The 123,320-nt window shown below is 47.2% G+C and overlaps 5 protein-coding genes and 1 non-coding gene across 15 annotated transcripts; 2 read left to right on the top strand and 4 right to left on the bottom strand.

The window, feature by feature from the left end:
- Nucleotides 1–2,502: 2,502 nt before the first annotated feature.
- Nucleotides 2,503–70,132, top strand: CDON (cell adhesion associated, oncogene regulated). Of its 5 annotated transcripts, none has more exons than XM_036449147.2 (20): nucleotides 2,503–2,632; nucleotides 33,080–33,215; nucleotides 35,022–35,294; nucleotides 36,713–36,859; nucleotides 37,700–37,843; nucleotides 38,463–38,750; nucleotides 39,994–40,263; nucleotides 40,849–41,202; nucleotides 45,144–45,430; nucleotides 46,739–46,913; nucleotides 47,095–47,223; nucleotides 49,379–49,582; nucleotides 50,631–50,812; nucleotides 51,538–51,643; nucleotides 56,670–56,792; nucleotides 61,105–61,326; nucleotides 62,168–62,448; nucleotides 65,317–65,396; nucleotides 67,849–68,126; nucleotides 68,713–70,132. In XM_036449147.2, exons 2-20 carry the CDS (start codon nucleotides 33,140–33,142, stop codon nucleotides 68,874–68,876), a joined length of 3,783 nt encoding a protein of 1,260 aa, XP_036305040.1. In that variant the 5' UTR covers nucleotides 2,503–2,632; nucleotides 33,080–33,139; the 3' UTR covers nucleotides 68,877–70,132. The 5 variants fall into 5 exon arrangements, with proteins under 5 accessions (XP_036305040.1, XP_036305037.1, XP_045441414.1 ...); XM_036449144.2 differs by lacking the exon at nucleotides 2,503–2,632 and adding an exon at nucleotides 3,334–3,529; XM_045585458.1 differs by lacking the exon at nucleotides 2,503–2,632 and adding an exon at nucleotides 4,077–4,301.
- A 2,537-nt stretch (nucleotides 70,133–72,669) lies between these two features.
- Nucleotides 72,670–83,010, bottom strand: VSIG10L2 (V-set and immunoglobulin domain containing 10 like 2). The gene is made up of 12 exons (XM_036449701.2): nucleotides 82,920–83,010; nucleotides 80,612–80,944; nucleotides 79,644–79,919; nucleotides 78,988–79,263; nucleotides 78,195–78,443; nucleotides 77,213–77,473; nucleotides 75,496–75,786; nucleotides 74,107–74,403; nucleotides 73,404–73,526; nucleotides 73,090–73,114; nucleotides 72,948–73,000; nucleotides 72,670–72,791 (listed from the first exon to the last, which is right to left on the bottom strand). Exons 1-12 carry the CDS (start codon nucleotides 83,008–83,010, stop codon nucleotides 72,694–72,696), a joined length of 2,373 nt encoding a protein of 790 aa, XP_036305594.1. The 3' UTR covers nucleotides 72,670–72,693.
- Nucleotides 83,011–95,926: 12,916 nt separating this feature from the next.
- Nucleotides 95,927–108,644, bottom strand: DDX25 (DEAD-box helicase 25). The gene is made up of 12 exons (XM_036449617.2): nucleotides 108,416–108,644; nucleotides 107,723–107,789; nucleotides 107,204–107,245; nucleotides 106,559–106,694; nucleotides 104,407–104,499; nucleotides 104,219–104,321; nucleotides 102,726–102,840; nucleotides 101,423–101,600; nucleotides 101,017–101,254; nucleotides 99,374–99,536; nucleotides 97,783–97,971; nucleotides 95,927–96,163 (listed from the first exon to the last, which is right to left on the bottom strand). The coding sequence occupies exons 1-12, from the start codon at nucleotides 108,479–108,481 to the stop codon at nucleotides 96,102–96,104; spliced, it is 1,452 nt and encodes a 483-aa protein (XP_036305510.1). The 5' UTR covers nucleotides 108,482–108,644; the 3' UTR covers nucleotides 95,927–96,101.
- Nucleotides 108,645–109,863: 1,219 nt separating this feature from the next.
- PUS3 (pseudouridine synthase 3) lies at nucleotides 109,864–118,510 on the top strand. Of its 4 annotated transcripts, none has more exons than XM_045585459.1 (5): nucleotides 109,864–110,166; nucleotides 115,648–116,066; nucleotides 116,179–116,744; nucleotides 117,569–117,759; nucleotides 117,889–118,510. In XM_045585459.1, the coding sequence occupies exons 2-5, from the start codon at nucleotides 115,692–115,694 to the stop codon at nucleotides 118,197–118,199; spliced, it is 1,443 nt and encodes a 480-aa protein (XP_045441415.1). In that variant the 5' UTR covers nucleotides 109,864–110,166; nucleotides 115,648–115,691; the 3' UTR covers nucleotides 118,200–118,510. The 4 variants fall into 4 exon arrangements, with proteins under 4 accessions (XP_045441415.1, XP_045441417.1, XP_036305032.1 ...); XM_045585461.1 differs by having other exon boundaries at nucleotides 115,652–116,066; XM_036449139.2 differs by lacking the exon at nucleotides 109,864–110,166 and adding an exon at nucleotides 112,328–112,444.
- On the bottom strand, nucleotides 111,838–122,256 carry HYLS1 (HYLS1 centriolar and ciliogenesis associated). 3 transcript variants are annotated; one of them, XM_036449142.2, is made up of 3 exons: nucleotides 122,075–122,201; nucleotides 114,830–114,947; nucleotides 111,838–113,178 (listed from the first exon to the last, which is right to left on the bottom strand). In XM_036449142.2, exons 2-3 carry the CDS (start codon nucleotides 114,841–114,843, stop codon nucleotides 112,230–112,232), a joined length of 963 nt encoding a protein of 320 aa, XP_036305035.1. In that variant the 5' UTR covers nucleotides 114,844–114,947; nucleotides 122,075–122,201; the 3' UTR covers nucleotides 111,838–112,229. The 3 variants fall into 3 exon arrangements, 2 of the variants coding, with proteins under 2 accessions (XP_036305035.1, XP_045441418.1); XM_045585462.1 differs by lacking the exon at nucleotides 114,830–114,947 and having other exon boundaries at nucleotides 122,075–122,190; XR_006742346.1 differs by lacking the exons at nucleotides 111,838–113,178; nucleotides 114,830–114,947 and adding an exon at nucleotides 121,411–121,568 and having other exon boundaries at nucleotides 122,075–122,256.
- LOC118725785 lies at nucleotides 119,934–120,064 on the bottom strand. The gene has a single exon (XR_004990125.1). It is a non-coding gene; the product is annotated as a small Cajal body-specific RNA 11 (non-coding RNA).
- Nucleotides 122,257–123,320: the final 1,064 nt, after the last annotated feature.

The raw sequence follows: 123,320 nt of genomic DNA on the forward strand, positions 1-123,320 counted from the left end.
TAGGCTGGCACGGTCAGAGACGCCTTATGTGTTGGGTGCCCTTGGGACTTAAAACCAAATCCTCCAAGCGACGGTTACGACATCATGGCGGCATTTTGTTTTGTTCCAACCTACGCGAGAGCTGTGGAAGTTGCCAGAATTCGCTCTAACAATGCCAACCTCTTAGAGACCTGGTCACATTGTCACTCATTTTTTTCTTCTCGGAAGGAAGGAAATTCCACCGTAGGGACCAAGTGGTTGGCACAGGTTCACACAGCAGACAGCAGGAAAATGCGGGGATAAATGATACCGGACAGGGTTCCCAATCCTCATGTCAATGCTTTCCCTGTGAGGCCATCCAGCCTCAGATTACCCAGTCGCTAGTCACCGCCCTTTGTGAATATCCCTGTCTCCTCATCATTCTCTCTCGGGCCCCTGGCTTTCTTTCATGTCTCAGACAGGGGCTCCTGAGTGACAGGGAAGGTGGCATCTGTATCTACCCAGGGCTGGCCTCCGGGACAGACCTGTCTTTCTCTTTCCTGTAAAACGATCCCCACATTCTTTGCTAGTGCAGAGAAGATGTGTAAAGTCGCACCCCCCCCACCCCCCCGACCTGGGGTGTGGGTAAATGAATCTAGCATCACAAACCCAGCCACAGAGTTAGGTGATCTGTGTGTAATGGGTTTAAGCAGTGTGTCTCCGGAGCTTAGCCTGCTCAGCATAAAAAAGGGCATAGAAATACCCTCTCCGTGAAATCCTCTTGCATGCACTTCAGGAAATGCTCAAGACGGGGAGAAGACAGTGGGATTGATTTGAATTTCTTTTGGAAGGAAATCAATCTTACCGAGGAAAACTGTTGATGACCAGCCTTCTAGACTTGGGAGGAGAGTTATCCTGCCGTCCTTAGATGTACAATTCCATAATGCCCAGAGGAGGGTCGGGTGATTTAATAACATGTCAATATTAAATTTCCTCATAAATAATCAGCACTTCCTGCATATCGGATGGGAACTTGGTTGTATAAATTTGGAAGACATCCAAATGGAGACAAATGACGTCTGTGACTGCTTAAGCCTCTGGGTCCCACTTATTGTGGGGGTCACAGGAGTTTTGAGGTTTGGAACCTTTAGCAGCAAGTAAGGAAAAAGGTCCTGGGCCAATTGACTTTAAAAAAAAAAGTATTTTTATTGATTTCAGAGAGGAGGAGAGAGGAAGAGAGAGCTAGAATCATCAATGATGAGAGAGAATCATTGATCGGCTGCCTACTGCATGCCCTACCCTGGGGTCTGAGCCCAAAACCCAGGCATGCAACCTGGCTGGGAATCAAACCATGATTTCCTGGTTCATAGGTCAATGCTTAGCAACACTGCCCTTGTGCTCCCTTTCATTGTGCCAATGTCTCGTGATACTTATCCATTTGAATTGTGGGCTCTTTGAAGCTTGGGACGGTGTGATATTTCTCTATGTATCGCTTTGCCTAGCAGTGGCCTAGGGTAAGTGCTCCATAAGTACTTTTAGAGCACATGTGTCAAACACAAGGCCCGCAGGCCAAATCCGTCCCGCCAGGCCTTGCAATGTGGCCCACACCGCGCTGTCATTACTGCACTCCGCTGCGTTTCCATCACAATGACAGTTTATGACTGTTCAGTAAACCATTCGGCCCGTGATTTAGGCTGGATTTTAGATTTTGGCCCCTTCTCTGATTGAGTTCGACACCCCTATTTTAGAGTAAGTTGACCAGACGTCCCGCTTTTGGAGGGACAGTCCCGATTTTTAACAATTTGTCCCATGTCCCGCAGCATTTAAAAAAAAAGTCCCAATCGGGATACATCTTTAGAACAAAGAGGCCAATGCTGATGCCATGACTCTCAGACTCTCAGCTGACACTTGGCAGTACCTAGTGGACAGTTTGTAAAGTGAATTCAGATAGAAAAACCTGCTTCAGGAAGGAACCCTTAGGAATGTCACCTGAGCACCCATGAATGAAATGGGGCAGATAGGAAGAAATCTAGCAAAGCCTGGTTTTTGTTGAACTTCCTTCTGGATTCCACTGATCTGGGTTGCCCAGAAAGAACATGTTGTCTACCTGTGAACTACCCTCTTTCCTTTTGAAATCCCACCCTCCCCTTCTCTTTTATCCAAAATGGCACGTACACCTCAATTGCCTAATGTGTCTTTTGGTTCTTACATCTCATGGCACCACTGCAGGTAGATCCCTAATGAACTTGGGGCATTTTCTCCTCTTGGTCTGTCTGTTAAACGTGTTAGCCCAGGTAGGAGAACTTAGAAGGTCAGAAAAAAATCTTTTTTTCTCTCCCCGTCCCCCCATCCCACAGTATCATATTTATGCTTCACGTCAACCTTTTAAATGAAATTATTTTCCCCTTTTTCTGTTTGAACCACTGAAGTTCGGTGAGATCAAATAACTTGGGACAAGTCCAAGGACAAGCTGGTTAGACTCTGGGCCCAAAGGCCACGCAGGCTTCTCCAGGACAGAGGCTCACTCCCAGTCTAAGTTCTGTTGCCAGTTTGGCGCGACTGTGAAGGCAGGAGGGTAGGCTGTGGAACCAGAAGAAACTAGAACATCGAAAGTAATGAAAAGGCGACGGAACCATAGCGGCGGGAGGCTGGAACCCTGAGACAGAAACACCAGGTAACAGTGGAGAGAGACAGATCAGGGGTGGGGGTCAGGGAAGGGATTAACCAGAGAACTTATATGCATCGGTGCAGAACCCATGGACACAGATAATAGTGCGGTGAAGGCCTGGGTAGGGCGGGGGCGGGGTGAAGGGGAGCCAAGAGTATGAGGAATGGAGGACATTTGTAATATTGTCAACAATTTAAAAAATGAGTGAAAGAGAACAGACAGGTCGGGAGCGCCTCCGAGAACTTAGGGGCGGGGCGTGGGCGGGGCGCGGGCGGGGCGCCGGGGGACGTGCGGACCCTTGTGGACCGCTCCACTGCCGCTTCTTCGGGGGGACCATAAAGGGACAGAAGAGTGAGTGCAGGCCTGTGGCAATCTCCTGGAGTTGCTGAGTCACGTCCTTCTCACCTGCCATAAATAAAAGCAGAAATGTTTCTCTTTTTACCGGAGGGGAGCTCTTGTAGGCAAGCAGGAAGGGGACTGGAGGTGGCCCTGCCCATGGCGTCCCCCCCTCTGCATATTGGTACGTCCCGTCCTCCGCCGTGGAGCCTGCGGCTGCGCGCGCACCCTCTGGCGGGGCGGGGCGGGGCGGCCTCGTGGCGCGCTCCCGCTGGGCCGGGTCACGCGCCCTCGCGCGCGCCGGGGCCTGGGCGGGAGGGCGGGCGGGCGGGCAGGCGCCGCGGCGGGGGCGCGCGCCGTGACTCCGCCCCGCTCCCTCCCCCGAGTCCGGGTGCGCGGCGCGGCGCTAGGAGAGCGGGGACCCGCGCCCCCGCCCCGCCCCCGCCTGGCGCGTGGAGGCCGCTCGGATCGCTGTCGCCGCCGTAGCCGCCCGCGCGGGATGACCTGGGGCGGCTCCGGGAGCCGGCTGCCGCGAGAGATCTGGGGGCTCCGCCGGGCCGTCGAGAGGTGCGCGGTGGTCTCGTCGCGGGGTCGGGGGTGGGGGGACGGGGCGGTCGCGGAGGGCGGCCGGCGGGCCCTGGGGCGCGGGGTCGGGGGCTCGGGCGGAGACACTGGGGGGCCGCCTCGTGGTGGAGGGCGGGGTGTCAGTGACAGCGACCCGCCCGGCAGGTGGGACGAACCTGGCGGGGAGCAGGGGCGCCGGCACGTCCCCGGGGAGCGGGTGTCCCCGCCCCTCCTCGTTGGCGTCTGCGGGGCGAGCGGGAGGAACGTCGCGCACGGGGTCTGGCTTTCTGCTGTCACACAGACGCTCGCCTGCCCAGCCCCGGGAGCCCCTTTGCCTTCCCCAGAAGCTCTCTCCCGGGGTTGCCTCTTCTCAGTTCTCCATCCGTTGCAGCAGCTCGCTCTTGAGTCCAGCCCGCAGCTTCTAACCTTTGTGGCTTTTCACTCCACATCTAGGACTGTCAGTCATAAATCACAGAGGTGGGTGGTGGGGGGGGGGGTGGGGGGGTTGGTTCAAGGGACTCCCGGATCTTCCCCTCCTTGTTCCTCCGGACCCCTCCCGACCCCACCACGTCAGGTGGAAGGCTGTCCACCAGGAGGAGGCTGCTCCGGAAAGCTTGTCCTTCCTGGCCGGACTCCAGAGGGTGGCAGGTGCTCGGAGGGCAAGGCTGCCTTCCAGCTGAGATCTAGAATCCGGAGAACCTCATGCACAGAAACGCAGCAGCCCCTGCACCCCTCCATATCAGACACCCCGAGAAACAGGAGGTCGGACTTCAAGGTAACATGAGATTGGTGCTCAGTCTGGTGTGTGGCCGGCCGCGATGAAAGAGGCCAATGCTGCTGATGCCATGACCCTCAGACTCTCAGCTGACACTTGGCATTACCTAGTGGACAGTGTCCGGGAGGAGGAGGTGGAGGAGGAGGAGGAGGAGGAGGAGGAGGAGGAGGAGGAGGAGGAGGAGGACGTGGAGGAGGAGATGGAGGAGATGGAGGAGATGGGAGAGGGCTGGGGATTAAAAAGGGTTTGTTCTTGGTATAATCCTGAAAACATCCTATTTATTACCTTTTAAAGCTTGGTTTTTTGTTGTTGTTGCTTTGAGTAGTCTGCTTTAGCTGAAAACGGATAGGGTAGGGAGGGCCGGTTCAACTTTTAGGACCAGGCGAAAGGGAACGTCAGAAAAGTTCTGGATGATTTTAACATTAGCCCTTCACTAGAAAGCATTCTTAAGGCACCCAGAGAGGCACCAACTATGTCGTAGTTTCTGTTATGCACATGTCGAAATAAACTGCTTTTAAGTTAATACGAGAAGGACGGCGTGCAAACCTGTTTCATTTTGCGAAGACCTGCCCTTGGGGGTGTGTTTGGCAGCGTATGGAACAGAAACATTTATATTTCTAGAAGAAACACCCTGTATGTTGTTTAACTTTCATGCACACACACACACACACACACACACACACACACGTGGATATATTGATAGTATCTGGGAAATCTGTCTTTGTTTGAGTAGTGTAGTCAACCCGGAAAATCAGTTCCTAGAGGTAGTGTGTTTGTGTAGGAACCCACTTGGGATGCTTTGATTGATGGCTGTGGTTCGCACCCACCTCCTCCTCTGTGGAAAGTGCTTAAACAGCTCTGCTCTGGAGTCGGGAGGTACAGAGACCTCTCTGGACTCGGGGCACACCGATCTGGCCTGTGCAAGTTGGGTTTCTGCATCAGCTTTACGCCTTGCCTTCTGTGCAGGTGGTTTGACGTTGCATGAAGGACCCCCATCCCATTCACAAGGTCTATAGAGATGGAGGGCTTTGCGGAGGAATGGGGGTCTAAAGAGGTCAGGTGAAATCTGTGGACCGGTTTGCTGTGCTTTCCTCTTATTTGTTTCCACGCTGGCCTTTTATGCTTTCATGACTTTCTAAAACGATGTCATTGATGGTTTTGTCAAAATAAAAGCCGAAGTAACATTTTCCTTCTCTAGAAAACGTTTCTTTTGCAAACATGTAGACCAACATGTGGTGATGACTTCTAAGTAAAATCCAGGGGCAATGATTTCAGGCATTCAGCATTGGCTTATTCAGGGAAATCAGACAGGGGGGATAAGACCTTCAAAATGAGTAATTTAAAAATTTGTTATTTATAACACTTAATTACATGAGGCGTTGCCTGTCATTAGCGTTTATACTGCGCAGAGGTGCAGGGAAGACATCAGAAGAGTAGATGAGCTGTCTGCCAGGTAGTATTTAGGCAGATGATCTTACCACTTAATAGCAGCTAATTAGATTAGAAAGGGAATTCGGAGCCTGGTTGCTAAATACATTGCTTTGAAGGACTTGATTTACAGTTTTTGATGGGTGCTTTTTCCCCAAGAAGTTTTGTTATCTTGGATTATTCTCAAATAAAACATTTGAGAGTAATGTTTTATTGTTTTTATGTACAATTTTATATTGTGTGTAAACATTCCCTTTATTTATAAACATTTCATTTATAAGTTTTGTTGTATAGATGTTACTGATTCACTTTCAAGATAATAGGTTGGAGGGCTTTACCTGCTATTTTTTAACTAAAATGAAGTGTATGGAATATATTTAATCACTTTAAAAATATTGGATTACAATTAAATGAAAAACCTGGCGTGGTTGTTTTTTTTTTTGTTTTTTTTTTAATCCTCCAAGTTTTCCGTCATTGTTTGTGCTCTTTCCCCCATTGTCAGGCTTAAAACATACAGTATCATTGTCATGTGTCCCCTGAATAATGGTCCTGAGGTGATATTATTAATGTGGCTTTTTAAAATCAAACTAATTATACTTGCCTAAAAGAGCCACATGTGTGTGATTCTCGCTGCCTGGTGCCTTTTGAGAGCCCTGGAGACAAGCTAGTGAATAGAGCTGAAAATTCATTCTGTATTTGATTAAATGGAACAGACTCGCTGCTCCTTACCCCAGCAGGGGCTATGAGATCTCTTGATCCCCGAAGCGGCTCCAAGACCCTGGGAATTCCATTAGCGAGCACCTGAGGAATTTCTGCCCTGCAGTGCCTTTTTTGTATGTGTGTGTGTGTGTGTGTGTGTGTGTGTGTGTGTGTGTGCAGAGGGAGTGGAGCAGCCGTGAGGGGGGAGAGGAGGGAAGGGGCGGAGAGAGGCTACGTTAGAAGACTCCATATGTTAGCAGATCTAAAATCAAGGCATGACTTAACAGCTTATCTCATAAGAGAAGAGCCCAACCCAGAGGCAGATTGCTGGTCAGGACTTTCCTGCAAGCAGCCAGCTCTGTGGCCGTGTGTGCTTTTCGCACTGAAGCGAACGCCACTGTTCAGTACAGAAAGTCATTTTTCTGCTTTCCCTCCGAAGCACAAGCATATACACGTTGCAGGTTGGGTAAGTTTTCTCTGAACGATCTATGGATAAGCACGTAAAATTGTGTTACCGTTTGGTCTCGCCTGCCAGGGCGCATGTATTATTTCACTAACTTTTTGAAGTGAGAGCTAAATCTGACTTTTATGAGAAGCAAATCGTTTTTGCAGAGGTGAGACGCTTGTTTGAACAGGCATATTTTAGTTTGCTCTTTTGTTTTTCTATGATTTTACTGTGTTTCTGTTCTGCTATAGAATTTAAATTCATTTAGGGGATTGCTCTCTCCTGTTGTCTTTTAAGAATCCTTTCTGGTTTGTAGTGTCTATTTTTTAAGGAATTGCTTTGTAGATTTGCTAGCAGCCGCGAGTAAATGAAAATATATCTACTAAAAGTATCCTGTAAACATTTTTTGGAGTAAAATTTTTGGGAAATATTAGTGGATCTTCCAATTTGGTGCCCCCCCCTCACTCCTTACCCCCATATAATTTTTGGATACACTTTCAGAATGTTAGCCCAGTTTGTTTCTTATGTTCTTTTCTAGGAAGAGTAGTTCTGAATCTTGGATGCCATAGTTTTGATTTTCATCTTTTGAGAATAAACATGAATCTGAACTCTACTGCTTGTAGGTTTCCAGGAATGCAGAAGATTGTGCAGTAGCTTATTTGATGGTTAATTTGATATTTTGTCCCTGCTTTGCATCATGTTGTATATCATGTATTACCACGCACTCCTACTAAATTCTCCTCACAATACACTGTTTAGAAAATAAAGAAGCCTTTTAGAGAATATGTTTAAAAATTTTTTCCACCTTAATCCAGGTCATGCCTTCCACTAAGCATGGCCACATTGAAGGACTCTTGAACGAATTGGAGTGAACACTGTGGTTAGCATTGTGCCTGTCTTGGTTCATGAGTTGTTCAGTTGCTTTGCTGTGTGATGTATTTTGATAGTCCTCAGATAATAAAAAGCGACCCCAAAGAATATATTTTTCTATATATCAGTTGTAATGTGAGTAAGGACTTCAATTCATGAGAACCAGTGATGTATCTTTAATCATAGAATTTAAGGAACTGTAACGTTCCTTACACTTGAGAGGACAAAAAAAAAAAAAAGGTACAGATTTGTTATTGAACTTCAGGTTTTATATTCTGCTCATGTTTTGTTGCTTGTAACTGCATGCTTGGTTTTTTATAGCACCCTAGTACAAACAAGAGAATTAAGAAGTTGACATTGAGCTTGCCGCTCAGCTATTCTTGTTACAGACTGGCTCACCTCTTTATTTATGTGAGCTTGCACAGTGATCTTGACCTAAGCTTTGGCTTTCTGTTCTACCAAATGGGGATCATAACAATAGTATCTCTAACCACTGTTGGGGATTACAAGAGATAATGAAAGGAAAGCGCTTGGCACATGGTAAAACCTCTGTGAATGTGAGCACTGGCATTTTCAGTAATTCCTCCCGTGCAGGAGGCTGTTCTTTCCGTCCAGAAGTGATTTCTTGGAAGTACTAACTAATGAGGGATTCTCTAGTTAGAAGAAGTTAGGAATAGTGTGGACACATGTAACTGCCGTAAGTCTTAGTGTGCTATGGTTTTCTTAATTTTGCCATTGAACCTTAAAAGACACCTGAAAGCAATGTGTTGCTTTTTTTTTTCTTTCCCAGTTGAGGTGGATCACAGAGATGTACACAAGCATCCATCTAATGTACACTAAGTGAACAGCTAGGTGACGCTTTACATACGCACACACCTGTGTAACCTGTGCCCAGTTAGATAAGCAACAACTGTTCTCTCTCCAGATTAGATTTTATCATAGATTAGGTTAGCCCAGTGGTCGGCAAACTCATTAGTCAACAAAGCCAAATATCAACAGGACAACGACTGAAATTTCTTTGGAGAGCCAAATTTTTTAAACTTAAACTTCTTCTAACGCCACTTCTTCAACATAGACTGGCCCAGGCAGTGGTATTTTGTGGAACAGCCACACTCACGGGGCCAAAGAGCCGCATGTGGCTCGAGAGCCGCAGTTTTATCAAGTTCAAGAATAGGCTAATCCTGTAGTTAGCCTATTCTTGACCTTGAGAAAAGTGGACTCAGACAGCATGTGTCTTTTTATATCTGGTTCCTTGCACTGCTCATTGCGTCTGTGGGATTCATCCGTCATCATGTATGCTGGTGATACATGCCTTTCACATGGTTGTAGCGTCTTTTGTGTTTTGAAATCTGTAGCAGATCATTTTATTGGCACATGGTCAGTGGGGGGGAAATAACAGTACTTCTGCCTAACTTATTAGAAAATCAGATCCCAGTGGTTAGCTTAGAAAAATACCCATGGCCTTATTTGTATACATTAAAAATGGGTTGAAGGTAATATCATTACCTAGAGTTATAATTAATTCCATAAATCAGATTTTTTGATAACTGCATTTATTTTATTTTTTGTTTTTGGAAGGGAATGGAGGGAGCCTCGAAATAGAGAAGAACTGTCTATATCATCTTATGCCCTTCATTTCTAGGATTTAATACCATAATCAATACTTAGAATTGCAGAGAAGTGACCATCACCTCAGCATTAGTGTAATATTCTTTTAGAAGACAATGAAAAAAACACAATGTTATTTTGAAGAAAAATAAAATCCATTCCCCCCCCCCCCCCAAAAAAAAAAAAAGAAAAAGAAAAAAGGAGATAGTATGTTATACTACGGGAAGAGTGTAAAGAATGGGACTTCCTCTCAATTAGACTGACTGGCTATATAACCTTAACAGTTACTGTCAGGTTGTGCCTTCTGTTTAGAATTTCTGTTCGCATTGTTGGAATTCCCTAATATGCCAAATACAGTTTCTTTCCCCAAACAGTGAAACAAGAATACAAGATGCTGTTGATGAGTCCGAAGTGTTTGTTTTTATTTAAATTTTGGAGGGAGCCATGGTTGAGATGAATAATATTTCTGTTCTTGGAAATGTGGAAGAATTTTCTGGCTGGTGTGCTTGAACACATGCCACTTTCTCTCTCAGGAGACGTTGTATTCTCAGCACTTGTAATTTTATTAAATCTATTTTTCATAGTTCCTTGACACCAAGTCATTCTTCACTTGCAGCCATGTGCGGGGATGGGTTCCCCTGCATTCCGGGGGGGCAGCTGTCCCCCTTTCTTCTGAAATCAGACCACCAGTGGCCAAGACTCCAATGGGGGAGGGGAGAGTTGAAATAGTGATATATGATGCATCCTTTGTTCCATAGGGCGCTCAAAAGATGCACTTTTTGTTTCACAAGAGGGAAGGACTAACTGTCTGACACACAGAGCTGCCTCACGACAGAAAATGCACGCTGGAATTGGCATGAGCTCCTTATTACTAGACATGTTCTTGTGGCATTTGCCAAAGATGCATGGAAAGGATCGCTTCCTTTGGTGACAGATTAGACCACACGACCTGTCAGGGCCTTTGCAAGTATTTGAAATAGGCTTTATGGGAGTCTCCACAACCACCGGATGCATAAGGGGGAAGGAAATGTTTTAAAACATTTCAAATAGCCATTGGGTCAATTCCTTCTCTCAAACCAACCCTGGTATAAAGTTGAGTGAGGACTGCTTCTACTTGCCGGCTCTTTCACTTTAATTTAATTCTTTATTTTTCACTCATAAGTAAATGTCAGAGATCCCCCCCCCCCCCCTGTATTTTAAGTATATTGGTGTCAGAAATGATGATACTGACAAATTTGGTATCTGCTCCCTTTGGGTATAGGTACGCTTCTGAGAATTTATTTCAAGCCCTCTGTTGACAGAGTTATTTATTCTCCCCCACAACAAGTTATATATAAAGTAAAACTTTATAAATGTACCTTTTGTCTCTGTCTTTTTCCTCCAGCCAAACTTTTCTACCCTTGAATTTCAAGAGGGAGAAATAACTCGTATGGGAGGAGAAAGGCTATGTCAGTGACTTATCCAAGCAATGAAACTCTATCCTGAGGACATAACCTAACCATCGTCATCTAATCTAACCATGTGCACATTTTGTATTCGTAAATATATTGTGTATATTAATTATGTTAATAATGGATATTTAGAGTGATTGAAAGGAGTATAGAATCCCAAATCAACAAAATAGTTATTTCTCTATTTAATAAAGCAGAAAAATAGACTGAGTTTTCACTGTTTTATACTTCTGTTTACACATAAAGCCCTCTGTACCCTCCCTGTAACGTCTAAGATCTCTCTCTCTTCTCTGTTTCCATGATCCTACCCCTCCCGCCTTCTTTTGAAAATTTGAGAGAGGACTGAGAGGTGAGGTGATTCAGAATGTGAGACAAAACAATAGTCATAACTCCTGCTTCACCTGCTGCTGCCTCATCTCCCTGTCTCCAGTCTTGGTTTTCTCTTTTCCAAATCATCCATTCTACATGTTGCCAGAGTAATGATCTTCCTAAGGCATAAACCTGACCACGTGACTGCTCTTAAAACCGACTTCTCCTAAGACCCCACGTTGCTCGCTGATTAGAGCCCAGGTCTTCTCTAGGGCGGACACGGTTCCTTGGTACCTGGCGCTTCTGCAGTCCGCAGCTACAGTGCACTCCTTCCGTGAACAGACCTTGCTTTCTCTGCGGCTGATTTGGTCGGTTTAGGGTGAATCTCAAGATTATTAATGGCGCTGGGTAGCCCACACTGAGTAGCAAGATGCTAAACTATCTCCTCTAGATCCATGGATGATTTCAGCACACAGTTTTGTTCTTAAAAATCCAGTGAAATCGGTGACTCTCTGTGCCACATTCAGGTATACCACAGCTGCAAATAATGAAGATTCAAGAAAACGATAGGTGAAAGTAGGTAAGTGTTGCAACTACCGGGACATCTGTGTCACTTATTACTGGAACACTTGACTAATATTGCAACAATTTTATATATTTAAAATGTGTGTTTTTGTTCTGTGCAACATTACATGTCTCTAGAGAGCTGATGTCATGTTTCGTGTGTTTGTGTTCAGACACTCAGAATTACAGGAGTTCTCAGAACCTGGATACATAGGGACTAAAAAGTGCATTCTGGCTTCTGTCTCTTCCAGGGAAACGTCTGACAGTTATTGGCTTTTTATGGTATCGGAAGAAAAGTAATTATTATTCTCTATTTTACTATAATTTGATATCTATTCAGTCCAGTAATCCTACACACTGGTTGGAGGTCAAGTTGGCAACAGGGACGAATGTCTCAATGGATAAAATACTGCTTTTATCAGGCCATAAAATTACTGCGGTGACATCAGAACTTGGCAGCCTCTTTTATTCCAATAAAAAGAAAAATAGCCTCATAAGCTGGGGAGAAGACATTTTTCCTGCCCACTTATTTTGGCTTATTTTCATGGTTTTGGCCTCAAGGGCTGGTGTATAACAAAATAACAACACAGGGAAGAAGGCGGTGAGGATTGGAGAGAACAGTTGCAGCTGGAGTGGGCATCGTGCTTAGCACGCACCTCTGTTCCAGTCATTTCAGTGATCCCTCTCAGATTGTAGAGAGTGAGGAGAAGTGTGGGCCTGAAGAATCCTTATCTGTAAAATGGAGTTAAACTTCTTCGTCTGCCTGGATATTACATAGCTTGCAACATATTGGAAAAATTTTGACGTTTGGCTTATAAGAGGGCCAGGTAAGGCTAAATGTCTGAATGAAACTATGAGTGCGACAGTACAGTTTTGTAGGAAAGGTGCCCTTGACTCCTTTTTATAAACACCCGTAAAATAACATCATATTACCAATCAAATCATTGCTCACCCTTGCCGTGAAATTAGATTTTTAGATGTTAGCATGTTTTAATGACAGCTCATATATCAGGATTTCAATTTGGTGTCCAAGTATCTGAGCAGTATAGCAGATCCTGGGGCTGCCAAATACTGAGAAGAACTATACAATAAAAGGGTAATATGCTAATTAGGGCAGATGTCCATCTGGACAAAGGCCTGGGGCTCACAGCAGCCATGAGCCCCATCGGCTGGAGAAGGGCTGAAGGACCTTCCCCAGTGCTTGAATTTTCATGCACTGGGCCTCTAGTATTTTTATAATTCTTAATAGATTACTAAACTCTTGAGTAAAACCACACTAAATTCTTACTATTATGTTGTCTTCCTAATTTAGCTCAGTGGTTCTTACTGTGATCACCTTCTTGAACAAGGTCGTTTAATTGTTTCTTCCATTATGAAATTACAGGTTTTGTTTTGCAGTAAAGAGGATTATTTTAAAACTAATTTTAAATGTGTATGCTGTCAAGTCATAATCTGATTAGGAAGTTCTGATCTCTTAATCGTTTTTTTGTTTCCTATTTATTGAAAATTAGGCAACCTTTCTATTTTATGATCAAGTCCTTTTTGAAATTAAAACAAAAACAGATCAAACTTCTATCCAGAGTCCCCAATTCTAAGCTCTAGTCATCATGTTTTAGGTTATTTTATATTTTAGTTGAATTTGTCTTTTAAAAGAAATCACAGTTCTCATTTTTGACTGTAGTCTGTCTAGGCCTTCCATGCATTTTAGATTAAGTTTTTTTTTCTCTTCATCTCGTGGCTAGCTGAAGGCGATTTTGAGTTATTAATATTACAAGATGGGTTGTTAACTGTGGTCTCCTATTATTAAGCTAGCAAACACACTTGTCATTATTTGTTATTTCTTTTGTGTTCGAGGATGCATTTTAAAAGAGCTATTGTCATAGTGGTTAGGTCTTAAAATAATTTCACATTTGTTACTATGACAGCAGCCACAGTGGGGTTTTTAATCATACAATACAGCTTGTACAGACATTTGATACCAATGCTTTGTGGCATCAAGTAAATTTTAGCTCAGGGATTTGACTAACATACATTTTACTACTGTTAGAGGAGTCTTATAGCTAACTCCCAAAGTGGGTTTCTAAATGTGAACCCTGTGAGTCCAGGCTGCATCCCACCCCACATGCAAACAACAGCAGAAATTCTCTTAAAGGAAAATTGTCAATGGTTTACTTATTTTGGGATTTCTCTTCCAGATTGGTAGATTATTAGGGGAAAAGTAAGGACATGATCAGATCTGTAAACAAGCCTTTGAATGGTTTATCAGATCCATGTTTTCTTAGCTAGTTAGACCATGTACAGAATACTTAGCTGTGGTTACAGATGTCAGCTGAGCATGGAATCAAATTAACAGGCACCACACATCCAACTCCTGAGGCCTTTAGCAGCCAAGAATGAGGCCCCGAGTTTTGAATCTTTTTAGTTGTGCAAGTAAGGGTTTCCTCCCATTAGTGTTGAAATGTAATTTTTCTGGGGAAAAACATCCTTTCACGTGACATTTAGTAGGCAAAGTCCCCATTTACTTGTAATAGTTCTTTAAATTCACTAAACAATACTAACATCTTTTGTGTCAGTACCCACAGTGACTGTCTGCAGGTATCCTTGGGCAATTTAATCCTATCTAAGCAAAGCCTAATATGCTGTGACTGGTTGTCCGGTCGGCCATTCAACAAATCTAAGAGTAATATGCTAATGATATGCTAAGGTCACTCAATGGCTTGCCATGATGTGCACTGACCATTGGGGGCAAACAGTAGGCCAGTCAACCAGTTGCTATGACATGCACTGACCACCAGGGGTCAGATGCTCCAACTGATAGGTTAGCTTGCTGCTGGGGTCTGGCTGATTGGGCCTGAGCGAGACAGGTCCTACACACCCTGGAGCCCTCTCATGGTCCCTCCCCAGCTGGCCAACCTCCCACATCCCTCTCCGGCTCCGATCATGCACCGGTGGGGTCCCTCTACCTGGCCTGCACCCTCTCACAATCCAGGACCCCTTAGGCGATGTCAGAGAGCCAGTTTTGGCCCGATCCCACAGTTATGAGTCCAATTACACCTCCTGTCTCATGGTTCTGTTTACCACATACACAGAATAATTCCCTCTATCTCTCCGTTTCTGATATTGAGCATTCCTTAAATAACTCTTATAGAGCCCATTGCACGTTGTGGAATGAATATAAAATCGACATTGATACGCTCTTTGTCTTAACAGTTGCTCCATGGTACCCCTGCATCCCAGACATGACAGGTGATGCTGAAACACAGTCTGTTTTTCATTTCCTAGAGGTGTTAGAAAAGGAATACAAGATTTGCAGTTTTAAGTGATTCTTTTCAATATTACTTTTATCGATTGTTAGCTCTTTCTCTTTTGTCTTCTATCACTGTATACATTGGATAAGATCAATGCCAACTCGAAAGCTTTTAACGGTAGCTAATTTGTGTTTCTGTGTCGATTAAAACTGTTGTTCACTGTTCAGTGAAATAGTTTAAAAATGGTTTCGTGACCAGTTTGATGGCCGGACTGGGAAGGAAAGAAGGAAAAGCAGATATTCCTAAAGGCACGTCTTGCTCCTCCTCTTTTGTTGGAGTGAAGACTGAGTTGTAATAGCAACACAGTCCAGCTCCCAGTATGAGGTGTGAGGCTGTTCATTTTCACTCTGGAGATGTATATACTACAGAAGGAAAACGCTGGCCTCACCAAGCCTAAGCAAATCATTACTTATCTGCGACCTGGCAGGCGATTTGATTAAGGCTGACAGAGCTATATAATATCCGAACCAGGCCCTCTTACTGATTGATGAGCCTTGTCAGTAAGTTTTTGGTTTCGTTTTGTTTTTTTTTTAATCTGAAAGGAGAAAAACTGGACAAGAATGAAAACATGTTCAGATCTCTAATTGCCAAGTATAAACCAAGTCTGTAATGTAGTTTTTAATCTATAGTGACTAATATGTATTCATTTGTATGCTGTTTTCTTAGGTTATAATCAAATGGTTTTTAAATGATACTTCTGTGTCAGCAGCTTTTACATGATTAAAATTTTGACATTTTAGAGATTTTGATTCGTGTTTTGACATATTTCTGAACTTGGTTTTCTTTGATGTTCTATATTTAGTATAGTAGTGTTTTTATTCTACAAATCATTTTTCTCTTCATTCTCTGAGTTCTTTGGAAGTCCTTGCCTTTACTTTAAGGCATTTTTAACCCCTTTCTTGCTAACTATGTGAAAATGATTTGCATCTTTGTCAGGGCATATCTGCGCTATTGAGTGTGTGACTGGAATATGCCAGCTGTTCTTGGCAACACTTTCAACGAGTCTATATACAGGACTGAGTCCAACGAAAGAAGACCATTTCCTTTATATTATTCATATACTGTTTAGTAGAAATGAGTATAGGACTGGAAGACCACTCCCCCATTTGAAACTAATTTAGCATATGGGATTTCCTGATTAATGAAGAGATTGAATGAAGAATGAATTAGCTTCCTGTAAGTGGAATTTCGATAAGCCGGGAATTTTCAGGTAGTGTATCATAAGGAGTTAGATGAGAATAAGCTCTGGAAAAAGAGTGCCTGGGATCACATTCAGACTCCATCCTATTCTAGTGATACAACCTCTTGCCTTAGTTTCCGCATCTGTAGAGTGGGGATGGTAACTCATCGGGCTGGTGGGTCCTCTCATTTAGTCCCACAAACAGAGTGATTGGCACTTGGTAGGTGCTTCTGGAAGGTGAGCAAGCGCTGTTCCTATTGTTGTTACTGCTATCTACAAAATGGCTGATATTGACAAAATAGGATATAGCTCAACTAGAGACTGTCAAATCAAAATGAGTATGGATTAAACTTTGAGGGAGCTATAAATGTGGGAGTAAGCTAGAATATGTGTTTTGCTCCTGGGTTGGCCAGCATGTGGCTCTTAGCAAAGAGGGCAGTTAGGTTGGGTGCTGTGTGTAACAGCTAAGGGTGAACTTTTTTTTAAAATATATTTTATTGATTTTTTTTTTTGCCCCCCTCCCTTCCTCCCACACATCCCCTCCCTCCCCAGAAGGGGTGAACTTTTAGGTAAATTCTTGGATCCCCAAACAACCAAACACCATCTGAAACTTTTTGCCCCGGATTTCAGTTTTGTTACTTTGGGATATCCCCTTTCTCTGTCTCATCTCCCCAAATTCAATATAAACATACTTCAGTTTAATACCGGGAAAATAAAATTTCATTTATAAGAGATGTACTTTCTAACTCACCTTATTCACATGTTCTTAAAAGCAAGGGATAACTGTCATTGTAATCCTTTGCTAACTTTTTCAAAAGGAAAACTTCTTGCAAATTCCTAATATCTATTAAATAAGTTTTATTACTAATCTCACTTAATTATATACAAATGATCTAGATGCAAACTTAATCTTAAATTTTTTTTTAGATTTTAAGATTAAGTTTGCATCTAGTTCATTTGTGTATAATTAAATGAGATTAGTAATAAAACTAATAGTAGGAAGATACTTTGCTTAGCTTATATTTTACTTATCTATTTGATTTGAGTCTTTTAATTTTAAGTATGATTAACACTTTTCCTTTTTATTTTTTATTTTTTTTATTTTAATATATTTTATTGATTTTTTTTTACAGTTTTGCTATCTGATTTTCTTTTCTTTTTTCATTTTTTTCATTTTTGAATCAATCTTTACTGTTCAAATTGTTACAAAGGTTCCTCATTTCTTCCCCCCTCCACCAGGTTCCCATCCCACCCTCCGCCCCCTCCCCATCCCCCATTGTCCTCATCCACAGGTGCAGTTCATGTTCAGTCTCTTCCTCCCTCCCTTTCCCTGACAGCAAATCCCCTTTCAGATAGTAAATCAGTTACTTAGCATTTTCTCATATCAATAATATCACCACATGCCCAATGATACATTTCACACAAAAGACATTTCCAAATAGGTCAACCAGCCTCATCCGGGCCCCACCCAAGGCACTCACAGATCAACACCCCAGCCCTATACTAACTCAACACATCCAGATCTAAGCCTTCATCACTTGATTCAGCAGACCCTCAAGTTCCCACAAAAGTTTCCAGCCATGTCTGAGAGGCAGCCGTGGGGCAGGGGCAGGCGAAGAGCGAGCTGTTCCGGGCCTGGCTGTTCCGGGCCTGGCCTCTGTTGCTCTGGTTCGTTCCACAACCAGCTGCTCCGGGTCTGGTTACCACCGCTCCCGACCTAGTTGCTCTGGACCTGGCTGCTGCTGCTCCGGGCCTGGCCGACACTTTTCCTTTTTAATAATGAACTTGCTTTTAACTACTGGACCAATATTTTGTGGGTCAATCCCTTTAGAAATCTATGCAGACATATAATGCTGAAAAATTAAAACCACGCAATGAAATGTAACCTTTACTAATTGTCGCTGAACCATAGTACTGTGGGATCTCCGCAGTACACGTGTTCCTAATGTTGTGTAGCCATCTGCTGTGTCACATGCTTTTCAAATTTGGCACGTTGTGCTGCCATGAGCTAGGGTAATTCATGTCTCCTACTTTTCTTTTTACCTTTTTCAAAAAACTTTCTTTGTACAGTATTCCATAACATCCTTAGACCTTTACATGTCACATATATGATCCCAAAACACAAATGCAGATTGGGCACTCAAATTTCATGGCGTGTCTTCATTGTCTGCCTGATGATTTGGAGTAAACTGACACTAATTTGAGTTTCAGCAGCGCAGAAACAATGACATTTAAAAAAAACACACCCCGATTTTCGTGCCTCTAAAAAATCCATCTGTGGACTGAGATAGAGAAAAAGAACAAAAACCTGTTAGGGTTGAGAATCTTTTCAGAATGAGAAGTGGCTGTGGACTCACACTGAAGTCAATGGACATAAGAACAAACCTGTAAAAGCCCTAAAGAGGACTTTTATTTAGAAGCCATGTGTGGAAAGGGGATTACTGCGTGTTCAAATTTCACCCCTGTCATTTATTAGCTGTGTAGTCTTGGCGAGGCCAGGGGAGCTTTCTGCATTTCCGTTTCCTCATTTGTAAAATGGAAATAATATCTGTTTTGAAGATTGTGAGGATTGGTAGCAATATATGTCACATCTTTCACTCATAAACTTATTAATTGGTAGCTATTGTTGTTCTTTGAATAGTTAATCTCATAGGATAGATGTTTGATAAGATGCATAAATACATATATATTTCCAAACCAACCAATGATTCCGCCTCAGTGGAAGCAGGAGGCAGGGGTGGAGTTGAATGCCGGAATTATCTGGCCAGGGTTTCCATGCTGCATGTAGAGTCCTGCCTCCCCCAGTCATTCCCACGTGACCCACCACTGCCATTGGGGATGTGGCATTATCTGTTGTGTGGAGGCCTACTGACTGAAACACTTTCTCTGGCAGCTCTGATTTAAATACTTGCATAACATTTTGCTTTATATCTCCTTATCATAAAGATGAACTTAGTTATTTATCCAAGTAATCAGCACATTTATATTGCTTGATACTGACAGGGAATGACTGCCTTACCTCACATGTATGTATAAATTAAATTAGCATTGTGGCAGATTGCTTTAAAAATGTGCTTGGTTTTTCTTAGATATTTATTTACCAAATTCAGGACTTAAAAAAAAAAAGTGTTGGCAAAAGGTGGGACAGATGATTTAGTGATTTTCAGAAAATTTATAAGACTATTTACCAGTTAATTTGACCAGTACTCTTCATGGATATGCAAAACCCCTCCTCGAGAGTTATCTTCTCAATAATACCATTGGGTGGTAGAATTTTGTTTTAACACAGCTTGCTGTTACATGATTTTTGACTACACAAAATTTCATGTCATGTAGCAGGAAACATGACTATGTACAATAAAGAAACCCAATATTTATTTTTCTTTTTTTAAAATTGAATTTGTTGGGGTAACATTGGTTAATACAATTATGTAGTTTCAGGGGTTACAATCCTATAATACATCATCTGTATATTGTGTATTCACCATCCCAAGTCAAGTTTTCCATCACCACTTATCCCCCTTTTATCTTCTCCTTCCTCTTCTTGCCCCCCTTCCCCTTTTGGTGATCACATAGGGTTGTCTGTAAGTTTTTGTGTGGGTGGGTGCTGGGTGCTTAATCCCGCCACCTTTTTTACCCAGACCCCCGTCCTCCTCCCCTCTGACAGCTATCAGTCTGTTCTCTGTATCTATGAGTCCGTTTCTGTTTTGTTTTTTGTTGTTGTTTTGTTTTTTTAATATATATTTTATCGATTTTTTTAATATATATTTTATTGATGGATGATTTTTCACAGAGAGGAAGAGAGAGTTAGAAACATCGATGAGAGAGAATCATCCATCAGCTGCCTCTTGCACACCCCCTACTGGGGATGTGCCCGCAACCAAGGTGCATGCCCTTGACCAGAATCGAACCCCGGACCTTTCAGTCCGCAGGCTGATGCTCTATCCACTGAGCCAAACTGGTCCCGGCCATTTCTATTTTGTTTGTTAGTTATTTTGTTTATTAGATTCCACCTATAAGTGAAATCATATGGTACTTGTCTTTCCCTGACTGGCTTATTTCACTTAGCATAATACTCTCTAGGTCCATCCATGCTGTCGCAAAGGGTAACATTTCCTTCTTTTTTATGGCCGAGTAGTATTCCATTGTGTAAATGTACAACAGTTTTTTCTTTTTATCTATTCATCATCTGATGGGCATTTGGGCTATTTCCAAATAATCTTGGCTATTGTAAATAACACTGCAATGAATATTGGGGTGCTTATGTTCTTCTGAATTAGTGTTTCAGTTTTCTCCAGATATATTCCCAGAAGTGGAATTGCTGGGTCAATGGCAGTTCCATTTTTAATTTTTTGAGGTAACTCCAGACTGCTTTCCACAGTGGCTGCACCAGTCTGCTTTCCCACCAGCAGTGCACAAGGTTCCCGTGGCTCCACATCCTCACCAACACTTGCTTTTGATTTATTGATGATAGCCATTCTAACAAGTGTGAGGTGATATCTGATTGTGGTTTTAATTTGCATTCCTCTGATCATTGATGTCATATGCCTATGGTCATCTATATGTCCTCTTGGAGAAGTCTTCATTCAGGTCTTTTGCCCAGTTTTTAATTTTATTGTTGTTGTTTTTGGTGTTGAGTTTTATAAGTTATTTATAACAAATTTTGGGCGTAAGCCTCTTATAAAAACAACCACCACCACCCTGACATTTTAGTCTGTAATGCGAAAGGGAGTCTATATTATTCATGCTCTGTTTTTCCCTATGGTGCATGTATGTGTGGTGTATATACCTGTGCGTCTCCTGGGTGAGTGTTGAAGTCTTCCTTTCGGCCATCCTGTTTACCGGGGACCAGTGTAATGTCACAACGCAGCAACGTGCCGCCAGCAGAGCTGTCCCAGCGAGCTTTGCTTCATTTCCGGGAGACAGGCTAGAACCAAGGCTGGAACTGCTTCTCAGGCTCCCCCGTTGGAATAAAACTTCATACTGCATTGTGCTGTTTAGAGAGATTCTGTGGTCTTAATTGATTTGTTTGTCTACTTCCTACTTCATCAGGACATTGTATCTTGATCACTTCTTTGGTTTTAACTTCCTATCAAAGTTTTCTGGGATGCAAATTTTCTTCATATAGGCTAGTGTGTGTTTTTACTTACCTTTAGACGCATGAATCCATTTGTGGGAATTATGTACTGACTGTCTAGCAGTCTGTGGTTGATTTGTATATCAGCTCATAAACGGGCGTGGAGCCCATTATCCATGCAGGGCCGCTCTTCATGGTGCTCCAGCCACCGCGAGGAAGGTGTGTCTGACCTAATTCATACCTATCACCAGTGTGAGCAAAGCGGGGGCTCCTGTGAAATCTAGACGCTTTCCGTATTTTTATGCAGCCAGGTTTAAAGATGGAAGAAGCTGGGAATCCAGTATCACCATGTTTCAGGCGACATAACAGTTGTGACGGGCCCACTGCCCAGCCAGCATCGACTCAAATTTATCGGCAGCAGAGAGAGACTTCTCAAATTTCTAAGTTTTCTCACTTTGCTTTTTCCTAAATATTTGACTGTGTCTATTAGAATATGCTTCATGGACCTGAGCTTCTCCTTGAGGTTTTATTTCCTTGTTATTACAACCAAACCCCTTGAGGGAGAGTCTTTCGTAACTGCCAGAGGAAAATGTGTTTCATTTGGTGAGGTCTGAGCAAAGCACTGTATTAATTTTATAACCTGACACTTATCTGGAGCTCTTTTTCACATGTCTTCCTAGTCTTTCTTTTCATTCTCCATCAGAGAAGTTGAGCCGAATGTCTGCCTGCCTTTTTAGATGCCTGTTCAGGTTTAGCCGGTTCTTAGCAAACGTGAAAATTTGGCTTTTCGCGTTTGTTTTGTGGTTACCATAACACTTGTTTTTTCCCCAGGAAACCAATTCCAGTGACAAACTGGAAAATCTGCTGAGTGTTGGATTTGTGGCAAGTGTTGACTCTGTGATGCTTGCAGAGTAATCCCCTTGCAACTTGCTGTATTTTGTCTGTTTAATAATTGCTCCCAAATCACTTTTTCGAATTTCACCGTTTGCGTGCAGCTGTGCTTTGAAACATCGGTAAGGCTCCTATACGATCACTGTGGATTCCAGAATTATCTTATCGCCACAGTTCTTGGTTTCCTGTGCTCTGGACGCAGGAGGAAACATCTCCTTGAAGGAGAGTGGAACAGGAACACTTGACTTTTTTTGAGAAACGTACAAACGCTGTGACTCGCCCTAACTCTGCGCTGGCCCAGACCCCCTCTTTGGTGTGTAATTGGGACCACATTGACTCCGATTGCAGCCAGCAGCCCTTCCCTGCTGCCTTTTTCTGCTTGTGACCTTTGATCCCCGTGACCTTTCCTGGGGTTAGTCCTAGGCCCTTCATTGTGTTGGGGCTGAAGTGGCTCATGTGGAGTTGATTATTTCTCTGCTCATTTGGCCTTTTTGGTGCCATAACTCCCAGTCACTTCCATTTTCCTCTCTGCGTTTGACGCTCCGCAATGAAGGGAAGCGCTTTCCCGGCGGCAGGATCGGTTTGTATGCTTGACTGACCCGATTGAGACTCGGGGAGTGGGGGAGGGTTGTGAAACCTGTAGGTGTCAACGCTCTTTAAGTTGATCTGAATGATTGCACCATCATTAAGTGCTCACAACGTGGGTACTGTGGAGAGCTGCGTCTCATCCCGGGGGCTCTGAATTCCATAAGAAGAGAGCTCAGCAGGTTGCTGACCTGGGTCCGGCGTTTGGTGTCCTGCAGCTGGATTCTGTACGTACCTCCGACCGCCTCTGAGCTGTCAGTTGCACATGGCTGCTTGAAGGGGTTCTTCTGTTGCTGAAAGAGCTGGGAAGAACCCCAATATTAATATGCTAACTTTGGATGGGCTATTTGTTGCAGCTAGATTTATGGTAGCACTTTCTTTGCCTCCCCTTTCCCCCTCCTCCTGCCCCTGCCCATTCGGATAGAATCACTGAAGGATGGATGCCAGCTGCTCCTCTCATTTCTCAGGACCCCATGTGGACAGCATGGAGGCTGTCACTGATCAAAGGCTCCATGATCGCGAAGGAGTCGGCCGTTGAGGAATGTGTCTGATTGCCCTCATCTGCCGTTGAAAGATAGATGTGTGTGAAACGCAAAGACATTCTGCAACTCGTTTAAAACAAATCTGTTCGATCCCATCCCCAGAATATAGATTTATGTCTTTTCTTTTTGTGTGCAAACTTTTCTCTTTATATTTTAGCAGTATGGAGAATGTGAATGATTTTGAATGAGGAATGGCTGCCCCTTCAAATGTGGTGTTTTTAGGGTTCAGCCTGAGGCCCCCTTCTCAACGGTGAGTCAGTCCCACTGTTGCCTCCGGAGTCTCAAGCAATCCGGCCTTCTTGCTGTTTGCCTACTAGACGTCTTTCTTCGAGTTCCACTTATGTCCACCCCAGCTCATTAGCTCCAAATCTTAGGATACGCTCCCTCCATCCCTTACCATCCTTTACCACCCTCAAAACAGCAACAACAGCACTGGCCAGTTTGCTCATTGGTTAGAGTATTGGCCCATGGGCGGAAGGGTCAAGGGTTTGTTTCCGGTCAAGGACATGCACCTCAGTTGCAGGTTCTATCCCACCCCCGCATCCGGGCACTTGTGGGGAGGCAACCAATCCATGTCTCTCTCACTTTGATGATTCTTTCTCTCTTCTCTCCTCCCTCTCCTTCACTCTCTAAAATCAGTGGAAAAAGTATCCTCGGGTGAGGATTAAAAAACAAACCAAACAACAACAGCAAACCACGGAAAACCCTGCTGCTCCTCATGTATTTCCTGTCATAGGAAATGTCACTTACTCGCTTGTACAAGTCACAAATCTGGACGGCAGCCTGACCTCCTTTCTTTACTGCGGAAGCACTGGGGAAACAGAGAAGTGAGCAGATAATGGATTCCAAAGATGTGTGAGAGATTCTTTTCTGTCCCAGTCCAACTCATTCACTAGCCAAGTTCTGTCATTTCTAATATGACAGAAATATCTCTTAAATATCTCTAAATATATCCATGTCTTAAAAAATAATTTTTAACTTTTTAAATGTTTCCCCTGATAATTCTCCAGCGCGGGGTCTCCATCCTCTTTCCCCACGGCCTGTGACCCTCTCTTCCCCTCCTCAGCCACTCCTCACATTGCAGCGTAAACGACTGGAAAGACAGGTCCCATCTTGTCCCTCGCCTGCCTAGGAGCCGCCAATGCTCCCCTGAGGATAAAACCCAACCCGCTTAGCCTAATTTATAATGTTTTGTTTTTATACTCAAGCTTTCACTCACCTCTGTGACCTAACTCTCACTACTTACTATCCTCCTGTTCTTACTCTTCTTTCCAGCACACATTTCCCTGCTTCTCCCTTTGATTCTGATTCCTTCTGCTTGGAATACGCCCCTCCCCTTGTTTTTCATTCCCTCTATCCTGCCCTAACCTTGGCCATTGATTCACCTCGTTGCTGCTTCCTTTGAGAAGTCTTCAGCCCTCTCAGGCGAGGTTTAAGTGGCCTTTCTGTTTTTCCTATAGCATCTGTATGAGCCTTATTCTGCTGCTCATCCATCCCTCCCTCAGGTAACTGCTTTAATTCCCGAACACCTTTCTTTCCTAAAAGCATTGCCTCTTAGCAAAAACCATTTCCTTTGATTTTGATGGGAAAAGTCATGATGTGGTCCGTTCCGACCCTAGAGCGTGAAGCAGCTTCACAGAAAAAGACATAAACTAAGCGATAAACTCAATTTTGTACAAGTGGTAAACAATATGTTGAAAGTAAATAAGTACAGTTTGTTCTACACACATCGCAGTGAGTTTGTTGTGCTCAGAAAGGAGAAAGAAGACTTGAGGGTGAAGACTGGAGAAGGAGGGCTGGAGGACAGGAAGTCTTCCTGACTTGTGGACGGGAAGTCCTTTTAGGGCACACAGTTTCCGTGCATTCACATGCCCCTAAAAACAAAGTACTGCCCAGCCGGTGTGGCTCAGTGGTTGAGCATTTCCCCATGAACCAAGAGGTCACCAGTTGGATTCCAGTCAGGGCACATGCCCGGGGGAGGCAGCGGATCGATGGTTTCTTTCTCATCAATGTTTCTGTCTGTCCGTCTCCCTTCCTCTCTTTCTAAAAAAAAAAAAAAAAAAAAAAAAAATCACATTAAAAAACAAACAAAACCCACTACCAAGTTACAGTACAGAAAAGCACCTTTATGGCAAAATAAAGGCTGAACATTGGGAGTGCTTCCCAGCTTGTGGAAATGTTCACATGCATGTGACATGGGATATGAGAGAACATGCTCACTGTGCCCCCTCACTTGGCACCGTGTTTTGGGTTCATCAAATTCTTCTTGCAATTTCTGACCAAATACCATGGTGCCATGTAAACTGGTGGGCGTATCTTTGCCCAAAGAAGCCATGCAAACGACTAATCCTCAGGGAGGCAGAGGTCCCGTCTGATTTGTTCGTGGCTGAGTTCCCAGCACAGCACAGCACAGCGCCTGACACATATTGAGGGTAGTAGGCACGTACCTGGTACAGTGTGTGGAACGAAAGATGAATTCATCTGCTTTGAATTCTTTTAATACTTTTTAACCCTCTCTTTGCACGTATGACACTTTTCTTTATTCCAAAGTTAATTATGTTCTCCCTCTTTTCTCAATTAAGACTATAGTAGCCTTGAGTTCAGGAATTGGGACTTTTCATCTTATCTCTGTATCCCTCCCAGGCTCCTGGCCAAAGTTGATCGCCTAGGTATGGAATTAATTGATTGAGTGAACATTTTCTGGGAAAATTGGGGTTCTTGGAGAAGCCTGCAGGAAATATTAGCTTCCTCATTAAATTGTTCAAATATTCAGAATGAAGAAAACGTCAACAGACAATGTAAAGTTGGATGTGATTAAGATCAAGGTTGCTCAGTGGTTAAGAAATGTACGGCATGTTTGACTTCCTAATCGAACTTGTGCTGAATTAATCAGTACTTAATAAAAGATTTTAAGTAGACATGTTTTATTTTTTCTTTTGTAGTTAGTACAGAAAACTCACTTTTCTCAACAGTTAAAAAGTAGCATGGTTTGAAATACGGTCTGGGAATAAGGATCAGTTCTTTTAAAGAAGGAAATTACTGTTTTATACAGAATGGGATGCTTTTATAAAAGGAAACGAAACTCAAGAAGTTTCTGTTTTGAAGCACAATCCCAATCCCAAATCCAAGTTATTGTTCACCAGTTAATCACAGTTGTTCTAAGCTCGAAAGAAAACTCAGAAAGTCTGATATAGGAGAAGAGGGAGCGGAAAATTCAGAGACAGCTTTGATGGTCCTTGGGAAAGCCAAGGCGTTGCTTCAGAAACAAAGGAATCAAATTTAGAAATTCAGGAAAGACTTTTCCCAGAGGATTATTCTGGCAGCATGCTGAAGAGGGGTTATAAAAGCATTAAGTTCACCACTGAACAATAAGTTAAGTAAATGTTAGGGAAGTATTTCCTTTCTTATTACTTTTAGCTTCCCTTTGCCAGCAGAAATGCCTCAGAGCCTGGGATGGCATAAAAGTAGAGTTGGTTGTATGAGACAAATTGCCTTCTGTGTTGATGGGAAGGGGAGACTTACAGGCCTGTAATTCAGGAAATGCCTGCTCTTCTTCCGGCCAGGGCTCAAGCAGCAGTACTTGGGGCATCTAAAGGTGGGGAGTTCTCCAGAAATGTTTCCCAGCATGCAGAGAGAGTTGTCCCCTGAGCTGTAGGTTTAAAGGGGCACTACACTTAGCTGTTTTATTTTGTTTTGATTTCTTGGTACCCTGCTCTTTTTTTCTGGAGAGACTCTACTACCAGATTCTTTCTTCAGAGCTAAGTGACCACTAGCATCTTCTCAGACACTTATATCTGCTACTCAGAACTGCATATTGGGACAGTGCTCCAACCAACTGAGCTAACCTGGCCAGAGCCTTGCATTAAGTGAAAACTTAGCATATTGTTAGAAAAAGCCTTGCTAGATTGGACAGTGAATGTTGCTTTATGATCCATCAAATATTTTAATTGCTCAAATTCATATTTTGTATTCACTCTTTGGTTAGCACAATGTAGGTATCTATACTATATGCCAGTGATGGTGGTTGTTGGGGATAGGGTTATACATCGTTGCTGTCTTTTTCTTTTTGGAAAACAATTTGACTATATATAAAAAGTCTTAAAATTGTTTGTACACCTTGACTCATTAATGCCACTTAAAAAAAATCTATTCTAAGGACATAATTAGATTGGTTAAAGATTTATGGACAAAGATATCCATAGTGACATTATCTGTATTAGCAAAAAAATATATATATACAGATATATATAGAGAAATATATTAAAAAATATAGGCTAACTGTCCAAAAGGCAATAGCTAAGTAAATTAAAGTACATTCAATAAAGTATCTAAGTAAATTAAAGTACATTCAATAAAATCCTTAAACATAATTTGATAGTTTACTGTATCAAATTATGTTTAAGAATAATTTTAATAAGTAAAAATCATCATTAGATAAATGAATAAAACAGGATTTAAAACTTGTATATATGTTATGATCTCAGTTATATAAATATACACATATGGAAAGGATTAGAAGGAAAAGCAACAAAATGTTGATGTGTTATCTTTAGTTGATGGAAATGGCATGTTTAATTTTTTGTATATTTATGTAGTTCACATTTTGTATGCTGAATGTGACTTTTTGTCAATGAGTATTTGTAGAAACGTGTTAACAACTTTTTGCTTGTAAAAGTAACATATTCATTATAGAATATGTGTGGGGGGGGAAACTTGAATATTTTGTTTGAATATTCTGTTATGTTATATACCTGGTATTATGTTAACCACATTGGGTGCTTTAAAAAAAAATTCTAAGTGGGAAAAACACTGAAGTCCAGAACAATGAAAGTGTGATTAAATCAGAATTCTATTCCATCTGGTATGATTGAAATCAGAATTCTGTTTTTAATTTGTGCATGAGAATATGTGAATGTTAAATGCACTAGAACAGAGGTCAAACAGCAAGTTATGTGCTGAAGTGATGAGGAGTGGGCTGAGGTGCACTTACCTAATCAGAAAAGAGGACAAGAGAAGGATGGGAAGCTTGTATGCAGAGGAAATTAGGATTGTTGTTTCCCTCGCTGAGGTAAATTTTTATGGGTAAAAAAGGTGACATGCATGTTAAAGCCACAGATCTATGTGAAATGGCAGGAACCTTGCTCAGTTGTGGTAAACTGGTCAAACAAATTGTTCATTTAGTAGAGCAATGCAGGACATATATACTTATGTATAAATTATAAATATATAAAATGTAAACATGTACATTTTATGTAGTTCTGTATTACATATAAGTGTTTTACATATATGTTTTACAATAACTTGCTGGTCAAATAGCGTTTATACTGATACTGAGTTTCCTTTTTTTGACAAAAAATACTTTTAAAAATGACATAGCATTGAGCAATTTTCCAGTAGTGTTAATGGATACACCCTGCTTTATCTGATATCTAACCCTACTTGTGGTCAGCAGTATTTATTTGGGAGGTTGGACCTATGTTGCTATTGGTGGCTGTTGAATGCAATTTCAAACTACCTGGCCCATATAGCAATAGAACTCAGGACCTTACTCTCATTATCATAATTATTTAACAAACTGAGCAAGTTTGCCATTCATAAACATAAACCAAGTTAAATATTTAGTAAGGGATTGTTATGGTCATAAGTTCTTTCCAACTTCCAAATTCAATGCTGAGCATGTTGCAGTTCTGGTTAAGATGACAGATGGGTAAATGTGGTACTTCGAATCTATCACAACCACAGTCATTGAGAACCACCTGAAATCTAGCTGATTCTGTTCACCTGAAACCCATCAACTAAAGATATAAAGAAGAGGCCACATCAAAACTAGTTGGAGGGGCAGGCTGGTTCCAAACCCACGTGTGGTGGTTAAAAATTGGAAGGGATATATTGACTGTGGAAGTCCTCCTGAGGGCAGTGGTCCCAGCCCCACACTAGGGCCCATGCCTAGGGTTCCAGTGTCGGGAAGGGAAGTCCCCCTAACTCTGGCTTTGAAGACCAGCAGGGATTATGGCTGAGTGAGATAGAGGGCTTCTGGGGTCCCAGGTATACTTCTTAAAGAGCCCATACATGGACTTACTCAGACTCACTTGCTCTGAGCTCCAGTATTGGAATAGCAGCTCGAAAGGTGTATCAGGGACATATGGGGAGGAACTGAATTATCTGGCTTCTGGTGAGGGATGAAGGGCTAGCTTCTTCTCAGACAAGAGCTGGCAGAGGCTGTTGTTACTTTGCTGAGTCCTCTCCCTACAGAGCTGGCATGCAGGCACCATATCTGATTCTCTATCAATCTGGCTAACATGGTTCACTCTGCCCTGGTGATTCCTAGAGACTTGAACCCATCCAACTTTTGTTTTTTCCATACAAACAGCCTGTCTTGGCTCATGCTTTCCTAAAATCTCTCAAAGGTTCACAAACCCCAGATAAGCCTTGTCTGGCCTTGATGTGCCCTATACCTCTTGCTAAGTGACTCCAGTCCCAGGACTACCTAGTTGTAGTTGGCTGGATTCACAGCTTGGCCTCTGCAGGCACCCTCAAGCCTAGCACAAGTAGCAGCCCTCTGCAGATTGCTTTGTAGCTCGTGCCAAGTGGCCACTTCCAGGAGACCCCAGCTTCAGACCACATTGGAGCACCACCCAACCAGAGGACCCACTGAAGTAACTCTTGCTCTGTGGGGTTGGCCCATGCATCTTCTTTTGGTTCACACCAAGTCCTCTCAGTCCATCGGCCCAGGGCTAAATGCCTCCCATTGACATGCAATCAAGGTTCAACTACTGTAGGAAGGTGTACACAGCCCAAACTGGGTGCACTTGAAATGTCCAGATTAGGTAGCTGGGGAGGCTGCACCACTGAGCCCTATAGGACACCTACTACATTAGACCATTCCATAAGACTGGGAGATGTAGCAGCTCTACCTCATGTATAGAAACAAATGTAGGGAAACAGCCAAAATGAGAACACAAAGAAATGTCCCAATGAACAGGAAAAAAACTCCAGAAAAAGGACTAAACAAAATGGAGATAATCTACAAGCTGCAGGGTTCAAAACACTGGTTATAAGGATGCTCAGTGATCTCAGAACTATAACAAAGAGATGGGAAACATAAAAAAGAACCAGTTAGAAGTGAAGAATGCGTTACAGGGAATTAACAGTATAGTACATAAAGCAGAGGATCAAAAACAGTTATTGGAAGGTAAGGAAGCAGAAAATACCCAATTAGAACAAAAAGAATAAAAAAATTTGAGGATAGTTTAAAGACCCTCTGGGACAACTTTAAGCATACCAACTTTCGCTTCGTGGGGGTGCTGAAAGGAGAAGAGAGAGAGCAAGGAATTGAAAACCTATTTGAAAAATGATGTAAAACTTCCCTAACCTGGTGAAGAAAAGGACATACAAGCCCAGGAAGCACAAAGAGTCCCAAGCAAAATGAACCCAAAGAGCCCACACCAAGACACATCATAATTAATATGCAAAAAGTTAAAGGCAAAAAGAGAATCTTAAAAGCAGCAAGAGAAAGGCCAATTACTTACAGGGGAGCTCTTATAATATTCAGCTGACTTTTCAACAGAATCTTTGCAGGCCAGAAGAGATTGGTACAAAATATTCAAAATTATGAAAAGCAAGGAACTACTCTTCAGCAAAGCTATCATTTAGAATTGAAGGTCAGATAAAGAACTTCTCAGACAAGACAAGCCAAAGGAGTTCATCACCACAAAACAGCATTACAAAAATGTTAAAAGGTCCTTTTTTAAGAAGAAGAAAAAGATTAAAAATATGAATAATAAAATAGCAATAACTACATATCAATAATTACTTTAAATGCAAATGAATTAAATGCTCCATTCAAAAGACATATGGCAGCTGAATAGATAATAAGACCCTTACATATGTTGTCTATAAAAGACTCACTTCAGATCAAAAGACACACAGCTGAAAGTAAAGGGATGGAAAAAGATATTTCACAAAAATGAAAAAAAAAAAATCTGAGGAAGTAATACTTAAATGAAACAAAATAAACTTTAAAACAAAGTGTGTAACACTAGATAAAGAAGGACCCAGTAATTTTACTTCTGGGTATTTATATGAAGAAACCCAAAACACTAAAACAAAAAGACAAATGTACCATATATTTACAGTAGCCAAGATACAGAAGCAACCTAAGTGACCATCGAGAGATGAATGGATAAATAAGTGGTGAATTTACACAATGGAATATGACTCAGCCATAGAGAAGAATGAAATCTTGTCTCTGCAACAACATGGATGGACAGAGAGGGTATTATGCTGAGTAAAATAAGACAGAGAAAGACAAATGCCAGATGATTTTACTTATATGTGGAATCTATGTCACAAAATAAACCAACTAGCAGAACAGAAACAGACTCAGAGATACAGAGAACATTTTGACAGTTGCCAGATGGCAGGGGCCTGGGAGAATGGGTGAAAAAGGTGAAGGGATTAAGAAGTACAAATTGATAGTTATAGCATAGCCATGGGGATGTAAAAGTGCAGCATAGAGAATATAGTCAATAATGTGGTGATAGCTATGTATGATGTCAGATGGGTACTAGATTTATCAGGGTGATCACTTAGTAAGTTATATAATATCTAATTTCTATGTTGTACACCTGAAACTAATACACATCAACTGTTATTGATAAATAAAAATTTAAATAAAAAACAGCATGTTATGAGTAACCTAAGAGAAAGATAGAGTCAATAAAGGATATTCCCATGTGCTAATATTTAGGCAGCAATAACGAGCTGTGAAATTTTAAAGGACAGCTGTAAAGTAACCCAGTGGATCATGTGCTGGGGTTAAAGTTGACTCAGGAATTCTTTTCACCACTTTTCAATAAACAAATCGTCGAGGAAAGATTTGGCAAAAGGAAGAAACACTCCTCCTTGTCCTCATTCTCTCAGCAAAGTGGCTCCTGTTAACAAGTTATTTGAATGTTTACTTTGCCTTGACTGCTGAGCAGCGGTGTGTCGGTTCTTACCCTTGAACCAAGTGAGAATTCAAATAAACCAACAATGTTTTCACACCGACGGCCCCTTTTGAGTAGTACCAAAAAATCCTCTCCCGTTTGTAAGAAGGAGGCCAGCAAGAAAAAATGGAAAGGCAGCCCATGGACCGATCGTCCGTGATTGGGATGAAATTGAAATTGCTACTTGTAGATTTTAGAGTATCTGGTGTAGAGAAGTAGGCATTGTTAGCTTTGCTAAACTGCTGCACTCTCTGTGTATTAGAGAACCCCCACAAACACAAACCTTCCCTTGACTGCCATTCATCTCCATCAGTTCTCCTTATTACTCTGCTGCCTGTTTATAGCAACGCTCTTAAGGAGTCTTCGGTCCATGAGCATGAGTCCCCAGGTGAAGAAATGGAAGAGAACCACTAGTTCCAATCTCATAGGGTGGTTGTGAAGATGAAGTTAATATAGCAAAAAGCACCGAAGTGGTGTCTGACACATACTAAGTAAGCACTACATAAAAACTTGCTATTATTTTGTTGTTTCTGTTCTTTCTGCTTTTAAGGACAGTAGAGGAAGCATGTGTTTTGATTGTGTTGAGTTGTAGATGCTTGTGAGACACAAATTCACTACAAGGCTGTGAATGCATTCATTTGGAAGGATGGATTCTGCATAATAAAACACTTTGGAAGAATGAGCAAACCTTCTAACCATAATTTAGAACCTGGGGATTAGTTTGTCAGTTGGGAAGAAATGAATCATGTTCACAAACAGCTCTATTGATGATTCGGATCCATGAGGCCAACTCTTTTTGTGGTTTAGATTTCCTTTTCTTTGACTGTGTTTCAGTGAGCCAAGGCCCGGATTTTGCTCTGGAAACCTGTCCTGCCGCGTCCGTCATCTGGCGCTATGCATCCGGATCCTGGACCCTTACAGACACTGCTGTATATCACTCTTGCCCTCCTGTGCTCCTCAGTGAGTTCAGGTAAGAATAGAAGAACCGTAGTGTTTTAACGGAAGCGTCTCCTTAATCTTAAAACAGCAATCTCTCAACTTCAGTATTTTGCTGCTGGTGATGGATTCTAAAGACTTTTGTAAAATTTGACCAGATTTTAATACTTTGATTAACTTAGCAATCTAAGAATCTTTTAGTAGTGCTTCTTGGGCATCAGCAGGCCTTCCCATCATTATCCTTGTAATTTATGCCTTTTATTGCCTTAAAAATAAATATTTTGCAATTGTGCCTTTTTCAGTAAGAAGATATGTTTCAAATTTCTGAATTTGGAAATTATAACGGGAATAAAATGCTGACTGCATACCACCAAAATTTTTTTTTTTTAGTATCAGCATGTAATAGTATTCAACTTGGAGTAGGAGAATTTGGTTAAAATCCCAGCCCTCATGACCTTGTCTAATTTGTTACTACCTAACTCTGTGAGTTACTGGAAAGCTTAACTGTGTTTGTTGTTAAGTGTGTACAGAAAGCCTGAGCCTAACAATGGCCCGCAGGCATTTCTTCTTACTTTATATTTGTGTAAAGATGTATTACGTTATACATTGATGTTTACTCATTAAGTAATATTTATTTTCCTCTGTTAAATATATTAGGTTATATATTTAACTATATTATCAACTATATTAGATTTAGAAAGGAAAAATTGAATTAATGATTTTAGTACCTTTTTTTTTTTTCCTCTTTTGCTAAACAACAACCTCAGATTAGTAGAGAGGCACTTAATCTTTATTTCTGATAAAATATCCTGTAAGAATAGAATCAATAATATATTCGTGTGGTTTTTTTTTTTTTTTTAATTTAAGTATTTTATTCTGCAAGAGTAATAGCATTCCTGCCCTCTGCCCTCTTTTTTTGGGGGGAGGCGAGTAGTAGAAGAGAGAGCTCTGTTTTGATACTTACGTGTGTGAGCATCCTCTCTCCCTCCAAGTTCTGGGAGAATAGACATAACAAATGAACCTATTCCAAATACCGAATAAAAATAGTAAGGTTGCTGCCCTATTGAGCCTTCTATCAAAAAAAAAAAAAAAAAAAAAAAAAAAAAAAAAAAAAAAGGATAGACTTTGTAGTCCAGTGTGATTTCCTAACTTTCTACTTGTGCTCCCTTAAAAGTTGAACATTATTTTGAAGGGAAGTGGTAAAGCCTTATTTAAAAAATAACTTGCTTTTAAAAATCAAACCCTGTTGGTAACACGGTAGAGATTTCTTTTTCTTTTTCTTTTTAAATATATTTTATTAATATTTTATAGAGCAGAAGGGAGAGGGATAGAGAGTTAGAAACATCGATGAGAGGGAAACATGGATCAGCAGCCTCCTGCACACTCCCTACTTGGTATGTGCCTGCAACCAACGTGCATGCCCTTGACTGGAATTGAACCTGGGACCCTTCAGTCCACAGGCCGACTCTCTAGCCACTGAGCCAAACTGGTTAGGGTGAGATTTCTTTTTAGTTTGAAAGTCATTGCCACTTTCTCAATCAACTTTCATTTCTTAAAAGCTACTTCCTTCAATGAGCAACTTGCCATTTCTCATGTATATCTTATGGATTCTTATCTATTGCACCCTGATTGTTAAGCTGTAGGTTAACATGTTGCCTTTACTTCTTCCAAAAAATGGGCTTTTAAGACTTCCTAAAACTTTTACAAGCATTAAGAACCATAACATATATAGAGAAAGCAAAGGGTTGCCTGTAGTGACGTAGATTGAGAGGAAATGTCTTTAATGTACTTTCTTTCTCATTCTCCCTTTCCTTTGCACCTGGGGAATGTTCCTTTGTAGACCTGGCACCTTATTTTCTTTCTGAGCCACTGTCTGCTGTCCAGAAACCTGGCGGACCTATAGTTCTACATTGCTCTGCTAAACCTGTGACCGCTCACATCACGTGGTTGCATAACGGAAAAAGATTGGACCGAAACTCAGAGCAGATCAAGATTCATCAGGGGACTTTGACTATCCTTTCTCTCAACCCCTCCCTTTCGGGTCACTACCAGTGCATCGCCAACAACAGCGTCGGTGCAGTTGTGAGCGGCCCTGCCACAGTTTCCATTGCAGGTGAGTTGGATTTTGGCCCTGTTTTCCATGGGCTTTCCTGAAATTCCTGCCAGTGGTTGCACTTTGGGGTTGTGGGAAGAGCATGGGTTTTGGAGGAGGACACACGTGAGTTCTCATCCCTGCCTTGACACTTGCTATGTTTAACACAGAGGGGTGGGAGGGAATGTATTTGAACCTCTGTGAGCCTAGCCTAGATGTCTTCTGTAACAAGGGCACGGAAGTGGATTTTTACATAGATAGGACAGTTTTCTAAAGCGAATTCTGAATTTCTTGGTATTTAAAAGGCCTTCGTAGGAGCAACAACAAAAAACCTATTGTCTACTTCGACCCTCAGTTATTTTCTGCAGTTCTTTATCTTTCTCTCACATCTAATTGTTTTTATTTGCCTGATCACTGAGTGATTTTAATTTATTTAATTGAAACCAGGCTAGAGAAACAGGAGAATAATAACTGACTGTAAAGAAAGGAATGCTGAGTGTTGAGCTTAGGGGAAATCTGGACCTCGCAGTTTTCTTAGTAAGCTTGAGCCATCTGCCTTTCAAACGGTGATGGCTTCCAGCAAGGGAAACCTCTCCGCAAGGGCACCCCTATTTACAGAACAAATCTGGATTCCCCAGGAGTAGTGAGTTTGTCATAACTGAGAAGAGCAAATGTTTGTGTAGAGCTGTGACCCGTGGATCGCTCCAGGACACAGCACTGGAGAGCAGGCGGGTGGCAGGCTGCTGACTGCATGCAGCACTGGGGTAATGAAGGCTTCCCTGCAGGCTGCGTCTGCGGTAACACACACAGAGGGCCTGAGACCAAGTCCATATATTCAGACAATCCACATGCTATGCAGCTTTGTCTTCCCATGTCCCAGGTTGAGTATGAATAGCTGCAAACAGAATAATGATGCATAGGGAAAGTCAGTTTTGCTTTGTTTTTAAATATATTTCTGTTGATTTTAGAGAGGAAGAGAAAGGGAGAGAGAGAGAAAAAAAACACAATAATGAGAGAGAATCATTGATAGGCTGCCTTCTGCACATCCCCTACTGGGGATGGAGCCCTCAACCCCGGATTGTGTCCTGACCAGGGATCGATGCTCAACCACTGAGCTATGCTGGCTAGGCAGGGTGAGAAGGCTCTATCTTCACAAAATGGAAACAGTTATGCTTCATAATTCTCCCTAACGTTTTCAAAGCGGTTTGCTTTTCTCCATGTCTTCGGGAAACGGTGCCAGGGCTTAGCTCCAGCCTCAACCATGCACCTCTACCCCAGCTGCTCTGTGGGGTAAAAAGACCATGCTCCCCTGTGAACTGGGGTCAGCTGCCACCATCAGCCATGCTGCAGATGCTGTTTTTAGTTTTTAAATTTCCTTTGGGAAAGAGAGTTCACATTTACATTTATTGATTCTGTTGATTTTTTTTTCTTTCTTTTAGTTCTTGGTGACTTTGACTCATCCGCAAAGCATGTTATTACAGCAGCAGAAAAAAGCGCTGGTTTCATTGGCTGCAAGGTACCAGAGAGCAACCCCAAAGCCGAGGTGCGCTACAAAATCCGGGGCAAGTGGCTGAGGCATTCTACAGGTGAGAGCTTTCATGAAAAGACAGTGGCACCCACTGGTCAAATGTTCATTAAAGGACCTGCTGCTAAGCCCTGTGTGCTGGGGATTGTGGGTATAAAAAATGCATTGTATACACGTTCTCCGCTCTCAGAAGTCAGGGGGAGGAGACGAGAAGAAATGGTTACATTACAGAAATGATTACAATCTGCATTCCCTGTGCTCACCCTCTCTACTGCTTCAGGTCCCTGCTCAGATAGACCTTCCTCCGAGAAGATCGCCCTCTGGGCCCTTTCTAGAGTCTGTGCTCGGCTGCTCTGTCCTCTGTATTCGGCTTCGTTTTCCCCAGAGCCTTGTGTTGTACATGCGTTTGTTGGTTGGTTGGTTATCTGCCACCCCCATTCCCAGCACTGGACTGTCAGCTCACGAGTTTGGACAGTTGTCTTCTCTCTTCATGGCTCTGTCCCTTGTGCCTGGGCCATCATTGGCAGAAAATAGGCACTCAGTACCTTTTCGTTGAGAAAAATAAGGAATGAATAGACATGACTGAGCACTGGTGCCGGTTTGCCCAGGGTGGTGTAGCTGGTCACTGAGTCTTTGTCTAACTGCTTCTCCTGTCTGTGTTCCCAACCAGTGATCTGCTGTCCAGTGTTTCCAATGGGCTTGATTTTGTGACTTGAGTACTACTGACCTTTTCTTTTTTTTTTGCCTTAAGTTTTCCTTTCCTTCATTCATGAATTCCCTTCAATTGCTTATTTGCTGCTAGTCTTATGTCTAAATTTAAAGCAGAACTATCAGAATGGATTAGTTTTCATTGGTGTCCTTTGTAAAGAGAGATGTCTAACTACATCCTTTCCTTCCTCAGAGAATTACTTAATCCTTCCATCAGGAAATCTTCAGATTTTGAATGTATCCTTAGAGGACAAGGGATCGTATAAATGTGCAGCTTTTAATCCTGTCACACATGAATTAAAAGTCGAATCCATTGGCCAGAAGCTCCTTGTGAGTCGTAAGTATTTGGAAGAATATCGGTAACCAGGAAGAACCCTTGGGAGCATACCTCATTGGGAAATGAGAGTTCATTTTTCTCTTAGATCATGTTTGTTTACCATAAGAAAGTCTTAAAAAAACTAAATACAGAGGCGTATCATAAAATAGTATTGAACATGTTTTAATGATTATTAGAGGAGAATTTTGATTAAGAGGACAGAGCAATACATGTAGAGAACTTTGCCCTTTGCTCAAATAAAAATAAATGATAGAAAAAATATAACTTGATATTAGCAGTGATCAAGTTAGGGGCTGTGAATTATGAAAAAAATAGGTATCTGTCCTCTTTCCTACCTGATTTTTAGCTTTCATACCTGACTTTTACAGTAAGGTGCTTCAGCCAAAGCTTAGTGAAGTAGTGGTTCCTGTCCTTCGTTCCTAAACTGCTAATTCAGAAGTAGCCTGAAAGGATCACAAACTCTCTTCATTTTAATTCTCAACTACAAATGACTTAGCTGCCAGATAGGACCTTGTAGGGGAAAGAAAAATCAATGGGCAGGTGGGAAAGCTCACAGAATTGCTAAGGAAGAGATGGGACGTGATAATTTTTTTGTTTGTTTGTTTTCTCTTTTTTCCAGGCTCTTCTTCAGATGATTTTCACATTCTTCACCCCCGCCTTTCACAGGCGTTATCTGTGCTTTCTCATAGTCCTGTAACCCTGGAGTGTGTGGTGAGTGGGACCCCAGCTCTTCCAGTGCACTGGCTGAAGGATGGTCAGGACGCGGTGGCGGGAAGCAATTGGAGGAGGTTTTATTCTCATCTTGCCACAGATAGCATTGACCCAGTGGATGCCGGGAACTATTCCTGCATGGTGGGAAGCAAGTCTGGAGACGTAAAGCACGTGACGTACATGGTCAATGTCCTTGGTAAGATGTTGCTCAGTGACCTTTTGCCAAGTCAAGCTGTTTTCCTGATCTAACTGATGTTTGAATGGAAGAGCCGCTCATGAGCTATAAATGAAATGAGGACTATCAGGAAACACCATCACCAGCAGACAGAACAAGCTCCATTTTCCCAATGGACTCCTGAGTTAGGTAGTCTTTCTGGGTGTCGCAAGACAGTTCACCCGAACGTTCTTAGGAACCTCGTCCCAACCTGGTTGCGTAGCACAGAGCTTGTTTTTCTCAATGGCATGGAGGAAGGAGACTGGAATTCAGTAGGATGGAACATTCTGGGCTGCTATCAGGTGTACTATCCAGTAACAGTAACCAAGGCAGAGAACTGACTAGAAAATGTCATCTCAAAAAGAAATCCATTTCATTTTCTTTTCCCTTTTGGAATGCTTTCACTAAATCTGGCTCATGGAATTTGCATTAGTTTCACCTACATTTCTATATCTACTCTTTATCTCAAAGCTGTTCCTTTCTCTCAGCTACCTGTCTCACTGTCATGTGTAGTAGCAGAAATTGTTTTTCTTTATCAAGGCAGGTTTTCATGAAAACCAGAAAAAATAGGCGGTAAATGTTTCATACTTAATACAGTTTTTGTAAATCTGCATGTGTGTAATTGCAACAGTGGCCTGATGAAGGTTACACTGGTATTAATGTAAGTGTATGGCAAAGGGGCATTAAGGTTTAATGATCGTTAGGACTAGATTAATATGCATAACCATTTAATTTGGGCATATGTTACAAATGTCAATGCATGATTTACTTTGTTTAGGTAAAAACTCACTTGATGGATATTAAAGGAAGTTTTTTGGCCAGTATACACCTAAGCTCAAAGCAGAATTGGCTATAAAAATAATTTAACTTCTGAATAAAAGTTTTTCTGTTTTGGCTCTTGTTTGAAAGCCAGGGAAACTATTACTTTATTTCAAACAAATCACCTGAAACTAATGCTAAGAGAGTCCCCAAATTAGAAACTCTGTATGTGTATGTGTGTGTATTGGGGGAGTTAAGTGCGTGGAGAGAGCTATAAAAAGAGATTATAACGTATTAGTAACATATGGTTTACCCTATGAAAGGAAAGTTAAAATACATTTCTAATTTTTTTTCTTGACCACAGCAGATGGGAGAATGTGAACAAACAATCCAGTTTGGTTTTAACTAGTTATTGGTAGGGAAGATTTTTATCTGACGCACGTGATAACTTATGCTTTGTTTTCAGAACATGCTTCCATTTCTAAAGGACTGCAGGATCAAACTGTGTCTCTGGGGGCCACAGTGCAATTTACCTGTGAGGTTCGTGGGAACCCATCCCCCAACTGTACCTGGTTTCATAACGCACAGCCCATTCATCCTTCCCCACGACATCTAACTGCAGAAAACGGATTGAAAATCAGCGGTGTCACCATGGAAGACTCCGGCCTGTATCAGTGTGTGGTGGACAATGGGATTGGATTTATGCAGTCTACTGGGAGACTTGACATTGAAAAAGGTAGTGTTTAGGGCTTGTGATTAATTATAGGAAATCCTACTTTTCAGACAAGCTTTTGTTGCGGTTGAAATTTAACTAAAGGGAATGGTCCCACCACCGTCACAGAACTGCTTCATGTTCCCTGGTCCTTCCTGGTTGCAGAGAGGCATGTCCGTGAAGCAGCCTTATTAACCAGCTCATTAACAAATTAAAAAAAAAAATGTTTTTCAACAGATCTTTCCAAGATATTTCTGTAGATTCTTGTAACTTCAATTAAAATTCTAATCAGAATATTTTGAGGACTTTGACAAACCGATTCTAAAATTTATATGGATGATCAAAGGCCCAAGAATAGATAAGATAGTCTTAAAAAAGAAAAAAATATGGGGTGCTTGCCTTAACAGATATTAGAACATATATAAAAATCTGGGGTAATTAAGACAGTGGTATTGATGCAGGAACAGAAAAATAGATTCTTGGAACGAGATGTTTAGGACTGCCATTTGCTTACAACATTGAGAACTTTTACACAATAGGATGGAATTATTTTGCACTGTAATACTATAATGTTCTTAATGTTTTTTATGTGAATGACTTTTTTAACAGATAGTGGGCTCAAGCCAGTAATCATTACAGCCCCAGCAAGTACGAAGGTGGCAGTTGGAGACTTTGTGACTTTGTCCTGTAACGCCACCGGAGTGCCAGTTCCGGTCATGCGCTGGTATGACAGGCATGGATTGATAACCAGCCACCCGTCTCAAGTCCTTAGATCGAAATCCCGAAAGTCACACTTACTAAGACCCGGGGGCTTTGACACCGAGCCTGTCTATTTCATCATGTCCCGAGGTGGCTCCAGCTCACTGTACATCCAGGCCGTCACTCAGGAGCATGCTGGGAAGTACACCTGCGAAGCCACGAATGAGCATGGCTCCACGCAGTCGGAAGCTGTCCTCACAGTGGGTGAGTTGCCATTGGTGTTTTCTTTTCCAGATGAATGATTTTCTGTGATAATAGGAGATAAAGATTGCTGCATTGGGGACAATTTCTGGTGGTGGGAGGTAGGATTAGGCAATCTATAATAATAAAAGCATAATATGCTAATTAGACTGGACATCCTTCCGGACGAAGCCGAGGCTGTGAGGGTAGCCTGAGTCCCAGGTGCCAGAGGGAAGCTGGTGCTGGCAGCGGGAGGAACAACGCTCTCACCGACCGGGCTACCCCTCAGGGCCTTCAGTAGATGTTTAGAACGGCATCCCCAGCACGTAGACAGTTGAGTGAGATTGTCACCATATTTGTCATGTGAAAGTAAGACTATCACAGAGCAGTGCTGCCCTTATTCTTGGACCCATGGTTCCTGCCCTGGGCCTCTGCTTTAGAGGTCTTCGTGTGACCCTCTTCTGCTTGGGCCCTTGGTTCCTCAGGCCCCACAGGTCAGAGTCCATGGGGCCCTGTTCCTCCTTCTGTACAACAGGCCTGGGGCTTCAGAATTCCCTGCTTTAATTAGCGTATGGTCTGACGCCACCCAGGTCTTTCCCCTGGTACATCCTCCAGAGTGTAGGCCACACCACCAGTGTGCAGGTCCTTACACCAGGGGAGTGGTCAGGGATGTGAGGTCCTTACACCAGGGGAGTGGCCAGGGGCTGGTCGTCTGCACAGGAGTGATAGTGAGGTAGTTAGAGAGTGGATGTGCCCCGTCTTTCCATTTGCATGTTTGAAAGGACCCTAGCTCTGATTGAGGCTGGAGGTGGAAAGAGAGGGGAAGGCCAGGGACTCCATTTCTACTCTGTGCTGCTCACTGCATGCAGATAGAGGCGGGGATGATGTGAGTGTCAGCTCGCAGGCTGTGTGAGTCTGGCTCTGCCACGCAGGAGCTTTGTACCCGAGGCAAGTTACTGAACTCGCCTGTGCTTGTTTCCTCGCCTGCGGAACAGGCATAGTGACATGCCCCACTCGTGGGTCCATGTGAGCTTTCAAGGAGTTAATAGGTGTAAAGTGCAAAGAATGGTGTCTAGCAATAGAGATCCTCCAATAAATGCTAAGTGTTAGGGTATGGCTATTACCATCTACTCATTATTAAATTATAATCACCCACTTGGTGATGAAGGAAGGAAGGAATATTCACTGATTTTAGTAACTTTACGAATCCTCAACTAAAGGTATTGAGTGCTGAATAACTTTATAGATATACACTGAGTGGCCAGATTATTATGGTCTCTGAACGCATAATCATCTGGCCACTCATTGTATGTCCTATATAATAAAAGGCTAATATGCAAATTGTCTCTGCAACCAGGAGTTTGACCAGCAGACAGGCCGGCCAACTGCCCATGTCCCCTCCCCCTGGCCAGGCTGGCCAGACCCCACCCATGCACGAATTCATGCACTGGGTCTCGTGGGCGCACACACACACACATATACACACACACTGAGTGGCCAGATCATTATGTGTTCAGAGATCATAATAATCTGGCCATGCCGAAACCGGCTTGGCTCAGTGGATAGAGCGTCGGCCTGCGGACTGAAAAGTCCCAGGTTCAATTCCGGTCAAGGACATGTACCTTGGTTGCGGGCACATCCCCAGTAGGGGGTGTGTGAGAGGCAGCTGATCGATGATTCTCCCCCATCGATGTTTCTAACTCTCTATCCCTCTCTCTTCCTCTCTATAAAAAATCAATAAAATATATATTTTTAAAAATAATCTGGCCACTCAGTGTATATGAATGTGCATATGTGTGCGTTTATGTATTGATTCTGCTAACCAAAAATAAGAGTGGCTCTTCACAAAATGGTTAGCTATAAGACAGGTGTAATGCAGCTGCTGCTTGGGGAGCATTTGGCGGAAGTGGGGTAGAGGGAGCTGAAGAGGTCATAGCCATAGCTGATGAAACCAGATATTTCCTCTAAATGCCTCACTTTACATAGGATCTGAAGCCCTTAAAAGAGATGTAAACTGCTTTGTTTAGATCTTCTTAGACCTTTAAGATGGCCCCTTCTCAATTTTAATGTCTTGATAAATACCATTTTTATGTATAGTAACCCCATTACCTACATCCTGCCTAAGTGGCCCTGCATGGCTTCTTTTACATGCTCTCTGATAATTATTGAGATGCAACTGAGTTCATTAATGCTCAGAACTGTACATTCTGCTTCTTTCCACAGGAATCGGAGCTTTATTAAATTTCAGTGTACTGACAGCCATTTACATAGTTTATTGTAAAGAGAGAGAGGACTATCTCCCCCCCCACACACACACACACCACACACACACATACATATGCATCCCCAGTTTTTTTCTTTCCAGAGACCTTGAGTTTTGGGGTAGTGGATGTGAAGATATTTGTAGAGTGAGTTGTAACTCTTTGAGACCCCTATGGGAGTTGGCCTGGGTTCTCTAGGGTGTTGGGTGGGGTTGCTCTTCTGAGTGGTCACAGCAGGAACAATTTTGACAGCTATGGTTATACTCCCTGTTTGATTAGTTTCAACTCAATCATTAAATTCATGGCCATAGTTACGGTATTTAGAAAACCACCGTTTTATCCATCTTTTTTCCAGTGCAGAAAGCCATCCCACCTTACAACACGCTAGATATATCTATTCTGGCCACTTCACAGAGTTGCTTTGAAGATAAGTTGAAATAACATCTGTGAAAATTTTTTTGAAAGTACTATTAAGGCCTTATAAATGGTATCTAGCACCTTGTGAGGGCTCAGGTCATATGGTCGGGACAGTAAATGAAGATTGATTGAATCCTCTGTGTAGAAGGGCATGGAGCAGTCACATTGCATCCTGAGTAAGAGAATAGAACTCTGAGACACAGCCTGCATGGAACATGCAGTTTTTCTCCTGCCTCTGTATAAACTGAGGCATGCGGTATTTAAACTCCCCTACAGCCAAACACCACCTCCCCCCGGTAACCTGCTCAGAGGATCGTGAAACTGCTCTTGATAAAAAGGTTTCTCCATACTGTGAGCCACAACAAACGACCCCACTTGCTTGTGTCCGAATCTGCATTAGCAGGCACCAGATCCCTCCCTTCCCATCAGCCCACGTTCTGACTCATTAGGTAAACATGGCCGTTCCAGGAGCAATATTTTGAAGTCTCCCTGAGCTTCACTAGTTTTCTTCTTTATTATTTTCTCACTAGCTTCTTGTTTTCTTTGATGGAGGATGCTCCTGGGACACCTTTTCTCTCTCTTAAACAAACAGAGAACTGACCTTACACTGTTAGTCCTGTTTTTTGTTGCTTCTCTACTAAACGGCAGTAGTTCTCCTAAAAACACTCCCCCCTTTTACCAGAAACCTGACTTCACTGTGGAAAAGAAACTCCAGCGTTGTTTCCTGTGCTCCCTTCCTCCACAAAAGTAGTAAAAAAAAAAAAAAGAGGAGACTTTTTTTGGTCAGTATTAATAGCACTTTAGAGAACCTGGGCTGTCAATCCTTAAGTTTTCTCGTGCTGGCAATATACAGTATTTGTTTTTAATACATTGCCCTCTCGCTTCTTCCTAGCAGCGCGAACATTCTTCTGCCAGCTGCTGTCACTTAATCCCTCAGAACCCTGACTTCTTCATCTATAGAGTGGGAGTATTACTATCTAAGAATGTTGTTTTAAGAATCAAACAAGGTTATGTTTATTAATATCTGGCACCATGCTTGGTGCATTAAGATGTTTAAAGGTGCAGCAGCCTTTAAACCACTGACCTAATGCATTATATTTTTCAAAAGTGGTAGCTACTGGAGGTCAGAGGTTTCCATGAATTCAGTATTGAATGTTACCTGCTTTAACTTTTGGGGCTCAAATTGCATCCTTGTGGGCAGGCCACTATGTAGAAGACTCTGAATCATGCATTTCTTTAAACCGTCTCCCCTCTTCCTCCCTCTCTCCCTGCCCCCTTTCTCGGCAGTTCCTTTGGAAACAAATACAAAAGCGGGAGTAGTCACATCCGATGCTGCTCAGAATGAGAAGAGAGATGGTTCAGAAACTGGACTCGCGAGCTCCCTTCCCGTGAGGGAACATCTCAGCTCAGCGGAGACACCGTCCGAGAAAAGTGCGAGCGGTGCCTCAGTGCCCGAGGCCCCCATCATTCTAAGCCCCCCGCAGACCCCCACGGCAGACACATACAACCTGCTCTGGAGGGCGGGCCAGGACGGCGGGCTGCCCATCAATGCCTACTTTGTGAAGTATCGGAAGGTACTGTCTCCTCGGGGACCATCTCACCCTCACCCTGTGTGTATAGCATGTGCTGATGACCTTGTACTTTGGGGGAGCGGCAGGAAAGATGCTCCAGGAGGGTGAGTTGGGGGGACACATCCCAGCTGCATTTACCAGCTTATAAAAAGGGTGAGAATAAAGTATAAACAGTTTTCCCCAAAATTGGTATTCTCAGGAGCCCGTGACTTCTCAGCATTTTTTATCAAACACTTTAACCCCTTGGGGATAAAGCGCTATAAACCACTTTTAAAAAGGTCATCCCCCCTTCTCTAATATAGTAATATACAGTCTATTTATCAAATAAAGCTTTGACTTACTGAAAACAACTTTTTGAACAAAGTCCTCCAGCATAATCTCTGATGAGAATTTGCATCTCAAGTTGTCTTCTTCATTGTATTGGGATCTCGTGTTGTTTGGTTATTTATCACAGTAAACTGTCGGTTTTCTGGATGTTTTTCCTCCCGAGGCTTATCTTAAAGCAAAATTAAAAAGTCTCCCCTGTTTAATGAGACCAGCAGATGAATGAAATGGGAAGAGAGGCACTCATATTTAAAAATCACTTACTTTGTTCAAGATATTTGGTATCCATCTTTTCATATAATATGCTTAATATCTGGAAAACTTAACACTATGAGATTTGAATGTTGCTGTACTTTTCTAACCGGATGATTCTAGAGGCAGGAAGTCATAATGGTGTTCTTCGCCACATGGAAACTCCCATATGAGCTGGTCTCTTGTTTCCATTAATGAAGACACATGGATTGGATCCCTTAAGTTTATTTCGTTCAGCACAGATTGATCAGTGTCACGAATGAAGCAAGAATGCTAGAAATATATAACCCATAATTATATAATCCATGTATATACAAACATACATATTCTGATTTGTCATATTTATCATGTGTAGTGTATGTTATCATTAGTGCACATCATTATATGCTGATTTTATTCTCCCATTAGCCCAGTAAGAAACGAGTATTGTTTGCATTACAAGTAAATGGAACCGACTTTGGGAGATGAATCACTTGCCGGAGGCCATACGTGGTGGTAGGCAGCAGAGCCAGGCGTTCTTGACAGGGAGAGTTCCTGGGTTCTGGCTGCAGGCCTCCGAATAGTCCTTATATTTGTTAATATGAAGAAATATGGTTTCTCTGTTATTTAACACAGCACACCACTTCCCAAAATTCACCTGGGATGGAATAACTTGTCGTTTTTACCAAGTTTGAATGGACGTTTTTTTTCTGCCCTTTATCTCCTTTTTCTAACGGCCTGTTTCCTCCTGAGCAGCTGGACGATGGTGCTGGCGCGGTGGGCAGCTGGCACACTGTGCGCGTCCCGGGCAGTGAAAACGAGCTGCACTTAACGGAACTGGAGCCATCGAGTCTCTATGAGGTTCTAATGGTGGCCAGAAGCGCCGCGGGCGAAGGACAGCCTGCCATGCTGACCTTCCGAACCAGCAAAGGTGAGTAAAGCTGCCGTCAGAGGAAGGGCTAAGTATTTACAATGCAGAGCTTAACTTTAGCCCCTGTGACAAATAAAGTCCACATGCTTGCATCTGTGTGCCAGTTGAATGTCATGGTATCCTTTCTTCCTTTGCGCATATACAGAAGCTCATGTGACAGTGTGTTTTCTAACCTTTCCAGAGAAAACAACCTCATCGAAAAACGCTCAGGCCCCCTCCCCTCCAGCGGGCGTTCCGAAGCGCCCCGTGCTCTCAGAGGCTGCGGACCACTTTGGAGTGGTCCTGACAGACTCTTCCAGGCACAGCGGAGGTAAGGAGACTCGTCTGCCTACTCACTTTGTTCGCTCATAAATGGAGCCGATCTGTTTCAGATTATTGGGGAGCGGAATGGGACAGGGCATCTGTTTATCATTCAGGTTACACCCACCGTGTACTCTTCTAGGTCCTATTTCAGCCATTTTCCTCAATTCCCTGTAGCATCCAGATCTTGGAACCCAGTGTCATGATGGGTATTTAAAGTAATGCACTCAGATTCAGAACATCTGGTACTAAGATTTTAAAACTCACAAAAGGATTTTTCCATCTCCTCTCTGGCAGGGAAACCAAATTTATATTTTGAACTCTAAAAGTCTTACTTATTTTTGATGACTTATCAAAATATATGGTGGTACCTATAATAAGATTTAGATTTTTTTTTTTAATTGAGTGATTATAAGTCACACTCAGGGTCATTGCTATAGTTTGTCAATCTCATGGTTTTTAGGTAATTTATTTAATCATCACAGGAACCTGATGAAAAAGGTAGGATATCTATTGTACAAAATAGGAAACTGAGACTCAGGCAGTGATGCAGCTTGCCTGAAATCATCCAGAAATCAGAAGAATTTCTCTTCAAATTCAGATTTTTTAGCTCCAACTACAGAGTTCTTTTCTTTATCCTTCAACTGTCGCATGCTGTTTCTTTAAGATATTGAAAATATTCTTCTCTGTAGAGATATTTTTCCCTAATAACTTTCTTTTTCTATTCAAACTGTGGTGTTCTTTGATGAACTTTTAATAACTCTATAAATACCATTAAGTATACCATAATTAAAACTCTTTGATAAGTTTTAATCCCGCATGAATCAATAGAAAGAAGTTGTTTGGTTATGTAGTATTTAAAGAGATTTACTAACAGTTCTGTTCATTCTGTTCCCATCGCTTTCTAACTTGAAAGGAATACAGTAAGTATCACTCAAAGCTGCCTGCTTTGAATAGATTCCTTTTTATCCATAAATCAATTTGTTGTATAAAATGCCACACTTTTCTCCATACAAGTACCATATGCTACAGTGTTTTGTCCTCGTGTACTGTACTTGAATCTGGGTTGAGACAGAAGGTGTTGCTTGAGCGGTGTGGCACTGGACAGAGGCCGGACTCCCTTGGTGACTTCACCTGGGCAATATCACCATGGCCGGTGGGTCCTCCTTGTCCCGCTCAGAAAGGGAGCAGGCCGAAGAGAACTAGCTCACTTCACAGAATTCACAGCTCAGTGGCAGCGTGTTATTTTGTGATGTAGCTGCCATACCAACCAGGCTGTTTCCAGCAGCTTTCTTTCCTTGTAGGAGTGAAGTGGGCAGCCAGTTAGATCACACAGCAGCTTGGTCAGCAGGAAGAGTTAGGTACAAGGTTTTAAGGGCTGATGTTTCCAGAGAATCGGCCACAGGATCTAGACTGTCTCACCTGTGGGTTAGGCCATCCCCTACCCTTGGCAGTTGGAACTGAAAACTGCTGGACGTTAGCTCTCTCACCCCCGTTCTCTCCGTGTTCATGTGGTTGGCCGTGTGGCTCATGTATTTTCTCACAGCGCTTTTCTTTGATGACATAGCCTGACTTCCTGCTTTCCTCCTGAGCATGCTCTCTCTTTCCGTTATTATCGGTATTGATTTTATTAGTCAAATTTTATCTATATTCACGCCTAGCAGTCTGTGTTTTGGAGTAGCAGTCCTATAGCCTTGAGACATGTTAAGATAGGATAGCAACACCTAATTTAACAATCTCTAGATTGTTTGCTGAATGTGTTTTATATAATTTGGATGGATAAAGAAACCATATAAATTCACTAACAAATAATTTTATTATCAATTTACTATAAATTATAAGCATGATCAGACTTGAAGCACCCATTAATAAAATTACTCATACACTGTATTAGCCATGAACCCAAATTAGCCTGGTCACAATTATTACACTAATGTACAGTTTTTCAGAGACAGTTGTTAAGTTAATAGGTTAATTTTACTCTCCTTCCTTTTATTTCCTGTATTTGGCTATTTCATTGCCTTTTAGCAGGAAGATATATTATTTCCTCTGGCAAAGTTTGAAGAACCTTTAATTAAATATTTGGCAGTTATCCCCTTTAGTTGGTTTGAGTTATTCTTGTCTCTGACACTGTGGGCTCCTGAAGCGAATGTTTCTGCTCTCAGTTCCAGAGGCCCCTGATCGGCCCACCATCTCCATGGCGTCCGAGACGTCCGTCTACGTCACTTGGATTCCTCGGGCCAATGGGGGTTCTCCAATCACTGCCTTCAAGGTCGAATATAAACGGATGAGGAGCAGTGACTGGCTGGTGGCAGCGGAAGACATCCCTCCTTCCAGACTCTCTGTGGAAGTTCGTAGTTTAGAGCCAGGTATTAATATCCAAACGTTTCCTTTTTATACCATCAATGCTGACTGTAGTTGCATATTTCATTAGCCATAGAGTTTTAGCTAAAGTAATGCAAGCTCATTGCATAAAAATGTGAAAATAAAGGAAATAATAAAGAAGAGGCCACCACTGCCGTGGAAGAGCTGCTGTGCAGGGGCCTATCCCCGTGGAGCAGAGCTGACTTCAGTGGGGCCATCAGGTCCATCGGCTCTGAGGCTCCCTGAGAGATGCAGGCCAAGGTTGGCCACTGCCTGTGCCCTGCCTGGAGCCACCTGGCACAAGCTACAGGGTGATGAGCTTAGAGGTGCCCAGGAAAGGCCAAGCTGGGTCCAGCTGCCTCTAGTGCCAGACCTGCGGCCTCTTAGCAAGAGGTACAGGGTACAGGGCACACCAAGGCCAGATGCTGATGTTTGGGGTTCGTGAACCTTTTGAGAGATTTTAGGAAAGTTTGAAGCATGAGCCAAGATAGGTCTTTAGATGGAAAAGCCGCTGGAAGTGGGTTGGGAAGGCCTACAAGTTATCGGAGGGGGGTCTTGAGAAATCACGATGGTAGCCAGGTCGACGGAGACTCAGACATGGTGCCTACACCTGCCAGGGCCGGGCTCAGCAAAGGGAAGTGGCTTCTGCCTGCACTTCCCTTTGAGAGAAAGCTGCCTGCCTCTAGCCTTCTCCCCAGGGCCAGACAGTTGAGCTCCTCCTCATATGTCCCTGGTTCCTTTCATGCTGGAGCTAAGAGTGAGGGAGTCTAAGTAAGTCTGTGCACCGGTCTTTTAAGAGGAACTCCTGGGACTATGGCAGGCCTTTGTGTCAGACAGCCACCATTCCTGTGAACACACTGCACTGAGCAGCTACTACCAGTTGCTAGAAATTGCCACGTGGGTAGAAATCTATGTACCGCACAGGCTTCAGCATATGTTATTGTAATAGCACACTTGTCATAAGTTTGAGTTATTGTACCTTCAGTTGTCGTATTAAAGCTTTTTCAAAATTCTGGGTTGTTTTTTTTAATTTTTATTTTCTCTCCTCAAAAGGTTCAACATACAAATTTAGGGTCATTGCTATCAACCATCACGGTGAGAGTTTTCGGAGTTCAGCCTCTCGTCCTTATCAGGTGGCTGGGTTCCCCAATCGTTATTCCAACCGCCCAGTGGCCGGGCCTCACATTGTGCACACAGAAGCCGTCAGTGATACGCAGATCATGCTAAAGTGGACGGTAAGTGACACGTCTTCTCTAATGAGAAGCTTGTCTGGTTTGGCCATAGTAATAGTTTAATGTCCTCATGAACATACAGTGAACAGCAAATTTTTGAACTTTAAAAAAAAATATGTTTTTATTGATTTCAGTGAGGAAGGGAGAAGGAGAGAGAGATAGAAACATCAATGAGAGAGAAGCATTGACTGGCTGCCTCCTGCATGCCCCCTACTGGGGATCGAGCCCGCAACCCAAGACTTTTCTTGCCTCAGGACCATGGCACATCCCAGTTCCTGTGCCCTGACCGGAAATCAAACCAGGTCATAGGTCAATGCTCAACCACTGAGCCATGCTAGCTGGGCAGATTTTTGAACTTTTAAGTGAGGAAATTGAAGGGCACAGATATTTGTCTAAAAGCACATGTTATAAATGGGGTAGGGTTAAAAATAAAATTATTGTTACCTCAGTTCTAATCCCAGTTGCCATTTAATTGCCATTTCATGATTTATTCATTTTGAACCAGATGAACTTTTATGCTATTGCTTTAACTTTAGTTAGCCCTGCAGTAAGCTAAATGCTCTTAATACCTTTGAATACCTTTGAATTAAATTTAAAATGGCCATCAAGGATGTTTGCAAAATGAATCGAGAGAAATATTGTCAGGCAGATAGATAAATTTTAATGGATTTGAAAGCTAAATTTATTTTTGTTTTTGACAAGTTTTCTGCTTCTGGTTTTTTTTTTAGTACATTCCATCAATTAACAATAACACTCCCATTCAAGGATTTTATATCTATTACCGGCCAACAGACAGTGATAATGACAGTGATTACAAGAGGGACATCGTAGAAGGTAAGATCCATTGGCAAGTGGGGTTCCCAGTAAAGGAGTTTTGGAAGGAATATTATGAACAACATAATCCCAGGTTAAGATAGTATAAAAAATTAAAATACTATATGTACTATTACTTTGAATTTTTCCCAGAGAAAGATAATTTTTTTAACTTAATATATATAGTAGCTTACATTTTGGTTGTAAAAACTGTCAATTACAAAAGCATGGGGGAGGTCTGATTTGTCAGTAGTTCATCTGAAAATAATTTTCGTTTCCTGTTTTGTTTAAATGAATAGTAACCTGTGTATAAAAAACTGCAGCTTCTAGCTATATTAAAAAAAAAAAGTCTCAGCAGTTTCATTAAAGTTTGCACTAGAAAGATCACATCTTAAGCATGCTATCCACTTTTAGAGATGCTGAAAAATTATAATATACGTAGAGAAAAAGAAAAGAAAAACAGCCAAGATGGTGAAGGGTGCTCTATTCAGTTTGGCTCTGTGGATAGAATGTTGGCCTGCGAACTGAAAGGTCCTGGGTTGGATTCTGGCCAAGGGCACATGCCCAGGTTGCAGGCTCAATCCCCAGGAGGGAGCATGCAGGAGGCAGCCAATCAATGATTCTCTCTCATCATTGATGTTTCTATCTCTCCCTCTCCCTTCCTCTCTGAAATCAACAAAAATATGTTTAAAAGATGGTGAAGGGTATTGAAACTGTCTTTCTCCTGCATTTATAATATAACTCAGAACTTAGCACCTGGTCTGAAGGCACCACAGGATCAGCTGGCCCCTGCCTGCACCTGCAGCCATGTCTCAGGCCCCCTTCCTGTGTCACCGTGTCCTCTGTCCCACCCGGGCCTTCCTCGGCTTCCTGTGTGCAGCAAGACCTTCCTTGCCCAGAACCGTGGCACATCCCAGTTCCTGCTCCCTGTCGTGCTCTGCTCCCAAAGGCTTTATCTCTGTGAGCTCAAACATTTCTTCCTCAGATAAACTCCTCCCACCTAATTTCTAATCACAACCTTTATGTAGATTTCATAGAAATTTATCATAGGTGTATGTGTGTGTGTGCACATATATGAAATTATTTGCTTAAAGTTTGTCCCCTCGCTACATGTTAACGTCCTGTGGGGAAGGGACCTTTTTTCAGTGCAGTATTCCCAATCTATACGATGGCGAAGTGTTTAGTATTAATTTATTGAATGAAGTCCAGAAAGAACAGTAGAATGTCTAGGATGATCACAGAATTGTTTCACAACTCACGGCAGAAAAAAGATGATGAACAAGCAACGTGATAGTGGTCTTCGGATAGAAAAGACTATTCTGTGGAAGAGGAGCGCAGCCATTTGGGGGAGGGGCGGTTAAAAGGAAGTAGCATAAAAGAAGCATTCTCTAACCTGGCATTCCTAACATAGGTGCTGTTAGCACTGTCATAGCATTTCTAACGTAGGCGCTGTCAGTAATATCTTGGAAGGAATTCTTGCTTTGGGTGGAAGGCTTCTTTCAGGTCTTTTTTCACCCCAAAATTCTGACTCTTTGAAATATTAATGTCCTAAAGGACCATGTCAGAAAATTGCCATATGACTTCTTGACATCTAATACTGTGTATAGTTTTTGTTATATATAGTCTTACAATAAAACACTTTAAATATGCTATGAAATCACATTTCTTTAAATATTGTAACATTTCTCTTAATGTTTGTCCAATGGAATTACTTTTATAATATAATAAGAATTTTATCATATGAGTTTTAATACCTGGCACACAGTAAATATTGGTTGAATGAACTTGTTTCTCTTTTCTTAATTTGGAAAAGTAGAAAAGAAATCCGTTCCTAAAATTTGCTTTAAGCATAAAGAATTGGGGAAATGTAGAAAGATAATTGTTGGTAGTGAAACAATCCTGTGGAGTCCAGATAGCAGCAGCTTTGAGGGAGGATGACTGGGAAAAGCAAGCGGAGAACCTTTGCACGCTGGTAATATTCTCTCTTGACCTTGTTCAGTGTGTAACATAGTGAGGCGTACCGTTATGGGCACTTTTCCTTCCGCATATTTCCCTTTATTAAAAGACTATGTACACATATAATACCTTACTAAAAAAAAAATGGGAAAAAAAAAGACTATTACAAAAAGAAATGGAAAGAATTATCAGTGCCTGTTCTGCATTTTAGTCCTAGCCAGGTCTTCATTTTAGTTTAGCTGGGTTAGGAGAGTGGGGCTGTCAGATATTTATTTTAAAAATCTTTTGACAGAGGTTAAACATTTGTTATAAAGCAGTTTTAAACAAGGCAAATGTAAATAAAATGAACATCCCCCCTGTCTCTTTGTCTCTGCCTCCTTTCTCTCTCTCTCCCCCTCTCCCTCTCCCTCTCTCTCTCCCTTTCCCTCTCCCCCTCCCCCTCTCCCCCTCCCCCTCCCCCTTCCCCTCCCCCTCTCCCTCCCCCTTCCCCTCTCCCTCCCCCTCCCTCTTCCCCTTTCCCTCTCCTTCTCCTTCTCCCCCTCCCCCTCCCTCTCCCCTTCCCTCTCCCTCTCTCCCTCTCTCTCTGTCTCCTCTTCCCTTCCTAGTTCCCCTCTCTAGAAATATCCACTGGAAAACAGTTTTAAACTATATTCTGTCATTACATCTTTGAACCCTCACCAGTTTGTGTGATGTGACTGTTGAGTGTGGAACTGGGGAATCGCTCTAAAGGAGCTTTCGTATCCAGTAGTAGAGCCTGTGAGTGTGCGTTTCACCTCACGGTTCACAGAGAGTATGTTTATAAACGTGGTAGACGAAGCAGCTAGATGTTTAAGTGGGCTGCACTGTGCTGTGTAATTTGCTTATTTCTTATTTTCAAGTTTATGCATTTGAAATTCCTTCTGTGGCAGTTAACTAGTGGCCTGCTCTGCCAAGCCCAGGAGCACAAGTGTTCACTCGCTGTGCGTCAAGCCGTCTCTAAAGGGAAGTCGTAGGTTACGTATGCATAGCGACTCAGATCATTCAGGATTTTTTTTGGGGGGGATGGAATATCACATTGTTAAAGAATACAGTAAGAGGACAGTGACATTAAGTGATCCTATTTCTGAATTAAGTTCCACATTTAGATCTAGCTATAAATGTGTCTAGCATACCACTGCTTTTTTGCTGGATATTTTTATCTTACCAGGTTAAGTTGCGTTCCAAGTAAATCAGAGTAATTGGTCGTTTGAACTTTTAAGTCTGTGCTTTTGGTTTCTCACCTTTTGTAAAATATCTTTTCGAGGGAAATTGCATGTTGACTTTAGACCTAATAAGGCACTTGGTTGTCTTATTCATCAGGGATGGATAAAAACTCATTCTCTCTGCTGATGTTTCCTGTAAATTTAGCCATTGGGATAATTACCATAACAATGGAATGTTAATCCATTATTTTAATGGTTTTCTCTTATTAGTAACATATCAGAAGCTTAATTTAATTCCATTTTTGCTGGTGCTGTGAAAGGAAAACTTCAGATTTAATGTAGTAAATAGTCGTAAGAATGTGTATAGTTAAGAATGTGTATGAGTGCAGAGCTGGGCTAGGAAAGGCCTATGGGTAGAGAAAAATAATAGACATTTTTTAGAAAGACTTTGGAATTTTGCCCTGGCTGGTGTAATTGGAGCATCTTCCCTTGCACTGAAAGGTTGTGGGTTTGAATCCTGGTCAGGGCTCTTGCCTGGGTTTCTGGTTCGATCCCAGATTGGGGTGTGTATGGGAGGCAGCTGATCTCACATTGATGTTTCTCTCTCTCTCCCTCTCCTTTTTCCTCTCTCTGTCCCCACTCACCCACCCCCTTCTTCTCCTCTCCCTAAAATCATTAAAACATATCCTTGGGCGAGGATTTTAAAAAGAGAAAAGGTTTTGGAATTTAGAAATAATTCTGATCTAATCTCAACCAGATTTTGAGTGAGGTTTCTTTTAAGGTTCTCTTTACATTTATAAGCTGGTCATAGATTTCCTCACTTATTGAGGAAATGAGCCCTTCAGAGGCCCTTGATCCTAGAACAAACAGGTTCTTCATCTCGTAAAACGGGGGTCTTTATAAATGAGGGTTTTGTATTGGTGTCCCGGGAAGGGGCTGTGCTTTCAGATTGAGCTATTTCTGTCCGTGTTGAATTAGAAAGGAACCTGGTGCTGTGACTCTATCAGCCAAATCACTCCGACTTGCACGGCTGGTTTGGTTTTTCCTCCCCCTTTGATTAATTCTTAAATCAGTTGGTGGTATAGCTGAGTCCCCCAGAAACAGTGGTGACGGTTTGAAGAGGGATTAAAGGTGCCTGAAGAGTTCATTGACTTTGGTGGAAGTGTCGCGTTTATTATTAACGTTTGTCACAGGTCCACGGAAGTAGACATGGAGAGTGATTTGCATGGCATGCTCAGCTTCTAAAGGAAATGGTGGCTGGGTGCCACGGATAACAGAATCATCCCATTAGAGATACTTACTTGGTTTGGAGACCCTGACCCAAAAGAAGGGAAACGGCGGAGCAGTAGCCAGGGGTTTCCCGGGGTGGGTTTGCTTTGGGTTATTCTCAGCCTTTTCTTCAGCATTTGTTTAATTGTCAGTTGACGGTGAGCTCCTTGCAATGGACTTGGGAGCTTTGCGAAGCCTGGTCACTTGTTCCAGGAAAGGCACCACTTGCTGATCTCACATGTAGTGTTGCCCCTGACGGGTGGGCAGAGTGGATTGGCTTGCTGGGCTGAACAGGAGGATCAAAGGGCTGAGAGTGTTTTCCTCCTGCGTGTGAAATTAACATGCATTTTACAAAGACCCGCCAGTAATTATTTGTAATAAAACGAGGTATTACCGCCAGCACACAGGTCTATCTTTAATTCCGTTTATCTCTTTATCATTTTTGTCCATGCCATGGAATAGAAATACAACTTATTTGTGGTATATTACCAAAATACTTAAATCCCGTACCTTTTTATTGTACAGACTGACTATATGGGAATGGATGCTGCTCCCACCTCATTTTGAAATTAAGTAATTATGTTGACAATATCACTGAGATTGTGTGACATGCAAAGTTTATCTCTTATCTTTCTTTCTAGGCTCAAAGCAATGGCACACGATTGGGCATCTGCAGCCAGAAACCTCCTATGATATTAAGATGCAGTGCTTCAACGAAGGAGGAGAGAGCGAGTTTAGTAACGTGATGATCTGCGAGACTAAAGGTAAGGGAGGAGGGAGGGTTTGTGCTTTTCCCAAACTCTGGATTATTCCTTCTGACTATTGATTGAGATGTTTACCTAAGGAAACTTCTGCTTTGGAACTTATTCTAGGTGCGTACCAGTAGACTGTCCAAACTATGTTGTCTAGAGCACTTATCTACAAAATAATTTACATGAGTATCAGTCACATTTATTAATCTCTCTGTCACTCTAAGCCACTTCTTTTCTCTCTTTCTCCATCAAGAGAACAGAAATATTTGCTGACTATTACTGACTGCTGTGAGAATTAAAATACTAAACAGAACGTATAAGAATTTAAAGGTTAAGTGCAACATATGTTTAAAATAGTTTCTGGAATGACAGATGTTCATAACAATACTTGTTTAAGTATAGTAGTTAAGTTCAGAATTAGCAGTCACTAATTCTAAATTGCAATCCTCAACATACCTACATACCTAGATTAACTGAAATATTACCATCTTTTAAAAAGGAAGATATAATAGAGGATATTTATAAATCAAAAGCACTTCTGATCAGTCTCAATCTGACAAAAAGAGAAACATTTTTTCTTGACTATTCTTTTTCCCCCCAATCCTCACCCAAGGATATTTTCCATTGATTTGAGAGAGAGAAACATCAATGGGTCGCCTCCCATACATACCCCAACTGAGGATCAAACCCACAACCGAGGTATGTGCCCTGACCGGAATAAAACCCGAAACCTTTTTGGTGTGCCAGACGACACTCAATCAACTGAGCCACCCCTCCCGGCATCTTTGTGCTATTTTTATTTTTTAAATGTATTTCTATGAATTTCAGAGAGGAAGGGAAAGAGAGAGAGAAATAGAAACATTAATGAGAGAGAATCATTGATAGGCTGCCTTCTGCATGCCCGCTACTGGGGATCGAACCTAGAAGCTGGGCATGTGCCCTTGACCAGAATCGAACCCAGGACCCTTCAGTTCACGGGCCGACACTCTATTCACTGAGCCAAACCAGCTAGGGCTTTGTCCTGTTTTTAAGAACCAGGGAAGACTTCCCATAATCCTCTAGTTGATCCTTCTCCCTCAGGTCTCATTGGCCAGAACTCAGTCACATGCCCCTGACATTCCTGGGGTGGATGATGGGTCGGGACCTACTCCAGAGTTCTGTGGTGGCCAGCGGGCACCTAAACAGACTTGGGGGCCCACCTGCATGGGAGCAGGAGGCTAGGCAGCCTTTAGCATCTGCTGCAGATGATGTTATTATCCCAACTTATTTATTATTTTTTAATATATATTTTTATTGATATTTTACAGAGAGGAAGAGAGAGGGATAGAGAGTTAGAAACATCGATGAGAGAGAAACATCGATCAGCTGCCTCCTGCATACACCCTACTGGGGATGTGCCCGCAACCAAGATACATGCCCTTGACCGGAATTGAACCTGGGACCTTTCAGTCCGCAGACCAAAGCTCTATCCACTGAGCCAAAACGGTTTCGGCTATTATCCCAGTTTAAATGAAGATTATAAAGGGGTCAAAATGATTGACTTAGTTCCATCTTTTAATTCTAAATCCTGTGTCTTTCTGCTGTAAAACCCATATATTGAATCAACATTTAAATATATACATACATATGCCTTTAGCTTTACCTTGAATTTTATTTGGTTAGCACATATTTAAGTGCCTTCTTGTATCAGGCATTCTGATGTGTTCATGGGCACTTCTTCTCCACCTCTAGAATGCTGTAGCGCTCAGAGGAAAGTTACATAAAAATGAAACTTATCGCCCTAACTGGTTTGGCTCAGTGAATAGAGCATTGGCCTGCAGACTGAAGAGTCCCAGGTTCAATTCCGGTGAAGGGCATGTACCTTGGTTGCAGACACATCCCCGGTAGGGGATGTGCAGGAGGCAGCTGGTGGGTGTTTCTCTCTCATTGATATTTCTAACTCTCTATTCCCCTCCCTTCCTCTACGTCAAGAATCAATAAAATATATTTAAAAAAATAAATTTATCATTTCTGTTCCCAAGACATTTAAGAATATAGCCATACAAAACATAACACATAGCCACAATGCAATAACTGCTGTTAAAATAGCATTGTAGTAGAGCTGTGTCTGCAATAGCATCTCTCACTAAGTGACTTCACTGGGGAGTAAAAGTTCCTCCCTACAGACTTTCAGATCAGTGTAAAATGAAAAAAACCTAAGGCATGAAATGAGGGGGGGGTGGGGGGGCATCGATTGGTTGCCTTCTGCATGCGCCTTGCCAGGAACTGAACCCATAACCCATTTATGTGCCCTGACTGGGCAGCCTTTTGGTACACAGGATGGCACTTCAACCAACTGAGTCACTCTGGCTAGGCTAAAAAAAGCTTCTTTAAAATGTTAACTGTTCATTGTTGAGTGACTTTCTACAATGTAGTACAGTTCCTGCCTGTTTAAATAGAACATGTTCCATACAATTGCACCTTTTAAAGAAATTACTCAAAGTTCTTCTGAACACTTACTATCTTATCCTCAGTAATTCAGGAAGGTTTTCAGGAATGACGGGTGCTTGCAGGCCCCCATTCCCCACCCTCAGAGATCATAGACTGGCCGGATTTAACTTAACTAGAGGTTGGCAACCAGATCATCAAGCTTGGTAGAATTATGAATAAGTGAAGGGTAAATAAAGAGTGAACAAACTGGAAGGACTTCACTGCGAGTAATCCTGGTCTTTATTGTAGACTCTGTAACATCCATTCTGCCTCCGAAACTTGTTTGTTTTCTTTAGAATTGGCAGGGACCTGAGAATTGTTTAACCCAACATACCATTTTTCCTTTGAGTCTCTGCCAAGCATTGAGCTAGCTCTCCCCTTTGCAAGGTGGCCTCTCGCCTCTCCTGTACCATACCCCTGCTCTGTTCTGTCTGTTAACATTGCTAGAGTATTGAACTCCGATATAATGTGAAATTGACTTTTTTAAAAAACATATTTTATTGATTTTACACAGAGAGGAATTGAGAGGGACAGAGGGATAGAAACGTCGATGAGAGAGAAACATCGACCAGCTGCCTCTTGCACACCCCCACTGGGGATGTGCCCACAACCAAGGTACATGCCCTTGACCAGAATCAAACCCAGGACCTTTCAGTCCGCAGGCCGACGCTCTATCCACTGAGCCAAACCGGTCCCAGCTGAAATTGACTTTTTAAAAGACCACTCAGCTCCTATGAGCCTGTGGGTAGCGTAATATGACAGAGTGTCTTAAGTAATAATCATAACAAAATTGAACACCATGTGCTATGAGTAAGGCTCTAAGTGCTTTACGTAGGTTGGCCCGTTCACTCTTCATTACAACCTTGTGAAGGAGCTGTTCTTATTATCCCCCTTTTCCACGTGCGGAAGCCGAGATAATAAGCCTTCATGGAGGTTTAAACCAGACAGCTGAGGACGAGTGGTGGGCGGGATCTAGACCTAGCCAGTCTGCTCCGGGCCAGACTGCCAGCCCCTGAGCCCACACTGCCTTTCCAGGACCTCTAGCAGGGGTCTTCAAACTACGGCCCTCGGGCCACATGCGGCCCGCAGAGGAGTCTGATCCGGCCCGCCAGGTTTTTTGTGCAGTGAGCGCAGCCAAGGTGTTACAGTAGGAATTAGTAGTTCATATAGTCCGGCCCTCCAGCTCTCTGAGGGACCGTGATCTGGCCCCCACTTTAAAAAGTTTGAGGACCCCTGCTAAGGCATTAAGAGCATGTTGTCTGGGGACAGAAAAATGGGGTTTGAGTCACACCTGTGGTTAGCTTTTCATTCTCATGGTTATACCAGTGAACTAGGTAAAAGTACTGCACCGACGTGAACGCCAAACGTTTTTGGTGTTGGAATGCTTTATACAGTGTATTTATGTGGGAGGTTTGGGGGATTATATGCAATTATTCTTATAGTCCAAAGTCGTATTTTCTAATATTCATCACATGGCAGAGGCATAAAATATGTAATTCAGCTCGAAGTATATCCGATAGAAAGGAGTTTTTATCCCAGCCATAGTTGAAATAGTTTTATTTCAACTCTTGGGGAGTCTTCTAAGAGTGTCCATTGGGCAGAGAATCAGGAATTTGGGTTAGACCAAGCACGCATGTTTTTCTGATGTCTGTTTTCTCTAAAATGTGTGGACTAAATCTTCGGCACACCAGATTTTTGAAACTTTGGAGTCCTCTTTGTAACTCATTGGTGGTCAGATCATCTCAGTTAACAAGTGTAAACAGACTGGCTAAGTCCCTAGCCAGACCTCCTGCAGAGAGTAAACCGTGCAGTCTGTATTCGCCCTGACATCATGTTTTCCTTCTATCTCACCCAGTGAAACGTGTTCCCGGAGCCTCGGAGGATCCTGGCAGAGACCTGAGCACCCCTCCCAGCTCCTTAGGAGGCGGAGGCCACGCGGGGCCCGCAGCCAGCCCCGCCAGGAGCAGCGACATGCTGTACCTGGTGGTGGGCTGTGTGCTGGGCGGCATGGTCCTCATCCTCATGGTCTTCATCGCCATGTGCCTGTGGAAGAACCGCCAGCAGAACACCACGCAGAGTAAGGCCCTCCCGGAAGCTTCTTCTCTCTGTTTGAAGGAGACGGGAGGGTGGGGGAGATATTCTCAGAATACATACCGACTTCTCACAGTTCTGCATATTAGCCTCCAGACTGTGCACAGCTTGTCAACAGGGAAGGGAAGAGGCATGATGGGAAGGAAGAGAGTGAAGACTGCTCTAAGTTACTGTCTCTGAATGACACTGTTTAAGATAACATGGTCCTGTTTTGGTGCCTGATGTACCAAAACTCCTCAAGTGCATCATCCCCTCCCCTAAATGCTTCTGGTAAGAGGAGCGCTTAAGCTAGGCCAGGATGGCGCTGGATGAAAACACATAACCTAGGACTCCTTTCCCTTTCCTTCCCCCGGTTCTCTTCCTGCCTGTCCTGTTCTCCCGGCTGTGAGGGGTCATCAGAGACTTCACTTTGGTGGGAGGAAGTGTTTTTATTTCCCTTTTGGCCAGTCCTTCCTTGTTTCCTTCCTTCCTTCCTTCCTTCCTTCCTTCCTTCCTTCCTTCCTTCCTTCCTTCCTTCCTTCCTTCCTTCCTTCCTTCCTTCCATTTTATTCTTTTGAGTAATTGCTCCTTGGTTAATTTCTCTTTTCATTAACAGAGTCGTAATTAACTCAAAGTTCCTAGATGCTTCCACGCGGTAAAGGGAGTGGCAGCAATGACCTCACTAAAAAACAGCTCACAAGCTGGCTATCTCCGAGCACTGGGGGAGTGTTCTCTTCTAGCGTGTTTGCAGTTTCTTAATGGTTTTGTTCAGAAACCTTCCTAAGCAAAAAGATCATCCTTTTCAGTACCTTTTTTTTTTCTTCTTCTTTTTTGTTCTTTCTTGACAGAATATGACCCACCAGGATATCTGTACCAAGGCTCGGACATCAACGGGCAGATGGTGGAATACACCACCCTGCCCGGCACCAACCGGATAAATGGCAATGTACACAGGAGCTTCCTGAGCAGCGGAGGTCTCAGCAACGGCTGCTCCCATCCTCACCACAAGGTCCCCACCGGGATCCGCGGGCCCGTGAACGGGAGCTTAAACGGAGGGCGTTACCCTGGGCACACGAGCTCTCTGACCAGGACACGTGTGGACTTTGAGCATCCTCGTCATCTGGTGAATGTAAGAGACCCAGTTATAAATGACACTGTCCCTGTGTCCCACCCCCTGCCCCCCAGGCCTCCAGGCCCTGGTACACAAGCAGGGTGGGCATGCTGGTTCTTTTCCCTGTGGGAACCTCACTGGTTCCCTGGAATGGAACTGGTATGTATCCCTGACAATCCCTCCATCCAGCATGATCTTTGTACGATTTATATTATCGGGTACTAGATAAATTCACCAATCTGGTTTATATTTTTTAAAGATTTTACACTGAAGGTAGAACATATAGCAAATAAATGGAAGTTATTCTTGAGCTGAAATGGAAGAACCATTGGGTGAAGGCTGGTCTAAGTCCTTTAAACTTGACTCAAAGCAAAGTCGGAGAACTCCTCTCCCTGGAGGAGTCTGGCAGATCATGACACCGAGTGAAGCGAGTTCAGGGTGGGGCAGGCGCTGGAGGCACCAGCAAAGGCACAGCACACGCACTCTTAGAGGGCACGGCAGCTCCACTCCTGCAGTTGGCATGCAGGACCCAGTGTGGCCAGATTTCCTGCTTTTTCAAAACACCTGCAGATCCAGGTGAAACTGCCAGGGTTTTTTGTTTGTTTGTTTGTTTGTTTGTTTTAATGTTTTTATTGATTTCTGAGAGAGGAAGGGAGAGGGAGAGAGAGACAGAAACATCAACGATTAAAGAGAACCATTGATCAGCTGCCTCTTGCACGCCCCCTACTGGGGATTGAGCTGCAACCCGGGCACATGCCCTGACGGGGAATGGAACTGGGACCTCTTGGTTCATGGGTCAGTGCTCAACCCCTGAGCCGCACTAGTTGGGCACACTTGCCAGACTTTTTACATGTTGGAAACTCACTCCAGTTTTTGAAGTCATCGCAAGGCCGCGCGGAACATGTCTACAGGCCACCAGACCGACTTCTAACACACGGTGATGTCAGTGTCTCTTGCCCAATGTGTGGGAGCCTTGATACCTGCATTTTACAGGGTTAATATTCTGAGCCACGAGAGGGGATAAAGCTTTCGAACCACTGTAACTCAGGAATAACTAGCTGATATGGTTTCCTTTTTGAAATGGGAACAGAACGAGTAGACTGTCTTAGATGTATTTTGGTTACAGAGGGTCTCTGCACCAGGACAGTTGACTTATTACATGTTTGGGATACACATCCATATTATTTTTCAACCAAATAGATAATTTCAGTTTATCACATCGAAGCTTTTGTCACTGTTCTGATTACAGATAAGTTTGCCATAACCCACAATGCGCTAAGATTTGAAGGAATATTTTTATTGTCCATTTTTATAAGGATTTATTAAATATTTTGGAGGATGAAGCAGTGGCATATCTTTATATCTTAAAGCTAGAAATCTCATGGCTGTCCTGTGACCTAGCTTTAGTATGTTGTAGGAAAAAATACTTTATTTGCTTTACTGCATCTCATTACCAAAAGAGAATAATGATCTCATTATTTCGTGTGGAAAGACATGGCCTGTGTTCAGACTCCCTAGACTTTTTTTTGTCACCATTCCTAATCCAAACCATGAACATGGGTCCAAGAGATCCAGGGAGAGAACATTGAAGTCCGAAACAGCACGTGCTGTTTCCATAGGAGGAAAAACAAGTCTGGTGTTTTCTCAGTATTTGAGCATAGCCCTTTGGTTTTTTGAACAATGAATTGCTATTTAAATAATAGTCGCCCCATTAGGTGTAAAATTGTAGGGGTTATCACCCGTGATTTTAACTCATTTGTTCTCTTGTTTTGATCTTCTGGGTGGGAGGAAGTCTGGAAATTTAAACAATGACGATCATCATAAAATCATTCATTCACTTTAGTATGGTTAGTGATGCAAAGAAGTACCTTACCCTGTGGATCGCTAACTTGATGGTCTGAAGCTTTTAAGTTTAAGCCCAGGGGCTGAATAGAACCGAGGAATATTCTCAAATGTTTTCTTAAAAGTTCCTGTTGCTAGTTGGATGAAGACTGTTGAGAGAAATTTTCAGTGTTTTTGGTTTGCTCGGATCCTGGCTGTTGGTATGAGCTGAGTGGAAATGGAAAGTATTCTGGGAAAAACAATTGCCTGAACTTTTCCTAACCTTGAAGGCCTGCTCCGAGCCTGGGTGCCACGGCAGCCTCGCCCACCCTTATCAAATTCCCGCGGCGAGCAGAATTCTGACTCTGACCGTGAGGCTGCTTCAGTTCTCAACTCCGTGCTTAGGAACTCTTGCCATTGTACATGTCAAGTGAACATTTGACAATGAGGTATGTGTTAATCTGGGCGTTTTTCTTAATTGCTGGGCGGTTTTGGCCAAAAGCAACATCAGAATATTAATAGTCCCCTCCAAGTAATTTGCTGGCTGAGAATCTGCTCCATCTGGAAAAACATAGCATGTTCGAAACCGTAGCATAGTCAAGCGGACAGACCCACTCGACATAATTACAGGAAAATGAGGATGGGTTATCTTATGACATCACCCAGGCGTTTCCCCTGTTTCTCCAGCTGGCGTCACGTGCAGCTCAGCTACGGCTGCTGGAGGTGAAAACGACTGGAGGGGAGGATGTACAGAGCGTTGTGGGCACATTAGGTTCGAAACACTGGAGGGGAAGTGACTGACCTTCCCCATTGATTTGTCTCCTCCCAGCACAAAAATACATGGGCAACATGGCAGCTAAGTTTTGGGAGTCATTTTAATGTTGTATATAACTCCTTTGTGAATATAGGTGAACGGTGGTAAGCACAGCATTGCTCAGGGAGTCGGTTGAAATGGACCATGCATCCATGCATTGCTGGTGTGGTTTTTGTATTTGTGAGTATTGAGGTAGTGGTCTATGGCCCCTTCAGCCCTCTTTCTTCTTGTCTTTTCCTTGTCCTGACCAGGGTGGTAGCATGTACACAGCAGTACCTCAGACCGAGCCGGTGGAGTGCATCACCTGTCGAAATTGCTGGAATAACAATAGGTATGTGGATACGTATTTGCACAGGTTGTTGTGAGTGGGTGTATGACTCCTTTTATTTTTTTTTTTTCCCTTTAGCAAACAAGTTCTTCAACTTTTACCTAAGATATAAAACTCTGAATAAGGGAGGCTGTTATAATTTTTTTTTTTTTTTGCCCTGCTTTACAGTTTTTATCTTTCTGTGCTTTGGTTTCTTTAGCAATGCTGACTAGTATTAAAGACTTTGTTTCTAAGGTATTAAAAGGTTTAAGGTTTTTGTAAAATCTTTAAATTGGAGTCATTCTCTTTGTACAGAATTTGTCTTTTCTCACCTGTTATTTTCAACTCTGTGTTATGGGATGTTTCTATTCTCTGTTATGATGAGAGCATGCTTGATTATTAGGGAAACCCACTGTGTGTATTGTAATGCTTTTTCATAGTTATATTATTGAAATTGATGCTTCTCTTTATCTTTCTCCCTCCTTCTCTCTTAAAAAGAAAAAAAAATCAATAAGAAAGCATATCCTCGGGTGAGGATTAGAAAAAAACCAAGACATGAGTAATTGGTGGATGAGGCAGGCTGAGAAGGAGGTGTCAGGGATGGTGCCCAGGTGGCGGTGCCGTCACTGAGCTGGGAATAGAGGTAGGAGATGGAGAGAGACTGCTTACCCCTCGACATACCTTCAGGAATCATCCTTTCAGACGCCTGTCAGGCCTCCTCACCCTCACGTTACCCGGGCAGCTCTCTTAAGACCTGGAGTGGCCTTGCTGAGAGCCTTTTCCATGTGCAGTCTTTCCTGCTCTGTACCCGGCCTCTCTATGCTCTTCCTTCTCTGCCTTCTTAGAGTTACACTTAAATGCATTCTTGGAGCGGACTTGTAAGAAAAAGTCATTGTCACCCAGAGACGCTTTGTCATCCCTCTGTTTGAGTAATAAGCTTAGGAAACTTCGCCCTCACTGCCTCAACTGGAGTGGTGACATGAAACTCAGAGCCGGTAAGAGGGCATGTGCACTGGAGCGATCTGTGGAGTTGAATTTGATTCTAGGGCTTGTGGCACGTGCAGAATGACTGCCTCACTGTGTTCAGTTCATTTGAACCATTTTCAGTGTTCAGAGTAATATATAACACATAGCTCACCGTGATACCTAGTAGCATACCTAGTTATTAGCTTTTCCAGGATCCAGTCCACCTTTCTTCTCTCCTCTTCTAAGTTCCAAAGGCATCAGTGCAGTTCCTGATGTGTAACCAAATGGGGTTTGTCAGCTGTTTGGCGAGTTTAATGGGAAGGAATTGACATTAAATCTGGTCTGCTTTCCATCAGTCTTGATGATTGGTAAAGAGTAGAGAGGACACTGATGAAATTCACAGACGAGTGAACTGAGAGGTCCCATCAGGAAGGAAAAAGAAATTAAGGGTCCTAGAGAGATTAGAAATGGGCAGGATGTAAGCCAAGTAAAGATCAGCTTGGAAAAATGTATATATCCCATCTGGGGAAAAAGTACAAGCTATACATGGCCGAGTCTTCATTATTTTATGTCAACAGAAACAGACTCTGAGATAACTCCGATGTTACAATAAGCAGACAGTGACTTTACAGCAGCAATCAAAAATGCATTCGGGGATTTAAAGGAAGATGTACACACATGAATTCACATATGGGGGATTTTTGTCTGTGAAATAGAAACTGTAAAAAAGAAGGCCAAGTGGAATTCCAAAACAGAAAACTACTTAACTGGAATGGGCTTGTCATCAGATTAGAAACAACACAAGGAAGAGTCATGAACTAGAAGATCAATAGAAATTATGCGGTCTGAAGAATGGAAAGAAAAACAAAACACACATCTTAGATGGAGACCAGAAATAAAAGTGCGGCAGAACTGAAGTGAATTCTGCAAAAGAAAAAAACACTGAAAAAGAAACAAAATCTAGTTTCTTAATATCTAATCCTTATAGACTTTGACTCAGTAGTATTTTTTCCAAGGATGAGAGGGAACAAGTTATCCGACTTCAAAGAAGTATGTTTTCCTTGGTTTGCGTAAGGTCATTTCTCTCATGTGGACATCAGTTTCTTAGCTTTAAGTCTCCTCGTGCGCGCGCCCCCCCCCCCCCTTTCTTCCAGTGGCTAACGGCCTTCCCCTGCTGTGAGCTGTGTTCAGAAGCCAGTTATGAATTAGGAAACCACTTCTGACAGCAGACTGAGTCCCAGGAGGCATGTGGGAGTAGGTCATCCTATGAGGTTCCGTTCCTAAGTGGTTTGTTTGCCTCTTGATTTACTCTCCTGTCGTATTCCACTTTAACTGTTATTTCTGAGTTTTTTTGATGTACCCGATCATAGTGAAGACTTCCGTTATTTTTAAAGAATAGGTGATACGGTCTCTTAAGAATCTGTGGTACACATGCTATTTCAAAATCAAAAAGTATTTTCATTGTGGCTTCCTCCGGACAAAACGGTTCCTTTTGGTTCATACCTTGCAGGTGTTTCACCAAGACGAACGGCACTTTCAGCAGCAGCAGCCCCCTCTCTGTGGTCCCAGTGGTGGCGCCTTGTCCTCAGGATGGTCTGGAGATGCAGCCCCTCAGCCACGCGAAGATGCCTGCGTGTCAGGCTTCCACAGCCGCCGACGGCGGCCCGGCGCCTGGGGAGAGCGTCGCGGACGATGTGGCAGCAAGACCTGCTCCACACACGTGCTGTCAGGACAGCAGGAGTGAGGTCACCTCTGATCCCACAGAGGATGCGGCGGGATGCAGCAGAGGTACAGGGAGGCATCATCCAACCTTAGCGTCTAGGTCGTCTCCATGTAGCTACGGAGACGGGGAGGTGGCGCGGACATGTCCTCTCTGTGATCACTCACATCTTCCTTAAAAGACTGGGTGGGGGTGGGAGACACTTCAAGAAAAGTTGACGAGGTCGATTTTGAAATTTTGTGGTTATTCACCTCCTTCAGCTCAGGCTGTCAGTCCCATGACACCTTGGTAAAGAAGCCCAAACAGGCTTTGATTCCGTTTGCACCTGGACGGTAGGCTTGCTCGGAGAGTGCCTTTTGCGGCCATGCACCTCGGGTTCGTTTGAGTTGATCCTGGAGTGGTAGCCTTTACTTACAGTGGTTATTTTGAGGGTTTTGCTTTAACCCTGAGGTGAATTGTATGACTGCTCGCCAGAGCTCAACTTTATTTTAAGCCTTTTATGCCTTTTGTCTCCCTCACATTCAAACTAAGCACACCTGGGCTCTGCTTTCACTCATTATTCTTTCTTTATTGCTCAGAGTAATGTGTTTAGGCTGCTTTGTGAAAATCAGCCTTTATGATTTCACGGTGTTCCCCAATCTTTGTGCTTTTCAGGAGACAGCTGTGTCCATTCAGAAACAGAGAACACAGTTTTAAGTTGGAATCCTCTTATCTTGCCACCTGCCTCAAAGGACTGTACTGAAAAGACAACATGGTCTCCTCCTGGCATTCCTTTAGACAGCCCCGCTGGGGTCCTTCAGCAGCCCCAGGAGACCTGAGGATGTGCCTGGGACTCCAGCCAGTCACTGCACAGAACAGGCCTGGGAATGGACTGTGTGAGGGACATTAATTCAAATCAGAGAAAAAGCATTATTTATTTTTGTAGCAGTAATGTCATATGAATGTATCTTAAAATGAGTGCCCTTTTATATTATTTATGCCTGAAAATTTTCCCTCCCCCCTCCCTCCCCGGTAGGAAACAACCTTAGTTTTGCATAGTGTTCGATCATCTCAGAGCATTCCACGTTTTCCACAAGCACCTCAGTGAAGAGGGTATGGTTTGAAATTCCCTGACTTTTTCCAGAATCGTGTCATGGTATACTGGCACCCAATCTTTGTCATCAGAGCCACCCATCAGTTATACTGCCCGTGTGGCAGGGCGCCCCTCAAAGCACACACAGTATATTTATATGTATAAATATATTACACACACACACACACACACACACACACACACACACACATATATATATATATATATATATATATATATATATATATGAGAACCCTCTGTGCCACGGCGCGCGAGCCCAGCTTTAATGGCTCACTACTCCTTCGGGGAATGTGCGTCCCTTCGGGGAAAGAAGCAGAATCATTCTCTTTAGAGCCCAGCAGTTCCAGCATTCGGTGAACAAAGCTAGTTTCCCAGAAGTTTCCGTGAAACAGACCCGAATACTATGCTCATCTACTGTCCATACAAGTGCATCCCATTCCCCCCCCCCCCCCACGTTTATATGTTTTATAAGTAGAACTTGGGTGAACTGTGCTGTCGAAGCCGCGTCGCTCGGCACGGGTTCCTCCGAGGAAGTGTCAGGCCCGGATCTTCGCGGCCAGGTGTCGGGGTGGCCCAGCAGCGAGCTCTCTGCCCCGGAGCCCTCGGCAGTGCTGTCGAGGAAATCGCAATTAGCTCTGGAGGGAGGGCTGCGCCACCACGTCTGCGGCAGCGAAGGACCCTGTGGTAGGACACGACAAGGAAGCCTGCCCCGTGTCTGCCGGTCGAGCTGCAGCAGCGCGGTGGGGAGCCTGAGGCACAGCTCGGGCCCAGGACTAAACTGCTTTGGAGTCTGAACATGGGACCTGCCCACCGGGAAAGAAGCCAGCTTCACCTTCAGGGCAGCCTCCTCGTGGACGCCTTATTTATATGATTAGTAACGCTGTTTTAAGTGTTATCCCTTTATTGTATTTTATTTATAAAAATGCCTTTATATATTGAGATATATAAATATAAATATACTATATATATATAGATATCATAGCCTTTATGTTAGGAGTTCTGAGTTCTCCCTACCCACGAGCTGTTCTGAGCTGTCATGCCCCGCGCAGTCCCCAGAGCTGGCCCTGCCTGGTGGCAGTCACTTCTCCAGGAAGTCCAGGGACACGGCCCACGGTTGGGGGGGGGGGGTGGGAGGGATGGTGGCACCCACGTCTGCGGGCCCCAGCTCATTCCCACCGTCTCACCGCCCTCCCAGCAAACCCACAAAGTAGGTGTTGAAGCCCACAAGCCTCGCAGGGAGCCGCAGTGCCCGCATGGGAGCCCGGCTGAGGTGGAGCTGTAACCCGAGCTCCTTGCACTTTTCCACGCCGCGTTCCAGAGCATTGTGGTTCCCTCGTCCCTGGACCCCGGCCAACGCACGTGCTCCGTCCGCCCTGCGGCGAAGTCCCTGCCGCTGCCCACGTGAGGCCGTGGGACCCAGCTCCCAGAGTGCACTCTCTCCCTCTGACCGCTCCCCCCCCCCCCTTGTACCACCACCACCACCCCGTTCCCCACCAGAATCTGATCTTCGCTTGGCTTAGTGACACTAGCTGCTCAGGCTTCTTCCTGTTCCTTTCACCTTAGAACTCTCTGTGATTCTTTGTTTTAGCATTAACCCCCCTCCCCCCCAATTTCTGTTACATCATGTCCTCTCTCCTTTTCCCCCTTTTCTCCATCAGGCACGGGTAGTCTGGTGACAGGTGACAGACAGGCTGGTGGGGTACGGGGTGTGAGTTAAACGACAAGGTTGTGAACCCTGTGGTCTTTGCAAACGTTGCTCCCGCCTTTTGTTTCCGTTGAACGAGGCTGGAGGCGGGAGCGTCCTGGACAGCGGACCGTGTCTGACCCGGACCTCCTTCCAGCTGCGGAGCCGCTGGGACGGCCATGTGACCGTGGGGCCCACCTGGTTGCTGTCCTCGGACGCGCTGACTCGGATGGGCATGCTTTTGTGTCATGTTGGAAAGTGTGCTGTTTCCCTGACAAGCTGTAACAGCCTGTCTGAGACGGTACATGTTGGACAGGCTGTAGCTTGGACAGGCTCTATTGGTGGAATGGTTTTATATTAAAAAGACTTTATATTAAAAAAGCTGCTTCCATGGAGACGGCGGGGCAGGGGCCTCAGCGGCTCCCTCTGTGTAGGAAGCTGCTGTAGCTGTGATTGGGGGGGGAGTGGGGGGGTGGGGAATCTTACTCTGAAATTCTTTGCATCCTCCACCCTGTCCCTCCCTGGAACCACCACCCACCCCGTGCACACGTCCAAGAGCCCAGTGAGTTCATCCCTTCTGTTCAGAAGGAACAGGACCTAGGACAAATGTGGGCTTATTTTTTTGGGGGGGGTGGGGGTGGCGGGAGCTGGGAAAATACCTGAGCCTCAAAGCTGTGTAGAGGCAGGCAGGCCCCCTTAGGGGACGCAGTGTTCCTTCGTAAGGCAGGGCGGAGAGAGGGAGAGGGGCATGAGGAGGGGCAGGACGAGAGGGGTATGTTGGGGGGGTGGGGGAGGATGGTCCCTCCTCGCGGTGCTGTGAGCTCCGGGGTAGAAGCAGCAGCTGGTTACCTCCTTACAGAATCTGTCTGAGCTGCTGACCCGAAAGCCAGCAGGGTCCTTTGCGTAGAGTGGGGCCCTGCTCTGTCTGTCCCCCCACATTTAGCTAAGGCTTCCCGAAACCTGAGCCCCGTCCTGAGGGCTCTGAGGGAACCCGACACCCCTTTTCTAATAAAGCCCAAATCTGTGAGCACCCCCGAGGCTGCTGCGGTTCCTGTCCGCTTCCCACTGTCACAGGGCTCTGGCCCGAACTGGCCTCGGTCTGTGTTTCTGTTTCAGACACACACACACCCTGGGAGCAGGGAGCCACGCTGGCAGCTGGCGGAGGGGGACTTGGGCACAGCCTGGGGCCCCTCAGCCAGCGCCCGGCCTGGGCGGGAGCGGCCTCCGTGGTGCCTGTGCTCCCCTTGTGGGCACAGCCCTGCGTCCTGTCCCTTCGTCACCAGGTCACCAGGCCTGGAGCCGCTCCGCCCCCACAGGGAGGGGACAGCCCTGGCCCAGCTCTGCCGCAGCTCTGGGGCTGGCCCTGTCAAGGTATGCCCTCGGGGAGGGGCTTGGAGGCGTGGAGAGTAAAGAGCCACGCGCCAGGTGAAGGAAGGGGGCTCGCGCCTCCACGTCTTGCACCCCATCTTTCTGCCTCCTCCCAGCGGGAGGGCCAGCCACCTGCACCTGGGTGGCCTGTCCCTGTGGGGGTTGCCGTGGAGGGACCTCCAACGGGGAGATGGTCAGCAGGTTTATTAGGGATTGCTCGGGCCGGGGCTGTGTCTCCGGCACCGAGGCTTGTTGCCCACGGGCACCCGCTGACCTCTCTCCAGCTTCGTCTGCCGTGCCCTCCTCTGACTCCCCGCTTCTAGCCAAGTCCATGGCGGCCATGGCCTGGCCTTGCCCGGGGCATAAGGCTGGGCATAAGGCGGAGAGGGGGCACTGGGACACCTTGCTTTTAGGACCTAGTGTGACAGTGAAATCTCCTCCTTCCCTGTCTCTTCCCCCTCCCCCCTCCCCCCCACCTTCCTCCTGGGCCTCAAGGTGTCGCGGTGACGGTGATGGTGACGTTCACTGGCGCCTCCGCGGGCTCCTGCGCAGGATCCGAACCTGGGGCTGCGGGTGGCGTTCCAGTGCCTGAGGAGCAGAACGAACAGGCAGAGGGGTGCCTGGGGTGGGGGTGAGGGGGTGCCCCAGATGGTCCTTCAAGGACAAGAGGCATCGCGCCTCCCACGGGAGACCCAGGCCCGGCCCCCTTTGCTGGAGTCGCCTCCGGGATCAGACGCCGCATACCTGCCTGCAGCTCGGGGCCCTCGGCCGAGCCCCTGTGCCGGTGGCTCTGCTCCCTGAGGGCGAAGCGGGACAGTGAGGTCAGTGCCAGCCACGCGGTCCAGCCTTCCTTCCTTCCCCGCGAGAGAGGGAACCCCACACTCACATGGGAGCCAGCAGCGGCCCGAGGCCTGCAGACAAGGGGAGGGCGACCTGGTGAGCAGCAGCCCAGACAGCAGGAGAGCCCCCTCCCCCCAGAGGCCCTGCCGGGAGCCCGAGGGGTGCCCGCCCCTGTGCCTGATGCCGGGGTTGGCATCTCACACTGAGGAGATGTCACTCACAGAAGAACCCAGATTTCCTACCCCGGGCGGGGGGGGGGGGAGGAGGCGCGGCAGGGTGGTTCCTACAGCTCCCTGGGGTCATGGAGACCTGGCCGCCTTCTGGGGTCAAGCAACCACCCCCTTCAAGTCCCCCACTCACGGGGGAAGGTCTCCGGGTGCCGGGCAGCGTACTGGAACACCAGCAGAGAGGCCACCGTCGCCACCACCATGCCTGTGCCCGCGGCGCCCAGCACGGCTGGGTAGGCGCTGAAGGGTGGGTCGGCTGGAGGGAGAGCAGTGGGTGCACGGGGTAGGTCAGAGCCATGGCTGAACCTGGCAGCAGTGGCTTACAAGGTGCCAGTTCCCCCTGCCCCTCCACCTCCCCGTGGGTGATCGGGGGCGAGGCTGGACCCAGGGCGCCTGGGGGCCCCGTGCTCCTGAGCTGGACCCCCAGCCAAGCCCCGGGGTTGGCACAGCGGGCAGCGGGCCGGCCATCTCGGCAGCTGCGTGTCATGAGGAGTTCCCAGGCGGAGGAGAGAGCATGGGAAGCGGGGAGCCCACCGTGTGCCCCCCGAGATGAGACTGAGTAAGGGGGGGCCTCTCCTTACTCAGTCTCCCCTTCCCTGCTTCTGATTCAAGCTGAGCTACGGCTCCTACCCCTCGGCTCACACCCCGGAGGAGGGTGGGGAAGACAGCGGTGGGGGAGGACCCGAGGGAAGGCAGGGAGGGGACAGAGATGGGGCGAGAGGGACCCAGCGGGAGGGGAGCAGAGGGATGGAGCCGGGGTACCCCGTGAGGAGGGAGATGGGCAGGTCTCAGCTTTGGGGGGGCAAGGAGAGCCTCGCAGGGCGCTCGCCCAGCACCTGGAATCTTGCCCTCAGAGGGGTGTCCGGCCGTGCGGTGATTCAGAGCCAGGATGCGGAAGGCGTAGAGCACCCCGGGGTCCAGGCCCCCCAGCCGCCGAGCTCTGCTCTCCGGCTCGATGTCGCCCGCTGCCGTCTCCCAGGCCGCGGCTCCGGGGCCCGGGGCTTCCGCCCGGCGCTGCACCAGGAAGCCGGTCAGGTTCCCGGGGCCCGCCACCGCCCACTGCAGCTGCACCTCCCGGCGGCGCCTCCCGTAGGTCAGGCGGCTGATGGTGACGTTGGGGGGAGCTGGGTACCCTGGGGGCCAGGGGGGGACACATGCAGGCGTGTGCACCACCACCGCGCGTGTGTGTGTGTGTGTGTGTGTGTGTGTGTTCATGCGTGCCCATGTGCTCCAGTTTCATCGGAGCTGGAAAAGGCCTGGCCTGGGCGTGCAGACTTGCTCAGTCCTGTGTGTGACCCCCATTTCTAGGCCTGTCTTCTCCCCTAGGAACGAGGAAAGGGAGATGACTCAGCCGCGTGGAGCTGCCTGCTCGCGCTCTAGAGTTTGCCTGCCTCACGGCCAGTAGCCGTCAAGGGTCCTGTTTGTGAGGGGCTGTCTGCCTGCGGGAGCTAACTGCCCACAGGCCGAGGAGGAATTCCAGTGCCTTCCACCTCCCCGGACACACAAATGCACCCCCTACACACTCTCACACACATACACTCACACACTCACACACTAACACACACACTAACACACACACACACACACTCACACTCATACACACACACTCACTCACACACTCTCATACACACACACACACTCACACACACTCATACACACACTCACACACACACACTCACACACACACACACTCACACACACACACTCACACACACTCATACACACACTCACACACACACTCACACTCACACACACTCACACACACTCTCACACTCACACACACATACTAACACACTCACTCTCACACACACTCATACACACACAGTCACACACAGTCACACACACAGTCACACACAGTCACACACACACACACTCTCACACGCACACACACTCACACACTCACACACACACACTCACACTCATACACACACACTAACACACACTCACACACTCACACACACACTCACTCACACACACTCATACACACACTCACACACACAGTCACTCTCACACACACTCATACACACACAGTCACACACACACACTCTCACACTCACACACACTCATACACACAGTCACACACACACACACTAACACACTCACTCTCACACACACTCATACACACACAGTCACACACAGTCACACATACACACTCTCACACTCACACACACTCACACTCACACACATTCACACACACACTCACACTCACACACACACTCACTCACGGAGGACCTCCAGCAGGATGCTGCCGCTGCTGTTGCCCACGGCATTGCGGGCCACACACTGGTAGGTGCCCCTGTGGCGAGCCGGGTCCGCGCTGAGGATGCTGAGGTGGAGCTGGGAGCCCTCGGGGTGCAGCGCGAATCCCGAGTCGCCCGGTTCCAAGAGCTGCTGCTGGGGTCCCAGCCAGAGGAGGCGGGCGGGGGGCGTGCCCCCCAGGAGGGCACAGCGCAGCCAGGCCTCTTCCCCCTCCAGCACCGACACCCGGGCCGCAGCCACTGCCAGCTGCGGGGCTTCTGCAGGGACAGAGAGCGAGGCTGGAGCTGGCCCCGGTGCCCGGAGGGAGGGGGTGGGGGATGGGGGGTGGGGATGGGATGCTGGGGAAAGGTGCTGGCCAGCGGTGGGGGGAGGGGAGAGAGAGGAGGGGGTGACAGAGAAGCCACCCTGGGCCAGTCTGTCTCCTCTGAAATGCTCTACAGATTCCCATCGCCACCTGCTCCAAAGCTAGGTGGTGAGAGCGCCCCTCTCCTGCCCACCCCAGGCTCTGCGCCTGCAGGTAGGACCCGTCTCCTGCACCTGGGCCTCCACCTCCCGTCTCCTCACCCCCCCACCCGGGGCTGGGCTCACAGCAGGGCTGGGTTTTTAGGGGAGGACTCCAAACGACCCAGAGGTGCAGTGTCCAGTCCGGAGGCTGAGTGACAGGGAAATACTGGGGTTGAGGAATTTCTCAGAGCCCCTGAAGCAGGCTGGTCACCAAGCCTTGGGGAGTAAGACATTACTCATTTTGTGAGGATTATTATACACCAGAGGCCTGATGCATGAAAATTCATGCAAGAGTAGGCCTTCCTTCCCTCAGCTGCCAGCACCGGCTTCCCTCCGGCACCCAGGACCCGGGCTTCCCTCCTCCGGCCACCCACAGGCACCCACAGGCACCCACAGGCACCCAGGACCGTGGTCAGCTTTCCCCAGACCACCCGCAGGCACCTGGGACCCCGGTCTGCTTCCCTCAGCCCCTGGCTTTGTCAGGAAGAACATCCGGACTTCCAGACATCTGGAAGGTCATTCGGCGGCTATCCAGTCTAATTACCAGTTTACCCTTTTATCACTATAGATATTGAGTTGCATATTTCTTTTTGCTTTTTTTTTTTTTTTTAAATGTGGCTACTAGAAAATTTAGAATTAAAGAGATAGCCCTGGCTGGTGTTGCCCTATGGTTAGAGCGTCTGCCCATGCACCGAAAGGGTGCAGGTTTGATGCCTGGTCAAGGGCATGCACCTGAAAAAAAAAAAAAAAAAAAGGGCACGCACCTGGATTACAGGTTTGCTCCATTCCCCCAGTATGGGCAGGTGTGGGAGGCAACCAATTGATGTGTCTCTCAGATCAATGGTTCTCTCTCTCTCTTTCCCCCTCCCTCCTTCCCTTCCAGTCTCTCTAAAAGTCAGTGGCGGGGGGGGGGGGGGGGGGAATATCCTCAGGAGAAGATTAACAATAAAAATAAATAAATAAAAGTATATACATGGCTCACATTCTATGTTGATTGGTCAACACACACACAGACTAGACCCCCTGAGTTTATGGAGCAAACATGGTACTTGAGTCCCTGGGAGGCGAGCTGACCAGTCTCCGGACTCACTGTGCACCCCAGCCCCTGGGCCCGATGCCGAAAGGCTGCTCCTCCCACCCCCGTCTGTCCCAGCACCCAGGCCCCGAGCCCCCACTCACCCAGCTGGAGCCGGCAGCGGGGACCGGGCACCCGGAGTGGGTGAGTGCCCTGGCAGGTGAACGCCCGTCCAGCCAGCTCGCCCCGGGCCGGCAGGAGGTGGACGGCCGTCGAGGCGCTGCTGTTGCCCAGCGGCTGCTGCTGCCCGTCCAGCCAGCTCAGCAGGGCGGGCGGCTCGCCGCCAGCCCACTCGCAGCTCAGCGTGACGAACTGCTCCCCCGACGTGGCCACGGTCCAGCATGCGGGGTCCCGGGGGGGCTCCCCTGAGGAGGGCATGCAGGGCTCAGCGGAACCCTCCGGGGGGAAGGGTCCCAACAGGCCCAGCCCATCCCTCCCTCCTTCCTTATTGGTTCACTCGCCCCCGCCCCCCTGGACTCAGTCAACTCAGTCATTCTTTCACTTATCGTCTGTGGAAGGCTGACCACGTGCCAGAGACACGCTAGCAAAGAGGTGCGATACAGAGTGGGGAATGCTGGGGGGGGGCGGGTCGAGAGACAGCTAACTGCGGCTTCGACGGAGAAGGACTTTGCAAACAAGATGGCGTTGAACTTGGCCTTTGGTAGATGGACAGGAGTGTCCAAGTTGGAGAGAAAGTTCCAGGCACAGAGTTCAAGAACAGCATGCAGAGAGGAGCAGTAGTGGCCATATGGGAGGGGCGTGGGGACGGGAGGAGGGGGACTGGAGGTGCGGGTGTGGGCAGGCAGCCTGCTGACCCTGGGGGCTGGGAGACAGTCAGGAGGGTGTCAGGGAGTCCCAGGCCTGAGACGAGGAGGACAGGCCTCAGAGCAGGTGGTCACCAGCCTGGGTGGAGAGACGTTGGGAGGTGGAGTCTGGGCTGAGGATGCCACCTCCCTGTGACATGGAAAGCCTCGGAGCTTGTGGTCAGAGCCCCACCCAGACCCAGGGCCCCTCCATTCTCCCCCCTGACCCTCCCGCCTCTCCTCTGCCTGGGTCGTCAGAGCCCGGCTAGCTCTGTGCACTCACACAACGTGCTCCTGCAGAAGGCGGGCCGCACCAGGGCGGGGTGCTGGCCGGCGCAGGTGAAGATGCTGCCGTTGGGCAGCTGGGTGGCGGCGAGGCTCCAGGTGACATTGCCGGGGGCGGCGGGGCCCGCTCCTTCGGGCCCCTCCCACTGCAGCCGGGCGGCCGGCAGCCCCCCGGGCCAGGCGCAGACCAAGGTCACAGCCCCGGGGGCGGGGAGCAGGGCACAGGAGGGCTGCCCCTCGGGGGCATCTGGGGACAAGTGGGCTCGGATGGGGGCTGGGCCAGGCCGCTCTGCCCATGCGCCAGCACCCCTGGGGCCAGAGGCATCCTGATGGGTGACGCGGGGAGAAAAAGTGGGTGAGAGGGGGGAGACCGACCCCTCTGAGGGGCTGGCTGGTGAGCTAAAAGATGAGCCCTCAGGTCAAGGGGCATGGCTTGGTGGGGGGGGGGGGGGAGGCTGGGCAACCCTGGGGGCTCCCTTGGAAGTCCCGGCAGGAAGTGCTCCCATGCCCTGTTGCCATCCTCGCCTGGCACCCTGTCTCACTGTCCACACTCTGCCCCTCTCTGGGCCACAGCTCAGCCCGGGGACCATGGGACGACCACTCGGAAGGGGTGTCTGCACGGGAGACCAAGGGGGGGGGGGGGTCCTCTCCTTGCCCTTCCCAAGCTTTGTTAGCCTCTCCCCCTGCTCTGCAACTCCAGTTGGTCCCCCAGACCTGCCTCTGGCCATTCCCCATGGGCGTCTGCAGGAGCACGGGGTTGGGGGGGGGTGGGGAGGGGGGTACACACTCACAGTAGATGCTGAGCTGGACGGCGGTCTGTGTGCGGGTGTCCAGGTGGCTGTTGTGGGCCAGGCAGGTGTACAGGCCTGCGTGGGCACGGCTGGCGCGGGTGATGGCGTAGGCAGGCCCGGCGTGGACCTGCGCGTGGCCCCGGAGCCACACGTAGTGACTCGGGGGGTTGGATGCGGCCAGGCAGCTCAGCGTCACTTCCTCCTCTTCGCTGGCCCAGAAGCCCTCCTCGGCGAGGCCCGGCGGCTCCATGGTGATCACAGGCTTGTCTGGACCGTCTGGAGGACAGCGGGGGGCGGGGGGGGGGGGGGGGGGGGGGGGGCGTCGCACCTGTCCAGTTTGCATCCCTGCCTCTGCTCAGGTGCTCACCGCCACACCTGCTCACTGGGCAGCCACCACCACGTCGTACGCACCAACGGGGCCAACCACACTGTGCTAGGCCCCTAAGGAGCCAGCGGCCAGGGGCCACAGGCACAGCCCAGGGTGGGGGACGGGGGTCTGGGGAGTGAGCCCCAGGCTAGGGAGCCAGAGGGGGACTTTCTGGGACTCCGGGAGTCTGGGGGCACCCCTGGGGGCCCCGGGTGTGCCAGGAGGGCTGAGGGACATGGGTCGCCGGGCGCCAGCCCTGCCCGCCCACCCCTGCACCCGTCGCACTCACAGACGACGTCCAGGAAGGCCCCGTCGCTGCTCAGCCGGTTGACAACGTTGTGGGCGCTGCACACGTACCAGCCCAGGTGCTTCCGGCGGACGGGGTCCAGCAGGAGCACCGGCTCCGTGACCCCCGCCAGGGCCTCCTCGCGGCCTCTGGGCGCCCGATGCTTCCAGGCGAAGGCCACGGGCTCTGTGCCCTCCCGCACCGTGCACGTGGCCACCACCGACGCCCCCTCCACCGGGGACGGCTCGCTCAGCCGCACCTGAGGCTTAGACACAGGCACTGGCAGGAAGGAAGAGGCTCTGTGTCGGTCCCTGCAGACCCAGGCCCAGCCCGCTGTGCCCGGGGCCCCTCCCTTGCAGCCTGGGGGGCTGGGCTGAGGTAGGGGACAGGCCAGAGTCGGATGGGCGGCAGAGGGTGCGTGCCCAGCTCTCTCTCGTGGCCTGGCGTTGAGGGGCCGGCCCAGCTGGTCCCTTGAGACCAAAGGGAAGAGAACAGGTGGGCTGTGTGCCCTGGGTGAACCCAGCAGCCGGCTCTTTCCAGTCTTTTGGGTCTCCACCTTCTCCTCTCTCCTGTGCCCTTTCTCCCTGACCCCCGGCAAGGACGGATTCTCTTTTCTCCTTCTATTCTACCCCAAGAACGATTCCTCTCTCTCTCTCTCTCCTCCACCGTCCTCAGCCTACACTTCCCACAAGCTGCCTTGAAGAAGTCCGACGAGACCCCTTGAGTCCATTCCTGCTCCTTACGCCTTCCGGGCCAGCACCGTCCAGCAGCCATGTGGACAACAGACGCTTCCATTCCCGCACATCCCCGGCTTCTCCCCCTCTCCCCGGGGGCGGCCCTGGAGCCCCTGGGCCCTGCAGCACACAGCGGGCAGCACATGCAAAGGGGTGCACGCAGCACGCAGCACTCAGCATGCAGCATGCACAGTGCTCATGCACAATGCTCACACCCAGGCCCCCGCCGGCCCTCACCGAGCACGGCCAGGCTGAAGTGGGAGTAGGCGGTGTGCAGCCGGCCTCCGGCGGCCGCGTGCAGGGCCTGGCACAGGAAGTGGCCTCGAGCGGCCTCCCGCAGCTCCCCCAGCACCAGGCTGCCGTTCCGCAGGCTCACGGCGCCCAGCGCCGAGGCCCCGGCCTCCACCTCGAACTCGGCTCCGCTGGCGACGGCCACGGGCTGGGGGATCCCCGAGCCCAGGGGGGTGAAGCTCCAGAAGACCACCGCGGGGGCGGGCGGGGAGCCGCAGGCCAGCTCCACAGAGCCGCCCCGCACGCCCTGGACGGACGCCGCCTCCTCGTCGGGCAGCCCTGGGGACAGTGACACGCGGGACATCTGACCTGTCGGTCTCTCCTGCCTCCCCCTCCTTGCCCAGAGCCTGGTCTGCAGCGGGGACAGCGTGGACAGGCAGGATCAGACAGGACAGGCCCTTGGGGGAGTGGAGGTGGGGACCGTGACCGGGGGAGCCTGCAGCCTCCTGCCTGGCTGTGCTGGAGGAGTGGGAGGCTGGGGGCCAGCCAGAGGGCTCGAGAGCCAGGGGAGCCGTGTGGCCACTGGCCATTGGGCTCCGGAGGCCTCAGGTAAGGACGCCAAGGGGTTCAGAGCCAGCGGCAAAGGGAAGGCCCCACCTGCCTGTCATCGGCCCGTCCGGCGCCTAGTCACCTGTCAGCTGTTTCAACTCTCAAGCGCTTGCCTCGTGCCAGGCCCCGGGGTGGCAGTGACAAAGGAGCCACCCCCCCCCCCCCCAGGGGCTCCCGTGGAGTCCATCAGAGACTCAGACATCAGCTCATTATCATCACCAGGGTGAGGCTGCCCGAGCCTGGCACTGACCCCAGCTTCTGCCCAGGACCCGGGGTGTCCTGCCCCTGCAGCCAGGCTGCACCGACATGCTGACAGCCCCAGGGCGTGGGGCTAACACCGTGGTCGGCAAACTGCGGCTCTCAAGCCACACTCGGCTCTTTGGCCCCTCGAGTATGGCTCTTCCACAGAATACCACACGGCCTGGGCGAGTCTATGTTGAAGAAGTGGCGTTAGAAGAAGCTTACGTTTTAAAAATTTGGCTCTCCAAAAAAATGTCAATCGTTGTACTGCTGATATTTGGCTCCGTGGACTCATGAGTTTGCCGACCACTGGGCCAACCTAAGTGCCGCAGGGGAAACCGAGCTGCAGGAGTCACTCAGCAAAGAGGCTCTGTCCTGCACTCTCACCTCGGGACCCGCTGCCCCTGATTGTTACAATCACGGCATCCCTGAGACTCTGAAACAGGAGACCACGGGTCCGAAGCCCCACGGGAGATGGTGGGGCTGCAGTGGAGCCCCGTCCGACACCCGGGCTGAGACTCTCCCGCTGCTATCGCTTCCTCCAGAGAAAAGACAGGCATGGGCGCCCAAACCGGTTTGGCTCAGTGGCTAGAGCATCAGCCTGTGGACTGAAAGGTCCCAGGTTCGATTCCGGTCAAGGGCATGGACCTTGGCTGTGGGCACATCCCCAGTGGGGGGTGTGCAGGAGGCAGCTGGTCAATGCTTCTCCCTCATCGATGTTTCTAACTCTCTATCCCTCTTCCTTCCTCTCTGTAAAAAATCAATAAAATATATTAAATTAAAAAGAAAAAAAAAGACAGGTGTGGAGTCGGAGGGGAGAGATTGAAGGCAACATTCTGAGGTTCAATTAACCAAGAAGGACAAGAACCAGAAACGGATTATTTCCTGTCCCACCAGCTGCCGGTGCCCTGATGACCCACCAGGCTTGGGGGAAACGGTGAAACCAGATCAGACCAGGTCACTCCCTCGCTCACGGCTGGGCAGTGGTCCCCAGGGTCACCCCGGCTTCTAGGGGGATGCAGAGTCCTGTTCGGGCCCGCCTCCCCCACCTGACAGGCAGAAGCCGCCCAGAGCACGCTGGCTGATGTCTAGCTGGTCAACGACACGAATGGACTCACTGGCTGTGTGAGTGCGGAAGAAGGATCCCGAGGAAGAAAGGGAAGAAATGCCCGGCCAGGCATGGCTCAGTGATTGAGCATCGACCTATGAACCAGGAGGTCAATGGTTCGATTCCCGGTCAGGGCACATGCCTGGGTCTTGGCTGGATCCCCAGTGTGGGGCGTGCAGGAGGCATCCAATTAATGATTCTCTCTCATCATTGATGTTTCTCTCTCTCTCTCCCTTTCTCTCTGAAATCAATAAGCCCATATTTAAAAAAATAAAATAAAATAAAAAAGGAAGGGGAGGAAAGAAAGGGATGTGAGTGGAAACGGGCTACTGAGGGGGTGGTTTGAGTATCGCTCACCTGAGGCCCCGAGACACAGGAGGCAGAGGGGCGGCAGCAGCAGGAGGCTGGGTGGTCTGCGCAGGGCCCGCCGACAGTCCACGGCCCCCATCGCCCGCGTGGCCCACGGAGCCTGCCCCACTCTCGGGCTCCGTCTCCCCGGAGCCAAGCCCGCCTGGAGAGATGGGGTCCCGGCTCAGGTTGCCAACCTCAGCCCTCCGCACCCTCGCTCCTGCTCTCCTGTTACCTACCTGCCCCGATGACCCCGATGAAGGGTGAATTATTTACCGGGTGATTCACTCCATCCATAATGCAGGAGGCAGGAAGCCGTGGCTGGGCCCCGAGCTTTATTCTGGGATGTGGGGAAATCAGAGTCGCTAAGAGAGACCCGAGAAAAGCTCAGCCTCCTCCAGGCCAGCTGCCCGACTAGGGCAGGGGCCCCAGTGCTGAGCTCCTGATCGGGGATCAGAGGGTCAGACCCGCCTCCCTCGGCCCTCGCCCTCCGCTCGCCTCAGGTCCTGTTAGAAGCATGGGGACTGTGGTGGGAGCTCTGGGGTCCAGTTTGGGTTCGACCCGTGAACTGTGAAACTTCAGGGCATTGTTGAGCCTCTTCCAGCTTTCATGTTTGTTTGTTTTTTCACAGAGAAATGGAGATAAAACTCTTTCTTGTGAAGATTAAGTGGAAAAACACTTCTATTAGCTTATGGGGGCTTCATGGGCGCTCGTAACACACGTGTCAAACACAAGGCCCGCGGGCCAAATCCGTCCCGCCAGGCCTTGCAATGTGGCCTGCACCGCGCTGTCATCACTGCAGTCCGCTGCGTTTCCATCACAATGACAGTTTATGACTGTTCAGTAAACCATTCGGCCCTCGATTTAGGCTGGATTTTAGATTTTGGCCCCTTCTCTGATTGAGTTCGACACCCCTATCGTAACATCCTATTTCTGGGCTTGTGTAGGGGTTACCATGCATCAAGCTGTACGTTCACTGTATGTACTGTTACGTATGCCTGATCTCACACACACACACACACACACACACACACACACACACACACACACCACCTGAGCAGCACCAGCGTGCAGTTTGACCTGTCTGTCTGGGTTTGACCTATGAAGTCTGGACCCTGAAGCCGGCATCCTCCTGACCAGGGCTCTGAATCCCAGCTCTTTCCTTTTCTCCTCCTTCTTTTCCTCCTCCTCATCCTCCTCCTCTTCCTTTTCCTCCTCCTCCTCCTCTCCCTCTTCCTTCTCCTCCTCCTCTCCCTCTTACTCCTCCTCCTCTCCTCTTCCTCCTCCTCCTCCTCTTTCTCCCCTTTTTACTCCGCCTCTTCCTCCTCCTCTTTTTCCTCGTCCCCCTTCCTTCTCCTCTCCCTCCTCCTCCCCCTCCTCCTCCCCCTCCTCCTCCCACTCTTCCTCCTCTTCTACCTCCTCCTCCTCCTCCTCTTTCTCCTCTTCCTTTTGATGTCCTGCTGCCTTAGCAGTCTTTGCATGACAACTTGAGATGAGGTCAGTTTTCCATCCTCTGGGGGCAGGGAGGGGGGCAGGCAGAGTGAGAATTCTGGGCCCCTGTGAGGCTAGGGATCTGGTGTCAGGTGTCAGGTTCATGGAGCAGAGCAGGGGACAGGACACTCCAGAGCTCAGTACCAGGCAGGCCCCTCCTGCGCCCACGGTGCTCGCAAGGGCACTCCCAGCCTCTCACTTGCCTTAAGCCTGTGCACAGACCTCTGTGCCACTCTCCCTCAGCCCAGGGCCAAGGACCGTGTGTGCCGCCTTGGGGTCGTGAGCGCCCATTCGGCGGTAAGCAGAATGGCAGGTGGCCCCTGGGAGTCAGGCTCCCATGGCGTGGGGCTGACACATGTCTGACTGACCCTGCTGTCCAGGCCATGTGGCCCACTTGTTTTGATCCCCCCCCCCCCCTCACACACACACACACTGGGAATATCTTCAGATGTTCCTTTGGGAGCAAGGACTGGGGATTTGGCTGCATCTACCTCAGGCTGGGTGGCAGCTCTGTCTCTAAAGCGAATGTGAGGATCAGGCAGGTGAACCAGGAAGCTTTAAAGGCTCCTCTGGCCTAAACCGGTTTGGCTCAGTGGGTAGAGCGTCGGCCTGCGAACTGAAAGGTCCCAGGTTCGATTCTGGTCAAGGCCACGTACCTTGGTTGTAGGCACATCCCCAGTAAGGGGTGTGCAAGAGGCAGCTGATCGATGTGTCTCTCTCATCGATGTTGCTAACTCTCTATCTCTCTTCCTCTCTGTAAATAATCAATAAAATATATTAATAAATAAATAAAAAATAAAATAAAGGCTCCTCTGGCTTGCAGTGAGGGTCTGTGCAGGCACCGGAGTTCATCTGTTCTGCTGGTTAGCGCCTTTTTACCCGGGACCACCGGGGTAACTGCGGACTCAGCAGATGCTTCTCAGCCCACTCTGCCTGTCTCCTTAGCAACAGAGTCCTTGGACAGGAGGACCATTGAGGGAGGTGCTTAGAAAGGGATCTCCAGATGAACCACAGATAGGATGTGTGTGCACTGAGTGGCCAGAGGATGATGATCTCTGAACGCATAATAATCTGGCCACTCAGTGTATATCCTATATAATAAAACGCTATTATGCAAAGTGTCCCCTCGACCAGGAGTTCGACCAGCAGGCAGGCCAGCCAACTGCCCATGTCCCCTCCCCCTGGCCAGACTGGCCAGACCCCACCCATGCACAAATTCATGCACTGGGCCTCTAATACACACACACACACACACACACACACACACACACACTGAGTGGCCAGATTATTATGCGTTCAGAGATCCTAATAACCTAGTAACTCAGTCTCTGTAGAAAGAGACACATTATAAGGAGTTGCTCACATGGTTTATGGGGCAGTGGGCGTGCTGGAGGCCCAGGAGGGCAGTGAAGGATTGAGAAAAGACAGACAAGAGGATGAAAGCTGGGTCTTGGTGGGACGCTGCCCTCTCTGATGGAAAGACAGCAATAGCATCCACAAGCTGTGTCTTTATTTTACAGCCAGATTCCCACGAGGCAAAGTAAGGGCGTGGTCAAGCTGTTTACAACATTCTCGTGGGTTTTGATCCTGCTCAACTACATGCACCTGAACTCTATCCAGCCCACGTCACTCAGGCACGTGCAGCCACGCGGTCACGTGTTCGGACCATAGGTGCAAGCTTATAACTCCAGCTTTGGCTATCATTGTGCTGGGAGGGCTCTGCCTTCCAAGCTGGGACTTGCACGTGGCCACGAGAGGACTGTGCCCTCTCACTGAACCTGTGCAAACTCCGTGGCCACTCTCCACGGGGGGCTGCCTCTTATTTGGGGGAAGGTTGACCTTTTTGCTCCCTGCAGGCCTTCCCCTGATTGGATGCAGCCCACCCACACATCCAATGGGTGAGGGCCATCTGCTTCACTCGGTCCCCACCTGATCTCTGAACGCATAATGTTCTGGCCACTCAGTGTATATCCTCCTATCGGGTGTGACCAAATCTCTGGCCCCGGGGCCTCGTGACGTGACACTAAGTTCACCATCCTAGAGGCGATCCAGCAACCTGGCTCTGCCAGGCTCAGTGGTTGAGCATCACCCCATGAGCCAAGAGGTCACCAGTTGGAGTCCCAGTCAGGACACACGCCTGGGTTGTGGGCTTGATTCCCAGCAGGGGGCGTGCAGGAGGCAACCGATAGATGATGCTTCTCTCTCTCACCCATGTTTCTTTCTCTCTATCCCTCTCCCTTCCTTTCTCTCTCCAAAGTAAAATAAAAAAAATAAAAATAAAAAAGGCTCAAAATCTTTCTCAGTGGCGGGCTGTGTTAACCAACTAGTTACATTTCTTTCCTGGCCACTGGGTGTGCTCGCCCTGCCCTCCCAGAGGCCGGAGGAGGCTGGCCGCCCTCAGTTTTCTGGAGGAATCGGCAGCCCAGGCAGCGGGTGAGGCTGCTACGGAGACCCCCTCCAGCCAACCCCCATGGTCCTCCCCGCTCCCTCCCTGCTGTGGGGGTCACCCAGCTCCCTGCCAGCTGTAACCATGCAAGCCCTGATTCTGGAGCCCGGGCTCTGGAAAAGCAGAACGTGGGATGGGGGGTGGCTGGGCCGGAGTGGAGGAAGCGACGCTCCTAGAAGTAAATGGCTTTTCCATGTGTGTACACGCTGCCTGCTGGAGGCCAGCCATAGGCCCTCGGGACCCGGCGGGAGATGAGCCGAGGGCTGGAGAGGAAACGGGGAAGGCTCCAAGGTCCAGGCGACAGGGCTCCTGCTGAGAGGAGGAGGCGGGAGGGCCAGAGGGGTCACTGCTCAGTCCCTGCGTCAACGGCTCCTTGGAGGAAGTGAGGGAATGAGTGAGGTCCTGGAAGGAGGGGTGAGGGAAGGGAGAATGAAGATCAGGAGAGGAAGGAGGGGGAGGGGAGGCTGGGGAGGAGGAGGCCAAGGTACTATGTGGAGGCTGGAGCCCGCCGGGGGGCTCGTGGCAGGAGGCTCGCGTATATCATTAATATATTACACTTTGATTGGTTGAACGGATGACTGAACAACTGGACACTTAACATATTAAGCTTTTATTGTATAGAATTATTTTTAATTCTCATCCAAGCATATTTTTTCCATTGATATTTCAAGAGAGTGAAAGAGAGGGAATTGGGCCAAAACCGGTTTGGCTCAGTGGATAGAGCGTCGGCCTGTGAACTCAAAGGTCCAGGATTCGATTCTGGTCAAGGGCATGTGCCTTTTGGTTGCAAGCACATCCCCAGTAGCGGGTGTGCAAGAGGCAGCTGATCGATGATTCTCTCTCATCGATGTTTCTAACTCTCTACCCCTCTCTCTTCCTCTCTGTAAAAAATCAATAAAATATATATTAAAAAAATACTTTAAAAAAAAAGAAAGAGAGGGAATTGGAGGGAGAGGCAGAGAAACATTGATGTGAGAGAGACACATCCATTGATTGCCTCCCACACTTGCCCTGACCAGGGCTGGAGATTAAACCTGCAAACCAGGTATGTGTCCTTGACTGGGAATCCAACCTGTGACCCTTTGGTCCACGGGCCAATGCTCCCACCATTGAGCCAAACCAGCCAGGGCGCTGTCGTGATTTTTCGGAAACAGGTTGGTGCTGGGGCCGGCGGCAGCACAGGTTTGGGGTGAGGGAGGCAGCCTCCAGGAGAGGAATGCTCAGGGCGGAGGCCCTCCCTGCACCAATTGGCACTGTGACTTCCACGCTGTGCAGAGTGACTGCGCTAGGACCGTTTTCTGTGCTTGAGGGTCTGCAGGGAGCACTTGGCTGTGGCTGGGCCGATGGGTGTCTGTGCACGGGGCTGAAGGAGCCAGACTGGGCACCTGAGGACAACGAAGAAAGTCGGGGACCCAAGGAAACCTCTGGCCTCTCTCTCCATCTTCCCGCCTGGTCATCTTCCCTCTCTCCCTCCCCACCCCTCCGATGCTTTGTGCCCTCCCACCCCTAGCCTGGCTCGATTCTCCAAGTTCCCTGGCTGGGGAGCAGGAAGGAGTAGGGAGTTTCTGGAATGTCTCTGCAGAGCTCCAGGGGGAGGCCTGGCGACTGGAAATTGTCCGCAGTCTCCTTGGCGACTAGCAGCCAAATAATTCTGGGAACGGAGGAACGGAGGCGGGAGGGGCGCTGTCTGCAGGGAGGCCAAGAGGAGCAGCCCTGGGCCTTCAGGTCCTCATCACCCGGGTCAGTCTGGGCCGGTCAGGAGACAGAAACCACTCCAGGGACTTGAAAAGAAAGAATTTAAAGAGTCAACAACTGGGTACAAAGTTGTTAATTAGGTGAGGAAGGGGAGCCTTAGTGTGCTCAGGCCCCCTCCCCAGGCTGGGGACTGAGCAAGAGGGTGGACCGACTCAATCACCTGGTACAGGACATTCCCAGGAGGGACCCGGAGCCTGGAACCCAGACCTCAGAGAAGCTCTGAGCAAGAAGGCGGGCGCTGGGCTTGTTCCAGCTAGTGCGGGGGTCTCTGGGGCTGGGGGGTGGGGTGGGTGGGGATGATGAAGCTGCAGTTGTTGGAAAGTGTGCAAACTGGATTTGGCGGCTGCTTTAGGACGGGCCTGCGCTGTGGGGTGATGCTGGCTTGCTTGCGGGAACGCAAAGACAAGGACAAAAGCAGGAAAGAGACGCGTCCACCTCCCTCCAGCCGCAGCCTCCCTGGAGGGCCCCCGATCGAGAGAATATGATAGAAAACGGATGGCAAGGCAGAAACGGGGGCCACTCCGTCACAAAGCCCTGCAGAGAGGACAGGCCTGGAGCTGAGAGGCAAGAACCTTGAGGTGTCAGTGACTGCTTCCAGCCCAGCTCCGTGGGAAGAGCAGTGCCAGGCGCATACCGTAGTAGGTGCCCATCTAATATCATCGTCTGGCCTCTGCCTCGGTTGGCTTCTGAAAGGGCATGTGGGCAGGCCTCCTGGGACTTACTCTGGCTTTTCTTGCAGAGTTACTGAGCTCCCAAGCTCCGAGAGCAGGAAGGGTTTCGTATCTCAGTAGGAATGAAAACAGCAGCGAAGCACTACGTAGGTAAGGCCTGGCCGGTGTGGGGGGGTCCGTGGTTGAGCATGGGCCTGTAAACCAAGAGGTCACCGGTTCCATTCCCGGTCAGGGCACATTCTTGGGTTTCGGGATTCCATCCCAAGTAGGGGGCATGCTGGAGGCAGCTCATCCATGTTTCTCTCTCATTCATGTTTCTCTCTCTCTCTTTAAAAAAATAAAAATAAATAAATAAATAAAAGAGATATGTAGGTAAGAGTAGCTTTAGGAAAACTGTACATCACTGTGACCAAGTCATATATTAAGGATAAAGGACTAGAAAAACAGATCTATGGGACAGAATTGGAACTACGCCCAGGAGTACATCCCAGTATCAGGTTGTAGTATAGTATACAATAAAAGCCACTGGGGAATAGAATAGTTTATTTAACAACCGGTATAGGCACAACTGACTAGCTGTCTGCAAAACCAAGGTGAAGTTCTCTACCTCACAAGTAATTAAAACTAAATTTCAAATAGATGAAAGATTGAAATGCCTTTAAATTTAAATATTTAAAACAATTTAAATATCGGTTTCATATTTAAACAACGTCCTAGGGAAATATTTAAAACAATTTTAAACAATATGTAAAACAATTTAAATATTTAAAATAGTGTAATTTTAAAAATTAGGAGAATATTTATACAACCTAGGTTTGAGGAGAGTTTTCTAAACAAAACAGAAGATCCAGAAGCTACGGAGGAAAGATAGACAGAACATGTTTAAATTTTAAAAGGGTGAAGGATAACATACAAAGTCAAAAAGACGAATGGTAGAATGGAGAAAATGTTTCAACGAATTCCACTGACAAAGAGCGAATAGCCCGGCCTGGGTGGCTCAGTGGTGGAGCACCAGCCCATGAAACAGGAGGTCATGATTCAATTCCCAGTCAGGGCACATGCCTGGATTGTGGGCTCGATCCCCAGTGTGGGGAGTGCAGGAGGCAGCCAATCAATGATGTTTCTCTCTCATCAATGTTTCTCTCACTCTATCCCTCACCTTTCCTCTCTCTAAAGTCAATTTTAAAATATATATATATATATTTTTAAAGAGTTAACATCTCTCTTCTATGAAGAGCTGCTCCACACCTAGTAGAAAAAGGACAAAAACCTCTGAACAGGTGACTCCTGGGAGAGAACACCCAAACGGCCAATGTATTTCCAGAAAGGTGCTCCACCTCACTCATCGTCAAGGAGATGCAGGTTGTAAAAGTGCGACGCCTATTTTCATTGGTCAGAGCAGCACCAGCACTTAAAGGGAGTAATGTAACCACGAGGGCTGGGGAAGATGCGGGAGAGAGAGCACTTTTAAAAAATATATATATATTATTGATTGATTTTTTTTTTTTACAGAAAGGGAGAGAGATAAGACCGACACTCTATCCACTGAGCCAAACCAGTTGGGGCTTTAATCGATTTTTAGAGAAAGAGGAAAAGAGAGGGATAGCGAGACAGAAACATGGACGAGAAAGAAGTATCATGTGTCTGGTCATGTGTCCTGACCGGGAATCTAACCATGACCTCTTGGTTCAGAGGTCGACGCTCAACCACTGAGCCACACCGTCAGCCGGGCAATGGGCCTCATCTCAATGCAGTGGGGCGGCAGGAGAGACAGAGTCTCACTAACAAGAAAGGAACACACACACTCTATGAACCTGAGAACCTGTCCGCCCGGGAGAGCCCCTCCCAGGGGGTCAGGCCCACCGGGGCGGGTTGGGGGTGAGGAGGGGGAGGGGGAGCCTCCGTGAAGCCCTGGAGCCAGGCTTCTGGCCGATCCCACAGACCAACCCCCTCCCTGCGCCATTCATCCCGCGGCCGCCCCCTGCCCTCCCGCTCCGATGACCTCAGACGGACATAAAACCCGCTGAGCTCAGCACCAGCGTCGGAGACATGATCGCGGCCTCGGGGGGTCCCCCCGGACCCCAGCTGGTACCGGGCCGCCCTCGGCTCCCTTTGACAGGGTAAAGTGAACTCATTTACTCGGTTGTTTTAAGTGAGCTCACGCCAGGCCGTGCCAGAGGACGGAGACATAAATCTTTCCCGGCACAGAGTCATGCCAAACACCTAGCTGCCTGCCCAAGACCGTTTTCCTGCCTCGGCCCCCGGGAGGGGGGAAACTCTGGAAACCGAGGCCGTGGGGGAGGGTGTGAGCAGGCTCTGGGAATGACAAACTTGTCAGCGCTTCAGCCTCAGACTAAGGATTCTTCCAGTAAAAAAGGCAAACTTCTTTTTTTTAAATACATATTTAAAAAATATATCGATTTTTCACAGAGAGGAAGAGAGAGGGATAGAGAGTTAGAAACATCGATGAGAGAGAAACATCCATCAGCTACCTCCTGCACACCCCCTACTGGGGATGTGCCCACAACCAAGGTGCATGCCAACCAAGGTGCATGCCCCTGATGGGAATCGGAAAAAAACCCCAGTGGAGAGTGTGCAGGAGGCAGCTGATCGATGTTTCTCTCTCATCGATGTTTCTGGCTCTCTCTCCCTCTCCCTTCCTATCTGTAAAACATCAATAAAATACATATATTTTTAAAAACCGTGTTACTGGCACACAAGAATAAGCTGGGTTAAATAGACACAGAATCCTAGTCTATGGGCCTAGGTGTGTGGCAATGTAGTATGATAAAGGAGGAGTCAGGCCGAAGCCGGTTTGGCTCAGTGATAGAGTGTTGGTCTGCAGACTGAAAGGTCCCGGGTTCGATTCTGGTCAAGGGCATGTACCTTGGTTGCGGGCACATCCCCAGTAGGGGCTGTGTGCAAGAGGCAGCTGATCGATGATTCTCTCTCATCAATGTTTCTAACTCTCTATCTCTCTCTCTCTTCCTCTCTGTGAAAAATCAATAAAATATATATATATTTTTTAAAAGGAGGAGTCAGGAGCAATACAATAAAGTGCTGGAGGGTAGGAGCGAGGCGTGTGACCTAGGAGGACCCGGGCCTTTAGCTAGTCCCTCTGAACCCTGATACGTGGCCACCCACTGGGGCCAGGTGCCCTCGGGGCCAGGTCTGGAGAGCAGCAGGCGGGAGCGGACGGAGGCCCTGGATCTCAGAGGGCAGAGTGCCGCCCGGCGAGCAGTCCCTGCTCTGGACTGGCACCTCCGCTTCTGTGCCAATGGCTGGGCTATCTCCACTTGGGTCCTCTTTGGGATCCGCCCCCCTTCTTCCCCCTCTCAATCAAGGGGAAGGAGACTTGCCTGGTTGGCGTGGCTCAGTGGTTGAGCATCCACCGATGAACCAGGAGGTCACAGTTCGATTCCTGGTCAGGGCACATGTCCGGGTTTCAGGCTTGATCTCCAGTGTTGGGGGTGCAGGAGACAGCCGATCAATGATTCTCTCTCATCATTGATATCTCCTCCTCTCCCTCCCTCTCTCTCTCTCTCTCTCTCTCTCTCTCTCTCTCTCTCTCTCTCCCCCCACCCTTCATTTCTAAAATCGCTAAAAAAAATTTTTTTCTTTTTTAAAAGGAAGGAAATTGAGCAAAACCAAGACTGGCCACACTGAGCCCCTCTCCCCAGTGTCTGGAGAGATGCTGCTCCCTTCACCCCTCACCCCCCCCCAAACTCCCAATCCTCTGTTTTTCCACTGGGGACCCCACGTTTGCAGCTTTCCCGGGCCGAGCTGGGCCGCGCGGGTCCGCATGTCCTTTTTTTAAAATATATTTTATTGATTTTTTTACAGAGAGGAAAGGAGAGAGATAGAAAGCCAGAAATGTCGATGAGAGAGAAACATCGACCAGCTGCCTCTTGCACACCCCCTACCGGGGATGTGCCCGGAACCAGGGTGCATGCCCTTGACCGGAATCGAACCCGGGACCCCTCCGTCCACAGGCCGACGCTCTAGCCACTGAGCCACACCGGTTTCGGCCGCACGTCCTCTTCACCAGAAGCAGTGACGCCCCTGGAGAAGGGCCGTCAGACGTCCTGCCAGACCAGGACCGGTGCCTGGCCTTCCCCGTGACTCACGGCTGCCGCAGAGCCAGCGCCCCCCATGGCGCAGGGGCCAGGCCGGGCCGGGCCAGGGGGTCCCTCCAGGCTCCCCCGGGGGGTCCCAGCCTGCTCCACGTCACTCCAAATGTCAATGCGCTCGCCGTGCTGAGCGGGCCAAGCCAAACCCGGTGGGTCTGGTCTGGGGCTCGGTGCCAAGGAACACACAGCTGATGGAGCCACACACAGATGCGCTGAAGTCACCCACCGGCCCTCGCACGTCTCCACGGGCTCCTTCCCGGGGCAGCCTCGGTGGAGAGAGGGGGCCTGGCAGGATGGTGAGCCCTGGCAGGTCCGGCCGGCCGGGAGCTGCCCCCTGCAGAGCGGCCTCTGGGCTGTTGACACCGGCGGGACGGCTGGTGTTGAGACAGCTGTGGCACCCAGGACCCGAGGCTCCAGGGCTCCCGGGCCGGGAGACAAAGGGAGGTGCTGAGGGGGCAAAGGGCACGGCGGAGGAATGCCCGCTGTTTGCAGACCCCGTGGGAACGGCCGCCCGGGGGGAATGACTTGGAGATGCCGTGAGGGTGACGGTAGTGTCTCAGATCTGAATGGGAAAGGGAGGGAGGGGGGCAGGTGTATTTAGGAAACGCACACCCTCCCCACCCCACGCTGAGCTGAGCAGGATGGAAAACTCCAACTGTGTTCTCGTAGGGTTAGGCTGCACACCGGCCGGACGCGCTTCCTAAGTTCATTCATTCATCCTGCACCTCCTAACTGGGGTTCCACCCTGGGATGGACAGCCGCTGGGCAGGAAGGTGGTGGACGAAGAGATGGCGGAGGAACAGCCACTCAGGAACAACATTCACGGCCGGCTGCGGTGGCTCAGGGGTTGCGTGTTGACCTACGAACCAGGAGGTCACAGTTCAATGCTTGATCCCCCCAGTGTGGGGTGTGCAGGAGGCAGCCGGTTCTCTCTCATCATGGATGTTTCTCTCTCTCCCTCTCCCTTCCTCTCTGAAATCAATAAAAATACATTAAAAAACACACACACACACAAATAAATGTTTACCAAATGTCTATTATGTGTCTGGGAACTGGAGACACGGCAGAAAAACAAAACAAAGATCTCTGTCTTCATGGGACCTACATTCTGATGGGATGAGTCAAGATAATAAGACAGTAAAATGAATGAAAATGTATTTTAAAAGAACAGCATTCCCTGAGTGCCTGCTATGTGTCAGGCACTGGGCTGGGGTTGCGTACTGAGTGGACGAGGCTGACCGCAGCCGAGGGACACAGTGTAAGGAGACTCCCCTTGGGCATTGGGGGGTGGCCCTGCTGTTGGCAGACTGTCCTGGGCCTTCTTTGCCTCAGGGTCTCCTCCTCTCTTACCTGCTTCTCTGCCTGTCCTTGGGGCTCCGTCACAGGCGTGCTCTGTCCTCGGAGCATGTGTGTGTGTGTGTGTGTGTGTGTGTGTGTGTGTGTGTTGGGGAGGGGGATTCTGTCCTTCTCCCGAGCTCTCCCTGCAGTCCAGGCTGTGAGCTGGATGTGCAGCACCGCCTCAGGGGGGACCCAGGGTGGGTAACGGGGTGGCACCACGTGTGGTGAGAAGGCGGTCCCCCTGTGGAAGGAGATGCGGTGCCCGCTGGAAGCTGCCAGAGGGGGCAGGCGTCCCTCCTGTGCGCTCCACTGTGGCCTGCACACCGCCCCTGGCCACCCTGGCTCATCCCGTCTCTGCCGCCGCACTCTGAGTTCGGAGACCACCAACCACAGCATCGCCTCTCCCTCTCCTGGCGTTAGGAGCAGGTGGGTAACAATGGACAGCGCTGTGGGGGGACTGCCATGTGTTTCCTCCCCGTCAGGATGAGGCTGCTGGGGGGCGGTCTGGGACAGAGCAGCCCGGCTCCGGCTGCAAACACACTCTGGCTTGTTGGGGGAACACCCATGTCCCCGTTTTCTCAAGCGCCCTGATTGGCTTTTGAGTAGCAAATGTGAGAAATAAATTGCATCTCGATGTGGCTGCAGGAAAATGTCCAGGATTCTCAGACACACCCTTTAAGTCCTTAAAAGCAAAACCTTGGGCTCCCTGAAACTTTGCTTTTTAAATAAGTCTCCCCCCACCCCCACTACGCACTTGCCTGCTTGTAAGAAATGCCTCTGGCGGGCCATTCAGGGACCTTTCCGTACCTGAGGATGGATGAAACCTCTGCCCTGAAGGCATTCAGGAGCAAAATAGGAAAACCTTTGGAATTCTGTGTGTCAGCTAAAACATTAGAAAAGAGAAATGTTCTCGTGTCCACATTGTGTTACTTTGTAAAGGTTTCAGTGTGTGTGTGTGTGTGTGCGCGCGCACACATGTGTGTTTGAGTGTGTGTGTGTGTGTGGTGCCCAGCATGCTTGCCCAGGGCTTGCCATGCTACCAGTCCCAATGCCCAGCACAGTAAGACAAAGCTCTGCTGCCACCTCGTGGCGTCATTAGAGGGATTGTCTCACTGCCCATGCTCTAAGTCTAAAGAGTCTAACAAAATCCAAAAACACCCAAAGGCCATTGCCTAGGAAAAGATGAGAATGGGAAAGACTGCTGCATTTTTATTGAAAAAAATCTCCAGTGTTTCACATGGCTGTGGTTTCAAAAAGGCTGCCCGTTTATTTTGCCAACGGTAACAATCTTCACTTTGAAAAAGCCGCAGCACAAAAAGCTGCCTCTCAGCCCCTCGGGCACCCGTCAGACGTCCTCCCGTCAGTAGTCGATCTTTTCGATTTCGTCCATGTCCTCCGGGTTGAGCTGCTTAATGCTGCTGTCTGAAAGAACAAGGGGTGCCCCAGCCTGACCCGGGGTCACGCGCCATGTCCCCCCACCCCGTTCCGAGACCACAGCAGCACCGAGGACGGACGGCACCTCGACTCTGAAGACAGGGACACCGTGAACGTGGGCTCCTGTGACCCCCCTGCCTCCGCCCCCTCCCGTGTGGAAGGCCTGGAGGCAGGAGCACTCTCTGGATCAGGGAGGAGGGGGCGGCACCTAAACAACCACTGAGACCCCCGAAGCAGCATCCTTGGCACCAGACAACAGAGCCCCGGGTCAGGGTACCTGTGAGGGGCAGGAAGGGGTCTGCTGAGCTCCGGGGGTCAGTGGGTGGCCACAGGGGGAGGGACTAAGGCTCCTCTGAAGAGTCACTTCCCCAGACGAGGTCTGCAGGAGCTCGCACAGCAGCGGTGGATCTTATTAGTTCTCCCTGCCCCTCCCGGGCCCTCCCTCAGCTACCCTAATACAGGGCCTTGGTCAGCTTCCTGGATGGGTCCACGGGGGTGCTTCGGCCAGTCTGCAAACCCTTTAGAGCAGGCGTCTTCAAACTACGGCCCGCGGGCCACATGCGGCCCGCAGAGGAGTCTGATCCGGCCCGCCAGGTTTTTTGGGCAGTGAGCGCAGCCGAGGTGTTACAGTAGGAATTAGTAGTTCATATAGTCCGGCCCTCCAGCTCTCTGAGGGACCGTGATCTGGCCCCCACTTTAAAAAGTTTGAGGACCCCTGCAAGTTTAGAGTGTGTGTGTGTGTGTGTGTGTGTGTGTGTGATTCCCACCTGAGAATACTTTCTTCCACTGATCTTTAGAGAAAGAGTAGGAGGGCGGGAGAAGGGGAGAGGGTAAAATCCATGTGAGACAGACACATCGAGTAGTTGCCTCCCACATGCACCCCAACCAGGGCCAGGGATGAAACCTGCAATCGAGACCACACCCTGGACTGAAAATCAAGCTCAAAACCCACTGGTCCATGGGCTGGCGCTCTAACCACTAGGCTGGCCGGCCAGTGCCGTCTGCAAAGCCTTTACAATTATATTCCAAATTGCACACATGTGCCTCTGTGCGTGTCCCTGGGGAGTGACCACTGCTTCTCACCGGGGGTAAGGGCCACTGTCCTAAAAGGTGAAAGGTGTGCCAGGGTCCCTCTTCCCCGGCTCCCCAGCGTACCCATGGGCTTCGGGGGCCTGGGGTAACTTGACAAGGGGCCACCTCAGGGACATCACCGCCCAGAGCCAGCCTAGGTTAGACGGGGGCGGGGGAAGGGCCCCTGACCTCGGAATTCAGGGCTGTCCTAGCTGGCAGGCGGGGCGAGAAAAAGGGAAAATGCAAACCAAAGGGGAAGCCAGCCGGGACAGAGTAGGCTCTCCAAGGACGTCGCTACTTGGTTTAGGCTGGCTCTTTCCAGGATGTGAAGATCCGCTCCAGACCCCAGAATAAGCAACGGCGTATAAACCTGAGCTCCCGTCGATTTAAAACGTTCTCCTAACGACCGCGTGCCAAGTGACTGTCTCGCCGTGGGAACTCCGTGCATCGGAGCCCCCTGTCCCCTCGGGTCCGCCTCGTGGGTCACCGCCGGCGTGCGCAGGCCCCCGGGCCCCCCTGCGGGCGGCGCCACTTACTGAAGTGCTCCTGGATCTTCAGGAGCAGGGGCAGCTTGTTGACTTCGATCATGTTGAAGGCGAGGCCCTTTTTCCCAAAGCGCCCCGTCCGCCCGATGCGGTGGAGGTAGGTCTCGTAGTCTGGCTCCTCCGACTGGTTCACCGGGAGGTCAAAGTTCACCACAATCGTGATCTGCTTCACATCGATCCCTGGAAGGGGTAAGACAGTGGGCACCACGGAACAGGACATTTCCCTCAATACCGGCGTTTCTGCCCGACGGCACTGGCCGAGGGGGCCGAGGGTCCAGGCCGGGACCTCATCCGTCCTCGGGCGACCCTTCCAGAGCGCCAAGCTCAGCCCTCGGGGCAGGTCCTCCGTCCCGTTTGCTGAACTAAGAACGAATGAGGAGGCAGGGTTTGAGGATGGGGTCGAGGCAAGGACATAGGAGGGATGAAGAACGTAGGAAGTCCCTTTTCTCTTGAAAACACAGAGAGGTGAACTTCATTAGTCACTAGGAACACACGTTAAAAGCCCGAGATACCACACCCGTTTGCTGGAAAGGGTACAGTGAAAAAGACAACCCCAAGTGCTGACGGGAACGCAGAGCAACTGGAACGCTCCAAGCTGCTGGTGCACACGAGTGAATGGTGCAGCCACTTGGGAATGAAACCTTGGCACTTACTTGCTTGTAAAGCTAAACGAACGCTTACCACATGACCCAGAAATCCTAGTCCTACGTATTTGGCCCAACGAACGTTGAGAACATTCATCTACACAAGACCTACACGTGAGTGTTTGTTACAGCTTTATTCAAAGCAGCCCCAAACTGGAAACCATCCAAATGGCCATCGGCTGATGAATGGATGCACTAACTGTGGTACATCCATTCAGTGGAATGCTACTTAGCGAGAACAAGGGATGAACCACTGATCCTGTAACTAACGGCACAGATAAACTCAAAAGCGTTATGTTAAGTGGAATAAGTTGAGCCACAGCGGCCGCCAAGTGTAGGACTTAATGTATATGGTATCTGGAAGAGAAAAGAGAGACACAGAAATCTGATCTATTGTTGCCCAGGGGCCAGGAGTAGCAGAGACTGACTTAAAAGCAGCTCAGTTTTGAGGGGAGATGGCAGTGTCCTGTATTTTGACTATAGTGATGGTTACAGTACTGTACACTGAGCGGCCAGATTATGATGATCTCTGAACGCATAATAATCTGGCCACTTAGTGTGTATATATTAGGGGCCTGGTGGATGAATTCGTGCATGGGTGGGATTCAGCCAGCCTGGCCAGGAGGAGGGGACATGGGTGGTTGGCTGGACTCCTGCCGGTCAAACTCCTGATCGAGGGGACAATTTGCATATTAGCCTTTTATTTTATAGGATAAACACTGAGTAGCTAGATTATTATACCTTCAGAGATAATAATAATCTGGCCACCCAGTGTATATGTTTGTCAAAACTCATATATTGTATACTTTACATTGTATTCTATGTATTGGATCCTCTTCTGAAGAGTGAATTTTATCAGATATAAATTACACCTCAACAAACTTGGCTTTGAATACACACACACACACACACACACACACACGAACACACACACTTACCTCGGGCACAGACATTGGTGGTTATGAGAACTTTCTCTTTCCCATCCCGAAACCTCTGGATGATGGAAGCCCGCTGATCCACGGTCAGCTCTCCACTCAACAAAGACACCTGGTGGCCATCCTGCATCATCTCCACAGTCAACCACTTGGCGTTTCGGCGAGTCTACGTGAGAGAGCAAAGCCCGGTATAGCCCCCGAGTTAAAGCAGACGGGCTGTGTTCACTGTGCCCACGGGTGCGGGCCGGAGCCGGGAAGGGCTGGCCTGGAGGAACGAGCATGTGGCTTGGAATTCTGTGCTTCTAAGGGTCTCTGTGGCTCCTCAGCCACGAAACAGATGAGAGACATGCTCCGCCTGCCGCTCATGCTAGTGCGATGACAACATAAGATGACGTCATAATGACAACATCAGACTCTCCGAGTGCTCTATGCACTCTGAGCATGTTTCTAAGATCTTTACACGTTACTGACCTATGAACCAGGAGGTCACAGTTCGATTCCCAGTCAAGGCATATGCCCAGGTTGCAGACTCAATCCCCAATGGGGTGGGGGGGAATGCATGAGACAGCCAATGGAGGATTCTCATCATTGGTGTTTCTTTCTCTCTCTCTCCCCCTCCCTTCCTCTCTGAAATCAATAAAATCTATTCTAAAATAAAATAAAAAATTGACATGCAATAATCTGACAAAGTAGCTATCTAATTTCATTTTTTAAAATTAAAAAATAAAACACTTGGCCGAAACCGGTTTGGCTCAGTGGTAGAGCGTCGGTCTGCAGACTGAAAGGTCCCAGGTTTGATTCCGGTCAAGGGCATGTACCTTGGTTGCGGGCATGTACCTTGGTTGCGGGCACATTCCCCGGTAGGGGGTGTGCAAGAGGCAGCTGGTCGATGTTTCTCTCTCATCGATATTTCTAGCTCTCTATCTCTCTCCCTTCCTCTCTGTAAAAAATCAATAAAATATATTTTTTTAAAAATTAAAAAAAATAAAACACTTGAAGACATGAGTACCTTGCCCAGGTTCATAGCTGGCCCGTGGCAGAGCTGAGTTTCGCTTTATGCTACTAACGCGTTCTCAGGGTGGGCAAGGGCCCGGTGGGCACTCCAGGGCAGGGGTAGGGGGGCAAGACGGACGGGACCCCGCTGTCGTGGGGCTCAGTGTCCACATGGGAGTGAGGAAGTAAAACGAACACACGCACACTGGGGGAGTCAGGGAGCAGAAGACAAAAATGAAGACAGAAGGAGCGTGATGTGAGAGTGAGGAGCTGAGTGGCTGCTGCGCTCACAGCAAGCTGGGGAGGGAGGAGGACATCCTGAAGCCGGCGAAGGGTGTCTGGGAACCCCCCCCCCCCCCCCCCCCCCGTAAACACCAACCCGCATGGGGCAGGGCTAGAAGGCACCCACTAACACAGGGACACGCCCTCGCTTTCACATACGGAAGTCCCACCCCATTACTCACTCTTCCCAAGCTCCATCCACAAAACACAAATCATTTCAGCTCAGAGTTGCTCTGGACGTTAAACTACACAACGCACGGGAAGTGGGGAGCACGGAGCCTGGCCGCACTGGCCCCCGGGGTGCCCCGTCCCCGCCCGGCCAGCCGGCAGGGAGGAGCTGGGCCCGCGGGGATGGCCCGGCGGTCGGTCACCTGGCAGAAGATGATGGCCTGGCCGATGGTGATGCCGCCGTAGATGTTGCACAGCGCCTGGTACTTGTCCTTGCGGCTCTCGCACAGCACGTAGTACTGCCGGATGTTGTTGAGGGTCAGCTCCTCCTTCCGCAGCTTGATCACGTTGGGGTCCGGGATGATCCGCCCCGCAAACTGCCACACGGAGTCCTCGAAGGTGGCCGAGAACAGGAGCATCTGGCACTCGGAGGGCAAAACCCTGCGAGAGGGACGGGAAGAAGGCTGTGGCCTGCCACCAGTGCCACTCACCTGGGGAGGCAGCTCTGCGTGCTTCAGGCCTGCTGCCACCAGCTGTGCCCCCGCCCCTGCCCCCCCCACACACACACCTGCTCAGGGGTCAGGGAGGAAGGGTGGAGGTGAAGGTTACCTCTGAATCCGGATGCTCTGATCGGAGAACCCCTGTGTGGCGATCATCACGTCTGCTTCGTCCAGGACAAACACACAGATCTTGCTCAAGTCAATCAGTTTCCGCTTGAAGTACCAATCCAGGATGGTGCCCGGGGTGCCGATGATGATCTGCTGGGTGACGTCCGCCCTCCTGGGAACTAGGAGAGGAGGGTGTGCAGGGCAACGCGACACAGGACTCTGACCCCACGGGCAGGGCCTAAGGACCGTCCAAGCGCCAGCCCTGAGGTCACTGTGCTTCGGGACTGCCCAGAATTTTTAAATCAATCCCCCAGTTTCATGGGAACGATAATACCCTGCATATCTAACTGGTTTAGAAAGCCGCCCCCCCGCGGCAAGCCCACCCGCCCTGCAGAAACACTGGCACAGCTGTGAAAACCCCACACACCCCCGAATGGAAAACCACCCCCGTGCCTCTCAGAGGGTCACATGGAACAAACTATGGCGTATAACGCATGAAGTAGGGCGACATGGACTGATACGGAAAGATGCCCCTATTTTTTTCATAGTCTGACAGTTATGAAAAAAAAAAAATCCCGGTTTTGTAAACACTCTTTAAAAAGTATTTTAAAAAGCACAAAACAAAGGTCGATTGTCTGGCCGGCATGGCTCTGTGGTTGAGCATCCATCTATGAACCAGAAGGTCGCCGTTCAATTCCCGGTCAGGGCACAGGCCCAGGTTGCCACCCGATCCCCGTATAGTAGGCAGCTGATCAGTGATTCTCTCATATCATTGATGTTCCTCTCTGTCTCTCCCTCTCTCTCTCTCAAATCAATAAAAAAATATATTAAGAAAACCACCACAAAGGACTGTTAACAGAACGGAAGTTCCCTTTGGAAGCAAGTTTTGAGCAACAAGGAAGAACAACTTTCACTTCTGCCGCCTACTGGGGATATGCCCGCAACCAAGGTACATGCCCTTGACTGGAATTGAACTCGGGACCCTTCAGTCCCCAAGCCGACGCTCTATCCATTGAGCCAAACTGGTTTCGGCTACAGCTCCCCCCCCCCCCCCCCCCCCTGCTTTTAGAGACAAGGAAGCAGACACGTTATATAACACTTGAGGCCCGGTGCTCGGGGATGGGGTCCAGCCAGCCTGCCCTAATCAGGCCAATCTGGCCAGCTTGCCCCACCCCCTGGTCAACTCCCAGTCGAACTCCCGGTCAAGGGGACAGTTTGCTTGGTAGCCTTTTATTCCATAGGATGTGGTTAGTGGTGGACTCGGGGCTTAAACCCTCAGCCAAGACGGGCTTCGCGGCACATACTTGGATTCCCTCGAATGGCATACAACACTCGGACATCCACACAGAATTTTCCCATCTGCTCAACCACTCGGCCAGTCTGCAGAGCCAGTTCATACGTAGGAGCCAGGCAGAGGCACTGTGAGGGAGAGAGGAGGGGGGAGGGGGCGGGTTCCTGTAAGCCAGGGTTTCCCAGGGTTTTGACATATATGTGTACCCCTTCTATAATTTTCGTAACGCTGAGTACCCCCTCGTACTCATGAGAACGTAGAATTAGGCCGCAGCTAAGCACGGTGCAGTGCATATCCCCACCAACTCTTCCCATACGTGCCCCTGGGGGGACGCGGACCACACTTTGGGAAACACTGCTGAGTGTAAGCCATCGTGCAAGTTTTTAAATACAACTGAAATGTGTACCGGGAAGGGCACAGAAGTGACACTGGAGATTTGGGTTGGATAAAAATATTTTGAATCGAATCCAATTTAGCAACTCATAGACCTGAGGAGAATGCTGAGTGTGGGAGGGGAGAGGGAGCCGAAGGATGGAAAGACAGCTGCTTAAGGCCCCTCCATGAAGGGTCCTGAAGACACACGGGTTGCGGGGCCACGTTTTTTTGGCTGGCGGGGGGGGGGGGGGGGGGGGGGGGGGGGGAGTGACGGAAAGAGGCTGGCAACCAAAAATAAGGGAACGCAACAAATCATAGCTTGCGCCAAAACCGGTTTGGCTCAATGGATATAGCGTCGGCTTGGGGACTGAAGGGTCCCGGGTTCGATTCCGGTCAAGGGCATGTACCTTGGTTGCAGGCATATCTCCAGTAGGGGGTGTGCAAGAGGCAGCTGATCGGTGACTCTCTCTCATCGATGTTTCTAACTCTCTATCTCTCCCCCTTCCTCTCTGTACAAAATCAATAAAATATATTTAAAAAAACAAAACAAAAAAAACAAATCACAGCTTGCCTGGGGTCCTCATCGCCTCCTGTCAGCTGTGAAAAGTCTGCCTCTTCCCAGAACGTTCCCTGCTGGATCTGACTACATCCCTGGCAGAATACTCATTCCTACCAAGCACGGTGCTAAAAATGCAACTATTTATTTCATCTGCATGACAATCCTGTAAGGCAAGTCTTCATTTATGCACTCATTCGATCATCCACTCACTCACTCATTCGTTCGCTCGTTCGGTGTTTAATGAGTAGTCTCCCCAAGCCAGGCATTGTGCACGGTGTTGGGATTCAGGGTGAACAGAACAACTACGATCCAGGCCTTTCTAGATGTTACCTTCACAGATGAGACAGACTCGGAGAGATGTGTTGCCTCGTCTAAGACATTCAGCGGGTTAAGGAGAGAGGCTGTGATCGGAACCAGCTACAAAGCCTGTGCTCTCAATCACCGCCCCAATACTCCATAATGTCATGAAAGAACATCTATTCTCAATATCACCTCATCGCAGTGATATCATCTGTTACCGAAATCTCATTGACAATGAAAGCAATCCCGCCTCTCTGGCGGCCGCTCCTTACCTGTAGGAAGGGTTTCGAGGCGTCGATCCTGCTCAGCATGGCCAAGACAAAGGCAGCCGTCTTTCCTGTTCCAGACTGGCTCTGGGCTATGAGGTTCTGGGGTCTGGAGGGAAGAGCAGACCACTGGGCAGACTGAATATCAGAGGCTGACAATCACCCAGCGGAAACACCAGCGCCCGGAAACTCACGGGTGTGCCAGCATCATAGGGAGCGCCATTTCTTGGATTTTGGATGGCCGATTGAACCCCATTGCATAGATCCCTTTTAGCAACTCTTCCTTTCTGTAAAAAAAAAAAAAAAAAATAAAAAAATTGAACACTTAAGAGCCCAGTAAGTAGCCTCAGAAATACAAACTTGAGAGGTGCCTTTCTAAAGTAAGCCCCCTGGTAACTGAGCTTCAAAAATAAGATTTAGAAATATATAATTTACTAGAAGCCCGATGCACCAAGATTCGTGTAAGAATGTGCCTTCCTTCCACTTGCTGCCAACACCGCTTTCACTCCAGCCTGGAGCCACCTTTCCACCTTCCCATGCTGCCCAGAGGCTCGAAGTTACTGGGGCGGTGTGGACACTAGTGTCCCACACACCCACACCCACACCCCCGTCGGCCACTTGGTGCCTGTGTATGCAAATTAACCTGCCAGCTTTGTTGGGTTAATTTGCATACTCACTCCTGATTGGCTGGCGGGAGTCACTAAGGTACAGTCAATTTGCATCTTTCTCTTTTATTAGTGTAGATACCTCAACTCCCAAACATACACAATTATGCCTGTACAGGTGGACCCCCAAAACAATGAGCTCTGCCATAAGCCTAAGAGGAGGACAGTCACAGGACCTAACATTGGACTTCCTGTTGAACCAAGAGAAAGAGGAAAAAACTCGTCCAACAGAAGTATGTCAATCTGCCAGAAAGAGTTTTCTTTCCCACATAAGCAGGAAACTACACGACATTTATTATTTAATTCTTCTTCATGAATGACAAGTTTTGATGTTTTAACAGCTATTTTCAGAGAAGACAAATTCATTCAGGTGATTCTTTAAATATATGTATGTGTGTGTGTGTGTGTGTGTGTGTGTGTGTGTGTGTGTATGTATACATATACATATATATGTTGATTTCAGAGAGGAAGGAAGAGAGATATAGAAACATCAATGATGAGAGAGAATCATTGATTAATTGGCTGTCTCCTGCACGTCCCCCCGAGGGGAAACAGCCCAAAACCCAGGCATGTGTGCTGATAGGGAATCAAACAGTGACTTCCTGGTCCATAGTTCAATGCTCAACCACTGAGCTACACTGGCCAACTATTTAGGTGATTCTTTGGTCAATTCTGTCTCATCCTTCTGAGCCAGTATTTTTAAGTGCTTTTCTCCCTGGGGTTTCATGACAGATGTTAGAGAGAGGGAAAAGCGAACTGGCTGGGACACTTCATTTTCCATAGCACACACATTCTGGATGTGTTTACCTGGCAGGTTAGTTGGTAGATTACTTTTTTCCTTTTGGGTGCCCTGACTGGCAATCGAACCGGCAACCTTTTGGTGCACAGGATGATGCTCAGGCAACTGAGTCACACCAGCCAGGGCTGGCAGCCAACTTGTAATCATAGGTAGGCTTCTCCTCTCATTTAGAAAATGTCTGGACACTGGCATTTTGGAGCTTTCCTCTTTACATAAGTCCATATCGGCAAACTACATTTCCTTAATGCCAATTGATAAACCCCTAAGAAATGTAAACCCATTTGGGAAAGGTATTTATTTTAATGCCCTTTGAAACTAAATATAATTAGAAATAGAAAAGCTAATAACTCGTCTAAAGGGGGTGGGGGAGGGTATCTGTATTCTGCAATGAAGAAGTAGTAATATGGCTTAGCTTTCTCCCTTAACACAGCAAGATGAAAATATTTCACCATCAGAAATGTTCTCACCCAGCCAGTGTGGCTCAGTGATTGAATGTAGACCCATAAACCAGGAGATCAGGGTTGGATTCCCAGTCAGGGCATGTGCCCAGGTGGCGGGCTGGATCCCAATAGGGGTCGTGCAGGAGGCAGCCAACCAATGATTCTCTCTCATCACTGATGTTTCTACCTCTCCTCTCCCTTCCTCACTGGAGTCAATACATATATATATATTTTTAAAAACTAAACAGTCTCAGTTTCTTGGACAATGCAGGTATCCCAGCGTCCCCCGTTGAGCTCTATTTTAATTGCACACAAAGGTACCCATCTCATTTTAATATCTGACTAAACACAACGACGATCCCGATGGTTTTATTATGAGCAGGTGAGTCTGTTCTGTGCTATGCTTTCCCGGCATCTTCCCACCAAGAGTGAAAGTACTCACAGCCGCAGCTCTTCAAACGTTTTCACCGAGTAGAGTGGAGAGCTGGGATCCTTTTGTAAGACCTCCACTCGGTGGCTGGATTCTACTAAGGACTGTCGGATTAACTTGTTTAAGAGTGAATTAGCAGCCAAATCCACTACAAAAGCAAGAATAAAAAGGGGGATACTGCAGGGGGGGAGGCTCAGACTTCCTAAATGACACCTTAATAATTGCTCCCTCCATTCAGTGTATATCAAACATCTGCTCCTACTCTGATCTTGCTTCTAAAACCAACCAAACAAACAAACAAAAAACAAAAAAAAAATGACAGAGTACTGAGAATTTCTTTTTTCTTTTTTTTTTTCCATGAGGATCCAGTTTCTTATGCTCAGCTGCTATACCTACCTCTAACTTCAAGCAAATCTACATCCCTCGCCACCAGACCTCATTGTTCCTTGCCAGCTGAACAGTCTTAGCCCATTCCTACACTTTCCGTTGCAACTTCCTCTCAAAATAGAGCACTCTCCTCATTTAATCTCCTTTTAGTCACTCCTCATAAAGAAAGAGAAGTAATGACAGTTCTCTAATACATTATTGACAGTATGAAAGCCACGACTCGCCGAAGCAGAATGCTCGTAGACACGGGCAGATGAATTTATCTCCTACCTACTTCTACTTCATCTTCTTCTGTGTTATTCATAGAATCGTCTAAACAGGACGGGAGAGAAACAAAACAGCTGTAAAGATGTAAAGTCTCTTATCCCGACTTCTCTTGGCGACTCCACGGCTTGCGCTGGCAGGAAGGGTAGTCCAGGGGAGGGGTGGGTAAAAAGACTGGAGGGCCTCGAACCCTGGCTGGGTTGGCTCAGTGGATAGCGCGTAGTCCTATGGCCTGAAAGGTCTCAGGTTTGATTCCAGTCAATGGTACATCCCAGAGTTGCAGGCTTAATCCCCAATAGGGAGCATGCAGGAGGCAGCCAATCAGTGATTCTCTCTCATCATTGATGTTCCTATTTCCCTCTCTCCCTCTCCCTTCCACTCTGAAATCAATAATAATTTTTTAAAAAAAGAATGAAGAATCAGGAATGCTAAATTAAGGGAGCCAAATGTATTTCAGGTGCCAGGGACACGCGGAAAGCACTTGTCTTTCCTTGAGAACCATCTGCGTTACCCTACAGCACTTACCTAGGTTTGGGACTGTGGTATTTTTAACTCCCGGAAGATTCTTCCAGGGATGGATGAGGTTTGAAAACTAGTGAAAAGACACACATGTCAGCCAATCTTAGCAAGCACCGGCTTCCAGAAGCCCCGCGCGACACCTCACAGGAGCGGGAAGGGTTGCAGGGAAGACCACCCAGGACGGTTGGTTTCCTTTGCGATGTGAGGTGCAGATTCCTTTCCGGAGCAGTTCTGTAGGGGTTCCCCTAAAACTGGGGGAGCCTCTCTGCGGCCCCTCCACTCTCCATGGGACAGGCCCTTAGGGGGATCCCACGCGGCCAAAGGATGACGACAGGAAAGCGCTTTGGTATAATAGATGCGGATGGGAGGAAGCTAGCCTGAGCGATTTAGGACCCAAGTGGGAGAGGAGAAAATTGGGGTTCGGGTCGGGACTACCACCTGCTTTCCCTCCCGGGCCTGCCAGGACTGTCTTCATTTTTGCCCTTTTCAATCCAAAGGTCTCGTGTCTCTCTCTGGGTCTCCTTTTTCGGGGTCTTCTTCCCCCAAGTCCTTGCCACTCCACATCTCCCCTCCACCACTGGACACTCCACTGCTCCCCCGATTCCCGCTGCCCCCCCTCTCCACCCCCCACCCCCACCCCCGAGGGGAGTGCAGCCCCGGCCCCGCCCCGCTGCCCTCCTCGGGGTCAGTGGCGGTTACGTGGCTGTTCAGGTGCTCGCTCTCTGCTGCCCCCTGTTCGCCTGCCCACAGCGACGACGACGCCATGGCTGCGATCGCCGCTCCGACCCCAGCACGTGCGTCGGGCGCTGGGCAGGTCGGAGCCCGCCCAGCGGCCAATGGGCTTCCTGCGGGGCCGGCCCACGTGCCGCGACCCCCGCCGCCCGCGCAGGCGCCTGGACTCCCGGGAGCCGCGGGGGGCGATGTCCCGGGGGGGAGGAGGGTTGTTGGGGGGCCCGGGGGAGGCGGGGCCTCGGGAGGATAGTCTCAGCCCGGCTGCTGATTGGCCAGCCGCGCACCGCGGGGCGGGGCGGGGCGCTGTCCCGGCGTGGGAGGGGGCGGGGGTGTCACTCGCTGGATGCTGACCTCGGTTAAGGTCACAGCAGCTTGGGATGCGGAGCGGCGACAATCTTGGTGCGGATGGGAGTCCCACCTCCCTCACCCCACCACTCACGCCCCAGGTAATGTCCTGGGTGGTCAGGCTGGGCCCCCGCCCCCCTTCAAGCTCCCAAACCCACGTTCCTCCCCATCCACCCCCCTCAGATGTCCGCTTCTACGTGACAAGAAGTCGGAAAGGCTGCGAACTGCCAGGAAAATGGATGGTCCAAAACCGCAATTTTCATCTGACAACTGAAATCCAGCGTTGGGGGATGCAGAGGGGGAAGGGAAGCCCTTCAGGTCCTAACTTCCACCCCTGTTCCTAAATGCCCGCGATGCGTCCACAGACCGGCTTGGTTTCATTGTAATTCTAATCCCGGTGGGAGCCCTTGCTCAAGCGATCCTGAGAAAACTGTCCCTGGTGGTACAGCCACCGCCTCCTCCCTGCACTGCATGATTTGGGGTAGAATCCGTCTACTACTGACTGCTGGACTTTGAGAAAATAACCAGTCCTCCTCCCCCACTTCACCCCCCCCCCCCCTTTTTTTTTCTAACTGGAATCTTGAAATTTGGATCAGTCTCTGAAAAAAACCTACAAAAATCTAGTTATACTCTCTCCGTGGTGCTGAAGACAGATTCCCCACTGTAAGTCCTGTTTAGCTCTTACATTGGGTTCTAGTAGTAAACGTTTTTGTTTTTTTAGTTTGTTTTTCTCCCAGTGGTAACTTTCTGCGAATTTAAATAGGTATATAATTGAGCCAGAGCCAGGATCTTTTAGTTTTGGGGTTGTTTTTTTGTTTTGTTTGGTTTGGTTTGTATAAGGGTGGCAGACCTTGGAATGGTTGTCTATTATTTTAGCGCACTACAATTTACCTGTGTGTTCTTGTACTAAGCCAGGCCTTAGGTGGAAAACGGTGGTCAGACTGGGAAACACTCGGCTGATTTCCACGTCAAGCTTGCACCCCAGCTCTTAGAACAACAGTTCCCACAAAGCTGGACTACAACTCCCATGAGCCCCCGAGCGCGCCCGGAAAACGCAACTTGACAGCTTCCTGTTCCGCGAAAAGCCGCTCGGCCCGAGATGGGAATGTAAACGTGGGGTTTGGAGGGTGGGTGTTTTCTGGGTTCTACAGAAGAGGAACGGATGAATGGACCAATAGTTGGACGTTTCTCTCTTCTCCGCTCTCTTTTCATTCCTCGATCTTTTCAGGAAAGTGCCGGTTGACGGGAGTGGGACGTGTGTGTGTGTTCAGTGCTTCTTGGAGCTCCTCGCGGAAACTCAACAGGAGGAGCGGTTACTTTAATTGGATTCTTACAGGGTCCTTGGACTGTGGAGTGAAGCCTCTGCTTTCTCGGTGAGAGTTGTTTGCTCATAAAACAAAATGCTGGTACTGGTTAGGGCTCCCGGTGGGTTGTGGGTGGAAGGCATGGCGACACTTCAGGTCTTTTAGGGGATTGCTCTCTGATATTAGCGATTATAGGTTCGTGTTTTCTGATCCTGTGGATATTACTCCCTCCTCCCCTCGTTGGTTTAGTTAAATTTATCATGGGAATGCCCTTCATACTACTCCACTAGTTACTAATATTTTCGAGATTAAAATCTTTTTAACTTTAAAAGCGTTAAAACTAATGGCTGCTTTAGTGCTCACCGGCAATGCGTGGCCGAATGCACGACTATCTGTGTGGTAATTTGGCAGTCCCCTTCCAGGTGTTAGAGGAGGATATGATGTCCTGGAGAAGGTTCTGTACAGATCAGGAGACTGGGCTCTACTCCTCCTCTTACCACAAATATTATTACGCGCCTAAACCCTTTGGACTGGTTCTTTGGTTAAATAAGGGGTTGAACTAGATAATCACTTCGAAAACTTTGATTTGAAATATTGGGCTTTGAGATATATAAAGGTAAATCATTTGAACATTTTGCTGATTTGCATATAAAACTCATGTGGCTTTTAACTCTTAAAAATATATAAATTTAAATAAAAACTATCTTTAATCTCACTACCCAGTGTTAGGTTATTTAATTAATTTGCATTTCCTATTAGCTTCCCATGATTTCTAATGACTGCTGTTCTACTTAACCTCACCGTTGTGGCTTGCAGTTTTTACTTATTTGCAGTATGTATCTTTGAGTCACTGATTATTTTGCTGATAAATGCCTAGCAGTGGAACTGAGTGAATGAATAGTGTAGCTTAAACATTATGGAGAAAATGTATTTTAGCAGATAGGCCAACGTTATTCATTTTTGTCACATAGCTGTTTTCCTTTGAATGAACAAACTATTTCTGCTATCGCTACTCTTGTTAAAATGGACAGCCTTCAGTTTGTAGATGTTCGTCATTGGAACAAGGAGATCCAATTTAAGTGAGCAGAATTAGTGTTTTAGTTTGTACCCAAATAGGTCAGATGCATTTTTTTTTCTTTGTCTGCATCTAGTTTGAAGTTCTGTTGCAGTGGGGACAGTCTTCAAGTGACAGGCATATTTCTAAGACAACCTCAGTGGCAAATTATAAACATTTGGGCAAAACATCTCGATAATTTGAAACAAAACTTGGGCTAGAATCCTGTCTTAGTGTGGTTGTTGAGCACCTATTAAGAAAGCATTTAACAGTTATCTAGATTTACTAATGGAGGACAGCTGTGCTGTTCCCTTTTTTCTTTAGGTTTGTGTGTGAAGGACAGGTTTTGTTCCTTCCCTCTGGCTCATTGTTTAAGCCACATGTGTCAAACACAAGGCCCGCGGGCCAAATCCGTCCCACCAGGCCTTGCAATGTGGCCCGCACCTCGCTGTCATCACTGCACTCCGCTGCGTTTCCATCACAATGACAGTTTATGACTGTTCAGTAAACCATTCGGCCCGCGATTTAGGCTGGATTTTAGATTTTGGCCCCTTCTCTGATTGAGTTCGACACCCCTAGTAAGCGATGAGAATATGATGGGAAGGATAATTGGAACCAGACTCATAACTCAGGTTTGAGATCATCTTCCTTTGGGAAATATTTAAGTAAAAATAAGGGCAAGTCCACAGATTTCCAAAATTCTTTAATGGATAAGCTTAACGCCCAGCAACTATTAAAAAAAGCAACTCACGCTGATCAAAGGTAAAAAAAACAGTATAGAGCAAAAACAGTGTTAGCCGACTTTGCTGACTAATCTGACAGTAGAGAGAACAGGTCTGTGTTCTTCGTCTGGTGTGATTTCTTTTGCATTGCTGGATTTGAGAGTGGTGATTTGGCAATTAAGGGGCATCTGATACCAGTGTGATATATACCTAGGAAAAACCAATGATGGGTGAAGTCCTTACTCTATAATCTACCATGGTCTTTCAAGTTAGTTGTTTCTATTTAAATAAAAGATATAAAATGCCATGTTATCCCAAACAACCCTGTGGGACAGGTTAAAAAAATAACAAAATACTTAAGTAGGGGAAAGAGGGAAGGGAAGCTTCCTGGGCATGACACCATTTGCAAGGTCACAGCGAATACCCCAACAAAGAGCAGATCTTTTCTTCTCAGTTGGCACCAGGTAATTGTTTGGAACATAGATGTGCTGAGGCTTGGACTGCGGTTCTGCTCGACAAAGCATCTGCTCTCGGACACCCCAGCGTAACTCCTTCCTGTGATCTTCGCCAGGTAATCGCATGGAGTCCCAGTCTCGTTTGTACTCAAAATAGCGGGCCACCCGGTCTATCTTGCCCCGGTTTCGGCTTAACTGGTCCAGCCTTGGTAGAATGAAGGACTTTGGTCGGCTGGCAACAATCAGGTCTTGTTCATAAGCTGGGGGGCCCATTCCTTCTCTTTGTAGATAGCTATTGAGCTGATCTTGGTATTCATGTGGGAGATGAAGTTTTTCTGAAATATCAACAGGGGACTCCCCGCCTTTTGGGAACTGAAGGTTAATCAGCCTTTGTCTTAAATCCCAGAGATCCATATCAATTTCTGTACCAGACTCTGACTCACTGATAATGGACTCATCTGTCACTAATACTTCCCCGTCGGGCTTCCTACGCAGCACCTTTCTCTTCATCACTGGCCTTCGGGGTCTTTGGGAGGCCTCCGAGGCTGTTTCTGAGGTGACGTCACTTTTTGCATGTGGGTACTGCAGTTGCTCAGGAAGAGCAGGTCGCTTTCCTGGGGTTACTGAAGCTTTGCTGTAAGGATCATATTGGGTTAGGAAAGCTTTGCTGTAGGGATCGTACTGGGTAGGCCAGGCTTCTCTCCTCACATCTCCCTCACCCTGCCCTGCACAGATCTGGGTGAAAGCTGTAGCAGCCGCTAACATTTGTTCTTCTGGATCCATACTGGCCCAATTTCGTCCACTAGGTCCCATGAGTTCCTCCATTGCTTCCCTCACATTGAAGGGTCTTCTGCAATAGAAAACACTAATCAGTTTTCTAATAATAAATTTATATCTCACAAATTGTTCACTCCTTTCTTGTCAGTGAAATGAAAAATAGCCAAGGCAATCCTATATAATAAAGAGGTAATATGCAAATTTATCACCACTCTGACACACAAGATGGCCACCACAAGATGGCCAACAGGTGAGGGCAGTTGTGGGCAATCAGGCCAGCAGGGGAGGGCAGTTGGGGGCAGTCAGGCTGGCAGAGAAGCAGTTATGCGCTGATCAGGCTGGCAAGATTAGGGGATAATCAGGTTGGCAGGCAGAAGAGGTTAGGACAATCAGGCAGGCAAGTGGTTGGTAGCCAGCAGTCCTTGATTATGAAAGGGATCCCCAACTGCCCATCGGACATCCTTCAAGGAGTCCCAGATTGGAGAGGGTGCAGGCTGGGCTGAGGGACACCCCCCACCCTACCCCATGCACGAATTTTGTGCACTGGGCTGCTAGTCATGACTATAATAGTTAAATAAATTACAGATTAGTACAAGATAGTATGGGAACAGTTTGCAGGGGCATTAACTCAGTTCTGGAGACTTCTGCTTTCTTTTATTTTTTTAGACATTCAAATACTGTTCTGTTTTGTTGTTTTCTTAAAATATATTTTTGTTGATTTCAGAGAGGAAGGAGGGAGAGAGAGGGAGAGGGAAAGAGAGGAAAACATTAATGATGAGAGATGTCTGGTCGACTGCCTCCTGCAGGCCCCCTACTGGGGATCAAGCCCACAACCCCAGTTTGTGCCCTGATTGGGAATCAAACCCTGACCTCCTTGTACATAGGATGATGCTCAACCACTGAGCCACACCAGCTGGGCTGGAGAATCCTGCTTTCATTTCCACTCTCTTCTTATTCACTCCTACTTTCTACTGCCTGCTAATTCTTGCCACCTTTAGTAGCTCACAGGACAGGATAGGTGAGTTTTGGCATAAGAAAAGCTTGATATTGCATGATATAGGGCATAAGGCTTCATGGCCATTGTTAAGTTGTACTGAGAAGGACACTTCATGTATCCATTGTTCTGTGTGTTTTATTTCATTCATGCAATCCTCATAACTAGGATAGGTACTCTGATTATCTTTTCACAGATGAATAACATGAGTCAGAGAGATTAAATAACTTAGCCCAAGACTACACAGCTAGTACAATACATTGCATAGAATTCCAATGTATGGATGTACTGTAATTTTTCAGCTAGTCCATGATTGATTTATTGTAGGCTTACAGTCTTTTGTTGTTAGAAAATGAATGTTACAATGTGATCTTATAAATTTTTACATATTTGTGCAAGCATAAATGCCCTTTCCCATTCTTAAAACTTTTAAGTTATTTCATGTTTTCTTCTAGCACTTTTATAGTTAAATGTTTGAAATGTAAACTTTTAATCTGTCATAGATATAGAAACTCAAAGGGCAAAAAACAAAACCAGCTAACTAGATTTACCTAACATAGTCAGCCTTAGAACAGACGAGTAGATGATCTTCTATTACCTAACATAACCATCAGTCATAGGTTATCTAGTACCATTTTCAAGGATGTAGTACAGTTGTCCTCAGATGATCTTTTTTTTTCCAGAACATGCATTAAATTTGACTTTAAAAAGGATCACAGTGCTTAATTACCTTCTTTCTGCCATCAAAATTGTTTAAAGTGATAAAATCTTGACTCCAGGTTCTGCTTCCAATATAAAGTACAATCATTGACAAATTTCTTCAATCAGGCTAGCTTCTACTGTACTACCTTGAAGACAGAACTTAGTATTAGATGATAGGACATGTAAGGTATTAGTTTTATTTAATACTGGAAAGCAATAGACACAGTAGACATATATTCCATATCAAAAGATCTCTCTTTTTAAAAACTTTTTTAAAGAGAGGAGGGCAAGAGAAACATTGATCAGTTGCCTTCCACATGTGCCATGACCAGGGATTGAACCCACAACTTAGATATGTGCCCTGACCAGGAATCAAGCCCGCCACATTTCTGGTTTACAGAATGATACTCCAATCAAATGAGCCACCCCAGCCAGAGCCATATCAACAGATTTTGATGGGAAAGGTTTAATACATATAATGAGAAGTCAAAAGGAAATGTTTTAGGGGGAAAATATCAGTAACATCAGTCCCTAATCATCTCAGCTAATGAATACAGATATGAAATATACAGTCATTTCCTCTAAATTCTGACTATTGAAACCTTAACAATGCTAGCCAAACGTTTTTTATATTACTTTCCTTTTCTCCTTTAAATTGGCTACACAGATGAAAAAGAATCATGTCTGTGGATGGTCAACCCTAATATCTAAGGCAATGCTTGTATCCCTGGGCAGAGCAAAAGTCTGCTTAAGGCATCAAATTAACTCTTAGACACTATTTGAACATCGTTGAAAGCTACTGACATGGATCAACACTAAACCTGTATCCCTTTTCCTCTCTTTCCAGTAGTTCGGACCCTTATGATTCATTCATTCCTGGAGTTCTTACCATGGCTGAAAATGACGTAGATAGAATCCAGACTGACAAACTCCTGAAAAGAATACAAGAACTAGAGCAAGAGATAGAAAGACTTAAAAAAGAACAGGCCAACCCCAAGGACTCAAATGCTAAAGAAAATGCTTCAAGAGCTAGAAAAGCTAAGCGTGCGTTTGACTTCAGTGCTCACGGTCAAAGACATGTAGCCCTAAAGATAGCCTATCTGGGCTGGGGGTACCAGGGCTTTGCCAGTCAGGAAAACACAAACAATACAATTGAGGAGAAACTGTTCGAGGCTCTAGCCAAGACTCGACTAATAGAAAGTAGACAGACATCCAACTATCACCGATGTGGACGAACAGACAAAGGAGTTAGTGCCTTTGGACAGGTAAGGACCACTAAACTGTTTCTCAAAGCAAGCAATACCAATATATTCTAGGTGTACATACTGAGGATTCTTATTTGTATCTCTAACACGTTATCTTTCTCTGATTCCACAGGTGATTTCTCTTGACCTTCGTTCTCACTTCCCAAAGGAAAGGGATTCAGAGGATTTTAATTTAAAAGATGAAGTCAACGATGATGCTAAAGAGATCCGTTATACTCACATTCTCAATCGGGTGCTCCCTCCAGACATCCGGGTATTGGCCTGGGCCCCTGTAGAGCCCAGCTTCAGTGCTAGGTTCAGTTGTCTTGAGCGGACTTACCGGTACTTTTTCCCTCGTGCTGATTTAGACATTGTAACCATGGACTGTGCAGCTCAGAAGTATGTCGGCACACATGATTTTAGGAACTTATGTAAAATGGATGTAGCCAATGGAGTGATTAATTTTCAGAGGACTATTCTGTCTGCTCAAGTGCAGCTAGTGGGCCAGAGTCTGGCTGAGGACAGATGGCAAGAACCTTTCCAGTTATGTCAGTTTGAAGTGACTGGCCAGGCGTTCCTTTATCATCAAGTCCGCTGTATGATGGCTATCCTTTTTCTGATTGGCCAAGGAATGGAGAAGCCAGAGATTATCGATGAGCTGCTAAACATAGAGAAAAATCCCCAGAAACCTCAATACAGGTAAATTTAAGTATTAATGTATATTTACAAAACAACCATTGCTTTTAGATTATTTTGAAATATATTCTAGTATATCTTTCTATCCTCACAATTGTCTGAATAACTAAGTCACTGAGTCTGTCTTCATGAAGCTTTTAGTATAACTTGTAGAATGTTATGAACATGTAAGAGGAAGTGGTATCTTTGATTTTTCTTCTGTTACTCCTATCCCAGGAATAAGAAATAGGTGTTTGGACCAGGCCTCTTAAATAAAAGCATATTCATTTCTACAGCTCCCCACCCCCATTGAATTTATGTTAAGAGGTATTGTTAGGTTCTGCTAATATAAGGATGCAAACTATTCATATTAATTCTTGCTTGCTTTGTGTTATGGAGTAATCATACTACTATGGAATTTTTCCTAATTTTCAGTTTCTGAAATGGTAGGAAACGAAGGAAAAATAAGAAAAACAGCTGACTTTACTTTTGAGACCAGGCTGAGGTCAGACAGACCAATAATTGATTCCTAAGCAATGAACTCTATGCAAAATTGACAAGTTTGGAAAAATACCACCAGCTGTTTTAAATTCTATACCCATATGATGGGGCCCAGTGAAGTCACCTGTAGGTGACTTGTTACCATTGAAATTTACCCCAGTAGCCCCACGGTTTGTCTTTTTTTTTTAGTTATAATGTGGAAAATTAGGGATAGTGTTGTATTTTCTTAACTATTAGATACTTAATATTGATAACGTTTTCCCTCTCCTTTAACCCGACTAACCTTGTTTTTCAAGAACTGTTGGATGGCTGCTATGTATTCTCATGCTGTTTTGTCTCCTCTCTAGTATGGCTGTAGAATTTCCTCTGGTCTTGTATGACTGCAAGTTTGAAAATATCAAGTGGCTCTATGACCAGGAGGTTCAGGAATTCAATATAACCTACCTACAACAGCAGTGGGCTAATCAAGCTGTTAAGACTCACATGTTATATAGTATGCTGCAAGGACTCGAGTCTATTGCTGTGCCCTGTGAGACAGGTATGACAGGGAAATCCACGGGTAAAGTTACCACCAAAATTACACACGGTTGTGTAGATTTATATAAAGTTTGGAGGTGATTCTACTGTGGTAAAGTATTCATGTAGTGATTGATTGTACTTATTATAGGAACAAAGACGGATGAAGTGATAGAATGGAGAAATGTGAAGCCCTCTGTCATAAAGCAGACCAGCGCCTTTGTAGAAGGAGTGAAAATGCGCACATATAAGCCCCTCATGGATCGTCCTAAATGCCAAGGATTGGAATCCCGGATCCAGCACTGCGTACGTAGGGGACGCATTGAATACCCACGTTTATTCAATGAGAGAGAAACAAAAGCCAAAAGAGAGTGTAATGACAAGCTAGAGGAAGAAAATACTATTTTAGAGAAACCAACAAAGAGAGTCTGTGTTGATACAGAAATTAAAAGCATCCTTTAACCACGGAAAACTCTCCAGGATCTAGGAAGCAATAACTAGCTAATGGTAGGTGGGTAAAAGTGAATACAAGATTTACTGCAGTAAGTCCTAGAATTCAGATGATCAGCTCTTAAAAGAACAAAACCAAAAAGACCATACGCTCTATTTAAGGATGTTCAAGCTTCAACAGGAAACCAAACATTCATTCCTGTCTAAAAGGATTAAGAGATGGAAGAAGCGAAAAGCAGATGTAAAATGGAGATGTATTTATAAACACCTGGAAACCTGTGCCTCATGTTCAAATTTATTAAACCTGATCCTGCAAGTGTCTAGTTTGTTCTATCCTTTTTAAAAGCAAATGAAATATTCACTACCCAGATGAATTAGCATAAAGAGCATGTCTTATTTTCTAGGACAAATTTTAAAAAATTTGTCACGTATTTGATAAATTGGTGCAGGGTGCACTGCCAGCCACAATACTACCAGACAGTGACCTAACCGAATGGGCACAGCATCTCTTACAAAGATTATCAGTTTAGTGCTGTGTGAGCCATAAATGGTCTTTGTTTTATGTATTTTTTCCCCAATATTTTACACATATAAAAAAATTGTTAGCCCACAGGCCGTAAAGAAACAGGCCAGGTGAATTAAGGAAAGCTTTTACAAAGATATACCAGCTGAATCTTATGGAACAAATGGGAGCAGAGCTAAAGATGACATTTGCATAGTTTAGAAAGGTAAGCAAGGGTCCTATCCATAGAGCCTTGTAGGCCTTCCTAAAAATGCTTACATTTTTATCTTGAACCATTCAGGTGGGAGGTGGGGAGGGAGGAGATTAAAAAGCCAGAATTGTGTAGCACAAATATTGTGTATACACTGTGGACTGGAAGAAGAAAAGACAGTAGGACCAATTAGGAGGCTGTTGGAGTAATCAAGGAAATCAATGGCCCAGATTAGATTTGCAGTGAGGGGAACAGAAAGAAGTACATGAATTGGAGATTAAGAAAGGAAAAGCAAAAGGACTTTGGGTGAATGACTGAGGATCACAAGTAGGGAGGCCGTCAGAACTCCCAGCCTTCAGGTTTAAAGCACATCTAAGACACAGTGGACATGAAAATGAGGCAGGGCTTTGCTTGTTCTCTAAGTTGATAATTCACCCTCAAAATATTACTTATAAACACCAATATTTATTCAAAAGTGCCCCACCCCCTTCTACTCTCTCTAAAAATCAATGGAAAAAATATTCTCAGGTAAGGATTAACAACAAAAATGAGTTCAGCTGGACTGGTGTGGCTCTGGTTGAACATCAATTTATGAACCAAGATGTCATGGGTTGATTCCCAGTCAGGGCACATGCGTGGGTTGTGAACTTGATCCCCAAGAAGCAGCCGATTGATGATGTTTCTCTTTCACTGATGTTTCTATCCCTCTCTCTTCCTCCTTGCTCAGTGGTTAGACCATCAGCCCACAAACCAGAGTCATGGGCATCTACCTGGGTTGTGGGTTTGTTCCTGGTCCCCCCCCCCCCATTCAATGTCTCTTTCACATTGGTGTTTCTCTCTCTCCCTCTCTCTATCTCTCTCTTTCTCTCGCTCTTCCTTCCTTCCTCCCTCTCTCTGAAAAGCAATGGGGGAAAAAATATCCTCAGAGAATTAACAAAAAAGATATATATCAAGTAAATGAACTCAGACCTTCTGCCCCAGTATAACAATTTTCATCACTGCAGGGTGTATTACTTTTTTTTCCCCATCTAAAATTGTCCTCTCGCCTTTAAGAGCCAGCCCTATACTCAGGGCAGCCCTCCTAAAGTGAGAGGGAGGATGCTGTATGTCCTGCCAGACTCCCCTGTTACAACTGAGCACAGGCGAAAGCATAGGCCAGGACAAGAATTACAGACAGTATTAACCAAAATACCCCAAAGTACCTTCTCTTCAAAAATCTTAAGCGATTTGGTGTCCCAGGTTTAGCTAATTTCAAGAGAGAATTTCCCGGTGGAAGGGGTAGTTGGGTCAGTATTCTATTACAGGAAGGCTACTGCAGAGTTAAATCAGATTCCTCTACCTTTGGGAGGTAAGCAGGCAGCTCTATGTACCACAAAATCGAACAAAACAAAAAATACCTTTAAAAAAAAACAAAAAAACTCTGTAATTGAAAAGAGACAACAAACTAGGGGAAATATTTGTACCAGGTTAAAAATTGCTAATTTAAATTCCTCTAGAAAGCTAATAAAAGGTACATACACCAGCAAAATAAGACATGATTTACCAAAACAAAAAAAAATAAATTAAAAAAATAATAATCATATACATAGAAAAAGATGTTTATATATATAAAAGTCAAACAACTGGAATGACCAGTGGCTATAACATCCACTGCAGCGGCCAACTGGCCCCCACACTAGCCCAGTCCCCCCCATGGACCCCTCCCCCCCAGATCGGGGGCAGGGCCAGCAGCCAATCTACCACAGCCCCCCCCACACACACACACACACCAGCCAGCCCAGCTGGAGGGGCTGTGCACAAATTTGAGCACCAGGCCTCTGGTCTCATTAATAATGCAAATAAAAGTATTAAGACATCCTAGAAAATTTTTCAATATTTAGTGTTGGTCAGTGTATAAAGCAAAAAGCAATCTCACCCTCTGTCTGTGTGTGGATGGGGTGGAGAGGGGTACATCAGTTTTTCTAGAGGGCACATTTGACATTATCAATCAGAATTTAAATTGCACCACAATTTCTAGCCATTCATCCACTTCCAGGAATTATTCTAAGACCATAAACTGGACAAGAATGCAAACAAGTATATGTACGAATAATCATGCTATCCTACGATGAAGAAAAAATTGGGGGGGGGGGGAATGTCCATCATTACAGGATTGGTTATTTAATTTACGGTTAAATAATGCATGCAAGCGTTACCATGGGATAATGCATGTCTACATGTGATGGACATGTGTTCCTAAAACATTACTAAGGCGCAATGTTTGCTTTTTAAATGAATGCGCTTTACTATATTCAAAGTATACAGTTACATAAAAATACTTGTGAAAGTATAGCCATGTAAATACATATTCATAATGAATACATCTGCAATAAACCCAAAGGTGAGGGTTTTAGGTTTGTTTGTTTTTTTGGCTGATGGAATGTCGAGTATTTTTTTTCTATTCTTCTTACTACGTACCTAATTATTGCTTGATTTACTTATAAAAACAATGAGATTGCTTAATTTTAATAATCAGTTGCTTGATTTACTTATAAAAACAATGAGATTGCTTAATTTGTATAATCAGGAGCGGAGGGAAGGTTTATTTTCATTCTAGGGCAGGGCTGTAGGGTTGAATGTCACCCTCTATCCTAACACATCTGGGGAAGAGCTGCTCGCACGGTTACACCTATTAGTTCAAAAAAGGGGGACCAGGGGGTGAGAAGCCTTTTACACTCAAATTTACACAAAGACCGAGTCGCCACCCCCTCGCCCCCGCTGGGTGTCCTCTGTTTGTGACGCTTCCGGGGAGCCCGGCCCCCTCGCTGCTCCCGCCCCCTGACCCCCGGCCCGTCCACCTCGCTAAACCCCGGCCACCGCGACAGCCACCGTGACAGCCACCGCGACAGCCACCGCAACATCCACTGCGACAGCCACCGTGACAGCCACCGCAACATCCACCGCAACATCGGGGGCTCCGGCTGCCAAGGGTCCATGGCGTCGCCGCAACGAGCCTCTGAGAACGCTGCGACCTCGGGCGGTAGGTACGTCCGGGCTCCAGACTGCGCGCCAGGGCATCGCTACCCGGGCCGGGAAGTCAACTCCGCGTACTCAGCCCCGATCTCTCCCCCAGTAGCCGGGCAGCCCGCTGGGCCCTACTCCACCGCCCCCATCGTCCCGTCCCGTCCCGCTTACCGGCCCCGCCGAGGTCCGCTCGCCACCCGGGTCCTCAGCTCTGCGGGGATCGGTTGGCGTCCCGCGGCCTGCGCAGGCGCACTGCCGGCTCACGCACGGAGAACGCCCCAACCGCCGGACGCCGAGGTTTAAATCGCTAGAACCAACCGGCGCCCTCTGCCCCGCCTTCCAGCGCTCCCATTGGTCCGAGGGTAAACGCCTTTCACGTCTACCTTCTGATTGGTGTACGGTTTCTCTTGTCCCGCCCCTCAGGCCGGAAGTAGTTTGGGATTCAGCCCGTTGATTGGACGCGGCCGAGTCCCGCCGCGGCTGAGCGCGAGCGCTGAACCGTCGCTTCGTCGCCAGGACGACGGGACGCGGAGGGAGGGGAGGACTCCCAAGCCTCCTTCGACGGTGATCTCAGCGCCCCGTCCATCTCCCTGAACCAGACTCGGCGGGGTCGGTGGCGGCAGGTGTGTTCTCGACGCGGAGTCGTGACCCCGATCCCGCCTCCGCGCTCAGCCCGTCCACCGGTCTGCCTTGTGGGCTCTGCGTGAAGGCTCGGACGCGCATAGAGGCCTTTCCGAAGCTCTCTTACCTCTTATTCTCTCTTTGTCTCAGGGCACATCCTATGTATGTGAATAACTTTTATAACATTATTTTAAGTAGCAGCAAAGTGTTCCAATATGGAAGGATCATAGTTGTTTTTTAGCCTCACCAGAAGATACTTTTTTTCCCATTGCTTTTTAGGGAAAATAGAAGAGAAGGAGGGGGAGGGGGAAAGAGAGAGAGAGAGAGAAACTTTGATGTGAGAGAGACTCAATCACTGGTTGCCTCCTGCACACATCCAGACCCGGAGTGAGGAGCGAACCCACAACCCAGATACTTGTCCTTGACCGGGAATCGAACCCGCGCCCCTGCAGGGTATATGCCAACGCTCTAACCACTGAGAATACCACTCCGGGCAGGAGTATGTTTAATTAGCTTCCTGTTACTAGACATTTGGTAATTTTTAAAATTATTTTTCTATTATAAACATGCTAAGTTAATTTCTATTAGTTAATTCTCTGGAACAACTCACCATTACTTTTCTAGTATACATTCCCTGAGGTATGATTTCTGGTATAATGAGTTTGCTCCTTTTAGGGATTTTGATATTTGTTGCCAAATCGCTTTCAAGAATGATTGTATGAAACTTACCCTCAGTGTGTGACAATGTCCAAGTTCCTCCTCTATAGCATCAAATCAAATGCCACGTCATGTCGAT

This window comes from Pipistrellus kuhlii, unplaced genomic scaffold (assembly GCF_014108245.1).
Source record: "Pipistrellus kuhlii isolate mPipKuh1 unplaced genomic scaffold, mPipKuh1.p scaffold_m20_p_20, whole genome shotgun sequence".
In the NCBI taxonomy this organism is placed as follows: Eukaryota; Metazoa; Chordata; class Mammalia; order Chiroptera; family Vespertilionidae; genus Pipistrellus; species Pipistrellus kuhlii.

Excerpts from the sequence above, each read along its gene's own strand:
- CDON (XM_036449147.2), top strand. The coding sequence starts at position 33,140 with ATGCATCCGGATCCTGGACCCTTACAGACACTGCTGTATATCACTCTT. Across the intron at positions 45,431-46,738 it reads ACTTTGTGAAGTATCGGAAG|CTGGACGATGGTGCTGGCGC; the intron begins GTACTGTCTCCT and ends CCTCCTGAGCAG. Across the intron at positions 50,813-51,537 it reads AGATCATGCTAAAGTGGACG|TACATTCCATCAATTAACAA; the intron begins GTAAGTGACACG and ends TTTTTTTTTTAG.
- VSIG10L2 (XM_036449701.2), bottom strand. The coding sequence starts at position 83,010 with ATGGGGGCCGTGGACTGTCGGCGGGCCCTGCGCAGACCACCCAGCCTC. Across the intron at positions 80,945-82,919 it reads CCTGTGTCTCGGGGCCTCAG|GGCTGCCCGACGAGGAGGCG; the intron begins GTGAGCGATACT and ends CACTGTCCCCAG. Across the intron at positions 78,444-78,987 it reads CGTCCAGCTCAGCATCTACT|ATGCCCCCGAGGGGCAGCCC; the intron begins GTGAGTGTGTAC and ends ACTTGTCCCCAG.
- DDX25 (XM_036449617.2), bottom strand. The coding sequence starts at position 108,481 with ATGGCGTCGTCGTCGCTGTGGGCAGGCGAACAGGGGGCAGCAGAGAGC. Across the intron at positions 107,790-108,415 it reads GCGAGCACCTGAACAGCCAC|TTTTCAAACCTCATCCATCC; the intron begins GTAACCGCCACT and ends TCTTTTCACTAG. Across the intron at positions 107,246-107,722 it reads TACCACAGTCCCAAACCTAG|ACGATTCTATGAATAACACA; the intron begins GTAAGTGCTGTA and ends CGTCCTGTTTAG.
- PUS3 (XM_045585459.1), top strand. The coding sequence starts at position 115,692 with ATGGCTGAAAATGACGTAGATAGAATCCAGACTGACAAACTCCTGAAA. Across the intron at positions 116,067-116,178 it reads GAGTTAGTGCCTTTGGACAG|GTGATTTCTCTTGACCTTCG; the intron begins GTAAGGACCACT and ends CTGATTCCACAG. Across the intron at positions 117,760-117,888 it reads TGCTGTGCCCTGTGAGACAG|GAACAAAGACGGATGAAGTG; the intron begins GTATGACAGGGA and ends TACTTATTATAG.